The sequence below is a fragment of the Mobula birostris genome, chromosome 18 (assembly GCF_030028105.1).
Source record: "Mobula birostris isolate sMobBir1 chromosome 18, sMobBir1.hap1, whole genome shotgun sequence".
Lineage (NCBI taxonomy): Eukaryota > Metazoa > Chordata > Chondrichthyes > Myliobatiformes > Myliobatidae > Mobula > Mobula birostris.
In genome coordinates, this window is record NC_092387.1 from 36,349,001 (window position 1) to 36,466,871 (window position 117,871).

General features: G+C 41.8%; 3 protein-coding genes across 5 annotated transcripts; 1 reads left to right on the forward strand and 2 right to left on the reverse strand.

Annotated features, from left to right (window-relative positions):
* Window positions 1-8,633: 8,633 nt before the first annotated feature.
* LOC140212050 (placenta-specific protein 9-like) lies at window positions 8,634-28,724 on the reverse strand. The gene is made up of 4 exons (XM_072282507.1): window positions 28,455-28,724; window positions 14,360-14,439; window positions 11,352-11,466; window positions 8,634-8,806 (listed from the first exon to the last, which is right to left on the reverse strand). Exons 1-4 carry the CDS (start codon window positions 28,510-28,512, stop codon window positions 8,796-8,798), a joined length of 264 nt encoding a protein of 87 aa, XP_072138608.1. The 5' UTR covers window positions 28,513-28,724; the 3' UTR covers window positions 8,634-8,795.
* Window positions 28,725-38,880: 10,156 nt separating this feature from the next.
* On the forward strand, window positions 38,881-84,397 carry LOC140212254 (L-threonine ammonia-lyase-like). Its single transcript, XM_072282973.1, has 11 exons — window positions 38,881-39,026; window positions 45,001-45,349; window positions 45,894-46,010; window positions 47,703-47,944; window positions 50,682-50,847; window positions 53,544-53,640; window positions 55,399-55,474; window positions 58,125-58,250; window positions 72,811-72,978; window positions 74,102-74,159; window positions 84,259-84,397. Exons 1-11 carry the CDS (start codon window positions 38,881-38,883, stop codon window positions 84,364-84,366), a joined length of 1,653 nt encoding a protein of 550 aa, XP_072139074.1. The 3' UTR covers window positions 84,367-84,397.
* Window positions 84,398-101,104: 16,707 nt separating this feature from the next.
* tmem254 (transmembrane protein 254) lies at window positions 101,105-116,686 on the reverse strand. 3 transcript variants are annotated; one of them, XM_072282000.1, is made up of 5 exons: window positions 116,606-116,686; window positions 112,113-112,229; window positions 111,741-111,844; window positions 109,105-109,164; window positions 101,105-102,709 (listed from the first exon to the last, which is right to left on the reverse strand). In XM_072282000.1, the coding sequence occupies exons 2-5, from the start codon at window positions 112,197-112,199 to the stop codon at window positions 102,592-102,594; spliced, it is 369 nt and encodes a 122-aa protein (XP_072138101.1). In that variant the 5' UTR covers window positions 112,200-112,229; window positions 116,606-116,686; the 3' UTR covers window positions 101,105-102,591. The 3 variants fall into 3 exon arrangements, with proteins under 3 accessions (XP_072138101.1, XP_072138102.1, XP_072138103.1); XM_072282001.1 differs by having other exon boundaries at window positions 116,650-116,682; XM_072282002.1 differs by lacking the exon at window positions 101,105-102,709 and having other exon boundaries at window positions 109,101-109,164.
* Window positions 116,687-117,871: the final 1,185 nt, after the last annotated feature.

Sequence of the window (117,871 nt, forward strand, 5' to 3'; positions counted from 1 at the left end):
AAGGTATTGCTCCTCCAACCATAGTGTGGCCTCATCATGGCAGCAAAGGACACCATGGACTGACATGTTGGAATGGAAAGTAGAATTGAAATGGATCCCACTTTTTCTTGCAGACATGGTTTTCCAGTCTATGTCAGGTCTCACCGATAGGAGGCCACACTGGGAGCATCGGATACAGTAGATGACCCCCTCTAGCAGACTCACAGGTGAAATGTTGCCTCACCGGGGAAGGACTGTTTGGGTTCCTGATTGGTAGTGAGGGAGGAGGTGTAGCACTTGTTCCGTTTGCAAGGATAAGTGCCAGGAGGGAGATCAGTGGGGAGGAACGAATGGACAAGGGAGTCGCATAGGGAGTGATCCCTGTGGAAAGTGAGGGGGGGGGTGGAAAATATGTGCTTGGTGGTGGGATCCCATTGGAGGTGCCAGACGTTATGGAGAATTATGTGCTGGACGTGGAGGCTGATGGGGTGGTAGGTAAGGACGAGAGGAAAAGAGGAACCCTATCCCTAATGGGGTGAGGGCAGATGTGCATGAAATGGAAGAGATGCGGATGAGGGCAGTTTTGATGGTGGAGGAAGAAGAGCCCCTTTCATTAGCTCTGGAAGGAAAAGCCTCATCCTGAGAGCAGAAGTGGTGGAGATGGAGGAAATGAGAGAATGAGATGGCAGTTCTACAAGTGACAGGGTGGGAAGAGGTATAGTCCAGGTAGCTGTGAGAATCAGTTTGTAAAAGGCATCAGTGGATAAACTGTTTCCAGAGATAGACAGAGAGATTGAGAAAAGGGAAGGAAGTGTTGGAACTGGACCAGGTAAATTTGAAGGCAGGGTAGTGGTTGGAGACAAAGTTGATGAAATCAATAAGCTCAGCATGGGTGTAGGAAGCAGCACCAATGCAGTCGTCAATGCCCCCTCTTTTGCTTTATGCTGTCTTTGACTTCATTTGTCAGCCACAATTGTCTCATCTTCCTTTTAGAATATTCCTTCATCTTTGAGATGTACAGAATCTATCCTGTGACCTCTGAATTGCCCCCAGAAATTCCAGCCATTGCTGTTCTGCCATTATTCCTGGTAGTGTCCTCTTCCAATCAACTATGGCCAGCTCCTCTGTCATGCCACTGTAATTCTCTTTACTCCACAGTAATATTGATATATCTTATCTATCCTCTCCCACTCGAAATGCATGGTGAATTCCATCATATTATGATCACTGACTCCTAAGGGTTCTTTTACCTTAAGCAAATTTGGTTCATTACACCCAATCCAGAATTGCCTTTCCCCTCGTGGGCTCAACCATAAGCTGTACTAAAAAGCCACGTTGTAGGCATTCTACTAATTCCTTCTTGGGATCCAGCACCAACCTTGATTTTCCCAATCTACCTGCATATTGAAATTCCCCCATGATTATTATAACATTGTCCTTATTACATGCCCTGTTGAAATTTATATCCCACACACTGGCTACTGTTCGGGGGCCTGTATATAACCCCCATCCGGATCTTTTTACCCTTGCAGTTTCTTAACTATACACACAAGATTCTATATCTTCCGATGTTATGTCACCCTTTTATAAGGGTTTTGATTTCATTTTTCACCAACAGAGCCACCCCACCCCCTCTACCTACCTGCCTGTTCTTTCGATACAAGGTGTATCCGTGGATCTTAAACTCACAACTATGATCTTCTTTCAACCGCGACTCTGTGATGCCCACCATGTCATATCTGCTAATCTCTAACTGCACTACAAAATCATTTACCTTATTCCACACATTGCATACATTCAAATATAACATCTTCAATCCTGCATTCATTGCCCTTTTCAGTTTTGCCGCCATTACACTTCAACTCATTCTGACTGCAAATTTGGCCTATCATTTGCTTGTCCTTCCTCACAGTCTAACTACACACAGTATACCAACTCCCTTATCCTCAGCCCTATCACTCCAGTTCCCACCCCCCTGCCAACTTAGTTTAAACCCTCCCCAACAGCTCTAGCAAACCTGCCCACAAGGATGCTGATCTCCCTTGGGTTCAGGTGTAATCTGTCCTTTTTGTACAGGTCATTTCTTCCCCAGAAGAAATCCCAATGATCCATAAATCTAAACCCTGCCCCCTGCACCACTTCCTCCACCACTCATTCATCTGTACTATCATCTTATTCCTGCCCTGACTAGCATGTGGAACTGGGAGTAATCCAGAGATCACTACCTTGGCGGTCCTGCTCTTCAGCCTCTTCCCTAACTCCCTGTACCCACTGCGCAGGACCTCTTGCCCCTATCCAGCCACGTCATTGGTGTCAATGTGCACTACAACCTCTGGCTGTTCACCCTCCCTCCTGAGAACCTTCTGCAACTGTTTTGAAAATTCCTGGAGCCTAGCACCTGGAACACGACTCGCCAACCTTGCTTCTCTTTCGTGGCCACAGAACCTGCTGTCTGCCCTCTTAACTAATGAGTCTCCAACCACTATCATTCTGCCTGACTTAACCCTTCCCTTCTGAGCCTCAGAGCCAGCCACAATGCCAATGGTCTGGCTGTGCTGCTGTGCCCTGATAGGTCATTAACTTCCCTAAATATCAGATTCAGAATCTGAAACCCCTTATTACCTCCACTTATCAGCTCCCAGCCCTTGTCTCTACCCCCACCTCTGCTTGCTCACCAGGCTCCTGCTGCCCATCTCTTTACCTGGGTTTAGTTTTCATCAGGTAGCCCTGCTTCTCCCTCCCTCTCACCTCTTTATACCAACCATCTCCCCTTTACACTCACAGTCCTTGATGCAGGGTGACAACCTAAAACATCAACCATTCCTGTCTCCACAGATGCTTCCTGACCCACCAAATTCCCCCAGTGGTTTGTTTTCAGCTTCACTTGTTCATTTTACCTCTTTATGTGACATATCATGAGGATTTATTTTGTTCTTACAACAGAACATATTTTTCCTGAGATTTAATTGGGATGAACACCGCACTAGAGGCCCCAGCTTTGGTGTACACTCTTACTGCAGTTCCCAATACTGTCCTGAACACCCCACTCCTACAGCAAACCCCAACTCTGGTGTACAGCCCACTCCCACTACGGACCCCAGCTCTGGTGTACAGTTCACTCCCTCTACGGACCCTAACTCTGGTGTACAGCCCACTCCCACTACGGACCCCAGCTCTGGTGTACACCTGATTCCCTCTCTGCCTGTACATCCCACTCCCACACAAACCCCAGCTATGGTGTACAGTCCACTCCCTCTACAGACCCCAGCTCTAATCTACACTCTGATATTCTCAACAATTCCGTCAAACTCATCCACTCACATATCCACTACACTTAATTTCTGTTTCAAATCGTCCCTTATTGTCTAAAGCAGGTTAACCCTGAACTCTCCTTGATATTTCAGCAGTAGGCAGATACTTCACAGCTGTTCCCTGCTATTACAATATGTTGTATTGGCAGGGTTGTGATTACAGCTGCGTTCTGCAATCTGCTGGAATCGACGTGTGGCTTTAATTTTGATATTATGGTGCATTTCATTTCTGCATCAACTGCATGAGCTGCTTTATTAGACCATCAATACTTTTTAACCACTTTTCTCAGCATAAAGACCAGAACATCTTATGGGGAAAAAAAGCCATTTTAAGTAAAGCTTCTGATTTGAGATCTCCCTTGCTGAGATAATTTGCAGTCTGTGAATAAACCTTCATCCTGCAGATTAGGCTGAACTCTCAGTCTGATTCTTTAACATTACTTCATACTGGTTTGCTTCCGTCCACTGGGTCCCAGCTCCTGTCATCTGGTAGAATGGTTATCACTAGAAGCTGGGCCTAACACTCTGTTGCTAGGATACAGGAACAACACATACAAGATGAAAGTATTCACTCTTGTTCAGTACTTTCCCTGATCAAGGCAGCTAAATTCTTTTTGCAACTAGTGAAGTATTTTCCATGAACTCCCTGTCTTCAAGGGGCTATGACATACATAGCAAAAATCCCACTAACAGAATCAAGATAAATGACTAAGTAACAGATAAAGTGAATGATCCAGCCTTTTACCCAGGGTAGGGGTGTCTAAAACTAGTGGGGAAAGGGTTAAAGGGGACCTGAGGGTCAAGATTTTCACACGGAGGGTTGTGGGTGTAGGGAGTGAGCTGCCAGAGGAAGTGGTAGAAGTGGGTACAATTACTCTATTTAAAACACATTTGGACAGGCACATGGATAGGAAAGGTTGACAGGGATATGGATCAACACAGGCAAATGAGACTAGCTCAGGAAGGCAACTTGGTCAACATGGATTAGTTGGGCCAGCAGGCAACAGGCTTGTTTTCTTGCTGTATAATTCTATGAATCTGTCTGATCCCATCTATAATGTTGGGGGCAATGGGAGTTAGGGATGTTGGGTGCGAGTAATGTTGATCAGGACAAGAGGAGAAAGTTTGTTCCTCTTTGAATAATCTCATGAGATTTCATCTAACACCCAAGAAAAATGGTGTTGGTTAGGTTTACAAATCTCATCTGAAACATAGCATCAACAATGAAACACTTTTCAGTCGACTGAGATTTCATGTTGAAGACTCAACAAAAAGGTCTTGAATCTTCAGAGTTCCAGCTCAGGTGAGATAATGCTCAGAGATGCTGCCCATTATGTGAGTTCTGGGATCCAAATTATTTAATCAAGCTCCTATATGAAAAGGATGGTCAAGCCAAAGTGATTCGTACAACGTGTAAATCATTCACTTGACTTTAATAATGGCAGTGAATGTTACAAGATGCATTGACTGTGGTGCTTCAGTCAAATAGAAACCACAATCACCATCTCTCACCCATGGAAAACAGATTCTGGAGGGGGTTGAAGTGAGGAGCAGTGAGCTATAGTCAGATAGAGTGAAATGGTTGACCCTGTTGGTGCAGTGATTGGGAAATGTTGTGTCACAGTCACCTATAATTAAAGTGACAGAACATAAAGAGTTCCAGACACAATATTGTCCACCCAATAACCTCCTGTGAGACCGTCCTGTGCTCCACAGAGCCTTGTTCCAATTAATGCTACCCAGTGTTTCCATTATTGCACAGAAAAATTAGCAAATTAAAAATAAACAGGGAGAAACCTGCAGCATAAAATACAGTTGCATTGCGGAGGAGCAGACAGACCACAGCTCTCCTCAGCAGTCCCAGCAGAACAGGCAGTTTGCTCTCCTGCTCCTCGAGGTGTGGTAGCAAAGCGATTACATCATTGGACTTGTATTCAAATTTATGAGCTCACACAGCTGGCAAATTAAATACAATTGCATAAAGCCAAGAAATTACCAAATGTTTGTATAAACCCATCCAGTTTACTGATTCCCCTTGTAGAAGAAAATCTGTCGTTTTACCCAATGTGACACCAGACCACAGTAGTAGACTTTTAACTGAAACAGCTCAGTATGCCACATTTCAAAAGAAATTAAGGATGAACAGTAAATATTGACTTTGCCACAATGTTGTGTTTGAATCAAAAGTACTGACTCTCATGGGAAAGGAGAGGTATAACCCCACAGTCTTTAACTCAATAAATATTGAATTCCTTCTGTTGCTCTCTTCAAAGTGATCAGTTCTCAGATGAACCCTGCAGCACAGTGGTGAGGTTAGAAGGCCTCCAGCCCTCAGTTTCAATCCTACTGTTCGGTACACTCTGTGCAGAGTTTACACCAGGTGTTCTGGTTTCCTCCCATGTCCCAAAGATGTGCTGGTCATGGTCAATTGTCTCTCAGGGAAGTGGGAATTGATAGAAATGTGGGGAGAAGAAATTACAGGAAAAAATATAGTGTGAAATGAGATTGCTTGGTGGGCTGGCATAGACATGATGGGCCAAATAACCTCCTTCTGTGTCATAAAGAACTATAGTTGAAGGTATATGCTGAAATGGTCAAGGTCACCTCAGTAGCTTGTACACCCACTTTCCATTGATGTTAATGCAATGGTCCCTAATTGTTGCCCTTATTATGGATGTATATAGTGAGCAGCCAATCCAATACCCCCAGTTTTACACTAATATCACAGGTTAAAACCACTCCTCTCTTGCAAGTGAGCTCTCAGTGTCGGATTCATCACAGCCAATAGTAACTTGGTCCTTCTAAGTGGTCAGAAGCTGGAATCTGTGTTTTACTTGTCCTCTCTGGAACTTTTAGCATAACTCATATTGGTACCCATCTAATAATCCTGGAATTAATTATTGACAAAGATATCACTAGACTACCTGAAGGGACCTCCTCCAGTACGGTTACCAACTCTGACTGGATGCATCCCTGTAGCTTTGACCCTGTGACCAGCTTCCTGTAACTCAGCAGCTCAGTAACAATTCTTTCCATCAGCAGCAATATTTTTGAAATAGCATCAATTAAAGTGAACATCAATTATAGGGTTCAATGCTTGTTTCTCTCCCTAAGTCCTAAAGATCAATCTTGGATCCCTACACAGTTCTGGAGAACTGACGAAAATGGTTCAGCTGTTTATGTAGTCCTGAAATAAGTATTTTGCCAATATTGTTCTATTAAAATACTGATGAAATTTTAGTGGATCAAACTGGTACTCTGTTCTTCAGATCTGATTAAAGTTCCATTAATATTAAGGAAAGACTGATGGGGTAGATGGGTTGATATAGATAAAGTACCTTAGCTACTGGGCAAGATCAAAACCACAGCCCATGAAAATAAGAGAGTCACCAAGAAACTTAATAAAAAATTCAAGATTTTTTACCCAGAGAGTTGCAAAATATCATCAGGTCAATTGAGTATATTAGCTGAATAGCAAACATCAAGTCAAGTGGAAGGTAAATAGGTAAAAATAAAGGAAGGGACGTGTTGCATTGATGAGTGGTAAGTGGTCCATGTTGGGCACAAACACTGGCTGGAATCTGTTGGATTGAATGTTTATGTTTGTTAATATTTGCATTTCTACATAACATTCCAGTTTTTGTTCAGTTACTAAAGGAAAAAGACATCTTCTGAAACATCCACATAGAGAGGCTCAGTTATCTTATCCAGTTTCTTCAGGGACATGGTGCCATTATCTCCAACAGATTGTTATGGGGTATCTGCCATTTTCATTTCTGAATTAGCTTCAAGAAATTCGAGATACAAGGATAGTTTACATAGGACTGAGTAAAGGAAAGCTGATAAGGACCACTGTCAGGTCTACGGCCCAGACTTCCACCTGCGGCTTGATGGAGTAATACATAAATTTTGCGGCTGCCTTTAATTCCTCCTTTTCCCCAGTTTAAACCTTGAATTTTTAACTTTTATTTCTCAGATCTTAGAGGGAAATAGTTGTCATTATGTCATATCCTTTAAGAAGTGGAAAGCTGCCTTTTGAATCCAGCAATGGAAAGGGAAAAACTTCGAAAGAAAAATCGGAAGATATGCCTGTCTGGGCTGAGCGTTTGGAACGTGCGTTGATGGCTCTTGACAACAAAATAGACAATAACACTTCTGAGTTGAAGTCGTTCCGACAGAGTTTTCAGTCTATTGAAGAAAATATTATTTCCTTGAATACTGAGTTTAAAGAATCAAAACGTCAGATTGTGGATATTTCAACCCACTTGGAACAGGCTCAATGTAAAATTGTCAATTTAGAAGTGAAGTCTTGTCGGAATAATATACGAATTATCGAACTCAAAGAAGGTTCTGAGAGTGGGAAGTTATTGGACTATTTTGCCAATTTGTTTCAGTCTTTGTTTCCGGATATTCTACCTCAACCTCCTGATATTGAAAGAGCTCATAAAATTTCCATTTCGAATTCTTAGATTTCAGGTAAACCTCAGCCTATTTTGGTCAACTTTCTTCGCTTTAAAGTTAAAAACCAAATCATAAAATGTGCAAGGAAACAGAGAGTTTTTAAATTTAACGGTTCCGAGATCCATTTTTACAAAGACTATCCACAGGAAATTATGGAACAGCAGATCAAATTTGCCCCAGCGATGAAAATTGCTTATGCAAAGGGACTTTTTCCATTGCTCCGCTATCCAGCTCGATTAAAATTATTTCCTAAAGATTCTACACCTCATGTGTTTTCGGATCCCCAAGCAGCATTGGACCTTATTAACTCTACCATGGAGTCGGCTGACGCATGAAGGATATGTGGGTTGCTGAATAATTTTATGAAAGAAAACAGGCTTTGAAGAATTTTGATCTGCTGAAGATCTCCTTTGATCGACGAACTATTTAAAGAAGAGGTGAACTTCTTGGTTTGACTAATGAATGATAGTTTATATAGACTCTTTCTTATATAGTGAGGAGTGTTTAGAAGAGATAATTAGCTTTAGTTTTGAGCTAAAGGAATAATGGTGTCTTTTTTTTACACAGCAAGTGGGATGCGCATGGAATGTACTGCCAGGCTGATTGTCGAGGCAGATACGTAAGGAACATTTACAGACTCTTAGATAGGCATATGGATGAAAAAAAAATGGAGAACAATGTGGGAGGGCAGGGTTGGATTGATCTTGGAGTAGGTTAAAAGGTCAGTAATTCATCATGGGCTGAAGGGCCTATAATGTGCTGTACTCTCTATATGTTCTATGTGCAGATATGGTGGTGTCTTGTTAACTTGCTAACAGTGTCCCAATCATTTAAAAATATAGCCCAGTGGGTGTGTTGCACAAAACAAAGCATCCATTGATACAAGGAACAAATGCAATTTATAAAAAGCACATTGTTAGAGTACATTTGTGAGAATTTTTCTTGACATATTCGTGAGTAATGGCTGATAAAGTATTTCTGTGGTATGATTAAATTTTTGGTTCAAAGTAGATTTTTTCATTATGAAGAAAGGCATCGTGCTGTTCAAACCAGACCTACGGAGATAAAGAGAGTTAAACAGAGACTTGTTCCCCAGTTTACTTCCTTCTTAACTTCCTATTGCTGACTCGTGACCTTACAATTGTTCCCCAGAACCACTCTAAGCAAGACCAGAGTGGGATTTCACAAGCCTTTTGATCGTGAACAAATACATGATGAAAAGTACATGGTTATGTGTGAAAGAGGTTTGGTTGAATGAATGAGCATTTGGGCTTTACCCTGGCCAACCATCCCTGTCTGATAGGGACACAAGAGACTGCAGATGGTGGAGCCTCAAGCAACACACAAAACTATTCTCATGCCTCCATTCCCTCCAGCATCTTGTGCATTTATCCCAAACTAATTCTCTCCTTAGCTTTGTTCTACAGACTTGCACATCTGCACATAGACTTACACCACAGACACACCCGTGCAAAGATTGCAGGTAACTTCCCTGAATGCAGCTGTGTATATGTGTCCATGCACTGACCACTTCCATGAACAACTACTTTCAAAGACTCATCGACATACACATTTACCTGTATACATCCACAGGTTCACATATACACCTGCATATACTGTACCTTCAGGCATGAGCCCATCCAAAAGCACTTGCATGCACATGCACACACATGGTCATCTGGCACACAGGAACATGTGTAGACCTACTGAAATGAGGTCATACCTGCACATGCATATACACACACACACACACACACACAGTTACCTGCATACACATGTACCTTTAAAAGGTACCTATATGACATTACACATTCACAAGTACATTCATTAACTTTACTGCTCATACCACAGATACAGACATTTAGGCATATGCATACATTTAGCTGCGTACATCTGCATCCATACACATTTACCAGGAACACATTACCTGTACACACAAGGTAAGCACACACTTGCAGAGATAACCACAGATACATACATTCACCTGTACACATCCAAAGCCACTTACAAACATACAATTAACTTGCCTACACACACACACACACACTTACCTGTACACACCTGCAGCTATACATACCTAATTATGCATAGTTTTAATCACACACTTTTCCTGTGTACACCCACAGGAATATATTAACTTGTATACACCCGCAGATGCATAAATTTTCTTATACCTAGAGCCATACAGGTTTACCTATTCATACCTGCAGTTACCACACTTACCAGTGCATAGCCACAGATACGCACATGTACACCTACACACCTCTAATTAGGCATTGCTTAAGCCCAGTCGTGCCGATATAGACCGGTACCACCCAACCTGATGTCTTTCCTGACACCCTTAGGTGTTCTGCATTCAGTGCTGATGGTGGTCCCCTTGACACGGAGAAGCCAAGTGCAGTTTGGTGCCCACTCTGATTGAGCAGCTCTGCTCAGTTCTCAAGAGTGACCCTGAGCTTCATCTATCACTTTAATTCTACATCGTCTCCCTCTCTGACCTTTCAACCCTCAATCTCCTACATCGCTCCAATGATACAAAATACAGGCTCAAGGAATGGCCCTTCAGATCTACAGCCACTGGAATCCAAGATTGAAGTTAATAACTTCAGGCATTCACCTCTACGCTTTCCCTCCTCAGAGAGACTCTTTCAATTTGTTTTCTCTCTCTTCAACTGCATTTCTTACAGAACTATAACCTACTGCAAATTTAGAAATCACAAAGGGGTTATTCTACATTCCCCAATTGTTAGTGTGAGTTACTGAGCAGGTATGTAGACTAAGCTAGAGGGTCTGAGTTATAGTTGGCCACACTCAATCTTTATTCCTTGGAGTTCAGGAAAATGAGGGTTGAACTCATAGAAGTGTGGGCACGAAATCATGAGGGCACGAAAAAGGTCCAAGAGTTGCGGAATCAAAACTGAGGGAGCACAGAGATAAAAGATAAGAGGGAGGACATCTAAAGGAGACCCATGAGAGGCAACTTCTTTATACTGAGGGTAGTGCCTACCTGGAATGAGCTGCCAGAGGAAGTGCTCAAGGTGAGTACCATTGCAGCATTCAAGAGGCATTTGGATAGGCACCTGGAGGGGAAGGGCTTGGAGGGTAATGGGTCAAAAGGGGGAACTTGGAACTAGCAGGGAGGAAGCCGTAGTCAGCATGGATCAGATAGGCCATAGGATTTGTTTCTCTGCTGCATTACTCAATTACTCTATGTGCCTGGGGGTGCCTTTTCGATTGTTTAAGGGTAAGTATGTGTGTGTGTATGAGTATACGCACCCTATCACAATCTTTCCCTGCCTCCTCACACTTACTCTAAAACACAGCTTGCAACTTGAACACATTTGTTTTCTCATTTATTGAAGGGTCATTGATCTAAAACATTGACTCTGTTTCTTTCCCCACAGATGCCGTCTGACCTGCTGAGTATTTCCAGTACATCCCAATTTTGTCTCAGATTTCCAGATTCTGCATTCCCCCCTCCCCACCCCCAATATCTAGCATTGGGTGACTGAAATGGGCACCCAGAATGAACCAGTCTCACTTCAATGAGCACAAAGTTTTCCAGAGGAAAGAAAAATAATCCATAAATTCACACGCCACCTTCAAAAATGTCAATGGTTGGAGGCCCTAACTCAACAGGAATGTCGTAAGTCTCGATGAACTTGAGCAGATCAGACACTTCTGCCTCCAAGTGATTCACTGTTTGTTCGATATTCTGTGGGAAGACAGGAAAGTGAGAAAGAGTTAATCACAACTCATGCACCATGGTGAGTAAAAGTAAGTGCTTGGATTTATACATTGCCTGTTACATTCTCACCTTATCCCAAAGTGACAAAGTCTTGAGAGATTTGATGAGTGGACGTGGAGGATGGTAATTGATGGAGAACCAAGATCTAATCTCCTCTCTTTAAAAACAAAGGGCCATCAATTTCAGAGCAAGGTGATACTTGTTTTTGTCTCCTTCATCCACACACCAGAGGTATTGTTTATGGTATTCAATTAATCTGCCAAACTGCACATTTTTGGGGGGGTATGTGGGAGGAAACTGGAGTAACTGCATGCACCCAAGTTGTCCCGGTTTTCCCCACACAGACAGCACTGGAGATCAGGGTCGAACCCAGGTCACTGGAGTTTTGAAGTGACTTGACCAGTGGTGTCACTGAGCGATCCCTAAGGCAGGAGGGTGACAGATTCTTGATCAGCAAGGTGGTGGGCAAGGACGTGTTGAGGTCAAGCACACCATTGCTGAGTATTGGACCAGACTTTGGTTTAGTTTAGTTTATAATTTATATCTTCTTTTATACAGTCAGTAGCCACTTCAGTACTTCCTCTACTTAATAAAGTGGCCACTGAGTGTATGTTCGTGGTCTTCTGAAGCTGTAGCCCATCTACTTCAAGATTCAACATGTTAAACATTCAGAGATGCTCTTCTGCACATCACTATTGTAATGTGTGGTAACTTTACTATCATTTTCCAGTCAGCTTGAACCAGTCTGCTGTCTGACCTCTCTCACTAACAAGGTGTTTTCACCCACAGATCTGCCACTCATTGGTTGTCTTGTTTTTCGCACCATTCTCTGTAAAGTCTAGAGACTGTGTGTGTGTGTGAAAATCCCAGGAGATAATCAGTTTCTGAGATACTCAAATCATCCCACCTGGTATCAACAATTATTCCCTGGTCAAAGTCACTTAGGTCACATTTCTTCCCTATTGTGATATTTGGTCTGAACAACAACTGAACCTCTTGAGTATGTCTGCATGCTTTTATACATCAAGTTTTTGCCATATAATTGGCTGATTGGATACTTGCATTAATGAGCAGGTGTACAATTGTATTTAATAAAGTGACCACTGATTGTGTCTTTTGTTTGCCAAAGAAATACTTCTGACATAGGGTCAGCATTATGATCTTGGAAATGCAGCAGGAAATCTGTACATAGCAAGATTCCAGTGCCAGCATTTGAAAACAGAAAAGCCCAGAATAGCTGGGATGCATCTGGTTTCCCATAATACCCACCTCTCACTTGGAGAAAGAGCATGGAATTAAAGGAGAACAGGGGCACCCGAAACATTGTGCTACTGTTTGCTTCTTCTCCACACACACTTCCCCCTGCCAGCTATTTCCAAATTTCACCTCCTCTCATGGTCACTTGGTCCATGTCTGGGTCTTCCCTGACATTCAGCAACATTGCACTTCGAGGGATAACTTCCTGACCAAGATAATCTATGGATTTATGAGCTCTTACTGCTCCTTTGACCACTGACCTATCCAATTCACCTCCTGTGACAATTCCATTCCATTCACCCCATTTCCTTATCTCCAATGTTCCTGCTCTGATATTGCCACATTAGTGCTTCTAATATGCCTGTCCTAGTCCATTCCCTTTCCTGCACTTCAGCTCTCAACCGTTTCCCTCCCTCCCAGAATTAAATGCAGTCCCCTCTTGCCCTTATCTTCAACCTCCCCATTTCAATTGTTCACCTGCTAACATCTCAGCTAAAGATCCTGCCAAAGAAACACATCTTCCCAAACCTTCTTCCTTCAGAAACGGCAATTGGGACACATCGGTCCAATCACCCTGTTCTTTGGGATGGTGAGGAATACATGACCTGCATTTATTGTCCATTCCTTATCAATGAAGATAGAGTGAACAAACTACCTGACATTTCCTTATCTGTGACGTAGGTGGTGGAGGTGCGGCTCTAGTTGCCGTGTCCTTGTGTGCTGACTGTTCTCCTTCTACATTCTAGAGGTTTTCTGTCAAGAAGGTCTGTGGGAGTTGTTGCAGTGCATTCTGCAGCAGGTACACTGTGGGTGAGGTGCACCATTATGGAGGGAGTACTGTATTCAGAAGGTGGGATGTCATTGCTTTGTAGTAGATGGTGTTGAGATTCTTAAGCAGTATTGGAGCTGCACTCATCCAAGAGAGTATTCCATCATGCTCCTGACATGCTTGGTAAAAAAGTCTTTTAGTGAGCCAAGAGGTGAGTTACTTGCCACAAGTTAGTCAGTTTCTAACCTGCTCTAAGTAACCATTTACAGGGATGGACCTGATAAATTGCTGGTCAGTGATGACCTCCACTCTAGGATATTGACAAGGAGTCCTGACAATAGAGATCCCTAATGTAAAGGTTAGGTGGTCAGATTTAATCTTGTTGACATTCATTATCAAACACTTGAGTGATACAAATGTTGCACTCCAGTTATCAGCCCATGGCTTAATATGATCTATATATAACTGTGTGCAAGCACGGGTTGCTTTGTTATCTGTGGAGTTATTCATGGAATTGAACATTGTGCAATTATCAATGATTATCCCAACTTCTGATCTCTGGTACTGAGTTTATTGTTCAAAGTTCAAACTGAGAATGGAGCGAAATCCAGAGTGGGTATTAATTAGTAAGTGCCATTTGACAGCACTGTGAACCTCTCTACTCCTCTTCCCACTCTCCTTGTCCCGTACTTCATGAATATCTGTCATATTTCTAATTTTTCCATGCAGCAGTTGTGGCCCATTTGTTCACCATAGATCCCAACTAATCATCCATTATAAATGACCTTATACATAACCATAGCTGATAAGCTGAAAGGGAATAGTCTTGTTTACCTTTTCTACAACATTCAACCGTGCGTGGAGTGCCTTGTCATATTCACACCAGTTTGTGACGTTTTGCTGAAGGCCCAGCACTGAAACAAGTAAAATCAGTGAGTCAGTGAGTCTTCTCTTCCCATTCGTCCTCCGTCTGACACTCACTCTACCCCCCGCACACATCTGTGTTTATTTGCTGCAGATACACTGTACTTCATGAATCCATTGTGTAGTCATTCTGAATCTCAATAAACTCCACCAACCCTTCAAAGAGTGAAAATGATTGGTGAACTCTTAATGAAAGCTGTCAGTCAAGCTGTAAACCCTACGTGTATGATGCTGGTTGTAACAGCATTGCATTTCCCAACATTAGAGCTGGTCTTCTGTAGTAATAAAGGGTTAAATATTTATTTCAATTTCATCATCCTGCTCTCCCAACAGGGATCCACCTCATCTATAGCAAGGGAAATGGAATCATCCTTATATCATCGCTTTACCAGCAGGAATTAGTAATTATATCATTATAGAAATAAAAATTAAAAAGAGTGGAATTTTAAATAATCTGGACATAATATTTGTTGGCATTTAGAATCAAAGAGGAAGAGAAGCAAAATTCATCACAGGCTGATTAAGAACCAAATCATTTGATAAATTGTGTCAGATTCATGAATATGTAACTGAAGTACACAAAGTCTATAATGAACAATCCAGTCATCTCTCAGTGCGTCACAAGGGCCTTACAGATGTATCTCAAGGAAAAAAATTGCTAAGGTTCAATGTACAATTATTATCAAAGTATGTACAGTATACATTGTACAACCTTGGAATCATCCCCTTACAGGAAAAACAAAGAAACCCACATAAAATCATAAGACCGCCGAACACCCAATGTGCAGAGATACAAAACAAATCGTGTTAACAATAAACACAAGCAAATAGCATTCTGAACTGAAGTCTATAAGACCATAGCCATTCAGCCCATCAAGTGTGCTCTGCCATTCCACAAGAGTCCATTGACAGACCCTTAGTTCAGAGCAGAGCTGAGCTGCAAGCTGAACCAGCCCATCCCTCGCCTCAGGCCCTGACATCGTGTCCTTTTCAATCTGGTCCAGCATTTAAATCGTCATGCAAACTTCTGGGTCAGCCGCTTCGAAACACCCTGGGGCCTGGACCCCACCCCTCCTACTCAGCCCACCACTTAAGTCATCCTCTAACGGTAGTGTACTGGTTAGCACAACGCTTTACAGTACAGGCAGCCCAGGTTCAATTCCTGCCGCTGTCTGTAAGGAGTTTGTACGTTCTCCCCATGACCATGTGGGTTTCCTCCGGGTGCTCTGGTTTCTTCCCACAGTCCAAAGATGTACCAGTTGGTAGATTAATTGGTCATTGTAAATTGCCCTGTGATTAGGCTAGGGTTAAATTGGGGGATAGCTGAGCAGTGCGGCTCGAAGGGCCTATTCTATCTCAATAAGTCAAAAATAAACAGTAAATAAATATTGGGTTCAGTCACTTCGGTACATTCTGGGGCTTGGACCCCACCGCCTCAATTTGGCCTGTAATCGACTTTTCCAATTCAACCTGGCACAAAAAATCAATCGAACTGCAGGTCTTCCTTGCTCTCGGCAACGGGCCCTCCACCTCGCCTTGGTTCTGCTGCATCGGACTGCCTCCAAGTCCAAAGGGAAGTTATAGACTATTGTTTGCGATGAGCATTTGACAGAAAAAGAGTCATTAACAATGTATTTAGTTGTTTTCCTTGTTCCGTTAGCCACCAGCCAGAAGTCACTGAGATTCACCAGCGCCATCTAAAACCGGCATCATAAAAGAACATAGAGCATAGAAACAGAGAAAATCAACAGCACATTACAGGCCCTTCGGCCCACAATGTTGTGCCGACCCTGTAACCTACTCTAGAAACTGCCTAGAATTTCCCTAGTGCATAGCCCTCTATTTTTCTAAGCTCCATGTACCTATCTCAGGGTCTCTTAAAAGACCTTATTGTATCTGCCTCTACCACCTTTGCTGGCAGTGTATTCCATGCACCCACCACTCTGACATCCCCCTTGTACCTACTTCTAAGCACCTTAAAACGATGCCCCCTTGCATTAGCAATTCCAGCCCTGGGAAAAACTCTCTGGGGAGGACCGCCCCTGTCTGCAAATGGAGTAGCAGTATTTTTGTGCTGTTCTTAGTTTTCTTTCTCTCTCCCTAGTTTAAGCTTTGAATTTAAAATTTTTACTTGCTGATTCTTGAGGGGGAACAATATGTCTATATTTACAAGAAGTGGAAAGAATTTACCTGAACCTAGTGATAAAGGTAATGGGAAAGGAAAGGTGCAAAAGGAAAGATCTGATGAAATGCCATCGTGGGCTGAAGATATCATTCGGACACTGAATTCAATTAAGGATCAGAATGGATCAATTAAAGATCAACTGGAAAAGAATAGTAATGAAATGAAGTCATTTCTGGGAAAACTTAAAGACCTGGAAACTCAAGTTATTTCACATGAAGAGGTATTGAAGATAACTAAGCAAAAGTTGTCTGAAGCTACAACTCGTTTGGAAAGATATCAAAGTAAGATTATAGACCTGGAAACTAGGTCTCGACGAAAGAATATATGAATTGTTGGGCTGCAAGAAGGAGTTGAAGATGGAGATTTAACTGCTTACTTTGGTAAGCTTTTCCACACTTTATTTCCTACCATTCTATCAAAGCCGCCTGCTATAGAAAGGGCACACAGGGCATTTATCTCGAAATTGAAGGATTCTAGTAAACCAAGATCTGTTCTGGTTTGCTTTCATCACTTTAAAATTAAAGATCAAATAATGCGACAGGCAAGAAAATAGAGTTTTTAGATTTATGGAATCTGAGCTCCGCTTTTATGAAGATTATCCAAGAGAGATAATGGAACAAAGATCAAAATTTGCCCTGGTAATGAAACAAGCATATGATAAAAAACTTTTTCCGTCTTTGAGGTACCCAACAAGAATTAAAGTTTTTCCTGCTAATTCTCCTCGTCGTACTTTTTTTGATCCAAAAGCTGCACGGGACTTTGTTCAGGCTATACCCGCCACTGTTACCGATGCCGCTGTTGAAGGATCTACTGTATCTGAAAGGCTGTTTGGCTATCTGTATATTATTCGCATTTTGGAAAGAAGATTTATGAAGGTCATTTGTATATTTAATTGAGAGACTAATTAAAGAAGACAAGGAGAGTTTTTCATTATTGCATATTGTTGGTTTTCCTTTGGAAAGATTTATGGCTTAAGTATCTCTGTCTAAATGATCTCTGAACATTCTACGACTGAGAGAAGAAGATAAGGGGACTTGTTCCTTTAATTTAATACTTGGTTTGTTTCTTTTTTTTAATCAGCTAATTGGTAGTTTTTTCCTACTAATGGGGCTTTTTATATATTTTTTTCTGTTTTATTATAACATTTTATAATTGAATTTAAAGCTTTTTTAGGGAATTAATATTAAACTTAAAGATGGCGCTGGTTTTTCTCTCTAAGAGATAACATTATTTTGGTTCTTGTTTATTAGTCGATGGAATGTAAATACCTTTTTTTTGCTGAGACTTTATTTTTTTTCACAAGGTCATTCTACTTTTTTACTAACTGGGGGAGGGAAAGAAAACACAGACAGAGCAGTCAGTAGCTTTCAATTCTATCGTAGATCGTTTGCCTTTTTCGGGTTTCCGGGTGTGGGTGGGTGGGTTTAGAGTTAGGAGTCTTTTCCCATTGGGTGGTTCCGGAGCATGCGTGTTTTTTATCTGGTTGTATTCTTCATCACCGCCATTTTTGATCATCCTGTATTGGCATGTGCTCTGTGCATGTATAGAGTAGAATAAAATTATAGTATGGTATTTAAACGGATTAATATAATAAGTTGGAATGTACGTGGTTAGAATCATCCTATTAAATGAAAAATAGACTTTTAAAATTATTAACCGATTCCAAACTGATATAATTTTTGCTCAAGACACACATATCAGGGCGGGAGATCAAAATAGATCTTTTAGATGGTGGAATGGTTTGCAACTCCACTCTACTTCTCAGAGTAAAACAAAAGGCGTATCTATTTTTATTAAACCTAATATATTTATTCAAGAGGATATTGAATCAGATTCTAATGGTAGATTTTTAATTGTTAAAGGAACAATCTGTAACAGAAAAGTTGTTTTGGTTAATTTGTATGGTCCTAACTTAGATGATCCTTTTTTTAAAAAGGTATTTGCTTTACTGCCTGATTTAAATGAATATATGCTGATAATGGGTGGGGATTTTAATTGCTGCCTAAATCCTATGATTGATAAGAGCTCAACCAATCAGCGACTTCCAAATCGATCTGCGTCATTTATTAATTCCTTTTTGATTGATTTTGGGTTGATTGATTTGTGAAGGTACTGTATCTGCATCCCAATAATAGAGAATATTCTTTCTTCTCACATGTTTATAAAAAATATTCGAGGATCCATTATAATCGATCCCCGCTTCTTGCCTAGTGTTAAAACTTGCGAATATGACGCTATTGCTATATCTGATCATGCGCCCCTGAGTTTGTCTTTTGAATGTGATGATGTCACTCTTGCCCACCCACCTTGGTGCATGTCTCAGACATTATTGCAAAACTCTGACTTTGTCAGTTTCATTGAAACCCAGATAAAATATTTTTTTCTTTTTAATGATATAGGGGGTATGTCTAAATTGGTTATATGGGATACATTTAAAGCATTTTTACGTGGTCAGATTATTTCTTATTCAGCTAAACTTAAAAAAACAAACTAAAGCAGAATTAGGTAGAATTGCAAAACAAATTAAAGACCTTAGATAATATCTATACAATTTCCCCCAATACTGATTTATTTAAACAAAGGGTGGAACTTCAATCACAATATAACCTGTTATTAACTCATCCCATTGAAGGATATTTGCTTAAGTTAAAGAGCCAATTTTATATGTTTGGAGATAAAAATAATAAACTGCTTGTATCTCAATTAAAAATGGCTGCAGCCAAAAGGCAAATCATGAAAATTCGTAGGAAAGATGGTACCTTAGCTCAGGAATATGAAGAAATTAATAAGATTTTTCAAGATTTTTAGGCTGAGCTTTATAAATCTCAATGTCCAATAGATACCACTGAAATGAATGCTTTTTTACGAAAGATTGTTTTTCCTAAAATCTTGGCTGAGGATCAAAAAACTCTCGATGCTCAAATTACTGAAGCCGAAATTCATGAAGCTACTTTTTCAATGCAATCTGGTAAATCCCCAGGACTTGATGGCTATCCTGTAGAATTTTATAAAAAATTTGGAAAGTTGCTTTCTCCGTATATGTTGGAAATGTTTTAGGATTCTTTTGTGAAAGGTGATTTACCCTCTACTTTTGATGAGGCTTCTATTTCTTTAGTTCTTAAAAAAGATAAAGATCCTACTGACTGTGCTTCATTTAGACCTATTTCATTACTGAATGTCGACGCGAAGATTTTGTCAAAGATAATGGCCAATCGGTTGGAGAATATTTTGGGTAAAATTATTTTTAGAGATCAAACGGGCTTTATAAAGGGTCGCTATTCTTTTTCAAATGTTCTGAGACTATTTAACATTATATATTCATCCTCTTTTAAAACTCCACAACGTGTTGTATCTTTGGATACTGAAAAAGCGTTCGACCAAGTCGAATGGAAATATTTATTCAATGTTTTAGAGAAATTTGGCTTTGGTGCTAATTTTAATAATTGGATTAAAATGATATATAAAGCCCCTATTGCCACTGTTGTCACTAACAATTGTAGGTCTCCTTTTTTTCAGCTTTCACGGGGGACAAGGCAAGGCTGTCCATTAAGTCCTTTGTTTAATTTAATATTAGAACTCCTTGCTATTGCTCTTCGTGAGGCTAAAAATATCCATGGGATTTTTGTGAAAGAGAGCATGCATAAGGTCTCTCTTTACACTGATGATTTATTGGTTTATATATCTAACCTTGACGAATCCATTCCTGCCCTGTTAAAATTATTTAATGAATTTGGAGGTTTTTCAGGATATAAAATAAATTTTAGTAAAAGTGAATCGTTTCTTTCAAATGATTCTGTCTCTATATATGATAATACTCCTTTTAAAATTACAGACTCTTTTGATATCTAGGTATTATAATCACTAAAAAATATAAGGATCTTTATAAAGCCAATTTTGTTCCCTTAGTAGACTCTATGAAGTATTTATTTAGTAGATGGAGTCCACTTACATTTTCACTTGTTGGTCATATTCATATAGTTAAAATGATGATTTTACCGAAATTTTTATATTTATTTCAGAATATTCCTGTTTTTTTGACTAGGAAGTTTTTTGATCGGATTGATTCTATTATTTTAACTTTTATTTGAAATAATAAAAGACCAAGAATTAGTAAATGTCATTTACAAAAATTGAAAAAGGATGGAGGTCTTGCTTTGCCTAATCTAAGAATGTATTATTGGACTATTAATGTGTGATATATGTCTTTTTGGTTATACTGGGTTGATAAGAGTGATCGGCCAATTTGGGTAGACCTGGAACTGAAAGTTGTAAAACAGTTTTATTTAACTTCGTTATTGGGAGCTCCTTTACCTATGCAATTAGTTAAAGTTGTTAATTTAAACCTATATGCTGTGAGTAAGTTTTCTTAACAAATTTGGCTCCAATTCTGCAATTTTTTTAATCTTAAAAAATTTAAACTTTGTAGTTTAATTTACCGAAATTACTTTTTTAAGCCTTCTTTGAGTGATCCAATTTTTTTACTTTGGAAAAATAAAGGTATTAATTCTTTTTTGGATTTATTTAAAGAGGATAGATTGATGTCTTTTGAACAATTAATTGATAAATATTCTCTTTCATACTCACACTTTCTGCAATACCTTCAAGTTAGACATTTTTTACAAAAATATTTAAGTAATTTTCCTTACATATTGGCAGCTGACCTGTTAGATACTATTATGAGTATGAATCCTTTGATTAAGGGTTCTATTGGAAGAATTTATAATTTATTATTACAATGGGATAAGCGTCCTTTACCTAAGATTAAACAGGATTGGGAAAAGGAACTTAATTTGACTTTTATGACGGAGGATTGGATGCGGATATTGAAGTTGGTTAACTCTTCTTCAATTTGTGCTAGCCATTCATTGATTCAATTTAAAATTGTACATCATTAACATTTGACAAAGGAGAGACTTCCTAAAATCTTTTCTAATGTTGATAGTCATTGTGATAGATGTAAAACTGAGATAGCTACACTAATACATATGTTTTGGTCTTGTTCTATATTGGAACAGTTCTGGAAGTCGTTTTTTTCAACAATTTCTAAAGCACTTAAAATTAATTTACAACCTAATAAATTAACTGTGCTTTTTTGGAATAATTCCTCAAAGTATTCATGGTATTTCTGTGTCTGACCAACATGTTATTGCATTTGTTACATTGATAGCTAGGAGGGCCATTTTGTTGAAGTGGAAGTGTACATCAGCTCCCACTTGGTCACAATGGTTCTCTCAAATGATGCTATGTCTTAGTTTGGAGAAAATTAGAAGTAGAACCTTTGAACCTTTATTTGATTTTGAGAAAAGATGGGGCTCATTTGCTTGTTATTATCATTTAAGTTAATTGATATAATTTTTCCATGATCTAATTGTAAATTTTTTAGTATATTTTCTTTTCTTGCTGGCGGTTTGATGTTTATTTTTAGAAGCTTTTTGTATGACGCATGACTCCGGGGTTGTACACCTAATGGGTTCTTTTTTTTCTCACTTTCCTGCTTAGTAGGTTTTTTTTGTTACCACAAATTTTTTTTTTCAATCTTTAAGATAATGTCTTTTTTGAGACATTGTAAGTGTTGTTACTTCAATGTACTCATGTAATTTTTCCTGTATAATATAACAATAAAAAGATTTGAAAAGAAAGGAAAAACCCTCTGGCTATCCACACAATCATTGCCTTTCATCATCTTATACACCATCTTGTAAAGGGTGAAACTACCAAGTTTACTGAATCACCAATCACCAAACTCTCAGTAAATCACACAAGTAAAATTTTGCAGATACTGGAAATCTGAAATAAACGCAGAAAAAACTGGAAATACTAAGTGCGTTGAACAGTGTCAATGGGCTTGGAATAGAGGTAATGTTTTTGGTCAATGGAGCTTTCACCAGTAGGGTCCTGCTTTTATCACAATGTGTTAGATCAAAAATGACATGAGTGGGGTGGTAATGCAGCTCTACAGTGTTTACTGCAGATCACCAAGAGATCAAATCATCCATATAGAATGACTAAGCCATTTCCAGCAGCAAATCAGGTTCCTGACTGTGACTTTTCTTCTGAGTACAAAGCATTGCAAACATTTAGCATTAGCATGTTTAGGTTCAATACATGTTAAGAAACAATCTACCAAACACCATAATTTGGATGATTACATGGGATATAGAGAAACCTTCAAGACCTACACATGGTTAAATTGAATGTGAGGCTGATGTTCTGCATCTGACTTTTCAGAAATATTTTGATAAAATACTTCATAGTAGTATTTTTAGCACCAGAGACTTGGACCTCCAGGGTTGTCTTTGTGCAGTTTGCGTATTCTCTCAGCACAGATTCCAATGATAAATGGATGTGGAAACCATAGAAAGGGTGCAGAGGAGATTTATAAGGCTGTTGCCTGGATTTGGGAGCATGCCTTATGAGAGTAAGTTGAGTGAATTTGGCCTTTTTTCCTTGGAGTGACGGAGGATGAGAGGTGACCTAATAGAGGTGTACAAAGTAATGAGAGGCATTGATCGTGTGGATAGTCAGAGGCTTTTTCCCAGGGCTGAAAGGGCATAGTTTTAAGGTGCTTGGAAGTAGGTAAAGAGAAGATGTCAGGGGTAAGTTTTTTATGCAGAGAGTGGTGCCGGCAGTGGTGGTGGAGGCGGAAACGATGGGGTCTCTTAAGAGACTCCTGGATAGGTACATGGAGCTTAGAAAAATAGAGGGCTATGGGTAAGCCTAGTAGTTCTAAGGTAAGGACATGTTCGGCACAGCTTTGTGGGCCGAAGGGCCTGTATTGCACTGTAGCTTTTCTATGTTTCTAAATGGTTTTGAAGGTTAATTGACCACTGTTCTGTAGGTGAGCAAGCAGATTGGAGCTGGTGGGGGAGAACTGAAAATGGGATTAATGTAGGACTAGTGTATGTGAGTGTTTGATGGTTAATGTGGACTTGGTGGGCTGTAAGCCTGTTTAGTATTTTATATCTCTCTGACACTCTATGACCCTTTGAAATAAGGTGAAATGACTCAAGCACTTGCCATCATTACCTCCATTCACAGGCTGAGCAACTCAACCCAAATGAATGGGGTCACTGCATGTGGGCGTCTTCACCCTCTCAGTGGTCCACCACTAGGCTCAGTCTGAGCCTCGCTGCAGAGTGACAGAGAGAAGCATCAATTTCCATACCTGTCCGACACGGTCCTGAAATCCAAGAAATGTTGAGGCCAAAAGGGCAGATGGCAGGCAGATCACCGCAGAATCTCAGGCTTTCATTCGACTTGAAGTTGCCCAGCGTAAGTAGTGAAAAATTGTGCAGAAGGACATTGTAAAATAGCACGTGGGTCACACTGCAACAAAATGTTGTCACAAAACAAGTTTTACATCTTATAGGACCACAAATTTGTCATAGGATTTGGAGACTTGTGTGTCTCAATGACCCGGAGTGCTATTTTGGCTGGAGTCAGGACTTTATACTTTGTCACTTGGTAGGGTCACTCGTGCCAAACAGGTCAAAGGGTAGAGGACTGACTAAGGGTGGTCTACCGGTTCTCCAGGTTCAGGGATTCAGCACGGAGCTAACAACCATGACAGGTAAAACAAAATTGTTAATGAAACAGCAATGAAGAATCCTTCTACATTTGAGTGTGATGGTATTCCTGAGTCTCCACCCAGGACTTGCATGACTGACAGTAGTGAAAACTGAGAGGAAACTACTGACACAATGAAGGAAGCCCTGAGCAGCACCCAAGATGGAGGACCTCCACTGATGTCCAAAGTGTCAGCAGCATAACAGGCAGACAATAATAAGACATTGAATTTACTTTATTTCATACATCCTTCACATACATGAATAAATATCTTTACATTACGTCTCCATCTGAATGTGCAATTTACAGTAATTTGTAATAAATAGTATGTACAACAGTCAATATAGCATAGAAATACAATTGTATCAGCATGAATTAATCAGTCTGACTGGTGGAAGAAGCTGTTCCAGAGCCTGTTGGTTCTGGCTTTAATACTGCAGTACTGTTTCCCAGATGGTAGCAGCTGGAACAGTTTGTGGTTGGGGTGACTCAGGTCCCCAATGGTCCTTCAGGCCCTTTTCACACACCTGTCTCTGTAAATGTCCCAAATAGTGGGAAGTTCACATCTACAGATGCGCTGGGTTGTCTGCACCACTCTCTGCAGAGTCTTGCGATTAAGGGAGGTACAGTTCCCATACCAGACAGTGATGAAGCCAGTCAGGATGCTCTCAATTGTGCCCCTGTAGAAAGTTCTTAGGATTTGGGGACTCATGCTAAATGTCTTCAACCATATGAGATGAAAGAGGTTCAGTTGTGCTTCTTTCATGACACAGCCGGTATGTACAGACCACGTGAGATTCTCAGTGATGTGTATGGTGAGCAACTTAAAGCTGTTCACCGTCTCAATCCCAGATCCATTGATGTCAATAGGGGTTAGCTTGTCTCCATTCCTCCTGTAGTCCACAACCAGCTCCTTTGTTCTTTGCGACATTGAGGGAGAGGTTGTTTTCTTGACACCAGTGTGATGACTTCTTCTCTGTAGGCTGCCTCGTTATCATTTGAGATTAGGCCAATACCAATGTAGTACTTAATTAGCAGATTGGAGCTGTGGGTGGCAACACAGTCATGGGTATACAGAGAGTAAAGGAGGGGACTTAGTACACAGCCCTGAGGGGCACCTGTGTTGAGGGTCAGAGGGGCAGAAGTGAGGGAGCCCACTCTTACTACCTGCCGGTGATCTGACAGGAAGTCCAGGATCCATCTGCACAAGGCAGGGTTAAGGCTGAGGTCTCTGAGCCTGGAGGGAATTATGGTGTTGAATGCTGAACTGTAGTCCAAGAACAGCATTCTCACATAAGCATCCTTCTTCTCCAGATGTGTAAGGATGGTATGTATAGCAGGTGGCTATTGCAACATCTGTCGATCGGCTGTGTTGGTAGGCGAATTGTAGGGGGTCTAGTGTGGGTGGTAGCAAGCTGCAGATGTAGTGCTTTAGATGCAGACAGTGATAATAATCCTGATTTTGAATTAGACATTGGCTTCATGCTGTGATTTTCAGATTGTGAGGAGGACCACCCTTTAAACTCTGAATTTCTTTTACAACATCTAGCCTGCCCCCATCTCACAATTCAGGGCAAATGCAACCAGCAATTTGAGATTTACCACTGACTGTGAGAGTATTCACTTCTGCATTTGCTCTCAGGATTTACTGGATATTTAATTCCAGGAGATTCCCTAATAATCTTGGATGATTAGCTGCACTAAACTCCTCCATGAAATTTAAGGACCAGAGTGATCTAGTTTGGTTCTGGACACCTGAAATGGGTCAGAAAGAAATTTCCTTGATCTTTCTAATCCCCCGATTTAGCAAGTAGTTTTATACTTTTGCTCTGCCTCTGACAGGAGGTTCTGGTTTTGGGTCAAGGTGGAAAATATTTATTGTGATGGAAAGGATATGATTTCTGTGTGGATCTGACTGGAGGAGTCTTTGCCTGAGGTCTCTATTCTGACTGGAGGAGTCTTTGCCTGAGGTCTCTATTCTTATGTTGATGGTGAATGAGGATGTTCGTGGGCCCCAATAAAGAAAGTCTGTATTCCAAAATGGGGAAGGAACATTCAGAGAAGAGTTGGACTATTGGAAGTGGAAACTATGCTGACAATTACTTAGCAAAGCAACTAAACAAAAACACACATTTATGTTATTTCCTGATTTTTTAAAAGATCTTTTTGGCCTCTGCTTAGTTTTTGGGCAGTCCTTGGGTAAATCACTGGACAAGGAGTGAACTTGGGAAGTCCTAGTTTGGATCTTAACTCTTTTAACAAACTACCTTTAGACATGCTTAGGAAATGTCTGATGAAGAATCATTATCTGTCTAGATGCTAACTTAATTCCTGAGGGTGTTGAACACTTTCATTTTTATTCAGATTTCCAACAACCGCTGCATTTTTCTTTCAGCGAATTTCCTCACACAGAGGGTGGTCCCTATGTGGAACAAGCTACCAGAGGAAGTGGTTGAGGCATTTACAATAGCAACATTCAAAAGTCACTTGGACAGGAACATGGACGGGAAAGATTTAGCAGGATATGGGCCAAAGATAAGCAAATGGTAGTAGCTTTAATAGGCATCTGGTTCAGCATGGTTAAGTTGGGTCGAAGGAACTGTCTCCATGTTGCAAGACTTTAAACAAGGCAGACGAGAGTCTGTGATGAAGCGATGGCTTTGTCATCGAGTCATAGAGTGTTAGAGCAGTGAAACTGGCTCTTCGGCCCATCACAACCATGCCGACCAATGAACTAAGTACGCAGTCACCCTTGCGATGTCTCCAGATTTGGGATAATTTACTGGAAAACGGGTCAAGAGTTTCACAACAGTGCATCAGGTTTAACGCCAGAGGGCTCTGTTCGCCAACGTCAAGCCAGGGAGGTGGGAAAGGCAATTAAAAGCAGTGGATTATCCACCAGATCACAATAGGCGTCCTCAAAATACAAACCGCAGAGCTGGCACGCGTATCTGATTGACCATAAAATGTTTTATATTGAGGTGATGGCCTCCGTTGGTCAGAGTTGGCCATGGATATTGTGTCCTAGCTGTCTAGATACGCAAGCCTGGGCAGCACAATGCGGAGAGCGAGCAAAACACCCCCGCATCTGAGGAACGTAAAGGAACGGCAGAGACCGATAGATACAGTCTGGTACCAGCAGCGTCGTAGCAGTTGCTGGCCAGCACTGACCTAAGCGTCGGACTGCCTCAGGGACTCCAGCTCCGGATTTTTCCCTCGGGGTTTACTCCCGAAGCCTTCCCCATGAGTTGCTACCCCCACAAGGCAGCGGAGGTTTGAGGTCAAAGGTTTGATTCTCCTAGATGAGCTCCTAACCACGGCTGACGAGCCCCATCTGCCCGAAACGACTGGTTTTAAGGCGCCAGTAACCCGTCTTTGCCCCTTCTCTCAGTAGAACGGTTCTGCCAGGATTGCTAGCTAAGCCACACGTGAAAACCAGGAGCTGCACTTGATTGTCAGAGTCTATTTGAGGCTTACTTCATTGGGAGCACTTAATAGGTGGTGGGAGCTTGTCGCCATTACTACTCCAGTTATAACAATCTTAAGGAACATATTAATGTTACGGAAAAAATGTAACACGGCTTTGCGAACGTCCTGGTGGTAGAAAATAATAGATATGTACTGTATTGCAATGAAATGATGATAATTTAAAAATTGTGGACGATTTTGCAATCAGCATTAAACGCTGAAAAATAACCCCAGAAGTAGGAAAAATAAAAATTGACTTTCGCCAGCAGTAGGTGCGGCAGAGAAACCAGCACAATATTCAGTCCAGTCACAGGGCTTCACTTCTGTCCTGGGCAGTTCTCAACCCAGAGGAATCCAACACTTTAAGAGACCTGGAATCTACCTCTCATTAAATTGGCGAATCTCTGTTAACCATCAGTCACCCCAGGTACAGTGAGGTTAGATGATTGGGAGAGAGTGTGTGGCGGTTTATTATCTTCCACCACCCCGCCCCCGTCTCATTCCCCTCTCCATAGGTCTGCTTCCTTCCCCCTTGGGATTTCTTTTTCCTCTTCCAACCGGATCCCCTCTAGTCCCCTGCACCTTCAGTCTCAGAATTCCAGATATCAATCCCTTTCTCCTCTTCTTTATCCTGACTGCATTAGGCTCTCGCTAACCGAAAATTTCTTTTCTTCACCTAAAATATTTCCTCGCCAAAATTGGAATAAGTTATAACTGGAATAAATAAACGACGAAAAACTCCGAAACACTCGGAGAATCCTCAAAGCGAAGCGACGGCACACCTACCGGCCCGCGTCCGTCCAAACATCAGCAATATCCCAGCTACAGCCCACACGGCGCGCATTTTGTGACGTTAACGGCGATTTAGGGTTCCGTCGACCTGTCACTTGCTCCGGAATCCGAGAGAACGGAGCTGGCAGGAAGAGAGAGAGATTTACACTGAATATTTTCTTGATTCCTGCTCCAAACTGCGCCCTTCCTTTTAAATTGCGAGCTCTGCTGGTGCAAGTCACTAACCACTCCCTCTGTGGCTTTATTCACTCCTTGGGTTTTATTTTGATTGTAACAGGACTGGAAACTTCTGATAGTAACTCAGTGTTCAGTAATGAATGCTCATTTTACACTCGAGGGAACTCGCCAATCCAACGGCGCTGCTTGTGATGAATTAGAGCGTCTCTCTTGGCAACCTCAGCCTTGGAAGATTGGAAATATTTTTGCCCGAGGAATGCCATAAGATCCTGAGATCGGAGTTGGGAGATTAAAAGAATATTTTTACTTAAGTTGTTCCTAATATGAAATTTGCACTGGAAGTATTACGGGAGTGCTGCACTGTCGGAGGCGCCTATGGAGACGGAAAGACGAACTTTAGCAATGCCCCAGAAACACCTGGGACGTTTCTCCACTATCCTGGGCACGTTCAGGCAATATCAACAAGCACGTTACATTTGCTCGTCTTCCTCCCTCCCCGCCCACCCCCCGCCCGGCCTCCACTCCTGGCAGAGGGGATCAAAAACTAGAGGGCATAGATTTTAGGTGAGAGAGGGGAGAGATTTTAAAGACACTCAAGGAGTGTTGCTTTGACCCCAGCATCTGCAGAGTACTTTGTGTTTACCGATCTTGGGAGACCTTGTGCAGAACACCCTGAAGGTTAACTTGGTGGTGAGGAAGGCAAATGCAATGTTAGTATTCATTTCAAGAGGTCTAGAATACAAGAGCAGGGATGTGATGCTGAGGCTTTATAAGGCACTGGTGAGGTCTCACCTTGGGTATTGTGAACAGTTTTGGGCCCCTCATCTTAGAAAGGATGCCCTGGCATTGGAGAAGGTGCAGAGGAGGTTCACAAGGATGATTCCTGGATTGAAAGGGTTATCATACGAGCAATGATTGATGGCTCTGGGTCTGTACTCACTGGAATTCAGAAGGATGAGGGGGATCTCAATGAAACCTTTCGAATGTTGAGAGACCCAGAAAGAGTGGATGGTGGGGGAGTCTAGGACAGGAGGACACAGCCTCAGGATAGAGGGGCGCCCTTTCAAAACAGAGATGTGGAGAAATTTCTTTAGCCAAAGGGTGGTGAATTTGTGGAATTTGTTGCCAAATGCAGCTGTAGAGGCCAGGTCATTGGGTGTATTTAAGGCAGAGATTGATAGGTTCTTGATTGGACATAGCATCAAAGGTTATGGGGAGATGGCCGGGAACTGGGGTTGAGGAGGAGATAGAAAAAAGGGTCAGCCTTGATTGAATGGTGGAGCAGACTCGATAGACCAGATGGCCCAATTCTGCTCCTACGTCTTATGTCTTATGGTCTTTGTCAAATGAAAAATAAATTACCCCAAAAAGTCCTATAGATTGTAAATAATGAAAGAATTAATATTGTGAATTAAATTAAAGTCACTTCCATAAGTTAGTAAAGTTTTTAAATGAAAACTATCAACCCCCCCAGAAATAGTAATGCCACATGCATTTGCTTTCCTTCAACCTTATATGCTTAACATTGTAAAAGAATGTGTTCAACAGTTTCATAATGATGACAAAACCTGCACACCCCAGAGTTTTCCAACAAGATACAAGGGATAATTAAGCACAGTTAAGTTCAGTCAATATAATTCTTTCCCTTCCTGTTTACCCCCTTCTCCCATCAACCCAACAGTTTTATGTATTCTGTAAAAGTGAATCCCCTTGTGCTTGTTACCCCAAAGGTCTTGCCATAATCCCCTAATTCTTAACCCCACCAACCCCTTAGCTTCTGATTTGCTAAGTGGAAGGTCTATATCCGCAGTTGAGCTTTTAACAGCATTTTTGGCCAAACAATCAACTCTCATTTCCCGCAGCACCTCTATGTGCAGGGACCCATAAGAAAAGGACATATAAACCAATACTTTGAATATAAAATAAAGTTTGATGAGCTTCCATCAGTAAATCTGACCTACTGCTAGAATGACCTATTTTAAAATTAATCAAAACCAAAAATGAATCTGAACAGATTTCAACTTTGCAAGGACAAATTTCTTCCACCCACTGTAAGCTCAAAATGATGGCAATGAATTCTGCTGTATATACTGATAAATGATTAGAAAGAGGTTTCTTTATTGTTACCTGTAATTCAGGCACAAAAACAGCCATACCAGCATTCCCAGTTATGTCTTCTTTTGATCCATTAGTAAAAATGGTTAACGATAATTTTCCTTAACATACTGATGAAGCAGCAGACTGTCAGGCATATCAGGATCCTTGGACTTCATTAAATCATGTAACCTAAAATCAACTAAACTCATTGGCTCATCAGCCGTGGTTGGCAGCTCATCTAGGAGAAGGAAAACTTTGATCTCAAACCTCTGCTGCCTTGTGGCTATACCCATTCACGGGGAAGGCTTTGGGAGTAAACCCTAAGGGGAAATATCTGGAGCTGAAGTCCTTGAGGCAGTCTTACATTGAGTTCAATGTTGATGGGCAACTCCTGCGACACCGTTGTACAAACTGTATCGGTCTCTGCCGTTCCTTTGGGTTGATCAGGTGATCAGATGTGTGGAGAGGGGGAGCTTGCTACATGGGCAACAGTTTGCTCGGTGTCGGATGTGGGAGGCCCTGGACTCTCCAAGCCTCCCGGACGTCTACATCTGCGCCAAGTGCATCGAGATGCAGCTCCTAAGGGACCGCGTTACAGAACTGGAGCTGCAGCTCGATGACCTTCATCTGGTCAGGGAGAGTGAGGAGTTGATAGAGAGGAGTTACAGGCAGGTGGTCATGCCGGGGCCACGGGAGGCAGACAAGTGGGTCACGGTTAGGAGGGGGAAGGGGAAGAGTCAGGTAATAGAGAGTACCCCGGTGGCTGTGCCCCTTAACAATAGGTACTCCTGTTTGAGTACTGTTGGGGGGGACAGCTTACCCGGGGGAAGCGACAGTGGCCGTGCCTCCGGCACAGAGTCTGGCCCTGTAGCTCAGAAGGGTAGGGAAAGGAAGAGGAGGGCAGTTGTGATAGGGGACTCGATAGGAAGGGGGTCAGATAGGTGATTCTGTGGACGCAGTCCAGAGACCCGGATGGTAGTTTGCCTCCCTGGTGCCAGGGTCCGGGATATTTCTGATCGTGTTCAAGATATCCTGAAGTGGGAGGGTGAGGAGCCAGAGGTCGTGGTACATATAGGTACCAATGACATAGGCAGGAAAAGGGAAGAGGTCCTGAAAGGAGAATATAGGGAGCTAGGAAGGGAGTTGAGGAAAAGGACCGCAAAGGTAGTAATCTCGGGGTTACTGCCTGCGCCACGCGACAGTGAGAGTAGGAATGCGATGAGGTGGAGGATAAATGCGTGGCTGAGGGATTGGAGCAGGGGGCAGGGATTCAAGTTTTTGGATCATTGGGACCTATTTTGGCGCAGGCATGACCTGTACAAAAAGGACGGGTTACACTTGAATCCTAGGGGGACCAATATCCTGGCAGGGAGATTAGCGAGGGCTACTGAGGTGACTTTAAACTAGAATGGTTTGGGGGTGGGAATCAAATTAAAGAGGCTAGGCGAGAGGAGGTTAGTTCACAACAGGGGGATGGGAACGAGTGCAGAGAGACAGAGGGGTGTAAAGTGAGGGTAGAAGCAAAAAGTAGTAAGGAGAAAAGTAAAAGTGGCAGGCCGACAAATCCAGGGCAAGCATTAAAAAGGGCCACTTTTCAACATAATTGTATAAGGGCTAAGAGAGTTGTAAAAGAGCGCCTGAAGGCTTTGTGTGTCAATGCAAGGAGCATTCGTAAAAAGGTGGATGAATTGAAAGTGCAGATTGTTATTAATGATTATGATATAGTTGGGATCACAGAGACATGGCTCCAGAGTGACCAAGGATGGGAGCTCAACGTTCAGGGATGTTCAATATTCAGGAGGGATAGACATGAAAGAAAAGGAGGTGGGGTGGCATTGCTGGTTAAAGAGGAGATTAACGCAATAGAAAGGAAGGACATAAGCCGGGAGGATGTGGAATCGATATGGGTAGAGCTGCGTAACACTAAGGGCAGAAAACGCTGGTGGGAGTTGTGTACAGGCCACCTAACAGTAGTAGTGAGGTCGGAGATGGTATTAAACAGGAAATTAGAAATGTGTGCAATAAAGGAACAGCAGTTATAATGGGTGACTTCAATCTACATGTAGATTGGGTGAACCAAATTGGTAAAGGTGCTGAGGAAGAAGATTTCTTGGAATGTACGCGGGATGGTTTTTTGAACCAACATGTCGAGGAACCAACTAGAGAGCAGGTTATTCTGGACTGGGTTTTGAGCAATGAGGAAGGGTTAATTAGCAATCTTGTCGTGAGAGGCCCCTTGGGTAAGAGTGACCATAATATGGTGGAATTCTTCATTAAGATGGAGAGTGACATAGTTAATTCGGAAACAAAGGTTCTGAACTTAAAGAGGGGTAACTTTGAAGGTATGAGACGTGAATTAGCTAAGATAGACTGGCAAATGACACTTAAAGGATTGACGGTGGATATGCAATGGCAAGCATTTAAAGATTGCATGGATGAACTACAACAATTGTTCATCCCAGTTTGGCAAAAGAATAAATCAAGGAAGGTAGTGCACCTGTGGCAGACAAGAGAAATTAGGGATAGTATCAATTCCAAAGAAGAAGCATACAAATTAGCCAGAAAAAGTGGCTCACCTGAGGACTGGGAGAAATTCAGAGTTCAGCAGAGGAGGACAAGGGGCTTAATTAGGAAGGGGAAAAAAGATTATGAGAGAAAACTGGCAGGGAACATAAAAACTGACCGTAAAAGCTTTTATAGATATGTAAAAAGGAAAAGACTGGTAAAGACAAATGTAGGTCTCCTACAGACAGAAACAGGTGAATTGATTATGGGGAGCAAGGACATGGCAGACCAATTGAATAATTACTTTGGTTCTGTCTTCACTAAGGAGGACATAAATAATCTTCCAGAAATAGTAGGGGACAGAGGGTCCAGTGAGATGGAGGAACTGAGCGAAATACATGTTAGTAGGGAAGTGGTGTTAGGTAAATTGAAGGGATTAAAGGCAGATAAATCCCCAGGGCCAGATGGTCTGCATCCCAGAGTGCTTAAGGAAGTAGCCCAAGAAATAGTGGATGCATTAGTGATAATTTTTCAAAACTCGTTAGATTCTGGACTAGTTCCTGAGGATTGGAGGGTGGCTAATGTAACTCCACTTTTTAAAAAAGGAGGGAGAGAGAAACCGGGGAATTATAGACCGGTTAGCCTAACATCGGTGGTGGGGAAACTGCTGGAGTCAGTTATCAAAGATGTGATAACAGCACATTTGGAAAGCGGTGAAATCATCGGACAAAGTCAGCATGGATTTGTGAAAGGAAAATCATGTCTGACGAATCTGATAGAATTTTTTGAGGATGTAACTAGTAGAGTGGGTAGGGGAGAACCAGTGGATGTGGTATATTTGGATTTTCAAAAGGCTTTTGACAAGGTCCCACACAGGAGATTAGTGTGCAAACTTAAAGCACACGGTATTGGGGGTAAGGTATTGATGTGGATAGAGAATTGGTTAGCAGACAGGAAGCAAAGAGTGGGAATAAACGGGACCTTTTCAGAATGGCAGGCGGTGACTAGTGGGGTACCGCAAGGCTCAGTGCTGGGACCCCAGTTGTTTACAATATATATTAATGACTTGGATGAGGAAATTAAATGCAGCATCTCCAAGTTTGCGGATGACACGAAGCTGGGTGGCAGTATTAGCTGTGAGGAGGATGCTAAGAGGATGCAGAGTGACTTGGATAGGTTGGGTGAGTGGGCAAATTCATGGCAGATGCAATTTAATGTGGATAAATGTGAAGTTATCCACTTTGGTGGCAAAAATAGGAAAACAGATTATTATCTGAATGGTGGTCGATTTGGGAAAGTGGAGGTGAAACGAGACCTGGGTGTCATTATACACCAGTCATTGAAAGTGGGCATGCAGGTACAGCAGGCGGTGAAAAAGGCGAATGGTATGCTGGCATTTATAGCGAGGGGATTCGAGTACAGGAGCAGGGAGGTACTACTGCAGTTATACAAGGCCTTGGTGAGACCACACCTTGAGTATTGTGTGCAGTTTTGGTCCCCTAATCTGAGGAAAGACATCCTTGCCATAGAGGGAGTACAAAGAAGGTTCACCAGATTGATTCCTGGGATGGCAGGACTTTTATATGAAGAAAGACTGGATGAACTGGGCTTGTACTCATTGGAATTTAGAAGATTGGGGGGGGATCTGATTGAAACGTATAAAATCCTAAAGGGATTGGACAGGCTAGATGCAGGAAGATTGTTCCCGATGTTGGGGAAGTCCAGAACGAGGGGTCACAGTTTGAGGATAAAGGGGAAGCCTTTTAGGACCGAGATTAGGAAAAACTTCTTCACACAGAGAGTGGTGAATCTGTGGAATTCTCTGCCACAGGAAACAGTTGAGGCCAGTTCATTGGCTATATTTAAGAGGGAGTTAGAAATGGCCCTTGTGGCTACGGGGATCAGGGGGTATGGAGGGAAGGCTGGTGCAGGGTTCTGAGTTGGATGATCAGCCATGATCATAATAAATGGCGGTGCAGGCTCGAAGGGCCAAATGGCCTACTCCTGCACCTATTTTCTATGTTTCTATGTTTCTATATTGTACTGTCCAGGCTTGTGTACCTAGAGAGCTAGAATGCAACATCCATGGCCAACTCTGACTGACGGAGGCCCTCGACTCAACATTGGAAACAAACCAAGGAGGGGTTACCAAGAGGGCTACAGTGGGATACAAAGGCACTGAATGGAAGACTTCTTGAAATAATCATAGAATCTGGGAAATACGTGCAGCCACAATTAACTTGAGAAGATTAAACTAAAAAAACAAGGGCTTAACAACTCTAGTTAAGATATTGATTAGTAAATACAGGTGCTCAAAAACTAGAGAAGCTCAACGTCTATGGCAAGCCTCAGGGGTCATGACAGAGGGCTTCATAAATGAGACTTCTACTGACGTGGTCTCACCCAAGATACAGGCTTCATATAGAAGGATGACCAGCAGGAGAAGTAAGGGGAGTGGGTTCGCCTGTGGTCATTCCCCTCAGCAACAACTATACCCCTTTGAGCACTACTGGGGTGGGGCAGGGGGAGATGACCTTTCAGAGCACAGCAGCAGCCTGGTTAATGGCACTGTGGGCAGCTCCAAGGGTCAGCAGAGAAGGGCAAATCTGGCAGAGCAATAGTGATAGGAGACTTGATAGTTAAGGGGACAGGCAGAGATTTTGTGTCTATGAAAGAGACACCGGGGTGGTGTGTTGCCTCCTGGGTGCCAGGTTTGAGGATGTCTCAGAGTGGTTGCAGAACATTCTCAATAGGGAGGGGAAGTAGCTAGAGATTGCAGTGCACATTGGCCCCAATGACATAGGGAGAAAGGGTGAAGAGGCCCGACTCAGAGAGTATAGGAAGTTGCAAAAGAGGCTGCAAAGCAGGGCCTTGAAGGTAATAATCTCTGGATAACTCCTGGTGCCACATGCTAATCAGGGCAGGAATATAAACAGTTTAATTGAAAGGCAGAGGAACTGGTACTGGGGCAGAGTTTCAGGTTCTTAAATCATTGGGCAGAGATGACCTGTACAAGAGGGACAGGTTGGACCTTAACTGGAGGGGAACCAATATCCTGGCCGGAAGATTTGCTAATACTCCTATCAGGAGAGCTTATACTAGTTTGGCAGGGGGAGGGGAGCGAGAGAACCAGGTCAGAAAGTGGAAGGATTGAAAGGAAGGCAGATGTCTCAATCAGTAAAACAGGCAAGAGCAATCGACACAATGGGATGACAGGTTGAAGTGCGTTCATTTGAATACGAGGAATGCTAAGTTCAGCGATGAACAGAGTATGGATCAATACATGGAACTATAATGTTGTGGCCATAATAGAGACTTGGTTGAGCGAGGGTCAGGAATAGATGCTTAATGTATCAGGGTTTTGATATTTTAGAAAAGATAGTGAAGGGAACATAATGGAGGGCTCATCTACTGAGTCTATATGGGTAGAACTCAAAAATAAGAAAGGTGCAATGACTCTGATGGGATAATACTACAGACATTCCATTAACCATGGTGACATTGAGGGGAAGATTTTGGAAGGTGTAAAAACAACAGCGTTGTTTTTTATGGGTGGCTTCAACTTCCCTAAAATAGACTGGACCTCTTTAGTGCAAGAGGTTTAGATGGAGCAGAATTTGTTAGATACAACCAGGAGAGTTTCTTGAATCAATACATATGTAGATAGTCCAACAAAAGGGTTGCCATACTAGACCTGGTGTTAGGTAATGAGCCTAGCCAGATGACTGACCTTAGTGAGAGAATAAGTAGGAAACAGTGCTTAAACCTCCTTAATTTTAAGTTAATAATATATTTATGGACCTTGCAGGAGAGTATTAAATAGGAGCAGAGCAAATAATGAGAGTATTCGGCAGGAACTAGGGAAAGTTAATTTAAGTAATTGTTCTTGGGCAAGTCCACATCTGACATGCACAGGGCACAGAATATTTTCCAGTAAGAAGGAAGGACAAGGATGGGAACATCAGGGAACCTTGCTTGTTGAGAGAGGTAGTAAATTCACTCAAGAAGAAAAAGAAAATGCATGTAAGGCTTGAGCAACACACAAAATGCTGGAGGAACTCAGCAGGTTAGGCAGCATCTATGGAGGGAAAGGAAGTCAGCAAGTTGGGCCAAGTCCCTTCATCAGGTGTTTTGGGTTTCAGCCTGAAATATTGACTGTTCATTTCCCTCCATAGATGTTGCCTGACCTGCTGAGTTCCTCCAGCACTTTTAGACCACAAGACCATAAGACATAGGAGCAGAATTAGGTCACCTGGCCCATCGAGTCTGCTCCGCCATTCAATCATGGCTGATCCCTTTTTTCCATCTCTATATTCTGTGTGTGTTGCTCCAGTTTCCAGTATCTGCAGAGTCTCTTAGATCTTTTGTGTCCGTGTATATAAGGCTTAGGAAGTGAAGAGTGCTTTATAATTTCAATAGTTCATCTCATGCCCTGGATTATTGCTGAGGCTCTTGGCTGACTAAGGTTCACAGAAAGGAAATGCTGCCAGTTTTCTCAGTACAGGTGCTACATGGCCTACTGAGTTTTTCTGGCACTTTCCTCTTTTGAGTCAACATTTCCCGTAGCATTTGGCTTTGTTCTTACTGACTCGTGATTCTGCAGAGACAAAGGGTATTTAACATGCAGTCAGAAGGTGACTGTTCAGACACTAAATGATAGGCATCATAGAAACATAGAGAGATACAGCAGGGAAAGAGGCCCTTCAGCCCACTGAGTCCATGCTGACCACCTCCTTATGCCAGTCAGAATCAGGTTTAATATCACCAGCATATGTTGTGAAATTTGTTAACTTGACAGCAGCAGTACGTCTATTAAATAGTTAAGTTAAAAATAAGTTGTGCAAAAAAACAAATAAAAAAGCTAGTAAGGTAGTGTTCATGGGTTCAATGTCCATTTAGAAATCGGAAGGCAGAGGGGAGGAAGCTGTTCCTGAATCACTGAGGCTTCTGTACCTCCTTCCCAATGGTAACAAAGGGAAGAGGGTACATCCTGGGCAGTGGAGTTCCTTAATGATGAACGCCACCTCTCAAAGGCACCGCTCCTTGAAGATGTCTTGGATACTACGGAGGCTGGTACCCATGACAGAGCTGACTAATTTTACTAGTTTCTGTAACCTACTTCGATCTTGTGCAGTAGTCCCCACCCACCCATACTTGACCGTGATGCAGGCAGTCAGAATACTCTCCACTGTACATTCATAGAAATTTTCGAGTGTTTTAGTTGACAAAACAAATCTCCTCAAACTCCCAATGCAATATAGCTGCTGTCTTGCCTTCTTTATAACTGCATCAGTATGTTGCGCCCAGGTTAGGTCTTCAGAGATATTGACACCCAAGAGCTTGAGATTGCTCACTCCCTCCACTTCTGATCCCTCTATGAGGATTGGTTTGTGTTCCCTCGTTTTACCCTTCCATAATCAGCTCTTTGGTCTTGTTGATATTGAATACAAGGTTGTTATTGCAACACTCCTCAACTAACTGGTACATCTCACCATCTGAGGTTCTGCTAATGATGGTTGTATCAGCAGCAGATTTATACATGGCATTTGAGCTATGGCTAGCCACACAGTCATGTGTGTCGAATCCTACATTAATCCCATTTTCTATCCATGAGAAGCATTCTTTGATTCAGATTAAAGCGATGTATACTTATTCCACTGGATTAGTAATCCTAACGCTGGGTTCAATTGATCACGAAAGCAGAGAGGGCCATGCTGAGGAAGTGGTACAGCATTCTAGCTATCGTTACTCAGATGATGAGTTAAACCAAAACCTCAGCTCCTTCAGGTAGAAGTGTCATTTATAATTGGTATGCTGCCCAAAGCCATCATAGAACCAATATAAACTTAAAACAGTTTAACTGCCCTTTCTCACTAACGGTGGGTTCTTCCTGTGTACAAATTGTCTGGAATATTTCTGACATTGTAAATGCAACTTCAAAGCAGACAAATAATCATTGACTGGTTGTGCTCTGGTGGGACTGCAGAGAAGACTACAATGAGTTAGAGGCGTGCCTTATAAATTGGATTATTATTCCAGCGTACTGGTTAACTGTCCCAGAGAATGGAGAGAAGCCTACCACAGACTTTATCCCCTTAAGAGTTCTTATCCTGGTAGAAAGATTAATCTGATGGTGTCCACACTGGTGGTAAAAGTGGGATTTCTAAAACAGTTGAATTAATATTTTTCTTGGTTTCTGTCAGTTGAGGAAGTGCATTGAGGACATGGAATACTGGATTTGTAACAATATGGTAGGAGTGAAATGAAGGCTTTTAATTTATTCAGAAATATTGTTATTTCATCTCAGTTTGTGGTATCTCTAGATCTCTAGTTTGTGCTGTGATGCACTTACGCAAGGGATCACGGGATCTGCAGCATTTCACCCAAGTGGCTGTTCTAGGTCTTTGAACACAGGTTCAACCTGCAAAACGGAAATGGGATCCTTCAATCACATGCAGCACCAACACAAACATTCATTCACAATCAGAATCAGGAATCAGAGTTGAATTTGCCTTTTCTGGCTTGATTCACTGTGGGAAAAAAAGTTACCATATTTACTGAATAATAGAATCTCTCTCCCTAAACACTGAGTACAGAGGAACCCTTCTCCCTAAATACTGACTAGAGTGGACTCTTTCTAAAAATACCACAGATAATTGTGACACCTCTTTTCATGGTTGAGTGAAAGGGTCTGTTTCTGTGCGCTCTGTGTCCTTGACTCTAACTTTATCCAAAATGTGAAGCAGCTTATTTACCTATCGAGGCATTGGAATGTCCTGAGTATAAGAATGTCTTTAAAACATCAAATATTTAATTGATTCTGTAATTCTGTGCATTAAACGGAGTGCAGTTATAAATAATCATCTTAGAAATACTTCCTCATTGAGCTCCCTTCTTAGTAAATCTTCAAAGCTTTAGCAGCGCTGCTCAGTGAGGAGGTTAGATGTAACTGAGGATTTGTCAAATTGATAGAGACGGTTTGACAGGTAGAATAATCTCTTTAAATAATAGCAGCAGTACTGTCACCTACAGTCATCGCAAGTAGGTTGGTGGCATTGAAGTTGAAATCAGTTCAAGTGCAACACTTTGTTTTTTTATATAAAAGAATTGAAGAGAACAAGTATCTGCTAACATCAGTTTTCTCCTGTGTGGTATTCTGTGTCCACATCTCGTGGGAAATATGAACCTCATTGCCCAGTTCCTGTTTTCAAAGTCCAAGAGCATTAAAGCACTCAAGAAGACTTCTTCAGAAGAAGAGGAATATGATCCCTTTTGGAGAAGGTTGGGTTGAACTTACTATTTTTAGGAATAGGCCATGTTTCAGAATTGTGTATCCCTTGAAAACTGTGTCTTGTAGGGAACACCACTGTGTTACAGCCAAAACTTCAGGGCACACACCAGGTTGAAAGTGGAGCCTCTCCTCCTCCTTCCTCCCACTATAGTTTACTAGGGTTCTGCTTCATTTCTTTATTCTTGCCACAATAATTTGATGGGAGCCCGTGGTTGAAGGGCCCAGAGAAAGAGAATATGGCTATAAAATTAAATGAAAGAGATTTAGATGGGTGGTTAATGCAAAAGAGCAAAGGGTAAAGACAAAAATGGGCTTTGGATTCAGAATTTCTCATATTCGGGTAAACACCTGTTTGACTGGGTGGACTGTATAATCTATCGTTTACAGTAAAGTACATGTAATTCTAAGTTTTTTTAAATTAACTTCATGGAGATCTATATAAGGGCTTGTCTAACCCTTACAGTTCAAAACAGGACAGATAGTATTTTTTTGGCTAAATGAGAAAGAAATTTCTCTAGTATTCACAAAGTATCTGTCATTTCCTTAACATTTTACTGTATACAGAATTTGGCTTAGCCTTCAGTGTTGATGGATGATCCACATCCGAAAGGCTATCCGACTTTACAGATACTGACTGACCAGCGAATGTTTTTTGTTGGCAATGAAAATGGTAGACATTCTCAGACCGGGGATGGGTGAAGACTGGGAACTATAACTTGAATGACCATTTGCGGGTGCCTCTGATTGTAAGCTATCTATCACCCGAGTTAGGTCAGGGGGTTGGAAGCAGCTAACAGGAAGTCCCCTTTGTGTTTACATTGCTCTGATTCAATGAAGGGATATGAGTTGAATTACTCACTGTTTCTCTCTTCAACTTGCAGTGTGTTTCGAGCATGTTCTGTTTTATTTCAGATTTACAACAGATGCAGTAATTTGACTTGGTTACATACTGACAGGATGCATTTTATCATTATCAAATTTGCAATATAATTCCCAGCCTGATTAGTAGCTACAGACTGCAAAGCTGAACAACTGCATGAAATGACACTACTACTTGATGCTGAGTGAAATAATGTGTCCCCTCCACCCCTGTGCTTTTTGTTCTGATTTTCCTGCTCCGTCATCATCACTCTGTAATTTTCAAGTATCTGAACAATGCGACTCTTTGAAAGTTACTACTGAATCAGTTTTCACCACCCATTCTTTACTGATTGATAAAATGTTCAAGTGAAAGGAAAACTAATCACAAACTGTAATATGAATATCTGTGACCTGAATATCTGTATTGGTATTGTAATGTCTGTTCTGTTATGAAACACACTGCAAGATTACTCAGGACGTCAGCTTTCTTCAGCACCTTTTGCTGCTTATAAAAATCCTCCAGGGGTACTGAAATCCTCTAACCCCGAATCTGTACTCCACGTGGGTCACTTTTGACTCTGAGATAGGGAGCCCACCACCAAGATAGCAAGCATACTCTTTGTTCGAGAATCCATTGCTGATTATTAATCTACTTTTTGGAGATCATGTCCTCACTTCCAATCAGCCACTTAGCGCCTGGAAGAGGCCTTGAACCCTTCACCTTCTGACTGAGGAGACGGAACTTCTGTTGACTATACATTGTCAATCCACCGTATCCGATCAGCAGTTTGTTACCTGTTGATTAGACTTACATGGATGCTGGCAGACAATTCAGCTACAGATGAGAACAAGTAGCACATAAATGTTTTCTGTTTTGTGACATGTGTTTTTCAATTATTTGATAGCTCTGCCCTACTTTATGCTGTTTCTAATTGGCTTTGTTTACTTGCAGCTTTGCTTAGCCCACAGCAGAGACGTCAATTCTTAAAGAGATTAATCTGCTTAATTTATTCAAACACATTAAAGCTCCAGTGATAAGGCAGCTGGTTTTCATCAATGTAATTCTGCTTTGGAGTCCAGAGGAATAAGGGGTGATTCTCTCAAACTTGTAAAATACTAAAGGATCATGAAAGAGTGGATGGGGGAGTCTTGAACAAGCAGACATGGTTACAAAGGGACAGTGAGTTAAAAAGTGAATCAGAAATTTGTTCTTTTAAAGGATGATGTACCTCTGGAGTTCTTTACTGTGAATGGCTGGGGAGGCTGATTAGATGCAGTATACTACCCTGAGATACATTTTCTTGCAGACATTCACAGTAGATGCAAAGAAACACAATCGAATTAATGAAAAGCTACACAAACAGCAAATGTGCAAAAGACAACAAATCGTACATGTATAAAAAGAACAAAATAATAAATAAATAAATAGTATTGAGAACATGAGTTGTAGAGTTGTTGAAAGTGAGTTCATAGGTTGTGAAACCAGTTCAGTGTTGGGGTGAGTGAAGTTAACCCCTCTGGTTCAGGAGCCTGATGGCTGATGGGTAATAACTGTTCCCGACCCGAGGCTCCTGTACCTCCTTCTTGATGGCAGCAACGAGGAGAAAGCATGGCCTAGATGGTGGGGGTCCTTGATGATGGATACCTTTTTCCTTGCAGATGTGCTCAGTGATGGGGAAGGTTTTACCCGTGATGGACTGGGCCGTATCCACTACTCTCTGTGTTCTCTCCGAGTTCATATTTAAACCATGTGGCACGGTAGCATAGTGGCTAGCACAATCGCGTTACAGTGCCAGTGGTTCCAATTCCCACTGCTGTCTGTAAGGGCTGTCTGTGTGTATGTCTTCACGTAATTACATGTATTTTCTCAGGGGGCACAATGTGACCGGAAGAAGAATATCTGTCAGATGAACACAGAACAGGAACTTAAATGGTTGGCCACTTTGATAAAAATTGTGGAAAAGCTACATTCTAGGCAGAGTTACTCCTCACACCTTACTAAGTTATTTTTTTTATAACTCTGATATAAACATCAGCCCAGAGACATATGAATCACAAGATTAAGTAGGAAAAGATCAAGGAAAGGTCCCAAGTTTGAAAACACAATTTAATAGTGCAAGATTTGTTGGAACTCCTTTCCCAGTAGAGTATGCTTCAGGTATTTGGAACTATTGATTATGAGAATGCTAACAGGAGTAAGAAAGTGACGTTCACTGCACAAACCATGGTGCCACTTAAATGGCTTTGAAGCACACTGTAGGATCCCGATTAGCAGATCGGCATGAAAGCTCCTGTTGGGTACAAGTGGACTCACATCACATTGTTTTCATTTAATGTGGCAAGCTTTCTTTCTATCAAAGGAGTCAAATTGGAAGAAGCTCATTGTTATCACTGAAATAGTTCAATAATGAAAGATTGCCAATTCCAGACTTGTGAAGATAACCCCATTTACTCCACATTTTCTCTGAATGAGTCTGACTTCAACCGTAGGATTATATCGTAGGAGCATCATTTCTTTCCAGCTTCTGTTCTTTTGGCTCTGACTCCTGGTTCCATTGGATTCCTACACAATTCCATCTGCAGGAGCGATCATGACTTTGGCCTGGGGAGGAATGAGGAGGACTGCCTTTCCCCCTCTTGCCCTGACGCTAACCATGCAACGGAATTTCTAACATTGTGCTGTCATTTCAATTCAGTCTGGAGTTGTCCAAGCTCCCTATAAGTGAGGTCATCTCCCACTAACACAGGTCTGTAGCTGTCATTGAGTCTCTGGTACTTGGCAGAACACCAACAACAATATCCTATTGACAGTGGGTTCCATAAAGCGTGCTCAACTGCTCGGTGGGCAGCTGCCTAGCCTAACTCAGTCCCGTGCTCACTATGTCTCCATTGTATGCTTAATAATGATTATGGGTGGCATTCAGTCCGCTTCGCCCCAGTTCATCCTCCTTTACACCCCTCCCATTCCAGATTCACAAGTCAGCATGGACATGTCACGGAACATTTCCTGACCTGAAAGCTCTGGAATTCCCTCTCTAAATCCCATCTCATTACCTCCACCTGCTGATTTGATCACATTTTAGAATCTCACTCACTTAATGCCAAATGTTGTTTTACTGTGATTCCTGGTTGAGTTCAGTACATTAGAAGCACTGTAAAAATGCACGCTGTTGTTGCCTTTAATTTGAGTTATCGGCTAACATTAAAGGTTAGAGAGAGATTAGCTTTACTTCGCACATGTACAGTGCATCAAAACATACAGTGAAATGCGTGGTTTGCGTCAAATCAAATCAGCGAGAATTGTGAAGGGCAGCCCACAAGTGCCATTAGGGGCCGGCATAGCATTGCTACAACTCACTAACCCTAACCTGCACATCTTTGGAATGTTGGAGGAGACCAGAGCACCCAGAGGAAACCCACGCAGTCACGTGGAAAATGTACAAATGGTGGGAATCGAACCCCAATCTCGCGGCTAGTGCTGTAAATCCAGGTTGTTGAAGCAGAGAAGCAGCAACTCTATTAGATAAGACACTGTGAGTAAAGGAAAGACATTTCCCTGGAAAGAATTCCTAGCATTCATGCCTTACATCATCATATCTTAATTTGCAGTTGGCACAGTGGTGTGGAAAGAGATCAGCAGAGGCATCAGCCCGTGAGAGATGATTCCCAAAGGCAGAGGGTTGACCCGATCAGGAATGGATATCCAGGACTTCGGCAGAGGTCTATAAACCCAGAAAGGCTTAAGGACTTCGGGGAGGATGAGTACCTGGGCAAAGATGTTAAGACTTGGGAAGTGACAGTAACAGGCCACTCAGAGAAACTGCTCAGCACTGCCCAGAATGTGCCACCACAAAAGACCAGCAAGTCTCCTGAAGCAAGCAGCAGTCAAGCTCCATTTGAGGACATTAGGGCAGCAGCCTTTAAAATCCAGCATGGAATCCAGAAAACCCCTTGCACGGTAGGTTCTGCTTCATTTCCCGCATTTCCTAGCACTGTCATTGAGGCTTAAGGCAGAAGTTTGGTTTCTCCAAGTCCTGGCAGAGTTGTAAGTAACAAGTGAAATTCCTGCAGGAACAAAGCCACTGCATCATAAATGCTCTACAAACTCCCACACACTGTAATAAATCCATTTTTATATTGTTAGAGTATTAACATCAGTCAGAACAAGTCAAGAGAACACCCTTGCTCACTAACTATTGATGTTTTTACGTCTATCAAGAAGGTACAGAGCTCACATCTGACAGTGTGATACTCCAGTACTGCACTGTACTGGAGCGGGACTTGAACTCATGACCATATTAGAATACTACAGCACACGCAAGTTTAACACTAAATTCCCAGCGCTCTTTGTGTCTGGCCTATTATGCAATTATAGATTTAGTTTCAGCTCTTGGTCTTCCAGAGTTGTCTGTAGTACTTTTGACAGGTGTGAACAACTTGTCAGCAGAAGTCTGATAAGAACAAAGATCTTGAAATCACATGAACAAATTGATTATTCCCAGTATTCCAGGCTCTCAAAGCAATATGGGATGGAAATCTACCTGAAGAAGGAATATCTGCACCACACGGGCAGCGTGAAGGAGCGAGGAGTGTGGTACCTGTTGACATCACTCTCACAGGTATAGAATGTCAGATTTTCTGTCCTTCCTCATAAAACTGCATTGCAACAATCGACATGGGGAACCTTCTAAAAGGATCGGAAAATGTTGGGAATAAGCAGCTCTGGGAAGCGGATCTTTCATCTGCACTGAAACATGGGCTCATTTTGTAAAATAAGGGAAAAGGAGATGAGGGACCTGAGGAACGAAAGTGAGGGGCTAATGGTTGAATGATAACAAGCTTCTTCAGTGAAACCCACAATAAGAGTTTGCTAGCCATTGCTGTTAATAGCAGAACCAGTGAATTGTGAATGTTCCATTCATGTGAATTGTGAAGGGCAAGTTGTAAGATCTCCTCATTTAATACTTGAAGTGAGCCCCTGCCTCTGACTGGCCCCATGCTAGGGCTTGCCAATGGCAGTGAGTGGGAATAGAATGAATACATTTTAAAGAAACAGAGCCACTGTGGTCTGTGCCTTTAAAACCTGTTCATTCTATTTCTACCCATTGGGAATTAAGTGAAGCAGCAACTTTCATAACTGTAAATTCATGATATGGAAATTGTTGGCAGCTCTTTCTTGAAATTGCAACAGGGACTAGAGTCTTTGGGCAAATGTCCAACACCCAGGTGGCACAGCTGGTAGAGTCGCTCCCCAACAGCTCCACTGACCCTTGTGCTCCTGATCTCTGGTGCTGTCTGTGTGAAGTTGCACGTTCCAGGTTTCCCATCTCCACCAAAAATCTCCGTCACACACACAGATGGAAAAGCAAGGACTTATTAGGGGCAGTTTAGTTTTTGATGAGGTACCAAAGTAGACCGATGGGGGTAGAGCAGTGGATGTTCTCTACATGAACTTCCAACTGTAAAGATCACTCATGGCAAATTGGTCTTGGAGATGTTCCTGTTCTTATTCTCTGTGCTTCTGTCTGTGCATCTCCTTCCCTACAGCACCAAAGGGAACCAGAAAGGTTCTTTGACAGTCCGCTCACTAACACAAGCTGTGGAGTAGATACAGTAGCTCTGCTTGGTATCCTACAGCATCTAGGATTTGTAGTTCTGTGCCTAGCAGGATATTGTGGGCACATTCAGTGATTGAAACTATGTATGAAGGGTCAGGAGCAGGCACAGAAAAAGATGGCATATCTTGACAAGGCTGCCCAGATACCATGCACAATAGCAATGGATGACTTGGATGACAAGTGTACATCTAACTGTGTACCTTGTCCAACATGTGGAAAGGATCCCACATGTATACTGTATTCCTAAGAAATCTGGATCTGCAGGTTCTAGAAGTATTCTCATGGAATCAGAAAAGAGAAAATTACGAGGAAGTGTTTAATTTAGTGTTGATGGTGCCCCATATCTCACAACATTTAAGAAGAGCCTGAATCGCCAAGGAATGAAAGGCTGTAAACCACATGCAGTAAATGGAATGAATATTGATAAGTATAGTTATCTGCTCGGACAAGAGCCTGTTTCTGTGCTGTACCACTCTATAATTCTAAATCACAGAGATGTCATTCCCTGGTTTAAAGAAGGCATGGATTAGGCAGCTAATTAATGCAATTGAGGAGATGAGCTCTTGACCAGAGACTAGACTGTTCTATTTGTTAGAGGGGTAATGGGGTAAGTTGAACAACTCTTTCAGTGAGTCAGTGCAGCTGTGATATAAATGTCCAAATTTCTGAGCTGGTTTTATGTTTGACTTGCAGGAGCAGCAGAGGAAGGGTGTGATCCTGGCATCGGACAACAACTTCACCAAGGCCGTGGCTCACCATGCCTCTGAACTCCACATCCCAGTGTTTGTCATCCTGTCTACCAGCATCCCACCAGGCAGAGTCAAAACCTGCCGTGAGTACGGTGCTATGGTGATCACCTATGGGTGCAACATAAAGGATTCCCAAAGCCATGCTCAGAAACTGGCCAGTGAGAACAGCTATCTCTATCTGCAGGAGTGAGTTACCAAACTACTGGTTATTTACAAACAGGGATGCAACCCCGATTTCACAAAGGAACAAGGCAGAATTCTCAGTAAAGATTTCCTCACTTTTCCTTGGGAGATTTGTAGGTCAGGCCTTTATTATTGAATGCATTTGGGAAAGGGATGAGAATAGATAATTCTCCTTTTGCTGTGCTTTTTGGGGAGGAAATCTGATCAAGGTCTTTACAAATATTAATGTCTTTGATAGCTTCTGCACATCCAAGGTCAGGCATTCTTTCGTGTACAGGAGCCAGGAAGAAGAGGTAGTAAATGTGAGGTGGCTAGGTTATCAAACACAGAATCAGTTGTCCCTGGGGTATTCCGTCCCTCATTCAAGTTGCTAACTTTGATTTAACCAAGAAGTTGGAATCACAGCTCCCATCAACTGAGAGCTTGACCTTATATCCGCTGCATTGGAAAGGTAAATGGGTTCTATAACCTCACTTCCCTCTGTCTCTGTTGACAACTCAACCAGAATTCTGTTCCTCTGGTACTCCTGTATTTCCCCCTCACTCCTCTCAGTCATTATTTTAACTTTTCTCCTTCAATAATCACTAACTTCCTCCCTACATCTCCTTTTCCTACTTTTGAGATTTCCTTTAAAACTCCCTTTGACTAAGTTTTTCATCATTCCATTTTGTATCTCACAATATGATTGTTTTTTATTTGTGATTCCCCAAACAATTTTCCAACAGGTTTTTAATCTTAGGGTTGCTGCTGAAATCTGTGACTTTATTGTTGATAGACTGCATTTTCTCTCATTTCTGTGTGAATCCAGCAGGGGACAATAGATGTGAGATAATTTAAAAAAAAATTTAAAACTTGGTAAAAATACAGAACTCACTGTCCATGGACTAATTGAAGCAGTCAAGAAGAAAAAAATAAGCTTACGAAAGGTTCAAAAAAACTAGGTAATGATTAAGAGCTAGAAAATTATAAGGCTAGCAGGAAAGGAATTTAAGAATGAAATTAGGAGAGCCAGAAGGGGCCATGAGAAGGCCTTGGCCAGCAGGATTAAGGAAAACCCCAAGGCATTCTACAAGTATGTGAAGAGTAAGAGGAGAAGATGTGAGAGAATAGGACCAATCAAGTGTGACAGTGGAAAAGTGTGTATGGAACCAAAGGAGATAGCAGAGGTGCTTAGAGATAGCCCAGGAAATTATAGACCAGTCAGTCTTACTTCAGCGGTTGGTAAATTGATGGAAAAGATCCTGAGAGGCAAGATTTATGAACATTTGGAGTGGCATGATATGATTAGGAATAGTCAGCATGGCTTTGTCAAAGGCAGGTCATGCCTGACAAGCCTGATTGAATTTTTTGAGGATGTGACTAAACACATTGATGAAGATAGAGCAGTAGATGTAATGTATATGGATTTCAGCAAGGCATTTGATAAGGTACCCCATGCGAGGCTTATTGAGAAAGTAAGGAGGCAAGGGATCCAAGGGGAACTTTGTGGATCCAGAACTGGCTTGCCCACAGAAGGCAAAGAGTGGTTGTAGACGGGTCATATTCTGCATGGAGGTTGGTGACCAGCGGTGTGCCTCAGGAATCTGTTCTGGGACCCTTTCTCTTTGTGAATTTTATAAATGACCTGGATGAGGAAGTGGAGGGATGGGTTAGTAAATTTGCTGATGTCACAAAGGTTGGGGGTGTTGTGGATAGTGTGGAGGACTGTCAGAGGTTACAGCAGGACATTGATAGGGTGCAAAACTGGGCTAAGAAGTGGCAGATGGAGTTCAACCCAGATAAGTGTGAAGTGGTTCATTTTGGTAGGTCAAATATGATGGCAGAATATAGTATTAATAGTAAGACTCTTGGCAATGTGGAGGATCAGAGGGATCTTGCGGTCCGAGTCCACAGGACACTCAAAGCTGCTACGCAGGTTGACCGTGTGGTTAAGAAGGCATACAGTGCATTGGCCTTCATCAACTGTGGGATTGAGTTCAAGAGCTAAGAAGTTATGTTACAGCTGTATAGGACCCTGGTCAGACTGCATTTGAAGTACTGTGCTCAGTTCTGGTCACCTCACTACAGAAAGGATGTGGAAACCATAGAAATCTCCTCTGCACTCTTTCTTACACTCTCCTCACATGCCACAAGGATCTGTTGAATATTCCCAGAATTCTGTTTTAATCCCAATCTAAATGGCTCTTGGAGGTACAGGTAGCAGAGACACATCCTCACAGCTCCAGTGACCCAGGTTTGATCTTAACCTATAGTCTGTAGTGTTGTCAGCGTGGAGCTTGCACGTCCTCCCTGTGATATGCAGGTTGGTAGGTTGATTGGCCATTGTCAGTTGCGTCTAGTGTGTAGGTAAGTGGTAGAATCTGGGGGACTTGAGGAAAATGTGGGGAAAGTAAAGAGAAGTGGGATTAATGTCAGCGTAGTGTGAATAGGTGTTTGATGGTCAGCACATACTCAGTAGGCTGAAGGGTCCATTTCTGTGTTGTACCTTTATGTCTGCAACACCAGGTTAAAGATATTTGGCATTCTCCAAAGGGAACACAGGCTCCATCTAGTGAAAAGTAAAAATACTACAAACAGGAAATATTTGCATGTTGGTTATTACTTGGAGTAAAATTCCAGGTTCAGAGATCCAGGTGAAATAAATTAGTGAATATGAATTTTCACGGTTTTCCAGAAGGGAAGGAATATTGGCCAAGTTGGCTCGTGGTGGATGTGACCATGTTGTGTATCTCTCTGACAGGGAAGACAGCACGCCATACCTGGCAGGACTGGGAACCATGGGGCTCGAAGTTTATGAGCAGGTGAATAAACTGGATGCCATTATTCTGCCAGCGGGTGGGGAACGCCTTATCCTGGCAGGGGCTGCAGCTCCCATCAAACACCTAAACCCGGCTATTACTGTTATTGTGAGTATCCACATACTGACGCCTTACCATCACATTAAAGTGTGTTTTTGGCAGAAAGTTAACACAGTCCTGACTTCCTATTTTTCTAAGGGTCACCACAGTGGAGTGGGAGGTGGAACTGGACTTTGAGCTAACCAATGTAAAGTGTTTTAGGTGGTAGAATTGGAGATCTGCATCGAAGCAGAATGAGTGGATTCATATTGTCCACATGAATCCATACTCCCATCAAGTATTGGGTTTCGCTCCTTCAGACAGTTGCTGATTTCCTCTCTGTTCCTACATTGGCATTTCTCCTCTAGTGGAGAGAGTCTTTGGGTATTTGCCATTATTGAAAGATCAACACATATCATAGTTATCAACCATTTATTGAAATCCTTGAGCCCCTTTAAGCCAAAGGTTTGTTGGACCTCAGACTTAGGAAGATGTGGTTTTTTTCACCCCTTAGGGCAGTCCAACAACACCTTAATTAGCTCCTGGATCTCTTACTTGATAATATCAAACCAATCTCAATGGAAGAGCAACAAAGAGTCCTTTCACAAGGACTAATTACAATGGCCTTTGTGGCAGACCAGACACTCAGGCTCCTGTTGGGGAGTTTTTTTAGGTTGTCAGTGAGGTGTTGGCTCAGTACAGCAGTCTTTGCAGGGTCCTCTGAGACCCTTGATATTTAATTTCCTGAAGTGATGTTTTTACTGCGTCACCATTTGGGGCCAGGCTGGTGAAGATTACAGGCTGGATTGGCAGAGTTGGTCCACTGTCATCAGCACCTGGGATGGCACCGGTGACGCGGACCTTTCCCTGATTCCTCTTCAAATGAGGGCTTAGTTTAACATGTGCCAATATTTGGTTCAAGGGCATTGCCATGGGGCCCTGTATCTGTTGTACATGACCAGCAGAGATAGGAGGCTTTCTCTCCAGTTTAAGTCAGAGTTATAAAGTAAACTTCAGAGATGAAAGCCTGAGGTAGTAAACTATGTCACTTGGCATTCCAGTTTGAAGCAGAAACACATTAATACTGGGATAAACGATTCAACAAATGATTAGAATGACAAGGGTGATATCCAGTGGCTGTCAGACTGTTTTCATTACAGTAAGGTAGACTCAAATGCTCAAGGTAGTCTATCATCGTGGATACTGGATGACGACAGGATTGAATTTATCCTTGATCTTGGCCCGAAATGTCGACTGTACTTTTTTCCATGAATGCTGCCTGGCCTGCTGAGTTCCTCCAGCATTTTGTATGTGTTGCTTTGAGCTTATCCTTTATGGTTTTTTGTATGATTGTTGTCATGTGCCTACAAATTGGATTGAGCTGTAATAATTTTTGGCCTAAAATGGCTACTGAAGAGATAATTCCCTTCTCCAACCCCTTTCCCTCCATAGACCTTGAACATTCAAAATTCTGGAATAGAATTCTGGAATTCTGGAATGTGATTATACTGCATATCCTTTGGTTCCTTCCCTTGAAGGTTAATAAGTGATTTGATGTTTTTTTTATTTTGAAAGAAACTGATAGGTAAGGTGGAGAACCCTCTGATGGAGGGACTTGAATAAGGGGCTATAATCTTCTTATCAGACCCAGACCATTCAAGAAGCCGGATGCAGGATTTTGACCCAAAATGTTGATGATTCCTTTCCTCCGGGAGATGCTGCTCAACCCGCTGAGTTCCTCCAGCAGTTTGTTTGTTGCTGCAGGGAAGGTGTCTGAAACACAGAACTGTCAGTTACAAATGTGGGAGATAGTTACTTCAATAATAATTTAAAACCCAGATTGCTAATTGTTTTCTATTAAAGGGTATCATTGAGGCATGGGAGATATTATTAACGCAGATGGATAGTCAAGGTACAGGCTTGACCATGCTTTAACTGGTGATGCAGCTCAAGGAGTTGAAGGGTCTACTTAAGTTCCTCCATTGTTAAAGGCCGATCTTGGCACCCAACATTAGCAAACTATCTCCAAGCCTGTGACTAACTCTAGAAATTAAGCCAACCATTCATTCCTGCGTTTTTGACAATGACTTGCTCAATTATATAGTTGAAAGTATGTTCTGGTTGCATTCCTGATTTATGAAGAAGAACAGCGTGCTGTTGCTTGCTTTCATTATTCGCATGATGTGCATGTTTTTTTTTCTCCCTGTGCTTGTCATTCTTTCAAAGGGTTCTTTCGGGTTTCTTGTTTTGTGGCTGCCTGCAATCAGACGAATCTCAAATTGTATAATTTATAGCAACATACATCAAGGTTGCTGGTGAACGCAGCAGGCCAGGCAGCATCTCTAGGAAGAGGGACAGTCGACGTTTCGGGCCGAGACCCTTCGTCAAGAAGATGCTGCCTGGCCTGCTGCGTTCACCAGCAACTTTGATGTGTGTTGCTTGAATTTCCAGCATCTGCAGAATTCCTCGGGTTTACGTTGTATAATTCATACATCCTTTGATAATAAATGTACTTCGAACTTTTGAACTTTGAGCTTGAAAAGTCTGGCTGCTGAAGTCAGGAACATTGGAAGTGACTGGAGGTAAAAAGCACACTGTGAATGTGTTGCTGATGAGAAATCAATGCAGTGAGATCAGTTTGAATGGGAATCCTGTGTGATATCAACTGCACTTGTGTATTGGGATTGTGCCCAATGCCTCTCTTTTCTAACGCCTGTGTTTTTATCAAGTGTCTGCCAGTGACAACTAGTTGTATTTACATGCAGGGTGTGGAACCTGAGAAATATCCCACTGTACAACAAACCTTTGGGAAGGACCCTACTCCAAAGGCATTATCTTGCACCAACCACAGATTCTATGGAGGTGAGCAGTTTCTGAGATACACACATATATGGCAAGTGGCCACTTAGCCCAAGTAGCCCCTACAAGAAATAGCCCAGGTCTGGTTTACCTGCCCACCTCCGTTTTTCCTTCACTGTTTTTTTTCTCTTAACCAATTTAATCATAGAACAGTTTCTGTTCAACCATTAATCCCTGGAGTGAATTATTTAGCTTGCAGCTCTCTGTATAATGATTCCAAGTGCCTCCTGCCTTCTACTTTCTAGAAGTAACTTGGTGTCAATGTAACAACACATAATTCAGCATTTTGCCCTCAGCTGTAAGGAACGCAACACAATTAAAGCTAATTAAGTGGTCTGGGCTGGAAGTCTCACTGGTCAATCTGCATGAATTCCATAATTAGTTGAGTTGGCTTTCTGGAAGATGAAGCACCCTATTCTTTCAACTAATGTTGCAATGACAGTGCAAACAACAATGGGGAATTCTGTTCGATCTCCCCTCTGGAAGGTGAGAACCTTCCTCTGAAAGTTTAATATCTATGAAAGTTTCAAATCTGCAAAAAACTAATTCTTGAATCAACAGTCCTAGAGCGAACATTCTATTGACCAAAAGCTAAATATTTCTTTATTTTTACATGTGTTGGGCATGTATTTTTGTTTGGAATCAGGGCTTAAAGCTGTTCGTAAGATCAATCCAATTGCCACAACTGGGAAGGTAGAATCTCACTCTAGTTGTAACCTCACAGTTAAAACAAATTTTCCTTAGGTTGATTGGATTCAGATCCCCCAGCTGCACTATTAATTGATGTAGCTCGTGTTCAAAAGGCCAGTTTGTTCCATCTGTGTAGATTATGGTGTCTAGAGGCTAGAAGCTGGGACTCCCTTGGATGTCAGGAAGGGTATTTTGTCTCAGTTGTCGGGGGGAAGCCGCTGCTGCCTCAGGATGTGAATGATAATTTGATCTATTTCTAGATGGGGCATTATGACATTGATCAGGAACCGACTGCATTTCTGAACTTGTCTGATTCCCTTAAAGGAGTTGAGAAGGAGCATTACAGATGTTTCCTCCCAAGTGAAGACACATGTATTTCACTCTCCCAAATGATCACATGAGTGAGATGAGGCAGGTATAAAATCTTTCTAGATTGCCTGAATAATAAATAGAGGTATCTTTGTCCCATTTAATGTCTTGATTTTGCGGTCTTATCCTTGATTTCGGATCCCTACATGGGATTCATAACCACTCCAAGGTTAGTTATCCTGCAAGACCTTGGTGCTGGTTCAGTTAGATAGATAGATAGATAGATAGATATACTTTATTAATCCTGAGGGAAATTTGGTTTCGTTACAGCCGCACCAACCAAGAATAGAGCATAAATATAGCAATACAAAAACCACAAACAATCAAACAACAAAATGCAAACTATGCCAGATGGAAAATAAGTCCAGGACCAGTCTATTGGCTCAGGGTGTCTGACCCTCCACGGGAGGAGTTGGTCTCCTGCTCACTTCCTATCAAAATCAACCAACCATTGGTGGTTCTGCTTAGGTTGCACTCTCTGTAGCTCATTAGAAAAGCCTTTTTTCTTTTACCTCGACACATCTCTCCTCTTTTAGGTCACCCTTTAAAATCTAGAACCAAGCTCAGTCCTCACAGATTAATACTAATACTGTTTGAAATGCAAGCATTTGTTGTTGTTATTGTTATTTTCACCACTAATAAAAACTTAGCACTATGAGGCTCATTCTGCTTCAATAGTAAATCTGTCTCTTTATTTCACAGAATTGTTCAACTCATCTTCTGACAACAATGCCTTTCAGATGACCGAGAAACTAGTAGATAAAGTTGTTACTGTTAAGTAAGTATTATTTCTTCATAATGGTTCAAATTTAGGACAAGACTTTTAGTTCCTGCCATACCAATAACCCATCTACCAACAATATGTTTCCATGCCATGCCAATAATATTCACAAATAGGGATATTTGCTAATTTTCACCTTATTTTCACTGACTTACTTCCTTACCCTGTGCACCAGTTAGTTGGCATAACCAATATATCATGTGATTGAAAATTTTTTTAAAACCTGGTGGTGCTAAAAATCTGAAGTGCTGGAAATACTCAGCAGAACCTCTGAAGAAGAATCTCTGATCTGAAAGGTTGACTCTGTTTATCTTCCCACAGGAGCAGCATGATCGGTTGAATATCTCTAGTATTTTTTTGTTTTTGCTTTAAATATCCTATTACAGTATTGTCACACTGAATATGTCAAATGGGTTCAGGAATAAACTTCACAGGGGGATATCTGTCAACGTTAACTACTTGGTCTTCCAAATTGGTCCAGTTGACTTCTTCCAAAGAGGTTGTCCCCATCACCTTCTGAAGACTGATGATGACACTTGTGGACATCTTTGCAAACATGTGACTGACAGGCAGAGAGGACACAGGGACTGCAGCTACTGGAACCTGGAGGAATGCTGCTTGACCTGCTGAGTTCCTCGAGCACCTTGCTAGCGGATTGTCAGTAGAATTGGCTGATTTTAACCTTAACCTTAACTCTGCATTCCCATTTACCCAAGACAAATACTTACCTACCTTTGCCTTAAATACGTTTATATATCCAAAGGCTTCCACTGCCCTTTGAGGAAGAGAGTTGCAAAAGCTCACAATCTTCTGTGAGAAAAAAGAATGTCCACATTGCTACCTTAAGTGGGTGGCCTCTTGTTTTAAACAATTTCCCTTAGTTCCAGATTTTCCCTTAGGAGAAATTACCTCTCTGCTTCCATCCTGTCAACCCGTCTCAAAATCTTGCATGTTTCAATCATTGCTACATACTCTTCTAAACTCCCGTGGATGCAAGACAAGCCTGAACCACTATTCCTCATAGAAAGAAAACCCACACCTTCCAGCAATTAGTCTAGCAAGCCTATTTTGAAGAGTTTTCAATACATTAAATAAAGAGGCCGGTTCTGCCCAAAGCGATCCAGATATGGCCTCACCACAGTTCTATATAACTTAAGCACAACCTCCCAACTTTTATATTCAACTCCCATAGCAATAAGGCAAAACTATTCTAGAAACTTTCCTAATCGTTTACAGTACTTGCATGCTAGATTTTTGAAACTTGCACTAAAATTCCAAGACCCCTCTGTCCTCAAAGCTTTGTAACCTCTCATCTTTTGGATAATTTACTTTTTTAAGTGGACAATTTCACATTGTCTCGCGCTATAATGCATTTAGCAGATCTTTGGCCACTTATTAATCTGCCCACATCCCTTTGTTGTCTCCTCATGTCTCCTTCCTTTTCTACTTGCTATGTGTCATTGAAACCAGTCTGTAAATCTCCAACAGCTGAGATGCAGTGCAAGGTGACGTGTTGTTGAAATGTAACAGAGCAGGGAAAACTTGTGTTCTGTGCTGTGTTAGCTGAAACCAGGCAGATAGCAGTCTCAACCTGGCTCTAGAGACGAGGAGAAACAATGAACCAGACAGAGCTCCATCACTCAATTGCGATCAAGTAAAGCTTGCTACAAAAGTCAGGCATGTGTGCATTGGCTGAAGGTTAGAAAAGTTTTAGTTGTGAATATTCTCCAAGTGCAAATGGTGAAAGAAAAAAAAAAGCCATCTTGTTTTTAGAAAGCTCCCAAAAGTTTTATAAGACACAACTCAGGGCACACTTGGAGTATTGTCAACAGTTTTGAGCCCCTTATCTCAGAAAGGATGTGTTTTCATTAGAGAGAGTCCAGAGGAGGATCATGAGGATGATTCCGGGAATGAAGGGGTTAACATATGGGGAGCGATTGGCAGCTTTGGGCTTGTACTCACTGGAATTTAGAATGCGGGGGGATCTCAGTGAAACCTACTGAATGTTGAAAGGACTAGGTAAGGTGGATGTGGAGAGGATGTTTCCTCTGGTGCGGGTATCCAGAACTAGAGGTCACAGCCTCAAAACTGAGGGGCAACCTTTTAGAACAGAAATAAGGAAGATTTTTTTTTAGCCAAAGAGTAGTGAATCTGTGGAACGCTCTGCTGCAGACTGCGGTGAAGGCCAAGTCTGTGGGTATATTTAAAGCGAAAGTTGCCTGATTGGTTGGGGCATCAAGCAATATGATGAGAGGGCAGGTGTATCAGGTTGAATGGGATCCGGGATCAGCAATGATGAAATGATGGAGCCGACTCAATGGGCTGAATGGCCTAATTCTACTCCTACCTTTTGTGGTCTTAAAACAGAAAGGATTTGGTACTGTTGGGTGGGGACACCAGGAGAAATCCCCTGCTATTCCACAGAGAGACAAAGAGATTTTTGCATTGATCTGGAAGGATAAACAGGGCTTTGGTTTCACACTTGGCAATGTATGAGAAAGTTGCTGCACCTGTGGGGCAGTATCTCAGTGCCTTTGGGGGAGGAGGGGAAAATGAGGGGGAGAGATGAAAATCAAAAGTTGCCTCAATAAAGCCGCACGGTGACTGCTCTTCTCCTCGGTGAGAACTCTTGTATTTTATCTCTCAGGGAAGCAGACATCCTGCTCTCCATTCTTCAAATCATGGAGTATGAAAGGTCAACTGTGGATGCCATGGGAGCTATTGGCCTTGCTGCTGTGATTGCTGGAAAACTACCAGAACTCAAAGGCAAGAGGTGAGAATTTCATCCAAGTCAATAGCTTAGGTCTGTCAGCTCCATATGTTGGACATGGCCATTGAAATTTTGCTAAATCCTTGGTCCAGAACTCAACCTGGGTTTCCTTTCCACAACATAATTACAAAATCAAAACTTCTTGGAGTAATGCACTACAGAAGGAGGCAAGCGGGACAATGTGTTAGTGATTTGCAAGAGCTAACCTTTCAGTCGTGCCCCCCCTGCAGTTTCCCTGAGCCCTGCATTTCTTTTCCCCATTGAACATGTATTCAGTTTCCTCTCAGAAAAGAGAGAGCTCCTTCTCTGGGAATTCTGCTATTAGAGCTAGCACATTACTGAGCCAACTGAATTGTAATGTCATAGCAATGATTCTGCTCAGCAGATTTGGCATCAATAATTCTGTTTTTCTGAAATTTAACCCATGAACAGCTTTTTCCCCCTCTTGTGTCGAATTCTCACTTGCCCCTGACATTTAAACGCAGCAGTCTTTGAATTTGAGCCAGTGTGAAATCGATGTGAAGAAACAGCATCACATTTTAGTTAGAAGGAAGTCAGGAGGCAGAGTGCCAAGGAGGTGATAAAATGCATGGAATGCAAATCTGTAAAAGCAGCGTGAGAAAGGGAGGGAGATTTACAAGGATGTTGCCTGGATTGGGGAGCATGATTTATGAGAATAGGTTGAGTGAACTTGGCCTTTTCTCTTTGGAACGATGGAGGACGATAGGCGACCTGATAGAGGTGTACAAAATGATGACAGGCATTGATTGGATAGCCTGAGGCTTTTTCCTAGGGTTGAAATGGCTAACACAAGGGGGCATAGTTTTAAGGTGTTTGGAAGTAGGTACAAGGGGGATGTCAGAGGTAAGTTTCTCACACAAAGAGTGGTGGGTGCATGGAATGCACTGCCGGCGAAGGTGGTAGAGGCAGATACAACAGGGTCTTTTTTAGAGACTTTTAGATAGGTATATGGAGCTTAGAAAAATAGAGGGCTATGCGGTAGGGAAATTCTAGGTAGTTTCTAAAGTAGGTTACATGGTCGGCACAACATTGTGGGCTGAAGGGCCTGTGATGTGCTGCAGGTTTCTATGTTTCTAATAAACTCCAATATGGCAAAGTGGAACCAACTACCAGTGACCAACATTGCCATTTTCCAAACCACCATCATCTAATCTACGTACTGGGAACCAGTGCTCACCACAGGCTTAACTGAATCAGCCAGCCAAATAGTAGAGCAGGTGAGGGCCAATGTTGTGGCGTATGCCACTTTTCACTAGACTCTCAAAGCCTTTCCACCTTATCCAAGATACAATGAGAAGTATGACAAAATAACTTTGCCGAGATGAGTTTGGGTCCAATAACATGGTGAAAAGTCAACAGCATCCAGGGGAAAGCAAGCCACTCAATCAGAACATCATTACACAAGAATCAGAATGAGGAGTAAGGCAATTGGCTCCTCAGGTTGCTGCACCATTCTGTAAGAGCAGGGCTGATTCAATCTTGGCCTCAACACCAATTTCTCACTCTCTCTCCAGACCTCAACTCACTTCAGTTTAGACGCTTGTTAATCTCCACTTTCATCTGCACAGCTCTCTGGTGTTTAGGAGTCCAATGTGTCATGTACCCCTGAGGGGAGAAATTCATCTTCACCTCAGTAATAAATGAGCAGCTCTATTTTCTGAAGCAATACTGTTGGCTCTAGATACTCTCACAAGGGAAACACTTCCTCTCAACATGAACCCTGTCCATCACCCTTCTAAACTCAATGAGAGTAGAGCTTCTTTATGGATTAATCATTTCATCCTGGGGTGAATCTTCTCTGCACTCCCTCTAGCACAAGTATATCTTCCCTTAAAAATGAGAGACCAAAATTGTACAGTTTTCCAGCTGCTGTCTCACTGCAGCCTATATAATTGCATGAAAACTTAACTGGCTTTATATATTTCCTACCCCATGAAGTAAAGGCCAACTGCCCATTAACCTAACTGCTTACCATATTTGAGTAGTTCTGGTTACTTGGCCTCTGTGCCTCTATGCATGTACATATACTGCCATTCTGTTGGGTGGATTTGCATGACACCCACATGAATACTCAGTCCATGGTAGAATCCTGAAGATACAAGGGGTACATAGGTTAATCAATCTGCCTTGTGGAATATAAAATCTCATCGTGTAGGAGGTAAAACTTTGGCATGAGTAGGAGAATAGCTGACTAGCAGGAAACAGAGCAGGTATGAATGGTCACCAACATGGTACAAATAGTTTGCCAAAGGAATGGTGCTGGACACTCAACATTGTACAACTTATATAAGTTCCTGGATGAATTTGCTGATGACGTAAAGACAGGAAGAAAAATAGATTATGAAAATGATATAAGAGGACTACAAAAGGAGATAGATGGTGAGTGGGCCACGATCTGTTAGAAGGAATATAATAAGGGAAAACACAATTGTCCATCTTACCAGAAAAAAAAATTGAAGAATTATATCAACACACACAAAATTCTGGAGGAACTCAGCAAGTCAAGCAGCAACACACACAAAAAATGCTGGTGGAACGCAGCAGGCCAGGCAGCCTCTATAGGAAGAGGATGAAGGGTCCCGGCCCGAAACGTCGACTGTACCTCTTCCTATAAATGCTGCCTGGCCTGCTGCGTTCACCAACATTTCTTGTGTGTGTTGCTTGAATTTCCAGCATCTGCAGATTTCCTTGTGTCTGCGAAGTCAAGCAGCATCCTTGGGCATGAATAAATAGGTGATGTTTTGGGCTGAGACCCTTCAACACCTTTTACTTTTGTATTTTCCCAGTGGTGAGAGATTACAGAGCTCTCAATGCAGAGGGTTCTGGGCTCCCAAAGCATGACACACAAATGGCTAGTGTTCAAGTAGACAAGTAAATAAGAAAGCTAACAGAATGTTTTTTGTGAAGGAAATTGAATACAGAAGTAGGGCGACTATGCTTTAGTTATATAGGCTATTGATGAGACCTTTTTTGGAGCACAGTGTAAACGACTGGTCTCTTTATTTAAGGAAGGACGTTAATGAATTGGAAGCAGTTTAGGAAAGGTTTACAAGATTATTACCTGGAATGGGGGGATTGTCTTACAAAGATTGGACAGGGAAGCTTTTCACCACTTGAGTTTAGGAGAGGGACTTGATAAAAAAGTCCATAAGACTATAAGTCCTAGGAGCAGAATTAGGCTATTCGGCCCATCAAGTCTGCTCTACCATTCCATCATGACAGATTTATTATTCCTCTCAACCCAATTTTCCTGCCTTCTCCCTGTAACCATTTACCCTGATTGATCAAGAACCTATCAACTTCTGCCTTAAGTTATACCCAATGACATGGGCTGTACAGCTGTCTGGAGCAAAGAATTCCACAGATTCACCACAACTGGCTAAAGAAATCTTTTCTTATCCCTGTTCTAAATGGATGTCCCTCAATTCTGAGGCTGTGGCCTCTGATCCTAGATTCCTCCATTATAGGAAACATTGTCTCCACATCCACTCTAACCAGACCTTTCAGTGTTCAATAGGTTCCAATGAGATCCCCCTTCATTCTTCTAAACTCCAGTGAGTACAGGCCCACAGCCATCATATGCTCCTCATATGTTAACCTTTCATTTCCGGGATCATTCTCGTGAACCTCCTCTGGACTCTCTCCACATCCTTTCTTAGATAAGGGGCCAAAACTGCTCACGATACTCCAAGCGCGGTCTGACCAATGCCTTATAAAGCCGCAGCAGTACATCCTTGCTTTTTATTCTCGTCCTCTCAAAATGAATGCTAACCTCGCATACGCCTTCCTCATCACCGACTCAACCTGCAAGTTAACCTTTAGGGAATCCTACACGAGGACTCCCAAGTCCCTCTGCACCTCTGTTTTTTGAATGTTTTCCCCCATTTACAAAATACTCCACACCTTTATTCCTTCTACCAAAGTGCATGACCATGCACATCCCTACATCACATTCTATCTGGCTCTCCTTTGCCCAATCTCCCTAAATCCTTCTGCAGACTCTCTGTTTCCTCAACACTACCTGCTCCTCCCCTATCTTCATATCGTCCAAAAATGGGGCCACAAAGTCATCAATTCCTTTATCCAAATTATGGACATACAATATGAAAAGAAGCAATCCCACCACTGATCTCTGTAGCACACCACTAGCCTTGGAACCAACCAGAAAAGACCCCCTTTATTTCCACTCTTTGCCTCCTGCCAATCTTCTATCCATCTGAGTATCTTTTTCAAAGTACCATGACTCTTATTTTGTTAAGTAGCCCCAGGTGCAGCTCCTTGACAAAGGCCTTCTGGAAATCCAAATAAACAACATCCACTGACTCTCCTTTGTCTATCCTGCCTGTTGTTTCCTCAAAGAATTCCAACAGATTTGTCGGGCAAGATTTTCCCTTTAGAAAAGCATGTTGACTTTGGCCTATTTTATCTTGTGCCTTCATACCCCGAAACCTCATCCTGAATAATAGACTCCAACATCTTTCCAACCACTGAAGTCAGGTTAACTGGCCCATAATTTATTTTCTTCTGCCTCCCTCCCTTCTTAAAGTGTGGATTGACATTTGCAATTTTCCATTCCAGAATTGAGTGATTCTTGAAAGATCACTACTAAGGTCTCCACAATCTCTTCAGCTACCTCTGTCAGAACCCTGGCGTGTAGTCCATCTGGTCCACGTGACTTATCTACCTTCAGAGTTTTCAGCTTCCTAAGCCCCTTTCCCATAGTAATAGCAATGACACTCACTTCTGCCGCCTGACACTCTTGCATTTCTGCCATTCTGCTGGTGTCTTACACGTTGAGAACTGACACAAAATACTTATTAAGTTCTCCCACCATTTCTTTGTCCCCCATTACCACCTCTCCAGCATAATTTTCCAGTGGTCCAATATCCACTCTAATCTCTTTTTCACTCCTTATATATCTGAAAAAACTTACTGTATCCTGAAAAAGGATGTAGTGCATTCTCAGTTTATATGACGAATAAATTCTTCTCAGGCTTCTAGCCGGGTACAGGTATCAATTATGACCAACACTTCAATAACAAACTCTGCCATCTTCATCGGAGATAATGCCTGGGCATGCCTAGTCTGGTATCCCATCCCCCCGATTGGTTAGTCCTCATCCAATCAAATTTCCGCTCGTTCACCTTGTTTACAATTGAATTCTAGTTCTTACTTAGAGTGAGACCTTTGTCTTTGTTAAAGTTCTTTTCCTCTAATTTTATTTCAATGGCTTCCTTTACCAGGCGGTCCCAAAAGCCGTTGGCACGGCACAGTAGGTTTCAGCCGTTGAAGTCCATCCTATGGTCATTGCAAATGCAGTGTTCTGCTACCGCCGATTTCTCTGGGAAATCCAAACAGATACATCTCCTAGGCTCCTTGATGCAGGTTTCCACCATGCGTCCTGTCTGGCCAATATACACTGCCTCGCATTCACAGGGATTCCTGTAAGCAGCAGCTGATCTGAGTCCCAGATCACCTTTGACCCGCAAAAGCTGAGATTTGAGCTTCCTTACGGGTTTGTGGATGGTATTTCTTCAGGATCCTGGTGATCCTTCCAGAAACTGTGGAAATATACAGAAGACAGGCAGTAGCGGTGGGTTCCTCCTCAGTTAGTCCTGACAAAGGGTCTCGGCCTGAAACGTCAACTGTACCTCTTCCTAGAGATGCTGCCTGGCCTGCTGCGTTCACCAGCAACTTTGATGTGTGTTGCTTGAATTTCCAGCATCTGCAGAATTCCTGTTGTTTCCTCCTCATTATTAGGTTTCCTGGCGTTTCCATTGGCCCTTGTAATGGCCCGATTGATTTAGACCATAAGACATAGGAGCAGAATTAGGCCATCTGGCCCATCGAGTCTGCTCCATCATTCAATCACGCTGATCCTTTTTTTTTTCTCTTCCTCAACCCCAGTTCCCTTCTCCCCGTGACCTTTGATGCCATGTCCAATGAAGAACCTATCAATCTCTGCCTTAAGTACACCCAACGACCCAACTTCCACAGCTGCACGTGGCAACAAATTCCACAAGTTCACCACCTTTTGGTTAAAGAAACTTCTCCGCATCTCTGTTTTGAGAGGGCGCCCCTCTATCCTGAGGCTGTACTCTCTCGACTTGACTCTCCCACCATGGGAAACATCCTTTCCACATCTACTCTGTTTAGGCCTTTCAAAATTCCAAAGGTTTCAATGAGATCCCCCCTCATCCTTCTGAATTCCAGCAAGTACAGACCCAGAGCCATCAAACGTTCCTTGTATGATAACCCTTTCATTCCGTGAATCATCATTGTGAAATTCCTCTGGACCATCTCCAATGCCAGCACATCGAAGGGTCTCGGCCTGAAACGTCGACTACACCTCTTCCTAGAGATGCTGCCTGGCCTGCTGCGTTCACCAGCAACTTTTATGTGTGTTGCTTGAATTTCCAGCATCTGCAGAATTCCTGTTGTTTGCCAGCACATCTTTTCTGAGATGGGGGCCCAAAACTGTTCACAGTACTCAAGGTGAGGCCTCACCAGTGCCTTATAAAGCCTCAGCATCACATCCTTCCTGTTATTTTTTTGACCTCTTGAAATGAATACTAATATAGCATTTATCTTCCTCACCACTAACTCGACCTGCAAGTTAACCTTTAGGGTGTTCTGCAAAAGGACTCCCAAGTCCCTTTACATCTCAGATTTTTGGATTTTCTCCCCATTTAGAAAATAGTCCTCACATTTATTTGTACTACCAAAGTGCATGACAATGCATTTTCCAACATTGTATTTCATTTGCTATTTCCTTGCCCATTCTCTTAATCAGTCTTAAGTCTTTCTGCATCCTATCTGTTTCCTCAACACTACTTACCCCTCCACCAATCTTCGTATCATCTGCAAACTTGGCAACAAAGCCATCTATTCCATCATCTAAATCATTTATACACAGCATAAAAAGAAGTGGCCCCAACATCAACCCCTGTGGAACATCACTAGTCACTGGCAACCAACCAGAAAAAAATCCTCCTATTCCCACTCGCTGTCTCCTACCAATCAGCCAATGCTCTAACCATGTTAGTAACTTTCCTGTAATACCATGGGCTCTTAACTTGGTAAGCAGCCTCATGTGTGGCACCTTGTCAAAGGTCTTCTGAAAGTCCAAATAAACAACATCCACTGCATCCCCTTTATCTAGCCTACTTGTAATCTCTTCAAAGAATTCTGACAGGTTCGTCAGGCAGGATTTTCCCTGAAGGAAACCATGCTGACTTTGTACTATCTTGTCCATTGTCACCAAGTATTCCATCACCTCATCCCTAACAAATGACTCTAACATCTTCCCATCCACTGAGGTCAGGCTAACTGGTCTATAATTTCCTTTCTGCTGCCTTCCTCCTTTCTTAAAGAATGGAGAAACATTTGCAATTTTTCAGTCCTGTGGCACCACACCAGTGTCCAAAGATTTTTGAAAGATCATTTCTAATGCCACCACAATCTCTAACACTATCTCTTTCAGAATCCTAGGGTGCAGTTCATCTGGTCCGGGTGACTCATGTACCTTTAGGTCTTTTAGCTTTTTGAGCACCTTCTCTCTTGTAATAGTAACTGCACCCACTTCTCTTCCTTCACACACTACAACATCTGGCACACTGTTAGTGTCTTCCACAGCGAAGACTGATGCAAAATACTCATTTAGTTCATCAGCCATCTCCTTGTCCCCCATTATTATTTCTCCTGCTTCATTTTCTAGCGGTCTTATTTCCACTCTCGTTTCTCTTTTATTTTTAACATACTTGAAAAAACCTTTTACTATCCACTTTGATATTATTTGCTAGCTTGCTTTCATATTTCATCTTTTCCCTTCTAATGATTCTTTTAGTTGCTGTCTGTAGGTTTTTAGAAACTTCCCTGTCCTCTATCTTCCCACTCATGTTTGCTTTGTTGTATGCCCTCTCTTTTGCTTTTATAATAGCTTTGACTACCCTTGTCAGCCATGGTTGTACTATTTTACCACTTAAGTATTTCTTCATTTTTGGAATGCATATGTCCATATTTTTCCCAGAAACGAACACGATTACTGCTCTGCTGACATCCCCGCCAGCAGCTCCTTCCGATTTACTTTGGCCAACTCCTTTCTCATACCACTGTAATTTCCCTTACTCTATTGAAATACTGCTACATCAAACTTTACTTTTTCCATATCAAATTTCAAGTTGAATAATCATATTTTGATCACTGGTTCCTAAGGGTTCTTTTACCTTAAGCTCCCTAATCGCCTCTGGTTCATTACATACCACCCAATCCAGTATAGCTGATTCCCTAGTAGGGTCAATGACAAACTGCTCTAAAAAACCATCTCGTAGGCATTCAACAAACTCACTCTCCTGAGATCCATTACCAACCTGATTTTCCCAATCAACCTGCATGTTAAAATCTCCCATGACTACCATAATGTTGCCCTTTTAACATGCCTTTTCTATTTTCTATTGTAACCTGTTATCCATCTCCCAGCCACTGTTGGGAGGTCTGTATGTAACTGCCAACAACATCCTTTTACCCTTGCAGTTTCTTAACTCAACCCACAAGGATTCAACATCTTCCAATCCTATGTTACATCTTTCTACTGATTTGATGCCATTCTTTACCAGTAGAGCCACACCACCTCTGCCTACCTTCCTATCCCTCCGATATAACGTGTAACCTTGAACGTTCAGCTCCCAACTGCAGCCATCCTTCAGCCTTGATTCATGGATGACCACAACATCATACCTGGCAAACTGTAATAGTGCCACAAGATCACCCACCTTATCCCTTATACTACGTGCATTTAGGTTCAACATCTTGAGTACCATATTTGCTATCCTTCCTGATTCTGCATCCCTAATGTTTTGATACTTAGCCTGTTGGTTGCAACCAAGTCCCATCACTTGCCTGCCCTTCCTGACAATCTGATTGCATGCTATCTTTACTTTTTTACCATCTGTCCTATCCTGAGTTCCTTCACTCCGGTTCCCACCCCCCTGCCAAATTAGCTTAAACCCTCCCCAACAGCTCTAACAAACCTGCCCACGAGAATATTGGTCCCACTCGGGTTCAGGTGCAACCCGTCACTTTTGAACAGGTCATGCCTCCCCCAGAAGAGATCCCAATGATCCTAGAACTTATTGCATTCGGCACGAAAAGCACACCACAGCCATTTAAATGGCACAGTGGGAGGGGAGAAAAAAGATAAACAGGAAACCTCAACAGACGCTTTATTCAGAGCCGACACCTCTTCCAAGCCGAAGCCTCCTTTGAGCCAAAGCCAGTCACTTCTACTCTCACTACTGGTCTACTCCCGACAATGGCCGCTCCAGTTATCCCTTCTGTACTTTTAGTTTGCTGGTGAAAGTTGCTGGTGAACGCAGCAGGCCAGGCAGCATCTCTAGGAAGAAGTACAGTCGATGTTTCAGGCCGAGACCCTTCGTCAGGAACGTCGACTGTACCTCTTCCTAGAGATGCTGCCTGGCCTGCTGCATTCACCAGCAACTTTGATGTGTGTTGCTTGAATTTCCAGCATCTGCAGAATTCCTCGTGTTTGCGTGTACTTTTAATTTGTAGAGCTCTGTTGATACCGCTGATAGGCCCCGTACAATGGACAAACACCCTTGAAGCTCTCTTTTTAAGTAATTGCCACTGACCTGTGAGAAACACCTCCTCTTTGTAGAGCTCTGTGACACCGCTGATAGGCTCCGTACAATTTCCTCCATCTTGTAGCCATTCTGTAGGAACGTCTCATTTCCTCTGGGAGATTCTCCGGGTCTAAACTAGTTTTCGTACAGTTAATCAAAGTAGTAAGAACTACTCTACGTTGGGAGGCATGATGGTGACTGTTATTGTTGAGCTATAAGTCTACGTGAGTGTGTTTCCGATAGATGCCATGTCCAAGGCTACCGTCCGGTTTCCATTGTATTAGAATGTCCAGGAATTTTAACAAAGGTGAAGGTCTCACACTAAGTAAGAACTGGAATTCAATTGTAAACAAGGTAGGAAAGCGGAAAACTGGTTGCTTGAGGACGAACCAATCAGGCTACAGGAGTATAAATACCACCGGACTAGAATATCATCCCTGATGAAGATGGCAGAGTTGGCATCGAAATATCGGTTATAATCAATACCTGTAGCCAGCTGAAAGCCCGAGGAGAGTAATTTATTGTTTCCTCTTTTAAATTATTGGCTAGCTTACCTTCATATTTAATCTTTTTTCTCTTTATAGCTTTTTCAGTTGCCTTCTGTTGTTTTTGCTTTAAATTCCCAATTCTCTACCTCCCCATTATTTTTTGCTGTATTATATGCCCCCTCTTTTCCTTTATGCTGTCTTTGACTTTGCTTGTCAGCCATGTTTGCTTTCTTCCTTCAGAATACTTCTTCATCTTTGGGATGTATCTTTCCAGCGCCCTCTGAATTTCCCTGCAGAAACACCAGCCATTGTTGTTCTGCCATCATCCCTGCTAGTGTCCCCTTCCAATCAACTTTGGCCAGCTCCTCTCTCATGGCTCTGTAATTCCCTTTGCTCCACTGTAATACCAATACATCTGATTTTAGATTTTCCTTCTCAAGCGCAGGGTGAACTCTATAATATTATGATCACTGTCTCCTAAGGGTTCCTTTACCTTAAGCTTCCTAATCAAATCTGGATCATTACACAACACCCAAACCAGAATTGTCATTCCTCTAGTGGGCTCCATCACAAGCAGCTCTCAAAAGCGTTCTCGTAGGCATTCTACAAATGTCCTCTCTTGGAATAAAGATGTAAGTCTCGAGAAATCCTGACAATGTAATGGGATGAGGATGTTCTTCTTACTGGAAAATCTGGAATTGGGGATTACTATTTAAAAATAAAGGGTCACCTATTTATGACAGAAATGAGCCAAAATGTTTTGACATAATTTCTGTGAGTTTAAAGCCAGTAAAAAATTGCTAGGGACAATGGAAGTCAGTCCAAAAATTTGGAGACAGATCTCTGAATAGGAAAGCAGACACCCAGAAATCTACGGGAAAATTTAGCTAATTTTCAACAAGTTTCTAGACCATTATACATCATCTACAAATGCACTCCAATACTTGCCAAGCCTACTTTTGTAAAACCTTCCAAAGTTGCATCCAGGAACTCCCAGAAAGAAACATAAAAAGTGCTGGAAATACTTGGCAGATTGGTTGGGCAGCTGGAGAGTAAAACAGAGTTAATGTTTCAGATTTATGAACTTCCATCAATCTGTGAATGTTAACTCTGTTTTCTCTTCAGCTTTTCTTTGTTTAACTGTTTCATTATGCTGTCTGCATAGCTCTGAGAACTTCAGCTGTGGAGGAGCTCAAAACTAGAGCCAAACTTTAAAAAAAACAGTCCAAACTGCAATAATTTATTTTTTGTTCATTCATGAAACTCCACGTCTGCAATGTTGCAAACCATACAGAATTTTTGATTTTATTAATTTTATTTTAAGAATCTTGCATGTGGCTATTAAAATGTACTTAGAGCCAAGTAACTAAGCTGATTTATTTATCGTTGGTCAGTGGTACGACGATCAGAATCAGGTGGTCAGTGGTACGACGATCAGAATCAGGTTTATTATCACTGACATATGTTGTGCATTTTTTGGTGAACTGGTAAATGCTAGTATGACTTTTGAGTTCATGTGTATAACTATTATTACTGATTTTCATTTGATTAAGCTTCAGAGGGTGAAAGTTAATGCTGAAAATTCCCAACAATATAAATAAATTAAGAAAAGCTTTGGAACTTAAGCAAGAATTTAAAATAATTGAACAATTCAGCCCCTACTCAACAACAATTTCCAGAGATATTTTTGTCCCTGAGTCAGATTAATAAGTGAAACATGCAGGACTTGAGATAAATAACATTCAAAGGTTACACAAGGGAATAGCCAAAGTGTGGTGAATTTGTGGAATTTGTTGCCACATGCAACTGTGGAGGTCAGGTCCTTGGGGGTATTTAAGGCAGAGATTGATAGGTTCTTGTTTGGACATGACATCAAAGGTTATGGGGAGAAAGCTGGGAACTGGGGTTGAGGAGGAGAAAAAAAAAGGATCAGTTATGATTGAATGGCCGAACAGACTCAATAGGTCAGATGGCATAATTCTGTTCCTATGTCTTATGGTCTTATGGAATAGAAAAAGGAATAAGATACATTAATTGCACTGGGTGAACAAGTCCAGGAGGAAGTTCTGATGAATTTAACTGTTGGGCTGAAAGGCCTACTTTATCTAGGTAAATTCTGTGTAATCTCTTTGCAGATTCATCATTATATCTTGACTCCTATATTCTATACCTTGAGGTGAAGGCTAGAATTTCATGAGATTTCCTGATATCTTGCCTTAATATTCTGAGAATCGATATTCAAATCCCAGAGCCTTACTCCATCACCAGGTCTCCTTCCGTTCAGATCGTTCTTTTGCCTGTTACTTTTCCTAAGAATATTCATCCCTTCCCACTGGCTGACACGAGGTTATGGGAGGTTTAGTGTAACAAAGCAGCAATATGGTGGAAACAGCTGGGTTTAAAGAAGAGAGAGGATTTTGAAACTTACTTTCTGTAAGTGGAGATATGACTTCCTTCTAAACACGGGAGTCTAGGTATTAAGGTCAGGATGGGGAAAATTTTTGCTCGTAACCAAGCCACACAACAGTCTCCAGCACAGACTCATGTAAGTTAATTTCTAACATGATGGTACACTACACTGGCAGAAATTCAACAAGCACTTTGTTTGGCTCTTGTGGTTACCAAGGCTCTTGTTTGGATTTCCATTGTGCAGTGTATTTCCGTCACTTCATAATCCTTTGCCAGCAATTTATCTGATGGGAAAATACTTTTTCCATGAGGCTGTCACTGGTAATGTCAGATTTAGAGTTATGATCTTTGGACACTTGACTTTTCTATAAAAAACGGTCCATCATGAAAACATTCAGATATTTTCGTGGCAGACTCATTGCTTTAACTAAAGCAAAACATTGAATTTTCATAAATCATGAAGGCTGATCTGTCTTCATCAGTAGGTGCAGTGTCGTGACTAATACAAAATTAGTCTGTTTTCATCAATGACCAAGAGGGGTTTACCTTACCCCCTCTATGAGGAGCTACACTATGACTATTAGCATTCTGCCCTGGCTTCACCACCAAGCACAATATTGTTCAAAAGAGGACCATCCGAGGACCATTCTTCAATATTAAGGCAGCATGTTTCTCATAAGCTGATTCCCCTTTCTTCAGTACCATGGCAATAGGTGACTGGAGTGTCTTCTTACTGTGTCCCACTATCCTCAGTAAGACATTGTTCCATCTTCTCCATGGGTAAGTAAGGATACAGTTGGGGAAATAGATACTTTTCATAGATTGTTTATTCTCTTCCAGTATTACTCATGTTAGTTACCCCATTTTGTTTCCCAATCAGCAGCCACGGGTAGCTCCACTGTGCCAAGCAATATTGGTTGGTCAATTCCACTATATCAGATTTTTGTCCAGCTCTTGGTCTCTGGCAGCATTGTAACATCTGATGAATGAGGAAACCTTTCTAGCTTAAGGTTAAGATCAGATTTATTTGTCACATGTACAGTGAAATGCATTGTTTGCATCAAATCAAATCAGTGAGGAATGTGGGGGCAGCCTGCAACGTCTCCAAGGTTCTGGCTCCTGCAGAGCATGCCCACAACTTGCTAACCCTAACTCATCTCTCGTTGGAATGTAGGTGGAGAACATACAAACTCCTTACAGACAGCAGTGGGAATTGAACTCCAGTAAGTGATCACTGGTGCTGTAAAGCATTGGTGCTAACTGCTATGCTACCGTGCCACATGGTTTAAATATGAACGTGGAGAGTATACCAACTAGTTGCATCACAGCCTGGTATGGAAACACCATAGTATAGTCATAGTCATACTTTATTGATCCCGGGGGAAATTGGTTTTCCTTGCAGTTGCACCATGACCTTGAACGCCCTTGAATAGAAAAACCTACAAAGAGTAGGGGAATACAGCCCAGTCCATCATGGGTAAAGCTCTTCCCACCGTTGAGCACATCTACAAAGAGTTCTGTTATAGGAAAGTGGCATCCATCATCACAGACCTCCACCATCCAGGCTCCGCGCTCTTCTCACCGCTGACCTCAGGAAGGAGGTACAGGAGCCTTATGTCCCACACCGCCAGGTTCAGGAACAGTTATTACCTGTCAACCATCAGGCTCCAGAACCAGAGGGGTTAACTTCACTCACCCCAGTACAGAATAGATTCCACAATCTATGGACTTACTTCCAATGACTTTACAACTCATGTTATTTATTTATTTGTTATTTTGTTCTTCTTTTTGTATATGTATAATTTGATCTCTTTTGCAAATTCATTGTTTGCCTGTCTTTATTTGTGTGTAGTTTTTCATTGATTTGATTATTTCTTTATATCTACTATGAATGCCCGCAAGAAAGTGTGTCCTAGGTAGTATCTGGTGACATATACTATGAGAATAAATTTACTTTAAACTTTGAGAGGCTTTGTATGGGTTCCTTTCAATGATTTTCTCTTCCAGAGTGGTCATTCCACTTTGCAGTGGGAATTTGGATGTTCCACTGATGCGTCAGTGTCTGGACAGGGCCTTGGTTCTAGACAACAAGCTGTGCAAGTTCTCCATTCAAGTGTGTGACTGCACTGGAGATCTTGCAAAACTACTCGAGGTACTCGCCCGTGCAGAAGTAAGGTGAGTGTAGAGTGTGTGGAATTAGTTCATAAACGTACTTAGAATGTTATTATTCCTGGATTGTAACAATTATATTAAGATCCTAGAAGTCATAAAATTTTATAGCTATTTGGCCCATCAAATCCATGCTGGCTCCTTAGGCAGCAAATGACCAGCCTTAATCCCCCGGATTTTCTGTCACCCTGAAATTATTTTTCCTCAGTTACTCATCAAATTTCCTGTGGAATGCGCTGAGTGTTCACTATCCACTCAGGTAGAAAATTCCAGATCCTCACAACGTGAAAGAAAATAAATTTTCTAAGCATTCAAGGTCTTAATGTTGGTGTGCATCTGTGCTGTATGTAGATCTGTGTTTGAAAATGAGGGGGTATGGTATACAGTAGGAGCTAGTGTGAGTACGCGTATATCGGTTTGGTAATGTATTTTGAAGAAAGGTTATTTTCCAAGTGCCATCATAGGGAAGAATTCCAGTCACCTGGTCCAAGTTTCCCCGCTTTTCAGTTTGTGAGATGACCTCTGATGGTGAAAGGTTGATGTAGAGTTGTTTGAGCCATTGGGGATCATGTCATGAACTCATGCATTTCTGATATTGGCCTATTGAAAGGGTGGACATGGAAGTCATAGAATCCGCATCATAGATTTGCCTCATGTCTAAAGTCACATTTGGACATGATATCAAGCTGCTAATGGTGAATTAATTGATTTGTACCAGATTTGATGTTGTCCAAGGTGGACAACGATCAAATTCACACTAACAATCTCCTCAAACAATGTAGCTAAAATTACAAGGTAATCAAAAAAAAAAACAATTTCCATGGCAACCTTCATTCAGGAGTTTTATATTTGGACAGGAGTTTTATATTTGGAAATCTAAGTGATCCTTGTCTTAACGCGAATCCGTTTTTCTATAACACTTTTTGCAAGATGTGAGCATATTGCCACTGGTTTACTTGCATCTTCATGTACTGCTCAACAAGGCGACCAGATCAGCAGAGGTGAGCTGAAACAGTGGCCAGTTGTTCATGCATGTCAATGCTGGTAATTAACATGATTACCTGATTCATTACCTGCCCTCCATTTATTCTTTCCCCTTACATTCTCTCAATCTTTCTTTTTGCCTTAGGGTGCTGGATGTTATTCAGGAGCGCTTTTTTGTCACCTCAGCTATTTTCAACATTAAGGTAATAAAAACAATGAACAGTCACATCAGTAGGGGATGGAGGGATATGGATCATATCCAGATCAAAGGCATTTAGCTTCATTTGGCATTGTGTTCCGCACAGACATTGTGGGCCGAAGGGCCTTTTCCTGTACTTTTCTGTGTTCAGTGTGTTGAAGTCACATACTTTTCATTAATGGTTATCAGCTGGGAAAATCCAATGTACACCTGCTTTTAAATTCAGCACTGATTGAAAGGAATGAATGTTGTCCCTGACTAGAAACTAGGAAACATAAAAAAAATTATATGTTCACCACAGGGACTGAACAAGCTCAAACGCAAGAATGTTTGTGTCAGGGTAAAAACTCAACCAAGTACTTTCAGCGTGAACTGGAAGCAATTATTTTGCGTGGTCACCAGAAGAAATGGATAGCCATTCACTTCATACAGAACATTCCATTGCAGTATGAGGTGCTAAGTGTTTTAGATCAGCCATGATTTAATAATTAGATTCTAATTAAATGGTAGAAAAGCTTGAAGAGCTGAATGTCCTCTTCCTGTTTTATATGACTTAAAGACCATTTCAAACTTCTGTCAACATGTTTTAGACATTATTGCTATAAAAGCTATCAATTCGGGCGTTCAGTTAGAATCAGAATCAGATCTAATATCACTAGCCTATGTCATGAAATTTGCTGTTTTGCGGCAGCAGTACATTGCAATACATAATCATTTAAGAAAACTATAAATTGCAATCAGAAATATATATAAAAATTAAATTAAGTAAGTAGTGCAAAAAGCAAGCAAAAAAAAATAGTGAGGCCGTGTTCATGTGTTCATTGACTATTTAAAAATCTGATGGCGGAGGGGAAGAAGCTGTCCCTGAAACGTTGAGGAAACATTGATATATTAGGGGCATTTAAGGGTCTCTTAGATAAGGCACATTTTTAAAATTGATTCATTTATGGGAAGTGGGCATTGCCAGCTAAGCCAACATTTATTGCCCATCCCTAGTTGCCCTTGAGAAGGTGGTGACGAGCTGCCTTCTTGAACCGCTGCAGTCCCTGAGGTGTAGGTACACCCACAGAGCTGTTAGGGAGGGAGTTCCATGATCCTGACCCAGTGACAATGAAGGAAGAGCAATATGTTTCCAAGTCAGGATGGTGAGTGACTTGGAGGGGGATTTCCAAGTGGTGGTATTCCCAGGTATCAGCTGTTCTCATCCTTCTGGATAGTAGTGGTTGTGGGTCCGGAAGGTGCTGCCTTAGGAACTTTGAACTTTGATTGATGAAAGAAAAATGGAAGGAAGGATTGGATTAATCTTGTCGTAGATTAAAAGTTTGGCACAACATTTTAAGCTGAAGGGCCCGTACTGTGCTGTACTGCTTTACTTTCTATGTTCTATGACACCTGGGCCTACATGTTAGCTGGGCATGATACAAGTTTTAAAAGAAAAGCTACCATCAAGCAGCCACAGTAGCACTGCTAGTAGAGCTGCTGCCTCTCAGCGCCAAGAGACCCAGGTTCAATCCTAATCTCTGGTGCTGCCTGTTCTTCCTGTGATCACATGAGTTTCTTCTGGAAGCTCCAGGTTTTCTCCTACAACCTAAAGTTGTGAGGGTTGGAAGGTTAATTGCCCCTAGTGTGTAGGAGTTGATGGGAATGTAGGGGGACGATAAAACATTAATGTAGGCTCAATATAAGTGAGTAGTTGACAGAATAGACTCAGTGGGCTGTAGGATCCATTTCCAAATGTTGCTTCTTCCCCCGGCTCCATAAATGCTACAGAGATGGCACAGCTCCATGTTCCGTCATATTTTTTCCAACAAAAGTGTCATTCAATTAGATTACCATCTTATATGGTCAGGGAGACCACACAACAGAGAGGATGGATAATTTAGCTTCTTTGGTATTCTTTAGACACAAGACCATAAGACAAAGATGCAGAATTAAACCATTTGGCCCAATGAGTCTGTTCAGCCATTCCGTCATGGCTGATTTATTATCCCTCTCAACCCCATTCTTCTGCCTTCTCCCCGTAACCTTTGACACCCTTACTAATCAAGAACCTATCAACTTCCATTTTAAATATACCGAATTACTTGGCCTCCACAAATTCCACAGATTCACCACCCTATGGCTAAAGAAATTCCTCCTCATCTCTGTTCTAAAGCAACACCTTCTATTTTCAGGCTGTGTCCTCTGGTCTTGGACTGTCCCAATATTGAAAATATCCTCTTCATGTCCACGCTCCAGGCCTATCAACGTTCAATAGGTTTCAATGAGATCCCTCCCCTGTCCCCCATTCTCCTAAACTCCAGTGAGAAAAGGCCCAGAGCCATCAAGCACTCCTCATCTATCAATCCTTTCATCCCCAGGATCATTCTTGTTAACCTCCTCTGGATCCACTCCAGTGCCAGCACATCCATCCTTAGATATGGGGCTCAAATCTGCTTACAGTACTCCAAATGTGGCCTGACCAATGTGTTATAAAGCCTCAGTATTACATCCTTGCTTTTATATTCTATTCCTCACAAAATGAATGCTAACAATACAAACAACAGGAATTCTGCAGATGCTGGAAATTCAAGCAACACACATCAAAGTTGCTGGTGAACGCAGCAGGCCAGGCAGCATCTGTAGGAAGAGGTGCAGTCGATGTTTCAGGCCGAGACCCTTCGTCAGCACTAACTGAAGGAAGAGTGAGTAAGGGATTTGAAAGTTGGAGGGGGAGGAGGAGATCCAAAATGATAGGAGAAGACAGGAGGGGGAGGGGTAGAGCCAAGAGCTGGACAGGTGATTGGCAAAAGGGATATGAGAGGATCATGGGACAGGAGGTCTGGGAAGAAAGACGGGGGGGGGGACCCAGAGGATGGGCAGGAGGTATATTCAGAGGGACAGAGGGAGAAAAAGGAGAGTGAGAGAAAGAATGTGTGCATAAAAATAAGTAACAGATGGGGTACGAGGGGGAGGTCACATCGGGAGCACCGGACGCAGTATAACCTTACACTTCCTCCCTTACCACCATTCAGGGCCCCAAACAGTCCTTCCAGGTGAGGCAACACTTCACCTGTGAGTCGACTGGGGTGATATACTGCGTCCGGTGCTCCCGATGCGGCCTTCTATATATTGGCGAGACCCGACACAGACTGGGAGATCGTTTCGCTGAACACCTACACTCTGTCCGCCAGAGAAAGCAGGATCTCCCAGTGGCCACACATTTTAATTCCACATCCCATTCCCATTCTGATATGTCTATCCACGGCCTCCTCTACTGTAAAGATGAAGCCACACTCAGGTTGGAGGAACAACACCTTATATTCCGTCTGGGTAGCCTCCAACCTGATGGCATGAACATCGACTTCTCTAACTTCCGCTAAGGCCCCACCTCCCCCTCGTACCCCATCTGTTACTTATTTTTATGCACGCATTCTTTCTCTCACTCTCCTTTTTCTCCCTCTGTCCCTCTGAATATACCTCTTACCCATCCTCTGGGTCCCCCCCCCCTTGTCTTTCTTCCCGAACCTCCTGTCCCATGATCCTCTTGTATCCCCTTTTGCCAATCACCTGTCCAGCTCTTGGCTCCATCCCTCCCCCTCCTGTCTTCTCCTATCATTTTGGATCTCCCCCTCCCCCTCCAACTTTCAAATCCCTTACTCACTCTTCCTTCAGTTAGTCCTGACGAAGGGTCTCGGCCTGAAACGTCGACTGCACCTCTTCCTACAGATACTGCCTGGCCTGCTGCGTTCACCAGCAACTTTGATGTGTGTTGCTAACAATTCATTTGCCTTTGCTTACTATTGACTCAAACAGAAAGTTAACCTTTAGGGAATCATACATTAGGACTCCCAAGTCCCTTTGCACCTCTGATTTCTGAATTTGCTCCCAGTTTAGAAAGTAGTCTATACCTTTATTCCTTCTACCAAAGTACATGACCATTCATTCCATACACTGTATTCCATCTGTCACTACTTTGTCCATTGCCCAAATCTGTTCCAGTCTTTCTGCAGACTCTTCTTCCTCAGCACTACCTGCCACTCCATCTACTTTTGTAACATCCAAAAATGTGGCCACAAGCTCACCAATTCCATCGTCCAGATCATTAACATATAATATGAAAAGTAGTGGACCCGACACCGGCCTCTCTGGAACACCAATAGCCACTAGCAGCCAACCACTCTTTGCCTTCTACCAGTAGGACATGCCTTAAGCTTGTTGAAATAATAAATACATGAAGTAAACACAAAATAATCTGCAGATGCTGGGGTCAAAGCAACACTCACAACACGCTGGAGGAACTCAGCAGGCCGGGCAGCATCCGTGGAAACGTCGACCGATCTTTTCCACGGATGCTGCCGGCCCAAATAAATGAAGTAATTAGGAGCCCTCCTTGGCAGGTTAGGCTATTCTCTCTAAGGAGTCAATGTCCGCTAATGGCTTACCTCCATCTTCTGTGCTCTTGGCCACATGTCAATTACATTCTGAGAAATTCGCAGTAACACTAACAAGTCAGTCATAGAGTACACACCAGCAAATTGAAGTGTTGTCTGCTTAAGCTTCCCATCAGGCTGATAAAGATTTGGCTGCGTCTTGATCACTCATAAAACACATAACATTGGCATGCTCTCCCATAATAATTATTTACAGATAACTATTTCCATCTGGTACCAGAAATATCCACTGCTTCATTGCCATTAGTCTGCATGCAGTTACTCGCCATTTTATGAAGGAAAATAAAATTACCTCACTTTCTGTAATTTCTTTTGAGGCCCCATGAACTTAGTGCTGTTAATCAGGAGACTGCCACAACACGTTCAACTTATGTTATCATTACCTGGGAGTTTGAGAACCTTGACGATGCAACTGGTCACTGTAACCCCCTTGCTGAAACCGTCAGGTGACATCTATTACTGCTGGGGCTGGTTGCTGTTCCACACATAACATCTGCAACATGTATAGGATCGGTAATGGTTAAGATTGTGCCCTGTAACAGTTCCCATGTGTAACATCTGTTACTGTTGGACTGTGAGCACTATTACTTTACATTAGTGTTTCCCACCTTTTTTAGCCCAACGCCCCCTTACAGCACTTTCATTGTTACGAACGACCCCCACTAAAGCACCATCATACTTGTCAAGCAACATACATCAAGGTTGCTGGTGAACGCAGCAGGCCAGGCAGCATCTCTAGGAAGAGGTACAGTCGACGTTTCAGGCCGAGACCCTTCGTCAGGACTAACTTAAGGAAGAGCTAGTAAGAGATTTGAAAGTGGGAGGGAGAGAGGGAGATCCAAAATGATAGGAGAAGACAGGAGGGGGAGGGATGGAGCCAAGAGCTGGACAGGTGATTGGCAAAAGGGATATGAGAGGATCATGGAACAGGAGGCCCAGGGAGAAGGAAAAGGGGGAGGGGGGGAAAAAACCCAGAGGATGGGTTGACCTAATCAGTTCCCCTCTACTAGTCCAGTCCCTATATACAAACATACTTCCATCCCCCATCAAGAAGGTCTCAAAGCTCTCCGCTTCTTTTTGGATTCCAGACCTAATCAGTTCCCCTCTACCACCACTCTGCTCCGTCTAGCAGAATTAGTCCTTACTCTTAATAATTTCTCCTTTGGCTCCTCCCACTTCCTCCAAACTAAAGGTGTAGCTATGGGCACCCGTATGGGTCCTAGCTATGCCTGTCTTTTTGTTGGCTTTGTGGAACGATCTATGTTCCAAACCTATTCTGGTATTTGTCCCCCACTTTTCCCTTGCTACATTGATGACTGCATTGGCACTGCTTCCTGCACGCATGCTGAGCTCGTTGAGTTCATTAACTTTGCCTCCAACTTTCACCCTGTCCTCAAGTTTACCTGGTCCATTTCTGACACCTCCCTCCCCTTTCTAGATCCTTCTGTCTCAATCTCTGGAGACAGCTTATCTACTGATGTCTACTATAAGCCTACTGACTCTCACAGCTATCTGGACTATTCCTCTTCTCACCCTGTCTCTTGCAAAAATGTCATCCCCTTCTCACAATTCCTCCGTCTCCGCTGCATCTGCTCTTAGGATGAGGCTTTTCATTCCCGGATGAGGGAGATGTCCTCCTTTTTTAAAGAAAGGGGCTTCCCTTCCTCCACCATCAACTCTGCTCTCAAACGCATCTCCCCCATTTCACGCACATCTGCTCTCACTCCATCCTCCCGTCACCCCACTAGGAATAGGGTTCCTCTGGTTTTCACCTACCATCCCACCAGCCTCCGGGTCCAACATATTATTCTCCGTAATTTCCGCCACCTCCAACGGGATCCCACCACTAAGCACATCTTTCCCTCCCCCCGTCTCTCTGCTTTCCGCAAGAATCGCTCCCTACGCAACTCCCTTGTCCATTCATCCCCCCCCCCATCCCTCCCCACTGATCTCCCTCCTGGCACTTATCCTTGTAAGCGGAACAAGTGCTACACATGCCCTTACACTTCCTCCCTTACCACCATTCAGGGCCCCAGGCAGTCCTTCCAGGTGAGGTGACACTTCACCTGTGAGTCGGCTGGGGTGATATACTGTGTCCGGTGCTCCTGATATGGCCTTCTATATATTGGGGAGACCTGACGCAGACTGGGAGATCATTTTGCTGAACACCTACGCTCTGTCCGCCAGAGAAAGCAGGATCTCCCAACGGCCACACATTTTAATTCCACATCCCATTCCCATTCTGATATGTCTATCCACGGCCTCCTCTACTATCAAGATGAAGCCACACTCAGGTTGGAGGAACAACACCTTATATTCCGTCTGGGTAGCCTCCAACCTGATGGCATGAACATTGACTTCTCTAACTTCTGCTAATGCCCCACCTCCCTCTCATACCCCAACCGTTATTTATTTATATACACACATCCTTTCTCTCTCTCTGTCCCTCTCACTATACCCCTTGCCCATCCTCTGGGTTTTTCCTCCCCTCCCCCTTTTCCTTCTCCCTGGGCCTCCTGTCCTATGATCCTCTCATATCCCCTTTTGCCAATCACCTGTCCAGCTCTTGGCTCCATCCCTCCCCCTCCTGTCTTCTCCTATCATTTTGGATCTCCCTCTCCTGCTCCCGCTTTCAAATCTCTTACTAGCTCTTCCTTCAGTTAGTCCTGACGAAGGGTCTCGGCCCAAAACGTCAACTGTACCTCTTCCTAGAGATGCTGTCTGGCCTGCTGCGTTCACCAGCAACTTTGATGTGTGTTGCTTGGATTTCCAGCATCTGCAGAATTCCTCGTGTTTACATCATACTTGTCAACGCTCCTCTTAGGCACAACGCACTTTCTGGCGCCCCCATAGTGTAAAAATATGTCTATCATATGCCACACATGAGGCCACTGAACAAGGTAAAATCTTTTGGCGTTACAGGAAAGATACTAGCATGCATAGTGAAATGGCTGACAGGCAGGCGGGAGCAAGTGGGAATAAAAGGGGCCTTTTCTGGTTGGCTGCCAGTGACTAGTTGTGTTCCTCAGGGGTCAGTATTGAGACCACTGCTTTTCACATTGTTTGTCAATGATTTAGATGATAGAATTGAATGCTTTGTGGCAAAAGTTTGTGGATGATACGAAGTTAGGTGGAGGGGTAGATAGTACTAAGGGAGCAATGCGATTGCAGAAGGAGGACTTAGACAAATTGGAAGAATGGGCAAAAAGTGGCAGATGGAAGACAGTGCTGGGAAATGTGTGATAACACATTTTGGTAAAAGGAACAATGGTGTGGACTATCATCTAAACGGGGAGAAGGTTCAAACATCAGGGGTGCAGAGGGACTTGGAAGCCCTCTTGCAAGACTCCCAAAAGATTAATTTACAGGTTGAGTCTGTGGAAAAGAAGGCAGGTGCAATGTTGGCATTTATTTCAAGGGGAATAGAATTTAAAAGCAAGGAGGTAATGCTGAGCCTTTATAAGACACAAGTCAGGCTGCACTTGGAGTATTGTCAACAGTTTTGGGCCTTACACCTCAGAAAGGATGTGTTGTCATTGGAGGGAGTCCAGAGGAGGTTCATGGGGATGATTCCAGGAATGAAGGGGCTAACATATGAGGAGCATTTGGCAGCTTTGGCCTGTATTCACTGGAATTTAGAAGAATGCAAGGGATCTCATTGAAACCTACCGAATGTTGAAAGGACTAGATAAGGTGGATGTGGAGAGGACGTTTCCTATGGTGGGCGTATCCAGAACTAGAGGGCACAGCCTCAGAATTGAGGTGCAATACTTTAGAACAGAGGAAAGGAGAATTTTTTTTAGCCAGAGAGTGATAGATCTCTGTCACTGACTGCTATGGAGGCCAAGTCCATGCGTATGTTTAAGGCAGAAGCGCATCAGTCAGAGCATCAAAGGATATGGTGAGAAGACAGGTGTATGGGGTTGAGTGGGATCTGAGATCAGCCATGATGGAATGTGGAGCAGACTCAATGGGCTGAATGGCCTAATTCTGCTCCTATGTCTTATGGTCTTATGGAAACTAGCTCTTGGCATGATACTGCCTGAACCGTGGCTAAAGGTAAGCTTAACAATTTCGCTCTCTCCATCATAGCATTCCGTATCTGTTCATCTCAAAGGCACAAGGGACTATTATCATTTAAAATTTAACTATTCCTGTTCATCTCAGTACTTCCTCTGTGATACAGTACCGTGCAAAAGTCTTAGGCACATATATATAGCTGGGGTACCTAAGAAATTTGCATTTTATGTATTGCACTGTACTGCAACCACAAAAAACAAATTTCATGACATATGTGAGTGATGATAAACTCGATTCTGATATGGGTCTCTATTGTGGACTGACTCTAGGAAGGGGGCAGGGAGAGGGGAATCGCAGTTGGGGAAAGGGAAAGGGAAGCATCAGAGAGATATTCTGTAATGATCAATAAATCAATTGTTTGGAGTCAAACGAGCTTGCCTGTTATCTCAGGGCTGGGTGTGTTTGCATCCACATCATCTGCCCCACCCCTGCACCCCTTCTCAGCCATCTGTCCCACATCCCTCTCACCGCACTCCACTCTCTCAATTCCCAACATCCATTGCTCCCACTAGATTTACAATCTCACTCCCCACTCCACCTTGTCAAGTTCAGTACTGTGCTAAAGTGTAAGGCACCCCAATGATATATATGTGCCTAAGACTTTTGCACAGTACAATAGATCGCAGTGATTTTCAAGACACACAAATGAGTATTGCTTGTGAATTTATGGACAAGTCTCTCTCAATGATTGCTAATGCTGGAGCTCGGATGCTGAGTTAGGAGATCTCAGACAGTGCTACAAATGTCATATTAGGTTCTAGCAGATCTGGGATAGGAAGGGAAAATCCAACAGGGCTCCCACTCCACAAAGTCCCTACTGGAGAAGGAGATCAGAGGACTTGAGATGACACAATTAACTAATTGAAGAATATAGGCAGCATCTCTTGCCATCTAATTAAACTGTGAGCTTCTCAGTATCATGTATCTTTATTTGCTCCAATTTTGTTACCTCTGATAGTGTCCCATTTAAATTACAATGGATTCTCAATACAGAGCTGTTAGATGACTGGTGACTCTTTCGTAACCAAGGACCTACCGATTATCCATCTTTGGGTCTCTTAAATGAACTTCCCCCTTCACATTATGAGTGTAAACCACCTGCCTATCAACCCATAATTTATCTGGCAAGAGAGCAATGAAGTATTTTGGTGTTCCAGCAGTCAGAGGGAATAAGATAATTGGTGGGTGCAATTCCCTTTGGTTGACCAGGGCATAGGTGTGGGAACTTTGACTGAATAAAACTTGATGCATCCCAAAACCAAGTAACCAAATAACCTGCTAATCTGTGACCCTAAATGGTTGTCTAAGTGTGCCCACACTGAGCACCTTTCAGAAACTGATAGGGATTGGAGTGGTATCAAGCATCTCCAATTTCTTTCCACTTTATCCAGACTCTAAGCTAAATAATTCCTCCCCTAATTCTTTCCACCTCTTTCTAAGATTTGTAAACCTGTGTACAAGCCTTTGGTCTTTTCTCCCAGTATTAATTGCTTTGGCTGATTATGTTGTGTAAAGCATCTTGTTAAAAGGTACAAAATAAATGCAAGTTACTGTAGATGGTCAATGTCACAACCTGCTTGGTTCTTTCAGGTCACGTGTGTTATCGAGGTCCGAGACAGATCGCAAATGGTGCAGGTGGAGAGAACGTTGAGGGAACGCTACACCACGTTCACCTGGCAGGAACAGTCTGAAGACTGAGATGGAGAAAAGAAAGTAAAGGTTGCTACAGGCAGAGAACAATGTCTGGCACATGGTGCTTTTCACTTGTAGTTTAGGCAGCCTGTCTCTGTGGTTGGTCATTTCTGATGAGCCATTGCAGGTAATGCCATCTTGCCAACCATAGCAAGGTCGGCCTTTTCTCAGTGTCAGCTGCGACACAATTCTCACCTATGAGTTAGAAGCCCCACAAAGAGACTAGAGCACAAAATCCAGGCTGAAACTCGAGTGCAGCACTGAGGAAGTGCAGCATTGGCAGAAGTACAATTGTTTGATGTGAAATAGAAATGAAGCCTTGTCTTTTCTCAGTTGGATGTATACTCTTAAGTACAAGTCTTCTGAAGACCAATGGGTTTTGCCATTGTGTCCTGGTCTTGACTTACTCATCATTACATTACAATTTATGGGACCTTGATTGGAATGCATTCTAGGCAAAAGAAAATGGGGAAACATTTCTGAAGGATGGATACTTGGTTCACACTTCTGAAGCAGATATCAGAGTATTGAGCATGGATCAGGAATTGCACAGAGCCAAGTTCATCCTATTGTAATACACAATATCAATCAAATGCATGTCTGCACTTCATTGTAACTGATTTTTGAAAGCATTTTCAGTGTCAGTATCAAAGGTTTAACTTTAGATATGATGTAAGTCATGTTAGCTCTGTGATGTACAAAAGGACAGTTTTGCGTCCCACTGGTCAATGAAATGGAACATTGGGAGAAATATATACCGTTTTACGCTGTTGCTTGAAGGCAAAATTGCCCCTCATTTACTGATAGAGCACAGAGGGAGGGATGGAGAGGGCAAGGATGAGAGTACAAGTGGGGGTGGGTAGAGAGAGAGAGTGAGAAAGAAAGATAGAAAACGAGAAGAAAGAGGGAGAGAGAAAGAGTATTACTATAGTGTAAAAAGAATCGAGAGGTTTCTCAACTCTGTGATTTTTGTTTCATTCTTTACAGAAGTTACGGACAATCAACATCAAAGTGATTTGTCACTCACTAAAAGATCTTAATGTTTTAGAAAAAATCTAAAATACTGAAAAGGCTAGAAATGGAACACAAGAAGCTAACATCTGGGGAACATTCAATTGGCCACTCTGCCTTTACATACAAGATGGAAGAAGTGGTCCCAACAGCGTCCATTCCTGATCTGGGTAAAACATGCTCACTTACCTATAGCAACCTTTCCAGGCCAACCTTGGAGGAAACCCCAGCAGATTTTTGTACAGCAGAAAGAAAAGCATCAACTAGGACAACCAAGATGAGAAGTGACATTAAAGTCAGAAAGACTTCTGAACTGCTCAGAACATAATCTTTAAAAACATTCTGAATGTTTCTATTACATTCAAAAATATAGCAAATAAATAATTTCTTAACAATTCATGATAAGACTTAAAACATCTCTCAAAATTAATAACCTATAGGATTTTTTTTTCAAATTAACAAGCAAGTGCCCAGATCTTCCACATTTATTCTACCATATTAAATCCAGTAGTCATGAAAAAAAGTAAAACGAAGTGCTTACATTAGTAATTGTAGTTTTGATCTTTGCTTGTAGAAATATCATCTCAACATTGCTGATTATGAGTTCCAATCTCTCCCAATATCAGTTCTACCAGAAAATGTTTCACAGGCTGGAGAAAATACCAGAATAAAATTCAGGTTAAAAATGAAAAAAAAATCAGTGGGAAAACACCCCTTACATTATCTCAGTCTGATCCTCAGTCCAGGTGATAGAATCATAGAAAATTTACAACACAGGAGACTACTTAGCATATTGTGTCCATGTCAGTCCAGAAAAAGTGACCCAGTTCAATACCACCTTTCTGTACAAGGTCCAGATCTTTGAGTGTACATGCTGATTGCCTCTCCAATCTTTCCAGCTATTACTTTAAATCTACGTCTCCAAGTTTTGACTTCTTCCTACTTATTCTGTGTATGCCTCATAATTTTATTGACTCCACTTAAGTCTCCATTCAGCCTCTTCTGTCCCAATAAAAAGAAAGCCAGTTTAACCAATCTTCCGTAACCGCAAAAACCTTCCAACCACAGGCAACATCTTCATAATTGTCACCTGAAATCTCTCCAGTGCAATCATATCTTTGCTGCCAAGTAGTAATCAGAACTGTATGCAGTACCAATTAATAATGTACATAATTCTAGAAATAAACTGTTGGTATATTTTATGGCTGTATGCCTTTTAATTACCTTATTAAGTTGGCATAATACTTTAAGAATTATACACATGCACTCCTGGATCTCTCTGTTCCTTCACACCATTCAATATCCTTCTATTTATTGTATTCTCCTTTGCCTAATTGCACTTTCCAAGACCCATGTCCTCTTTCTTCACGGGATTAATTTACATTTGCTAATTTTATGCTCAAGTGACCAGATGATCTGTATCTTTCCGCAGTCTAAAACTTTCTTTCTATCAACCACTTGGCCAACATTTATAGTATCTGCAAACTTCCATATCATGCCCCTTACAATTATATCTAAATCATTAACATATGTTCCAAAAGTAAGTTCCTTCTGTAATTACAAGGTAATTGTGGGTAAATTACTAGATAATTAACCCACAATAGTTCACAGGTTTGCAGCAAATCTCTGGGAGAACACCCAAATTTCGAGCTTGAAAACAAGTGCATAGAAGAGCCGACAGGTTCACGAGCAAGAGTTGATTGTGGAGCTCACTGGAAAATGGCGGAGAGAGAGAACATCAAGGAAAGAGCCAAGCCATTGAAGGAAGTTTTTGGCGAGAGTGGAAGTGAACTAGAGATGGAGGTCGGTGGGAAAGAGGAACAGAATGGAAAGAAGAAGAAAAGAAAGCAAAGGTACGAGATATCAACTTCTGAGGAGCCAGCGGATGATCAAAACAGGACAGCAAAACAATGGAAAGAAGATGAGATTAAAGCAATTATAAAACTAAGTGAAGATGGGGTGTCTTTTGGTGATTGGAACCCAATTTGTTTGACAAAGATGCTCAACAAAATTATAGGCAAGATTAAAAGAGCAAAGATTTTACGAAATGGATCGCTATTAGTGATTTGTCGGGATAGTGCTTAGCAAAGCAAAGTGATAAGATTAAGTAAAATAGACGGCAAAGAAGTACAATGCTCAGTACCCAACAATAGAAAATGGACTAGAGGAGTTATTTCGGGGATACCAACAAAAGTTACTATGGATGAGATTAAACAGAACGTAAAAGGAGCAAACACACACAAAAATTGCTGGTGAATGCAGCAGGCCAGGCAGCATCTCTAGGAAGAGGTACAGTCAACATTTTGGGCCAAGACCCTTCCTCAGGACTCACAGGCAGTCCTGGCCTGCTGCATTCACCAGCAACTTTTGTGTGTGTTGCTGGAAATTCCAGCATCTGCAGGTTTCCTCATGTTTGCATAAAAGGAGCAAAAATTATTGAGGCTAAACGTTTGAAAGTTACAAGAAATGGGAAAAAGTGTGATAGTTTATTGGTAATGATTAACTTTGATGAAGCGAGATTGCCGACTAACGTTTACTTAGGGTATATGTGTTATGAGGTTAGAATATATATACCACCGCCTTTAAGATGCTATAAATGTCAGAAGTTCGGGCACATTGCGGCGGTCTGCAGAGGAAAACAAAGATGTGGGAGATGCGCTGGAGAACATGAATATGGGAAATGTGAAGCGGGAGCTAGGCTGAAATGCTGCAATTGTGGCGAGGAACACAGCGCAGCTTATCGAGGGTGCATTTATAGCAAGAAGGCGACTGAGATACAATATGTAAAAGTAACTCAAGGAATCAGTTATGCAGAGGGAGTGAAAGAACTTGATGAAAAAAGGCTGTCAAGCAAACAAATACAGGGAATAATAAACTGGTGAATTGTGAGGGCTGTAATATGAAAAATAAAGATACACTATTAATGAGTAGAAAAGAGTGCGTACTTTTTATGGTGGATGCAATTAATTGTTCAGCGCAAACAAACAAAAGGACTGAAAAAATTAAAATTATAGTCAAGTCTGCAGAAAAGTATCTTGGTGTTAAAGGGATTAGGTGGGAAGAAGTCAAAGAAACACTGAATGGAGGATCCAACAGTTCACAGGCAGGGGAGATGGAATCTTGATGGCAGTATATTTATTGCAAATAGTCAAGAATGTAATAAATATGTTTCAGAACTTCAGGAAAATCCTCAGATTTTACAGTTGAAGCCCAGGGTAAATGTGCAGAACTCCAACAACAAATAGAAGTACCCGACAAGAACAACTGTGAGTTGGAAAGAGATTGGAAAATGGAGGAAATTATTACAAGGATACAAAACGGAAAAGGAATGTGTTGCAAAGTGAATTATCCACATTCAGATTATAAAATGAAAACATGGAAGCAAATGAAGAAGGACTCCGAGGTCTCAGTAAACAACTGCAGGCTACGATCCAAGAAAAGGAAAACCTGAAAAAGCAGATAGACTTGGGAAAACAGCAATTTTAAAAGTATAACCTGCGATAATTACTATTCTTTAAAAAGACGATTTTAGTCTTACAAGTGATGCAGATTAAATCAAGGTAATTGAGGTAACACAACTACATGAAAACATGTGACAAAATTAGGGAAGAATAGCAGTTTGCGGCATTATCTAATGAGCACATTAAGCATTCACGAGGAATTGCAACTACAGAGTGATGCTAATAGAGAACTGCAGGCTGAACTAGATTGTCTAAAGTAGAGAACTCCAGGACATATTTGGTTGGAACACCACAAATCTAGCAGGTGGCGGTAATGCACTGAAAAACTGGTTGCCAACCGCCATAAAACAAAAAGGAAGAAGAAGAAGAGGAGGAAGAAGTGCATAGAAATTCCAAAGTTGCCGTCTGATCCTTGTGTACTAAAGGCAAACACCGATAATTCATCGACTTGATGGACAGAAAGCCAACAGTGAGAGTTGATAGGTGTGTGAAGCTCCATGCACATCAGATTTTGTTAAATTATATTAATGACCAGTACTCAGAGGGTAAAGTTAAGTTTGCTGATGGCAACAAAATTGGTTGTGAGAAGAGAATTATTGGTAGCAGGAAGAGGTTAATGGTGCAGATGAAGTTAGTTCTGGAGTAATGCATGATAGTGCACATGGTCGAGGAGAAACAAGCCAAATGAATAAGTAAACAGTATGAGGACCAGAAGAATCTTGTCGTGGATGTCTACAGACTCTTGAAAGTAGCGGGACAGATAACATCGTTAAGAAACTTTAAGAATATTTATTTCTGAATTGACTGAGGTATAGGAGAATTTGAGAATCAGTTAGCCCACGGCTAAAGCATTGTATACAGTTCTGGCTTTGCATTACAGGAAAGATGTGCTGGTATGGGAGGTGAAGTAGGGAAGTTTTGTGAGGACGTGCCAATGCTGGAAAAGCAATTATGCAGATAAATAGAACAAGGAGAGATGCAAGTGTATTAAATTGAGGTGTGTATAATTACAATATGTTCTGAAAGGACAAACTTGAATAACTTAAGGGGTCATAATCTATAGTAACTTGCAGGATTGGAGGGTAAAAGAGTTGTGAGGGTTTGAAATTCATTGGTTGAAAGTTTATTAAAAGCAGAAATCTTCATATTTAAGGAGCACCTGTTGAGAGTGGAAAAGGGATTAGTTGTATACAGGCTGGCTTGTATAAAATGCTCCACATGTTTTTTGTGCCTTAAATTATTTTGCTGTCTTTACCTTCACAAAATATGACTATTAATCTTTCAGGTAAAAGTACATGAAAGAAAGAATTCTCAATTATCTGAAGTCCTTCGCTACCTAAAGTACTCCCAAATACAGTCATAGCCAATGAAATTTTTTCAAGATATGGTGACTGTACTTTCTCCATAGCAATGAGGTAAGAGCAGGTAGTGTTTTAAATTGTCAGTTGAGGAACATTGAGAGGACACTTTGCTTTTCAGCAAAATAGAACCCTGAAAGGGCAGACAAAAGCTCAGCTCAATCATACCTCTGATATCACAGTGCTTCCTTACCACTCCTCTGAAGTGTCACCTTACATTAAGTTCTCCGAGTGTGACTTGAATCTATGTTCTTTAACTCGGGTGACCATGCTATTACAGAATCACAGCTAATTATTGAGATAAAGATGAGATGTTCTGTTAAATTGTTATGTATGTATAAAGATAAATAATTTTACTTTCTTTATAAGGAGTGCTAGGTCTGCCAAATGTTTCAGCCATTTTCTATTTCAATTTTTGTCTCTAAAAGTGGTTTATCATCAAAGGCATCAGCCAAGTATATTCTCAGAGGAGTTGTATTAAGTTTTATGCAACAATTACAGCATCTTCAATCTGATGCTATAAACAACTTGCTGTGCTATTGACATCTCCAGCATTTCCTGTTTAAAGTATACAACAATTTAATAGTAAAAAAAAATGCAAACAGATCTTCCTGCCCAGTGGAATTTCAATGCATGAACACTTGGCTGAATGCAAAAGATAGAGCCAAAGTGGCTCAGTATGGGGCATTGCAGATATCACAAAACTCTTCTTTTGTTGTCCACATTTCAATGCTGTAGCATTATAAGTACTGTCATACTGAGACCATTCACTCAAAGGACTGCAGCAGATCACCTCATTTGCTATCATTTTCTCAAGAGCAATTACTGACTGGCAATGAATAATGTCGCTACCTCTGACACCATCCCCCAACCCCACCATCCCGATAACAAATACAAAGCTGAGTAATAGTTCCATTTTAGCTTCATGTTTATTCATAAAAGATTAGGGTGATTGCTTAAAAATGACAAGTTTGAGGTCTTTGAAAGGACTTCCTTTAAGTTTAAATAAAGGATTATTTGCTGGTGAGACTCTCCTGGGTACTCAGTGCAATCAACCCAGCTGTGAAATGTTTTTTTTTGTCTCACTGTGAGAGAGGTCAAAAACAGAAAGAATCATGGAGCTTTTATTAAACCTCCAACTTGCCCCGATCCAAATGCCAACAATGGTTGCACGTTGTGACCTTCCTCACGTTCCTACTTCCATGCCAAGAGAAAACCAAACAGGTTCTTAATAGCACAACCATGAGGAAATCTGCAGATGCTGGAAATTCAAGCAACACACATCAAAGTTGCTGGTGAGCGCAGCAGGCCAGGCAGCATCTATAGGAAGAGGTACAGTCAACGTTTCAGGTCGAGACCCTTTGTCAGGACTAACTGAAAGAAGAGCTAGTAAAGATTTGAAAGTGGGAGGGGTGGGGGAGATCCAAAATGATAGGAGAGGACAGGAGGGGGAGGGATGGAGCCAAGAGCTGGACAGTTGATTGGCAAAAGGGATATGAGAGGATCATGGGACAGGAGGCCTAGGGAGAAAAAGAGGGGGGGAACCCAGAGGATGGGCAAGGGGTATAGTGAGAGGGACAGAGGGAGAAAAAGGAGAGAGAGAAAAAGAATGTGTGTATATAAATAAATAACATGGGGTACGAGGGGGAGGTAGGGCATTAGCAGAGGTTTGAGAAGTCAATGTTCATGCCATCAGGTTGGAGGCTACCCAGACAGAATATAAGGTGTTGTTCCTCCAACCTGAGTGTGGCTTCATCTTTACAGTAGAGGAGGCCGTGGATAGACACATCAGAATGGGAATGGGACATGGAATTAAAATGTGTGGTCACTGGGAGATCCTGCTTTCTCTGGTTCCTAACAGCATAATTGGATGATGCTGGTTGTCACTTCAATAAAAGTTCTCTCTTCTCAAATAATTTCAAGAATTAAACCAAATGCATGTTTTTCTTTATGCTCTGAAATTAATTTTAATTCTTGGACTGCACAGCTCAATCTCACAGGCGAGTAACTCTAACACAGTAGCGAATCAAAGCAAAAATCAAAAGGACTACAGATGCTGCAAACCTAAAAAAAATAGAAATTTCTGGAAATATTTAACAGGAAAGGCCACATTCATGGGAAGAGAAACAGTGTTTTTTTAATGTTATTAATATTCCAGTATTGGATGAGATCACATCAGCTTATGAAAGTGCAACAAAGAATGCTTTAGTTCTTTCCGTACAGTTGGGCCACATAAACCAACTAATAATTATTTCCCTAAAGCTTCATGTTTACAAGGACTGTGATGATTTAGTTTAAATGTAAAATGCTTAAATATCACAATTTTTACAATGATAAAAATGTATTTTTTTCCAATTTTGTCAATGTCTGCTATTATATAAAAATTGTACCCTGGCATTGGCAAAGGATTACCTAGAATCTTCAATACAATAACACCATTTATTTGGCAACCTCCATGAATGTATCCTGTTCTAGTTAAAAATGTCATCGTTTACATGACCACATCAGTGCTCTTACAGTTGAGAAGCCCTGACTATACAAGGTAACAAATTAGGCTCCACAATGCCCCAGTGAATAAATGTACACTTCACAACTGCATGGAGACACATGCACTTGCAGGGTGCCAAGTTTGACGTTTCATCGATAAGGCACTGGCCTCATCTCCAGTTCGTGGGAAGACCAAAATTGGTGCCCATCCATTCAAGGTAGTTACCAAGAAATCATAAATTCAGAAAGAAAAACATCTACTTGAAGAGTAGTAAGAATGTGGAATTCAACATGCAACATTCAACAGGGGCTTACTATGATCTCTTAAAAATCTGCAAATGTGTCACGAAATCAGCAAATGTTTTACATGAAGGAAGAACTTTGAATAATGAATAATCTTTTCCTAAATCTAGTATGAATGGGGTTAATTCCATTTTCAACAATTCTCAATTCCTTGATGACAACCCATCCAACACTCAATCCATGAACTGTTTAGGAATACTGCTTCCAAGACTCTCAACATATTGACAATCTTAAAACTGTTCTTCACTTCAGATAAGAGATTCTCACAGCATGATTTTCCTGTGATGTGCAATTCCACGTTATGTTTAGGGCTAGGCTTACATCTGTTCTGTGGAGAGGAAAGGTTCAGCTGTCATGATGGTTTTGTGATTTAACCATTAATAATGATAGGAAGCTTAGAATTAAACATACTGCCTCACGTTAAATACATCAGTCATTAAAGGTCTCTATACTAAAACCCGACTAGTAACACTGGACAATTTTTTTCCAGAAGTGTTGCTTCCTCAGAATTTTTTTGTTTATTATAGATCACGAAGCTGCACACAAATATAATTTTGGACTATTTGTATCATGTAGGAATTTGGAAAAACAAGAAAATAACTTGTATTAAGTCTGCAGATGCTGGAAATCCAAGCAACACACAAAATGCTGGAAGAACTCAGCAGGTCAGACGGCATTGATGGAAAAGAGTAAACAGTGGATATTTCAGGCCAAGCTGCTTCGTCAGGACTGGAAAAAAACAGGACATCTTATCTTTTTTCCAGTCCTGCTGAAGGATCTTGGCACAAAATGTTGACTATTTGCTCATTTCCATAGCTGCTGCCTGGCTTGCTGAGTTCCTCCTGCCTTTTGTGTGTGTTGCTTTTATTGAATATAATGTGCTTAATTGCATAACGATGCTGATGCTTTTCAATAATTCAACTAAGCTAATAATGTTTTATTGATGATTTTTGTTTGTACTCTGTGTCTGAGGCTTCTTGCTTAAGTGTCCAACAATAATCAGCCAGCATTAATGGATTCCAGTTGCCCTGATACCAGTTCTCCATGACCACAATGTCCTGGAGAAACCTTCCACTATGCTCTTCACTGACAGCACCAAGATTTGCAGGAAAGAAGTCTAAATGGGAATACAGAAAATTAATCTTTAGTGACATGTTGCACTTCATGGTTTTGTACGCTTAAAACATGTCGTCAACCAGCTGCACATAGTTTGGTGCTCTGTAGTTGCCAAGAAAATTTTCAACAACATCCTTCAATGCCTTCCATGCGATTATCTACAGTACCACAAGGAGTTCTTCGAATTGCCTGTCATTGATGACCTGTTTGATTTGTGGACCAACAAAGATATCTTTCTTAGTCTTGGTATCAGTTATTCTGACTTGAATTATGAATTGAAATAACAAATATAGATGATTTTTTAATGGTGCATGATAGGGAAATTTCATGGTGATTTTCATGATCAGCAGCCCAAAATCCATAAGATATACCCAGAAATATTCAGGAAACAAAATTTTTTGTTGCCTAGTGTAATTGTCCACAATCTGTCTAACAGTGCAAAGTGGCAGTGAAGGGTGGTGGGGAGTTGGGTGCTGGTGTGGCTCATAATAGCACTTGTCTGAGAGTTATTTTGTTGTAGGTTGAAGCCCCATATAGGAAACTTACAATAAAATGTTGGCTGAAATTCTGTTGAGTCATACTGTGCGAAAACAGATCCTTCGGCCCACTCCACCCACATTGACCATCAAACACTCATCTACACTGATCCCACTGACCCTCTCACATACCCGTCATCGTTAATATGGAACAGTATTTAGAACATTACGTGCTCTTCGACCCGTGATGTTATGCCGACATTTTAACTTACTCAAAGATCAAGCTAATGCTTTCTTCCCACACTTGACTCCACATCCCAATTCTCCTGCCACCCACCTGCACTAGGAATAATTTACAGTGGCCAATTGACCAATCACATCTTTGGAATGTGAGGTTGAAGGGCAGGAGAAATCTATGCAGTTGCAGGGAGAACATACAAGCTTCAAACAATCAACACAGGTGGTCAGGATATACAAGTATACTGCCAAACAAGGCGTTTCTCTGGACCCAGGGCGCAAAGTACAGAAGGACACATAACATACATATACTGTTACACACAATAACTTAGGAAAGTAAAAATAAAATCTACAAGTGAATTATGCACAAAGTAAAGTGCATAAATTAAATGTTATAAGGTACAGAACAAATTATCTGGTGACACTTCGAATGGGGATGCAGCAGGTAGTTCAGAAACCTAATGGTCTAAGGGAAGAAGCTATTTCCCACCCGGACCGTTCTTGTTTTTATGCATCAGAGTCTCCTGCCTGATGGTAGAATGTCAGAGGATGCTGCATGAGTAATCTACAAAATTTCAGACACATTTCACAATCGATTTCTTGTGTGGGGCTTCAGTGAAAACCTAAGAGTAAACTGTTAAATGACGCACGCTGAACATCAGGCATTCAGATGAGTAACAGATGGTTATCCGGCAAGGTTTGTTTCCATGTGGCTGAATTAAAATTCATTGCACAGAACAATGTGTAAATGTTTTAAGCTCACAAAAGTAATGGGCTTTGAGAACAGGTACCATGATCGGAATTCTCTGCGCTAAGGCTGATACAGTGCTGCTAGAGAGTTTGTGAACTCTGTAGTTTTATCTATTTCTGCATATGTCCAGAACTTCATGTAAGTCCTAAAACTAGATAAAGAGAACCCAATTAAATAAACAACAGCAAAACATTATTCTTGTTCATGTATTTATTGAGAAAAATAATCCAATATTACACGTATTTGTAGGAAAGGGATGTGAACTTCTGGGGTAATGCCTTCTACAAAAGCTATTTGGAGTCAGATGTTCCAATCAATGAGCTGAGATTGGAAGTGTGGGATGTAGAGGTGCCCTGCCCATAAAACGACACACAGTCAGGTTATTGACAGAGCCTGCTCTTCTCAAGAAAGATCTGTTTATGTGTGTCATGCCTCTATCAAAACAACTTTCAAAGGGCCTTAGAAGAAAAATAGTAAAGATACATGAAGCTGGAAAAGGCAACAAAAACACTTCTAAAGACTTGAGTGCTCATCAGTCCACAGCAAGAGAAATTGTTTACAAATGCAGGAAACTCAGTACGGTTGCTACTCTCCCTAGGAGTGGGCATCCTGCAAAGATCACACCAAAAGTACAACGTGCAATGCTGAAGGAGGTGAAAAAGAACCCAAAGGTAACAGTAGAAGACCTGCAGAAATATCTAGAACTTGCTAAAGTCTCTGTAGATAACCATATAACAATTACAGCATGGAAACAAGCCATATTCGCCCTTCTAGTCCATGCCAAATGCTTACTCTCAACTAGTCCCACTGACCTGCACTCAGCCAATAACCCTCCATTCCTTTCCTGTCCATATAGCTATCCAATTTTACTTTAAATGACAATATCGAGCCTGCCTCTACCACTTCTACTGGAAGCTCGTTCCACACAGCTACCACTCTGAGTAAAGAAGTTCTCCCTTCTGTTACCCCTAAACTTTTGCCCTCTAACTCTCAACTCATGTCCTCTTGTTTGAATTTCCCTTACTCTCAATGGAAAAAGCCTATCCACATCAACTCTATCTATCCCCCTCATAATTTTAAATACCTCTATCAAGTCCCCCCTCAACCTTCTACGCTCCAAAGAATAAAGACACAACTTGTTCAACTGTAACTTAGGTGCTGAAACCCAGGTAACATTCTAGTAAATCTTCTCCGTACTCTCTCTATTTTGTTGACATCTTTCCTATAATTCGGTTACCAGAACTGTACACAATACTCCAAATCTGGCCTTACTAATGCCTTGTACAATTTTAACATTACATCCCAACTCCTATACTCAATACTCTGATTTACAAAGGCCAGCATACCAAAAGCTTTCTTCACCACCCTATCCACATGAGATTCCACCTTCAGGGAACCATGCACCATTATTCCTAGATTCCTCTGTTCTACTGCATTCTTCAATGCCCTACCATTTACCATGTATGTCCTATTTTGATTAGTCCTACCAAAATGTAGCACCTCACACTTATCAGCATTAAACTCCATTTGCCATCTTTCAGCCCACTCTTCTAACTGGCCTAAATCTCTCTGCAAGCCTTGAAAGCCTACTTCATTATCCACAACGCCACCTATTTTAGTATCATCTGCATACTTACTAATCCAATTTACCACCCCATCATCCAGATCATTAATGCATATGACAAACAACATCAGACCCAGTACAGATCCCTGAGGCACACCACTAGTCACCGGCCTCCAACCTGACAAACAGTTATCCACCACTACTCTTTGGCGTTGTGACGAAAAACCAAGTTATCAGAAGATTGATACTGATGAGAGAGATAAGGGAGACAATGGAGAAGCGTTCAAAATGTTAATGAGAGAGGAGAGAGAGGTAACGGAAAAGAAACACAATTAAGAGTATTGACAGACTGGTTGCTTTGAACCTGAACTGTTTGAAGTTTGATGGACAGGCGATACCCCAGCAGGGGGATAAAAAGAACAGGTTCGCTAAGGCAAGACAGACACCACGAGATCATGAGATAACGAGACCCTGGAAAAGCGGTGTGCCCCCACAAGTTAGTGGGAGTTTGGAGGTCTGGTCGCGGGACCGACCATAGATGCACAGGGTGAAAAGGTACAATCGGCGGGAACCTAGTGTGTGTGTCCGCCCTTGCCTGGGTGCCGGGTTCACCATGGAAGAACGGTCGTATTCGGAACGGAGGGGTCACAGTCGGTGACCATAGAAGACATTAAAAGGGCTCGCCCGAAAGCTAACTGCAAAGAACAAAAGTCTGTCTGAATCAGATTTGCATATTCTCTCTCTCTCCAACGGCACAACAGCGATTACTGCAAACTGTACTAAGTTGAACTGAACTCTGCGTCACTTGAGACTGATCATTTTACCCCTAGACTGCGATAGAGCTTGATTGATTCCTATTATCCTAGTTCTGTGTACATGTGTGTTTTATCATTGCTAACCTGCTGCATTTATATCCTTACGATTAGAGTACTGTGTTACTTATTTCTTTAATAAAACTTTCTTAGTTCCAGTAATCCAGACGCCAACTAAGTGGTCCATTTCTGCCGGTTTGGCAACCCAGTTACGGGGTACATAACAGCGTCTCCCATCCAGCCATTGTTTAAACCATTTTACTACTTCAATATTAATACCTAACAATTAAACCATCCCGACTAACCTTCCGTGTGGAACCTTGTCAAAGGCCTTACTGAAGTCCATATAGACAACATCCACCGCTTTACCCTTGTCAACTTTCCTAGTAACCTCTTCAAAAAATTCAATAAGATTTGTCAAACATAACCACAAATCCATGTTGACTGTTCCTCTTCAAAAAATTCAATAAGATTTGTCAAACATGACGCACAAATCCATGTTGACTGTTCCTAATCAGACCGTCTATCCAGATAATTATATATACCATCTCTAAGAATACTTTCCATTAATTTACCCACCACTGATGTCAAACTCACAGGCTGATAATTGCTAGTTTACTCTTAGAACCCTTTTTAAACAATGGAACAACATGAGCAATACGCCAATCATCCGGCACTATCCACGTTTCTAATGACATTTGAAATATTTCTGTCAGAGCCCCTGCTATTTCTACACTAACTTCCCCAAAGGTCCTAGGGAATATCCTGTCAGGACCTGGAGACTTATCCACTTTTATATTCCTTAAAAGCACCAATACTTCCCCCTCTTTAATCATCATAGTTTCCATAATTTCCCTTACCTTACACAATTCAATATCCTTCTCCTTTCAGGACCCCCTCACTCTTCCTACCCACGTCATTGGTCCCTACATGGACTACGGCATCTGGCTGCTCACCCTCCCTCTTGAGAATACTGAGAACGCGATCCAAAATATCACGGAACTTGGCACCAGGGAGGCAACAGACCATCCGGGATTCTCCATCTCTTCCACAGAACCTCTTATCTGTCCCCCTAACTATCGAATCCCCTATCACTACTGCTTTCCTCCTTTCCCTCCTTCCCTTCTGAGTTGAGGGTCCAGTCTCATTGCCAGAGATGCAACCACTGCAACATGTCCCTGGTAGGTCATCCCCATCAACAGTATCCAAAATGATATACTTATTATTGGCAGGAACAGCCACAGGAGTGTTCTGCTCATTCTATCTATCCCCTTCCCTCTCCTGACAGTCACCCAGCTACCTGTCTCCTGACCCTTAGGGCTGACTATCTCCCTGTAACTCCTCTCTATTTCTGGCTCTGCCTCCCAAATGATCCGAAGTTCATCCAGCTCCAGCTCCAGTTCCGTAACTCGGTTTGTCAGGAGCTGCAGCCGGATGCACCTTTTGCAGGTGTAGTCATCAGGGACAATTGTGCTTGCCCTGACTTCCCACATACTGCAAACAGAGCACTTTACTGCCCTAACTGCTGCCTCCATTACCTACTCTTAAGGTGATTAAATTAATTAAAGGAACTTACCAGCCTTACCTCACTTGGAGTGAAGCTCTTCCTTAGCCTCTGCTCGCCGAAGCCTCTCAAGCCAAAGCCTTCCTACTCTGTCTCCCGCTCCATTAATCTGCTCACTTTTTAACTCTCCCGCTGCCTCATGGTCCGACTTTCACGCACTTGCGCAGTCGTGCCCCACTGATGTGTCCACTATCGGAAAAACACTAAACAAGAATGGTGTTCATGGAAGGACACCATGGAGGAAACCATAGTTCTTCAAAAAAAACATTGCTGCACATCTCAAATTTGCAGAAGACAATGATCCGAAAGACAAGAGTAAATCAACAGAATGGTTTAAAAAGAAGAAAATTCATATTTTGGAATAGCCAGGCCAAAGTTCTGCCCTTAATCCTATAGAAATGTTGAGGAAGGACCTGAAGCAAACAGTTCAGGCAAGGAAGAACAGAGTTGGAGCAGTTTTTAAGGAGAAATGACCTAAAATTCCTCCAAGCCCATGTGCAGGATTGATCAACAGTTACCAGAAGTGTTTGGTTGAAGTTATTGCTGTACGAGGGGGTCACACCAGTTACTGAAAACAAAGGTTCACATACTTTCTCCAACAAATATGTGTAATATATTGGATCATTTTTCTCAATTAATAAATGAACAGGTATAATGTTTTTGTGTTATTTATTTAATTGGGTTCTCTTTATCTAGTTTCAGGACAACGTGAAGATCTGATCACATTTTAGGTTATATTTATGCAGAAATATAGAAAATTCTTCAGGGTTCACGAACTTTCTAGCACCACAGTATGTGGTCAATATGGCCCAGTCCATCATGGGTAAAACCATTAAGCACATCTGCTGTCACAGGAAAGCAGCATCCATCATCAGGAACCCCCACTACCCAGGCCATGCTTCTTGCTGTTGCTATCAGAAAGAAGGTACTGCAGCTTCAGGACTCACACCACCAGGTTCAGCAACCGTTATTTGTTGAGTATGCCCACAAGAAAATGAATCTCAGGATAGCATACCATGACATATATGTACTTTGATAATAAATTTACTTCGAATTTTGAACTACATGACTAAGTACCTTTAGTCCAATCAGTGCAGTGGTCCAAACTGCAAACCAGATTAGGAAAATTACACAGCCCAACCTGATGAGAGCTGATGGATTGGCTGCAGGTTACCATCCATCACTTCTGCTTCTTAGGACTTTGCACAAGGAGCCAATGAAAGAGTGAACACACACTGCCTGACCATGGTAGGGAAGTGATACAGAATGGACTGAGCTTAATTTCACTCAGAAGTTTTCTCCTTAAACTATAAAACTGCCATCAACAGCTGCAAGCCCTGTCTGGTAGACAGAGAGGCCCTTACTTTTCCATGTTGCATAAGCATAGCTTTTATTCCCTCACATTAAAGGCTGAGAGACGATCTGACTGAGGTGATAAAAGCTACTGTCAGTTGATGGAGTAAGTACTGAATATGTTTCAACAAGCAGAGGAAGTCCATTGTCTCAATAAATAATCTTTTTTTTAATATAATTTTTATTGAGTTTTTGAAGTGATTACATAGAAAGATAATGACTACCCTCCCCTTCCCCTTAACCCTACCCCCCGATATATACCCCTAACTGAAAAAAAAGAAAAAGAAAGAAGAACTGCCTGGATATTGGAAGGTTTCCACATGCTCCATGGGATTCAAAGTAAATTTAGTATATTTATTTATTACTTTCCCCAAGGGACCAATATCTTTATCATCGGAGCAACTAAATATGCCATCCTATCTTTCGTAAATAAGGGCGCCAAATATTCAAAAATGTATCATATTTATCTCTTAAATTATAAGTAAATTTTTCGAGTGGAATACAACTAGACATTTCATTGTTCCAACCATTCATACTTAAATACGAATCCGATTTTCAAGTAACTGCTATAGCCTTCTTGGCTACTGCCAATGCAATTCTTATGAATTCTTTCTGATATTTATTCAGTTTAAGTTTCGGTTTTATCCCTTCAATATCACCTAATAGAAATAATACAGGGTTATGTGGAAGTTGAGTTCCAGTAATTTGTTCCAATAAGACTCTTAAATTTATCCAAAAAGGTTGAATTTTAGAACAAGACCAAGTAGAATGTAAGAAAGTACCAATTTCTTGATGACACCGAAAACATTGATTGGATAAATTTGAATTTAATCTATTTATTTTTTGCGGTGTAATATATAATTGGTGTAAAAAATTATATTGTACTAATCTAAGTCGAATGTTTATTGTATTTGTCATACTGTCAAGACAGAGTCTTGACCAATTTGTTTCATCAATATTAATATTCAGATCTGTTTCCCATTTTTGTTTTGACTTGTGGATTCCTTGTTTAATTGTCTGTTTTTGAATCAAATTATACATACAAGAAATAAATTTTTTAATTTTTCCTTTTTGAATTAAAACTTCAATTTCATTGGGTTTTGGCAAAAACATTGTTTGACCCAGTTTGTCTTTTAAGTAAGCCCTTAACTGAAGGTAACAAAAGGAAGTGTTATTTGATATTTTATATTTATCCTTTAGTTATTCAAATGACATCAATACACCTCGTTCATAACAGTCTCCTATAGATCCTCAATAAATAATCTGAGCTGTTCATCTGTGGAGACAAGGATAATTATCTTCCACTCAAAACTGGAACTCCTCTCCATTGATGAAAAGATTGGAAATCGCCAGTTGAACTTTACAAGACTGGAATTGCTGGATTTTTGTTGGATGAGGATCTCGAGACAAACACACCAAAGCAGAATATGAAACTCAGGTACAGGTTCAATAGTGGAACAGGTTTCAGGACCAAATGGCATCTAAAGATTGCTATGGGTATAAAATCATATTATACATTTTAAGTAGGTCACTTGACATTATGACTTGAAAACCTAAACTGATACAAGTAATGAACCAGTACGTGAGAACGGTCAATGATTTGGTTGTAGAAAACAATCAAAAGTTAGTCACATTATTATCAACACCATTCACCTTAAGACTACAATTTCCTTGAAAACAAAGTGCCTTTGAGCTTAGTGTGGCCAGAGATGAGGAATGTGGTTGTATCATCAGGCCTTCACTTTTCCTTCTGCTCTGGTTTGTATGAGCACAGTTGCTGAAGAGAGGCGGTCCCAAACAGGCATGTTTGAAATGCCCATTTCACTCGAGCTCTGAGGCTTGTGATCCCTTTGTCACTGTGCGAGGTAAAGACAACGATAGTTAGCATTATCGGGTACAGCCACACAATTGCACCCACGCCCACGTCCCGTCCTACCAATACCATCCAGACTCACAGTCATTCCCTCTGACCATAAAAAAGGAATTGCAAAGCCATTTTGAGTTTGATTCAGAAAAATCTATGGAGCGATTTCTTCAGAGACAAACTTTATTATTTGGACCAGAATTTAACAAAGTCCATACGACAGAGGACTCCTTACATCCACCAGAACAAACTTCTGTTTGTTTAGCATGCATTGTCCTTTAAAGAGGAGGATCAAGAAAAAAAATTAATCATTTGTACTTTTTGTCCATCAAAATAGTTGGTACTTGTGACAGGACATAGCATGAAAAGAATATTTTGAATAAACAACTTTTTTGCACCAAAGCCTCAAAGATCCCTTCCTAACCATTGTCTTTTCATTCTCTTGCCAGACTGGAAAGGGTGGTCTTCCACTACCTGACGAAGGGCTCACTCTGTGAGTTTAAATTGCTGTGGCTCAGTAGGTGCAGTCCTGCATCTGAATCAGCAATCTGTGGGTATGTATCACTACGAAATTTAGGGAGATACTCCAATGGGGCATGAAGAGAAAACTGTACTGTTGGAGGTGTTGTTGCATGAACAAAATCACCAGAGAGAAGTACTGGTAGATATGAAGCAGCCTCTTTATTCGACAAAATGAGATATAGCAGGCATCAGATGGATACCCTTTTGGAGGAAGAAGAGCTGTTTGACCCAGCACTACATGACATTTTATGTTCTAAAGATCAAAGAAAATTTAGGACAATTCCATATTTACAATGCTTTCTTGGAACTACATACCACTTTAATAGACAATAGGTGCAGGAGTAGGCCATTCAGCCCTTCCAGCCAGCACCACCATTCACTGTGATCATGGCTGATCATCCACAATCAGTTCCCTTTTCCTGCCTTCTCCCCATATCCCTTCACTCTGCTATCTTTAAGAGCTCTATCTAGCCCTTTCCTGAAAGAATCCAGAGAATTGGCCTCCACTGCCTTCTGAGGCAGAGCATTCCACAGAACCACAACCCTCTGTGTGGAAAAGTTTTTCCTCAACTCCGTTCTAAATGGTCTACCCCTTATTCTTAAACTGTGGCCTCTGGTTCTGGACTCCCCCAACATTGGGAACATGCTTCCTGCCTCTAGCGTGTCCAATTCCTTAATAGTCTTACATGTTTCAATCAGATCCCCTCTCATTCTTCTAAATTGCAGCGTATACAACCCCAGTCGCTCCAATCTTTCAACATATGACAGTCCCGCCATTCCAGGAATTAACCTCGTGAACCTACACTGCACTCCCTCAATAGCTAGAATGTCCTTCCTCAAATTTGGAGACCAAAACTGTACACAATACTCCAGGTGTGGTCTCACCAGGGCCCTGTACAACTGCAGAAGGACCTCTTTGCTCCTATACTCAACTTCCCTTGTTATGAAGTCCAACATGCCATTAGCTTTCTTTACTGCCTGCTGTACTGCATGCTTACTTTCAGTGACTGATGAACAAGGACACCTAGATCTCATTGTGCTTCCCCTTTTCCTAATTTGACACCATTCAGATAGTAATCTGCCTTCCTGTTCACATCTGTCTTCACTTTCACACCTCTCTCCTTCACACCCATTCTATAGACAACCAAATACACACAAAAAACAAATTTAAATCAGTGTTTTCTGGTCTTCCAGTTAACTGTGGTGTCTTCCAATTAACCTGGTTCATGGTTCTTAGGAAACCATTGTTCAGAGTTGCATTTTAGATTTAATATTCAATACATATTCAGATCTGAAGGTTGGTCGCTGAAATCAATATTTGGTATATGTCCTAACCACAAAAACGCCCCAACAGGAGGTGCCATTTTTTTGGGAAAGATATAAAAAATGATCTCCCTTGTGAATACAATATGCCATTATTTTGAATACAGGCAAAGCAGCACTCCTTCATGCCTTGTCCAACATCCCTAAGACTGATCACTTGTTTGCCACATTGCTATTTGTGGGAATTTCCTCTGTGCAACTAGGCTGCAAATTTTCATCCAAAGCATCACACTTTTAAAGTATTTCATTTGATAGAGAATTTAGAAATGGAAATGTTCTGTTTATACACAGGTTCTCTTATAAGAGAGAGATCGGAGAGAGTCCACATTTTAACTATGTGCTTCTGGAATTGTCCTGGACCACATGATATACATCTTCATTAGTGTTAAGAGGAGGCAGATTTCTGGCATTTGTGGCCAAATTCGAAACATTATTTTTATCAAAAGTAATGTATAAAATGTAATATCAAAACACTGCTTTATCAGAAGTTTTTTGCAGGTTAGGCTATCTATTGCAAATAGACAGAACTAAGATCTTTACAATGATAATTGTCTTCCCGTCTTTACTTTGACACAGTTTAGGCTGGGAGCAATGCCAACAAAATATGACCTGAAGATTTATTTCCCTCCCTACAGACCAATGTTTCAGAACAAGAGCTCATTTGGAGCTATGTTTGGGGAGGTTGGGCAAGCAATTCAACCATCAAGTTCAGGAAAGAAAATTCTTGGAAAAGATTTCTTGTCAGAAATTCCTCCAGGCAATGATTTCATCCCATAGGACCCACAGATTGCAGGAGTATGTTTTGGAGTACGACTTGGATGTCAATGCAGCAACTTTAGCTCCAGCAGACCCATTTCAGAGGTTAACATGGAAAAGACTAGGCTCCTGCCTTAAGTTCTCCACCAGAGGACATGGCTAGATAAAATATGCCAACAGGGAACCTTCTCCTCTTCTTACCTCCTCCTTGCCAGACCCAAGAAAGAGGCAATCTTGATGCCATAATGGAGGCTTTCCCAGAGGTTCATCTTGGAGTTACGGTGGTGAACCATCTGGTTCAGCTTCTGACCCATTGCCAGGGAGACAGACGAGATTAGTGTCTTGTGAACAAAACGTGAAGCGGCGACTGACAACAATAGTTTTAGATTTCCCAATATTTAGTTAGGCTAAATCCTATCAGGAAACAATATTATTTGGAAATTTTGACCAATCGCTGATTCTCTGTTTTAATTGCCAAATCAGAGTGCAAGGCACAGTAAGACATTTTATAATATAAATATCCGCTGGAGAGTTACAAACTGCAGTAGAGTACAAACATTGAACAAGTAACAAAAGTTAATGAACTTAAAGACTGAAGAATTCCTTTACTGAAGGAAGAGTTAGAGTTACTTAACTGTAATTCTACCTTCCTCCCCCGGAGCCATAAACGATGCAACTCCAGAAGCACGGCATATTTTACAAATTGTATATTGCCACACATCACATGCAGTGAACTTCATGCACCCTACACACACAGACATCCTGCTCACAAACTCAGCACACTTCACCCATCCCACACCTTGCACACATGCACACACATGCAAATACACACAGGCAATTTCCCCCTCCTGAAAAAAACACAACTGGCTCCACCACAGCACACCCAGTGATGCCTCATGAAATGTAATTGGCACAAAGCTGATTTTACTTCTTACTGATTTCACATCTCATACAAAAGATGGCTTTCTCTTAGTACTGCACAGATGTTTTATTTATACCATCTTCCAGCCTTTGTGGAACCAACCCTTAGTAAACAGCTGTATTATATTGAACTCCAAAAGCAGACAAGCTCAACTTTGAACTCCTGACATCAGGATTACAAATTAATTGCCATACTCATCATCAAGTAATTCAGCCCATCAGTAAGCTCCTGTGTCAGCTCAAAATATTTAGCCATGTTGTTGAATAAAGGATTATTCTCTCTGCACTAGTCCTAAAAATCCTAGGCACTGTTGACCTGTCTCTTTCCCTCCCCCTGCTGGCTCTCTGCAGGATTTCCAGCAGAGTCTCCTTGCTTTAATTATGGCAAAAGCATTAAAGATATGTGCATCCCTGAATTTGCATGTGCTTTAATTTCTCTGCACCATAAGATCCCAACTGTGTAACTTTCCCATCTGTGAAGCAAAATCCGTGGCTCTGAGGACAGGACTAATCACATAGAGAGCTTTCATTACCTCAGAGTACTCCAAAGCATTTCATGGTGAAATGAAATATTTACATCATAATTATTGTTACAATTGTGAAAATTCAGAAGGATATTGGTTGACATTGGAAGAGAAATTGGTTGTGTGGTGCTGTTTTTTTTTCAATGCTGTGTATCAAAAAATCAATTTTATCCCATTGATCAAATTAGTGATTATTTTTGGGTGAAATGACACCAATCGTAAAATTGTACCAAATCTGATTATTTTCCCCTTTACATTCACTGTCTTACTTTTCACACTCACTCTGCATTCTCCCATTGACCAAGAGATACATAATAAATAGCTGAACAGCTTCACGGTTCTGAATGGCTTACTCCTATTGTTATGAACTCAAGGGGTTAAATAGCCCACTAATATCGCTATACAATCTCAAAATATCTAAGTGACCTATTCTTGTCCCTATACATACATGAACAGCTGAATAGCCTACTACATATTCAATGGTAGCTATACCATGGATACATACCTAATCATGTTTTACATCATTTATACAACAAAGGCCCATACGTGACACGGAAGCATAGCGGTCAGCATAACACATTACAGCGGCGATCTCAGGGTTCAATTCCTGCCACTCTCTGTAAGGTACGTTCATCCTATGATGCCAAGATGGCACCAATATAAGTGGCAGCTCTGTTGGGAGTCATCAAAAATTCCTGTTTAGGACCACTATAGCTGAAATCCACAGTCACAGCTGGTAAGCAACATCATTCAGGGTGTTAAAAAAATATAATGATCCTCAAAATCAGCGGACCCCAGACTCCAGGCTCAGGCTATGAGCGTAGTTCTCCTTTTAGAAATAGGAGGTGGGGGAGGGGCTCTGGTCTGCAGGTACCATTGAATCACAGAGGCATTAGACGCCCACTCCTGATTATCCAACTGGAGAATGTACAGTCTCTGGAAAATGAAGACTTCAGACCAAGACTGCAGTACCAGAGGGAGATCAGGGGCTGGTGTACACTTTGCCTCAGGGAAACATACTACCATTTTGGAAGCAGCGTTGCAATCCGAGGGCTTCACCATTTACTGTGTAGTACGAGCGTTTTAAAGGTACGAGCATTTTAAATGTAGGGGAGGCAGAGTATGCTTCATGGTTAATTCATCGTGCTGCACAAATGTGGTGGTTCTGTGTCAATCAACCTTCCCAGCCTGGAACATCTAGCAGTCAAATGTCCTCCATTTCATCTGCTGAGGGAGTCTTCTGCCGTCATCCTGCTAGTGGTGTACATTCCACCTCAGCTCAACATCAGGCAGACACCAGAGGAGCTGAGCAGAGTCACAAAACCGTGCACCCTGACGCCTTCCCTATCATGGCAGGGGAAACTCAAACAAACCAGCTTGAAGAAGTCTCTGAACAACTACCACCAACAGACCACCTGTGGAACCACATTGGACCACTGTTATACCACCATCAAGAATGCTTACCATGCCATCCGGCACCCGCACTTTGGAAAGTCTGATCACCTGGCTGTATTTCAACTTGCGGCGTATGGGCAGAGACGAAAGACCACAGCGCCAGGGAACTGTGAGGGCCATAGCAAAACCTTCAGCTTGCGCCTCTTGAGGTAGTCCATTGTGGATTTTGAGGTGCGTTTAGGTTCATTATCTTGTTGTAGAAGCCATCCTCTTTTCACCTTCAGCTTTCTTACAGATGGTGTAATGTTTGCTTCCAGAAGTTGCTGGTATTTAATTGAATTCATTCCTCCCTCTACCAGTAAATGGTCCCCGTGCCACTGGCTATAATATAAGCCCAAAGCATGATCGATCCACCTCCGTACTTAACAATTGGAGAAGGGTTCTTTTCATGAAATTCTGCACATTCCTTTGCTCATTTCAGCCAAAAAGTTCTATTCAAAAGTTTCAAAGGAACATCTAAACAAACCTGATGCATTTTGGAAACAAGTCCTGTGGACTGATGAATTTAAAATAGAATGGAAATGACATCTCTTCGCAAATAATCAACACTGGCACACTTCAAGGATGCATGCTTAGCCCACTGCTCTACTCTTCCATGGTTTCATCAAAACTTCTGACTTGGTTTTTTTGTTCATCAATTTCTAGATGGAGACTCAGTCTCTCCCCCCACCCCCCAACTTTCTGATTCAGAAGCAAGACTACAACAGCAACAACTTTGCACAAAGCTATCCTTAAATTGGTTATCTCATTCAGGAAAGTCATAGGATGACGTTGGTGCCAAATTAATCTCATGCTGAAAATGGCAAGTGTTTTCACTTCAGCCAGTCAAGCTAGAAACCAAAAGCCCTTAAAAATTAGATGAACAGGAAAATATAAGTAGCCTCACCTGCAGAGTTTAATGCTGTACAATGCCTCAGCAAAATGGACCAACCAGGCCACCCAGTAGCTGCAAATGATTATAATTTTTAAAACAGTGTTATCCAAAACAGCAGCAACAGAATACAATTAGACACAGTTCAGTTTCCTGCTTCACTGTACTGCCTTGAGAATGACAGAAGCCTCAACTATATAATCGTCCAAACCGGATCAAGTTCTGAGGATTTATATATAACACAAATTCTTTGATCTCTAAGGATCTCATGGTTACATCCCTGGAGCAGAAGTGGCAAACCCTTTGGAAAGCATGTGCGCAAATTAGACATGACCTTCTAAAAAATTCTCTTGTTTGCCATGTCCTGTGCATGATTTTGAGCGGAAGTTATCATTGATTAATGAATTAGTCACAATAATTATGTACCTTAAGGAAAAATTATGAGTCCTGTTGCTTATTTACAGGTACTTATTCTTTTACTATTAACATAACAGAGACAGATTGAAATAAATGAAGCATTTTAGAAACCTGTTCAAAAGTTAATCATCTTTTTAAAAGACAATAGAAAAATAACATGATTTCTAAATAGTATTGTTGTTGTACCTTGTACTGTATATAATAAATGTGATTGTGAAATTATAAGCTTTGGTGCACATTCATAAAAAATTAAGGAAAGGAAAATAAACACACTTTACTTTCAGTGGGACTTTTGATGCTGCACTAGCGATAACTAATATCTTATATCTGGCTTGTATTTGGTTGTTTGAGAGCTGTACATGTAGCACCAATTTCATCAATGTCTGTTCCTATAATTATTTACTTTTACTGTCACTGAATATTCTGAGTTCACTCACAAGTGACAGAAGAAAAAATATATGAAGAGTAAAGCCAATACCAATTAGCCCAACCAAATACCGATGTATACACCAGGCTTGCAAAGAATTCAAAATGTAGCATCCAAATCAAGTGTTCTCACAACCATCTAGCTGGTGACAAGTGAGTGTGAGACGTTTCCTGTGAAAATATCTCACCGCTCTTGGATTGTAATAGGTCATTTGCTGCTTCATTTAGCAGTTTATATTCCAGTAGGACTCAGATGCAGCGGCCACCCAAATGTGTTTTTGTCTTTTTTAAACGCCTCTTTTATGATTGCAAAGCACTGCTGGACATTCCTACCACATGTGAGGGTTGCTCGTTAGCAGAAGGGCTAGAGTCGATGCAGACCACATTGCTGCCTGCTACAGAAATGCACCGGGGTAGGTGTGCAAAGGCAGTGTGCAGTGTAACAGCGAGTGATTGCCAGACCCGGTTGGACGTTGGTAACATAGAATACTGCAAGTCTGGTTCACTGGCTTATTGGAAAGAGCGACAGCAAGGGAGCTGTGTGGCCTCAGTTGTAGCACGGACTATGCCTCATGCCACGTTTTCGCCTGTTGCAGCTGCCAGGAGGGGAGACGCTGGGTGCGGTGGGGCACAGCATCTGTGCTGGATAGGGGGCTGACCCGACTGTTAGTGCTGCCCTCCAGTGTTCATTTGGTGCATGACAAGCTGGATTACATGCATGCATTTGTCTGCGGACTGCTGAGGGCTTGTTCTTGCCAACATTCATGCTCCATCAATCTGAGGGACATGTCACTTAGGGACTTGGGCTATATTTTTTTTGTATGACTGTATGCTTACTGCTATCTTGTATGTGCAACGTGGTCTTGTATGTCACTCTGCCCACTCCCCCACCTCCCTCATGGTTCCGCCTCCTTCTACTACCCATTGTGTTTTCCCCTATTCCTTCTTCACCTTTCCTGCCTATCCCCTCCCTGCTTCCCCTCCCCCACCCCTTTATCTTTCCCCTTACTGGTTTTTCACCTGGAACCCACCAGCCTTCTCCTTCCCACCCTCCCTCCACCTTCTTCATAGGGCCTCTGCCCCTTCCCCCTACAGTCCTGACGAAGGGTTCCGGCCCGAAACGTCGACCGATCTTTTCCACAGATGCTGCCCGACCTGCTGTTTATGACTATTGGTACAGTGTTTTGCATCTTGGCCCTGACGGAACGCTGCTTTGTTTGGCTGTATTCATTGGTATTCACGCATGGTTGAATGATAATTCAACTTGAATTTGAACTAAAGATAATCATTATGATTCAGGAACAGCTTCTCCCCTCTGCCATCCGATTCATGAATGGACGTTGAACCCTTGGACACTACCTCACTTTTTTAATTTATACTATTTGTTTTTTGCACAATTTTTAATCTATTCAAGATACGTATACTGTAATTGATTTGTACTTATTTTTTTCTTCTGTATTATGTATTACATTGAACTGCTGCTGCTAAGTTAACAAATTTCATGATACATGCTGGTGATAATAAACCTGATTCTGATGGTTTTTTTGTAATGGGTAAGGGTTTAAAGAATGGGGGCAGCATTGCATGCCATGTGCCTATAAAATTTTTTCACATTCTATCTTGGGCACGTCTGATAGATTCATCTCTACTGGAAACCCCTCCAATTCCACAAAGGCATAAACTGGGAGATCAACAAAACAGAATGAAGAGACCAAAGCTTCAAGCAGTAAATGAACAGTATTTGTCGAATGAAGATGGGAGAGAGAAGTCGGAGAGTTGTAGTGCTAGAATACACCCATGAAACATACCCAACACATAAATGGGGGTGATATTGGTCCACCAGATACTTGAAGAAGTTGCCCAGAGTCCCAAGCTCTTTGTACGGTATGCTCTCCGGCCAAAACACCTGTAGCTGAAAAGAACAACAACCCATGTTTTTCAAAGTAACAAATAAAAAAAACCTCATCCAATATTTAGGAGAAACATCTTCACCCAGACAGAAATGAGTGGGTAGCAGTCATAACCATATGAAGCAATTCCTCGTGTTTGCGAGCCTTTTAACTTGCTATTTTGCAGAACAAATGGTGTTCTCGCTGCACATTTTTATCCCCGGTCTGTGAACGCAGTCCTAACCAAGCAGGACGTCTGAAACCAGGCAGATACATTTTAAGCAGACTTACAGTGAAATAACCAAAGGCTCCAGTGATGACAGCCATCCAGAAGAGACTGACCCTTTTAAAGTAAGCACCAGAGACCTCGGCAGGCATTCTTTCCACGGGTTCTGATCACCAGCTTCCCTGTCAAACAATTACAGTACCGTTTGGAGGTTCTGTCTGTCTGTATCTTGTTTTACAGCGGTTGGCATCCAGCTTAATGGTGCATTACCGCCACCCTCTGCTCCAGAATGTGCACTAGACATACATTCTAAATCCCTTCACCCAATCACACACACACACACACCTACACTTCACCCTCCCTCACTTCCTCCCATGTCAGTCCTACTAACCCTAAATGGTTTACTGCTGCTTTTACCACCAGCTGAATTTTGTCACTTTTTGACTTTACCTCAGCAGTACTATTAATCACTCCTGCAATGAATGTTACTAGAGCCTTTTTGTCTACATAAATCCTGTCATTTGTTCTTTGTTGCATCTCTCGTATCCCTATTGCTCCCTGTTCATTAGGAACATTATTCTGTTCTCTTGACATTCTTACAGCTTCTGCATAAGTGATCTTTCTTTTCACTCTTATTTCTTGAATTTTAGTCTCCCGTCTCACAACCGCACACCCACTATATGCAACATTATGAGCTCCTCCACAATTGCAGCATTTTGGTTGAACTCCTGTTCCGCACTTTCCATATTCATGATCACCCCCACATCTAGCACATAGGGCCACTTTTCAGCATAATTGTACAAGGGCTAAGAGAGTTGTAAAAGAGCGCCTGAAGGTTTTGTGTGTCAATGCAAGGAGCATTCGTAATAAGGTGGATGAATTGAAAGTGCAGATTGTTATTAATGATTATGATATAGTTGGGATCACAGAGACATGGCTCCAGGGTGACCAGGGATGGGAGCTCAACATTCAGGGATATTCAATATTCAGGAGGGATAGACATGAAGGAAGGGGAGGTGGGGTGGCGTTGCTGGTTAAAGAAGAGATTAACGGAATAGAAAGGAAGGACATAAGCCGGGAAGATGTGGGAATGAGATGGGTAGAGCTGCGTAACACTAAGGGGCAGAAGACGCTGGTGGGAGCTGTGTACAGGCCACCTAACAGTAGTAGTGAGGTCGGAGAAGGTATTAAACAGGAAATTAGAAATGTGTGCAATAAAGGAACAGCAGTTATAATGGGTGACTTCAATCTACATGTAGATTGGGTGAACCAAATTGGTAAAGGTGCTGAGGAAGAGGATTTCTTGGAATGTATGCGGGATGGTTTTTTGAACCAACATGTCAAGGAACCAACTAGAGAGCAGGCTATTCTGGACTGGGTTTTGAGCAATGAGGAAGGGTTAATTAGCAATCTTGTCGTGAGAGGCCCCTTGGGTAAGAGTGACCATAATATGGTGGAATTCTTCATTAAGATGGAGAGTGACATAGTTAATTCGGAAACAAAGGTTCTGAACTTAAAGAGGGATAACTTTGAAGGTATGAGACGTGAATTAGCTAAGATAGACTGGCAAATGACACTTAAAGGATTGACGGTGGATATGCAATGGCAAGCATTTAAAGGTTGCATGGATGAACTACAACAATTGTTCATCCCAGTTTGGCAAAAGAATAAATCAAGGAAGGTAGTGCACCCGTGGCTGACAAGAGAAATTAGGGATAGTATCAATTCCAAAGAAGAAGCATACAAATTAGCCAGAGAAAGTGGCTCACCTGAGGACTGGGAGGAATTCAGAGTTCAGCAGAGGAGGACAAAGGGCTTAATTAGGAAGGAGAAAAAAGATTATGAGAGAAAACTGGCAGGGAACATAAAAACGGACTGTAAAAGCTTTTATAGATATGGAAAAAGGAAAAGACTGGTAAAGACAAATGTAGGTCCCCTGCAGACAGAAACAGGTGAATTGATTATGGGGAGCAAGGACATGGCAGACCAACTGAATAATTACTTTGGTTCTGTCTTCACTAAGGAGGACATAAATAATCTTCCAGAAATAGTAGGGGACAGAGGGTCCAGTGAGATGGAGGAACTGAGCGAAATACATGTTAGTAGGGAAGTGGTGTTAGGTAAATTGAAGGGATTGAAGGCAGATAAATCCCCAGGGCCAGATGGTCTGCATCCTAGAGTGCTTAAGGAAGTAGCCCAAGAAATAGTGAATGCATTAGTGATAATTTTTCAAAACTTGTTAGATTATGGACTAGTTCCTGAGGATTGGAGGGTGGCTAATGTAACCCCACTTTTTAAAAAAGGAGGGAGAGAGAAACCGGGGAATTATAGATCGGTTAGCCTAATGTCGGTGGTGGGGAAACTGCTGGAGTCAGTTATCAAGGATGTGATAACAGCACATTTGGAAAGCGGTGAAATGATCGGACAAAGTCAGCATGGATTTGTAAAAGGAAAATCATGTCTGACGAATCTGATAGAATTTTTTGAGGATGCAACTAGTAGAGTGGATAGGGGAGAACCAGTGGATGTGGTATATTTGGATTTTCAAAAGGCTTTTGACAAGGTCCCACACAGGAGATTAGTGTGCAAACTTAAAGCACACGGTATTGGGGGTAAGGTATTGGTGTGGGTGGAGAATTGGTTAGCAGACAGGAAGCAAAGAGTGGGAATAAACGGGACCTTTTCAGAATGGCAGGCGGTGACTAGTGGGGTACTGCAAGGCTCAGTGCTGGGACCCCAGTTGTTTCCAATATATATTAATGACTTGGATGAGGGAATTAAATGCAGCATCTCCAAGTTTGCGGATGACACGAAGCTGGGTGGCAGTGTTAGCTGTGAGGAGGATGCTAAGAGGATGCAGGGTGACTTGGATAGGTTGGGTGAGTGGGCAAATTCATGGCAGATGCAACTTAATGTGGATAAATGTGAAGTTATCCACTTTGGTGGCAAAAATAGGAAAACAGATTATTATCTGAATGGTGGCCGATTAGGAAAAGGGGAGGTGCAACGAGACCTGGGTGTCATTATACACCAGTCATTGAAAGTGGGCATGCAGGTACAGCAGGCGGTGAAAAAGGCGAATGGTATGCTGGCATTTATAGCGAGAGAATTCGAGTACAGGAGCAGGGAGGTACTACTGCAGTTGTACACAGCCTTGGTGAGACCACACCTGGAGTATTGTGTGCAGTTTTGGTCCCCTAATCTGAGGAGAGACATCCTTGCCATAGAGGGAGTACAAAGAAGGTTCACCAGATTGATTCCTGGGATGGCAGGACTTTCATATGAAGAAAGACTGGATGAACTGGGCTTGTACTCATTGGAATTTAGAAGATTGAGGGGGGATCTGATTGAAACGTATAAGATCCTAAAGGGATTGGACAGGCTAGATGCAGGAAGATTGTTCCCGATGTTGGGGAAGTCCAGAATGAGGGGCCACAGTTTGAGGATAGAGGGGAAGCCTTTTAGGACCGAGATTAGGAAAATCTTCTTCACACAGAGAGTGGTGAATCTGTGGAATTCTCTGCCACAGGAAACAGTTGAGGCCAGTTCATTGGCTATATTTAAGAGGGAGTTAGATATGGCCCTTGTGGCTACGGGGGTCAGGGGGTATGGAGGGAAGGCTGGGGCGGGGTTCTGAGTTGGATGATCAGCCATGATAATAAATGGCGGTGCAGGCTTGAAGGGCTGAATGGCCTACTCCTGCACCTATTTTCTATGTTTCTATGTCCTCTGCCTTTTACAGTTTTTAGCCACATGTCCAAACCTTTGACAATTATAGCACCTCAGTGGCTTTGGGACATACGCCCTTACTGGGTAACTCATGAAACCCAGGAACACCTTCCTTGGCATTCTTTCTTCTTCAAATTCAATCAATACTGATTCACTTCCTTTTTCACTCCCTCCTTTGTTGTTTTCAGTCTTTGAACATTCATTACTTTCCCTCCTTTGATATTCCTCTTTATCTCCTCCATATTTATACTGATTGGTATCCCGTTGATCACTCCTTTACAACCACTGTTTTGTGCTCCCACCCTCCCAGTGTATTCCACCTTGCATTTTCCTATCTCTTTTAGCTTGAGTGCTTTCTCAAGTTGTTCCTCATTCGCACATCTTACCAATAAATTGCCATCATTAAGGACTTTTGCAAATACTATTTCCCCTACCTTATTTGTCAGAGTTGTTGTTAGCACAAACGGGTTAATTTTCTTCATATGTCCCTGAGCCTTCTCATTAAATCTTCCTCTCTGAGCTTGTTCATCTTCCTCACTTTCAGAGCTTTCTCCACTATTTCTTATTCTTTTATTCCCTTTGTCTTGTTTTTCATTCATCCGACCCCTCACTACCTCTTCATTCCCTTTATTTCTCCCTTCACAATAATCCACCTCTCCCCAGCTGCCTACCTCTGGTCCCAAGTCTCTATCCCTCTCCTTCTCCACTTTCTTTCCCTCAACCCCGCCTCTTAGCTTGTCCGCCATTACCGGACCCACACGACCCCCTCCCAGCAATTTCCGTTCCTTCCCCACTCTCTTTCCCTCAACAGGTTCCAAAACACACTCACGCATCAAGCAAAACACAGCCAGCTTCCAGTCAAATCACTCTAACCCTGTCCAACAGACCGGCCGCACCATTTGGAGGTTCAAACGTCACTAACTAATTTTACTTCCTGTTGGATTTCTTAAAGGTACACTACACGTTTTGAGGGCAGATTAAGATCTGAAAGCACAAATAATGAACAGCTCAGTTGCAAATAAGTGTTAGCAAGCCCGTCGCAAATTCCTTCGCTGCAAAGACTGAGATCTCTGAAGCCAGCCTACTTTCCCTGAGGACTGTGAGCAGTGTGAGGGTAGAGGCTGGACTGGGTCTCCAGGAGGAAGGCTGAGCAAGGCGTAAGGCACATAATATTTCAATATTTGTGTGGATCAACTGGCATATGAAGCAGTTATTTCACTGAAAACACTCTCATATCCTTGTTGCATTTTTAAACAATATTTGGTAGAAGTTCGCCTTCAGCTGCAGAATTGAATGGCTATCATCACCCCATCAATGGAAGTAACAATACAGTAGAAGCAAAAGCTCCCTTTATGTAATACCCAAGATGAATGTTTTAGGCCTCATTATTATTCATGTTTGTGTCATATTTTGGATTTGTTTTATGCATAGTTTATTGAATTTGTAACCCTTCTATGTACTTGCTGACTTTGGCATCATGACAAGCTTTTATAATAAGCATGTTATCTCACCCATTTTTATCAAAATATTGGGCAAAATTCTGATTTTCTCAACATAAAATATAAGCCTACAGATTTTGTAAGAAATGCTGTAATGCAATTTAAAAATGTAATATATATTTATTACATTCTATAATAAAAAATCAGATTTTTACACAAAGTTTTAGAAGCTGTGATTTGTCTCATACTGTACATTAGCAGAACAGGAATTGGAACGGTGTGAATTTCCAGAATACCAGTAGTAATGGCATATCTATAACATACAACATCAGAATCAGGTTTAAATTAATATCACTGGCATATATGGTGAAATTTGTTGTTATGTGGCAGTAGTACACTGCACTGCATAATAATAACATCTGAATTACAGTAAATATATATATATTTAAAAAGTTAAATTAACCAAGTAGTGCGAAAAGAAGGGGAAAAAAATAGTGGGGTAGTGTTCATGGGTTCAATGCCCATTCAGAAATCTGATGGTAGACTGAGGTCCGTTAACATCTGCCGGACGATGCTGAGAATGTTCTACGAATCTGTGGTGGCCAGTGCTATCATGTTTGCTGTTGTGTGCTGGGGCAGCAGGCTGAGGGTAGCAG

Excerpts from the sequence above, each read along its gene's own strand:
- LOC140212050 (XM_072282507.1), bottom strand. The coding sequence starts at position 28,512 with ATGCGCGCCGTGTGGGCTGTAGCTGGGATATTGCTGATGTTTGGACGG. Across the intron at positions 14,440-28,454 it reads GTTTGGACGGACGCGGGCCG|TGCTGGGCCTTCAGCAAAAC; the intron begins GTAGGTGTGCCG and ends TACTTGTTTCAG. Across the intron at positions 11,467-14,359 it reads GGTTGAATGTTGTAGAAAAG|AATATCGAACAAACAGTGAA; the intron begins GTAAACAAGACT and ends GTCTTCCCACAG.
- LOC140212254 (XM_072282973.1), top strand. The coding sequence starts at position 38,881 with ATGTATACTTATTCCACTGGATTAGTAATCCTAACGCTGGGTTCAATT. Across the intron at positions 47,945-50,681 it reads AGCTATCTCTATCTGCAGGA|GGAAGACAGCACGCCATACC; the intron begins GTGAGTTACCAA and ends TCTCTCTGACAG. Across the intron at positions 55,475-58,124 it reads GATAAAGTTGTTACTGTTAA|GGAAGCAGACATCCTGCTCT; the intron begins GTAAGTATTATT and ends TTTATCTCTCAG.
- tmem254 (XM_072282000.1), bottom strand. The coding sequence starts at position 112,199 with ATGCCTGCCGAGGTCTCTGGTGCTTACTTTAAAAGGGTCAGTCTCTTC. Across the intron at positions 111,845-112,112 it reads GAGCCTTTGGTTATTTCACT|CTACAGGTGTTTTGGCCGGA; the intron begins GTAAGTCTGCTT and ends TGTTCTTTTCAG. Across the intron at positions 109,165-111,740 it reads CACCCCCATTTATGTGTTGG|CTACTGGGTGGCCTGGTTGG; the intron begins GTATGTTTCATG and ends AATCATTTGCAG.